Raw genomic sequence first — 122,488 nt, forward strand, 5'->3', positions numbered from 1 at the left:
GCCTGATTCCAACTGATGATCATTCTGACATTAATCAGCACCCCTGTCTCGCTTCCTGCAGTGTGCTGGTTCCTGAAACAGGTGGTTGTCCTGAGCTGGCCAAGCATGCGAGGTAATGTCAGGTAACTGGTAGCATTCAGGTACCGGTACCTCCTTGACCCTATACAATTCTCTGGTGCCTTCCAAGGAGCTCGGAGATCCATTTCTTCTTGCAACGTCCAACACACCTCGAATGGAAGTTTCCCTTAATAAGCTCTGTCAGTGGCCAGACTGGAATGGCCGGCTTCTTTCTTTGGTCTCTCTCTTCCCTCTGCTTACAGAGGTACATTTCCTGCCTCAGGGCTTCTCCTGGGTCTGCATGTACAAACAGTTGCTAAATGGGACAGCTTACAGAGAAAACTACTCAACATCGAACAATCAACAGGTGTCCGCTTGGGGAGGTCAAAGTCATCTTTTCAGCAGGATTGGGCAGTGGGCACGGCCATGGCCTGGGAGACCTAGAGCCTCCAACCCTAGCCCTCCGGCCCTGGCCCATCCCCTCCTTTCTCTAGTCCTTTATTTCTTCATTCATAAAATAAATGAACGGGGTTGGACAAAGAGCCTCTTGGGTCCCCTTATTTAAGACAGTCTTAAATAGCACACATGCCCACAAGATAGCCCCAGATGGAGCTGGAGCCCAACCCCTCCCACAGTCTAGGAGGAATGGCCAAGGCAGGGCGGGAGCAGAGTCCAGAATGAACAGTCACCCCAGAGGAGGTTTAGAAGTGTCCTCACCCACTGAGGCCCTGGACCATGCATGCTCCTCTGCCCCCACCCAGACAAGCCCAGGACACGGTGACTGGCAGAGCTGGAGTGGAGTAAGGTTTCTTTTCTCCACCTGAGCCGGCTCTGCCCTCGCCCTTCCTGCAGTGCCTACGGCTTCTTTTCCATGCCGACCCGTGGCTCCTCTGCTTCCCCAAGCTCTGTCATCCATGTTTTTATTTTTGAGAACTACTTTCTAACTGCCATCAACAAAATGGGGGGTAGATGAGTTATCACCAAAGTGTTTCATCAATGTTGTCGTCAGATGTAGAGTGTGCGCTCTGTGCGGGACCCCCAGGGTCTCCCCGCCCTCCCCCACCGCCCCACCCCACCAGGGAGGGGAAGGGTCTCCCAGCCAGTTAGGGGGGATTAAATAAATGATTCCACAAATAACTGGACAGCACCTCACACTGCAGGGGTACAACAGACAGGACATCTAGTATAACGAAGAAAGGGTGTCCTCAAGGACGGGATGGGCTTGTAGGGGCAGGGCCAGGAAGCCAGCAGCCTCCCCTGAGTCAGGCATCCCGTTGGGACAGGGATATATCTGCCAGGGCCCAGCGCTGAGCTCAAGGTTTTGGGGAAATGGGTTACAGAAAGCACAGGGTGGGGGAGGGGTGAAGGGAATAGGCATGCTGGTGCCTCCGGAGAGGAAGGCTTCGACCGGGCCTAGCTGACAACCTGGCACCCCCCCCAGAACGCACCTACCTGAGGGCAACTGGGAGCAGGAGGCCCTGCCAGGCTTGTCTGTCCCTCCCAGTGGTCGTGACAAGGCTCTCCTGCCCAAGTGCCCAGCCTCACCTCTGACTGAACTGTCTGGCTGTCCTTCCGTGGATTTATCACTTATCTACCCTTTCCTGCACAGGTCTATGTGTCTGCCCTTCTCTGCTCTCTCCGATCTGTATGTCAATCTCTACACATGTCTGTCTGTCCTCACACATCTGGCTGGCTCGCTGGCCTCCTGCATCTCTCAGCCTCCCCGACGCGTCCTGCGCTGTGTGGGTGTCGGGCTGGCTGCACACAGAAGGGCGCAGCTGGGCCCTCCCCCTCCCCCAAGTCCCCCCATCTCGGGAATGACCCGGGCGGCAGCGCAGCGTTGCTGAGGCCCGGAGCCACCGTGCAGCGCTGCTGAGTCCCGGGAGGCGCGCCACCACCTGGGGTGCTGGAGCGAGTGGCAGTGGTGTGGGCGGCTGGGCAGGGCTGCGGCAGGGCAGGGCTGAGCTGGGAAGGAGACGCTGCCTTAACTGGGGATCGCGGGTCCACTTTGTCTGGCCCCGCCTCTCCCGCCCCGCCCCTGCGCGTGCGGAGCTGGCCAAGGCGGAGCAGCGCGCCCCCCGCGACGCCCAAGCCTGAGCCCAAGAGCAGAAGCATCCGAGCGGGAACCGGAGCAGGAGCCCAAGCCGGAGCAGGAACCCGAGCACTGCGGGCGCACGGAGCACAGCGAAGCAGCCAAGCCGAGTAAGGGGCGTGAGACCAGGGGCGGTACTGGGGAGGCATGAGAAGGGGATCCTGGCTCCTACTCCCCGCGCTCTGCCGCGGCCCCAGCTCCCTCACACACCTGGGGGCGCTCAGCGCTGGGAGGGCGGACTCGCAATCCAAAGCGGTGCCGCAGCGCACTCCGAATGCGATCCCCGCGGACCCCGACTCCCAGCCCCCTTGCCCCTAGGCGAGCCACCCAACCTGCGCCAGCCGAGGCTGCCCCCTGAGCACGCCCTCCGGCCGCTGGGAAGGGGAGGTCTCCCTTATCTTGCCTGACTCGAGTCCCAGACAAGATCCATGCCGTCGGTTTTGGGGATCCCGTAACGACCTACCTGCGAAGGGGAAAACTAGGATGCACTTTCGGTGGGGGGAGAAGAGGAGGGCCGGGCTTTGTGGAATTTGAAGCTAGAACCCAACCCCCCACCCTCAATCCAGGAAGTTTGACCCTCCGACGTGCGGGTCACTGGGGCCATACCCCCGTTTTAGTGCCTGCCGCGCTGGTGTATCTCCGTACCAAGGGTGGGAGAGGGGGCGTCTGCGCCGCACCTTTTCCCGCTTTGAGGCAGACTTTCCCTTGCGCGGTAAGAGGGATCCGAGGCTGAGTCGTGGCGGCAGCTCTGGCTGGCTGCGCAGCACCAAACCACGTAGCTGCTTGGCCCCCAGCGCCCTATGGGGCTGGGTAGTGCCCACCACCACCACCCCCCCTCCCCAGGGCTACTGACGCAGCCCTTCCTCTCTCTCCATCGCATTTCTCAGGCTGGAGGCAGGCTTGTGGAGGACCCTGGGCTGCCCTTCTGGTACCCCACAGGTGTCAGAGGGGGTGGCCAGCCCCAGGCTGGGATGGGGAGAGCACAAGTGGCAGGTGTGAGAGGCAGGGGCTCCAGGAGCTTGGTCCTTTGTCTCAATCCACACAGCCCCCATGTTTTGAGGCACCTGTTCTGAGGATGCCCCTCCTGGCTCTCTCCTCAAACACCCTGACTGCTCTCCTGGAACAAGTGGCTTCCTCTCCCTGTGCCTCAATTTCCTTCACTGATGAGTAGGCAGGATGCCGTTGTGAGCAGGTTTAAGGGCTTTGGAACGAGAGGGTGGGCTTCTCTGAGCCTCGGCTTCCGCATCGAATATATGGGGAAGGTGGGTTGGGAAGTGCGTGGCAGAGCCAGTATTCGGTTCAGGTTGGCTACAGGTGTCACTTTATGAACTGTCCAGCACCTGTAGGTGCCGGGGCGGAGTTCTCCTGACGTGGTGAGGACATAACCCTCTTCAAGGAGGCCTTTGGACCCCCCAGGGGCCTTGTGGACATCTAATTGCCACGAAAAGCTTCCTCCTGGGGGCCTGCCCTTTCTCAGCCTTTCCCCCCTCCCCAGCCCTCTGCTGCCCCTCTCTGCCCTGCCTTGTCCATCCAGGTTCGAAAAGACTGTATTTGACTGACCCTTCCTTTTGCCCTTGGCTGATGTCTGTGGCCCTGGTGGAGGGCGCCTCACAGATGGCTCAGTCTGTGAGACAGAATTCGGCACATCCCCCTCCACTCCGAGGTGTGGGGGCGTAGGGGGATTACTTTCCCTGGGAAGCCATTAGGCTGTTGGGTGGATTGGACCTTCCAGAGGTGACAATTCAGACTGGAGAGCAGCAGGGAGGCCAGCCACCAGGCCAAGGAGACAGCAGATCTGAGGGGTCCCAACCCTGAGTCTGTGCTGACCATAGTGTGTCCATGGAGACCACCAAGCCACGAGGCCCCAGAAATGATGAGCCTCGGGGAGGAAATGGAGCCAGTGGCCACGTGAGAGGTTAGAGCAGCAGAGCTGGAAGGTCCCCAGAAAGAGATCTGCCTGGTCTGTGCAGCTGGGGCCTCAGACCCGGAACAGAGCTGGTGAAGCCCTGGGCCTGGGGGGGCGGGGGGGGGAGATGCTGGAATCCTCAGGGTGGCAGGGAGGGTGTAGGTGACCAAGAGCATTGTTGGGAAGAAAACAAAGGTCCAGCTTGTGGACAACCATGTTAGTCCTGGCACCTGTGGCCCAGCTGCCCAGAACAGGGGGACGGGGGAGGGGGGGTCTGTCCACATGGTGCCTGATGGGGACCTCGTTAGAGCAGAAGATTGGACTGCCTCCTCAGGGCTCCTGCTGCACAGAAGCCCCCTCTCTCCTCTTCCTCTGGAGCCTACCCCTGCCCCACCCCCACTCCCCCATTAGCGTGTCATATCCCTGCCTCTTCCATAATCCTCACTCTTCTTCCCAAAGGAGCTAATCAGAAACTAATTAGGAGGGCTGCCTCTCCCCGTTCACACAGTATTTGGAACAAGGCTGTCGGGGAACGCGACGGGGATAGGAGCATTACCTTCAGTCTTTGGGAATAGAACAGTTAGACACACTCAGAGACTTGTTACCTGAAGCCTTTGCCCTGGGCATGCTCTGAGCACAGGGTAAGGGGCAGAAGGTATAAATCTGTGCTTGGCTTCCTCAAGGGAGAACCTGAGGCCAGGAGGGCTTCTCGAACTGGACTACATACACCATGTGGTTCTGGGCAGGAGATACACCTTTCAGAGCCTCAGTTTCCTCTTGAAAATGGGCACAATATCACCACCCCCCCAGTACAATTGTGAGGACTAAGGAAAGAATATACGGGTTTCCCCTGCTAGCGCAGAGCGCCTTCCTGCGAAACCTTTCATAAGCCACAATGGCATCCCGAGAGGAAGCTGTTACCTTAGGACGCGAGTCTTGCCAGCAGATGCACGAGTTAATTGAGATAAAGCACAGATGCTCGCAGACACAGTTCAAAGCTCTGGCAGCTTAATGCTGAGATGCTGAGTGTGGCTCCCGGGGAAGGAATTTGGCAGGGCCGCTCTTGCTGCTTGGGGTGCACGCTGCCTCGGTCACGGCTGCTGCAAACCGAACGCTGAACCCTATTTTCGCTTTTCGTCCTTTGTCGTAAAAGTGATAATCTTCTTCGGATTTCTTGAGGTTGGCAAGAAAACAGGTACGAGCGGAGGTCTTTTCCTCAAAGCAAAGTGGCACAATGCAAACTTTCAAAAAGTGGGAGGCAGGAAACCTGGTCAGGTGGAAGCTCCCGACGGCCTTGCTGGGCCGGCACTGTGAGCCTGTATCCAGCACACGCTGCTTCCCCAGGATGGGCATTGTCTTGGCGACCTCTGCTGACGGCCCTCTGATTTGGGTACTAGAATTGTCCCCACTTTGTAGGCGAGAACACTGAGGCTGAGAAAGGCTGAGGGCTCTCTTTGCTAGGTAGAGAGTACTTAGAACATCACTACGACTCATGATTTTATGAGTTTGTAAAATTGATAATTAGCACATTGTATCTTCAATGACTTGCAGTTGGTTCTAGGAAGGATTCCTCCTTGGAGAGTTTCGATCATTTTATGTCTGTGCGTTCATTGCCCGGCAGCTGCAAAATGTTCGGAGACACCTGCATTGATTTTTTTCTGGTCAATCAGTAACCAAACTGATTTCAAAAAGCAGCCACTCATTTTCCCCTACCCCTCCTCTCTCCATCTTTCCCCACAGCACACACCACCGCCAACATCCACACATCTGAGTCATCTGGTGACTGCCTGCACTCACCAATGTCATGTCAGCTCCCCAAAGACAGGGATTTTTAACTACTTTGCTCACGATGATATCCCCAGAGTCTAGAATAGTACCCAGCAATAGTATGCTTTGCAAATTACAAAGTGTTATTATTGTCTTTGCCAAATATATAGCTTGCCTTAAAATAAAGCATTAAGGTTCATGGCAGAAGCCATTCCCTCAAAAATTTGGCAAATAGGACTTGGTCACGTGCCAGGGAAAACGTGAGGAAGGGTAAGAACAATGGGTATTAGTTTCCTAATGTTTTAATAAAGCTTATCAGTAAGTTCAAAGACAAGTTAATTTTTAAAAAATCTTTGCAGTAACAAATGACACGTTCAAAGGCAATTAGTTTTTAAAACTTTCAATGAATTAACTATCACTGACTTATCCACTGACTTAACTATCACTGAATTACTTTTTATTTTGTTACCACAAAAGGCTCTTCCAAATCTTCATGTAATGATTTTTTTTCAGATTATACAAATAATACATGTTCGCTGTAAGAAATTTGCAAAGTCATAAAAATGTAAAGCACATAAAAATCCTCCTTAATCTCCCCACTACCCAGAAAGCACAGTGACTGGTAATATTTCAGTCTATTTCCTGTCTAATCTTTTTCTGTGTCTGAATATTTTCTCTGGGTTTTTTGTTTGTTTGTTTGTTTGTTTTACAAAATAAGGATCATGTTGTATTTAAAGTTCTATAACCTGATTTTTTAAAAAACCTGGGTTTTTTCCCCCTCTTAACACTATACTGAAAGCCTTTACCTATGGTATTAAAATTTCTTTAAAAACATGGATTCATGGCAATATCATATCCCATTATCAGTGTGTGCCATAATTCACTCTGCTGTCCTCTGTTAATGGCAGTGGGATCGGCTCACATATTTTACTGCCATGAATAATGCTCATCTCTGAGAACTCCTGGGAGTTTTTTGAGTCCTAAATCAGGCTTCTCTCCACACTTGGTCAGGACCTATTTGCCAGTTTGTAGATGCACTGGTTTATGTGGCTGGACAGGTAATCAAGCCTTAGGAATTGGGCCTTGGTGGCAGTAGGGGAGGAGGTGGCAGTTAATCCCACAGAGTGCTACTCCAGGTAAATCAAGGCAACATGGAGACCCGGTAACCTCCAGCACATCCTGGCCAACCGCGTGGGGCACGTGCGTGGCTAGGTGTTGCATGGAGACAAAAGGGTTCCTTGCTGCACAGGCTGCCACACCTGGATCCCTTTTCTAGTATCAGGACCAAGTTACCTGTTTCCAAACCTCAACATCCCCTTCCCACCTCTCTGCCACTGTTACCTCGCTCTTCTTGCCACCCCCCTCCTGTGTCCATTCACTCCTTCATTCAGTCATTCAATCATGTGACAAACATTTAATGACATTTATCCACACTTGCCAAGGAATGTTCCTCTCCATTGGGGAAGTCACCAGCTGGATCCCAGCCTCACATAAAGACCCTCCTGCAAAGGAGAAAGGTTTTCTGCCACCTGGGGACCCCTTCCTGCAACCCCAAGAGTTGGCCCCTGCCTGGTGAGGCAAATGCAGCCCTTTCAAGATGAATGTGTCTGACCGAAGCCCTGGAAACTCTGGCTCTGGGCAGTCACACGGACACCCACAGATTCAGGGAACCCCTGAAAGGTGGCATCATTTATTCACTCGGCCAGGAGTCCCTGAGTATTCACTCTGGTGACCATAGGGAACCAGGGGCTGTCTAGAACTGAAGTCACCACCTTCCCATCTCAGGAAGGGCCCCCATCTCTCCGCCCCCCCCAGCACCCAAGCAAACACAGGGTCGCCTCTCTCTTCCTCACCCTCTACATCTGATCCATCTGGCCTGCTTCTTAAACATCCCCTACTTAGCTCATTCTGTTCCTCAAAACCACTCAGCAAGTCCTGCCCAGAGTCCTTTGTACTCTCTGCTCCCTCCACCAGGGGTCCTCCTCTCCCAGATACCCATCCAGCTAGCTCCCTTCCTCCAGCCTTTGCTTAGGGGCCACGCTCTCACCAAGGCCCTCTGCAGCCTCTGTAGCTCAGTGTTCAATCCTCACCTACGCACTGCCTCCGTACCTTCCCCCACGGTTACCTAATAAGCTCGGCCATTACGTTTGTGTCCCCATCTCCAGCAAGAAAGCTTTGTGAAGACATGAGCTGGCCATGTTTGCTTCACCGCTCTATCCCCAACACTCAGTCTGGCACACAAGGGGATTTTCAGTAAATATGTTTTGCACTCATGGATGCGGCTTCTCACCCTTTTCTCCGGTCACCATTTCCTTCATGTAGACTTATCATCTCCTTTCCTGCTCCCCTGCATCCTGTCTCGCACACCTGGGCCATCCTCCAGCTGACACCAGCGAGACCTTCCTAAAAGGATAAAAGCTGCCCGTGTCACTCCCCTGCTGAACATCCTCCAAACGGCAGTATTGGGGCAGGGAGCTCGCGACCTCGCCCCCCACCCCCCCCCCCATTATTTATGAGCCTCAGTGTTATAAAATGGGGATTTCTGAGATCCAGGGAATGCACGTGACCGCGGTGGAGCCATGCACCATAAACATCAGGACATCACGTGGCATCTTCCACAGGTTCGCCCACTCCTGCCGCTTTGCGCAGTCGGCTGTCCACCGCGGTGACGCCGATTCCTCCCAGGTCGCTGCCGCGCATGCGTCAAGCTGCCCCTTGCGGCGCAGCCCAGCTCTCGCCACCAGGAGCGCGGGGGCTCTGCGTTTACACACACTCATCTATCTGCCCAGGTCTGAGTGTCGCAGCGGGCCCCAGAACAGAGGCATTCTGGGAGTGGGGACGTGGCGCGGCGTGGGAGTGCCGCGGACTTGCCGCATACCATTCAGTCACTTCAGACCCTGAGTGTTGCCGCCGCCGCCGCCCGCCCCCGCCTGCCCGCCCTCCCGTTTTTAGCCAGACAATCGGAGATGAGTCACAGACAGGAACGCGCCTCGCTTGGGACGCTAGGCTGGAGCGAGGCGGGCAGCGGAGACGTGACCTGGGAGACAGCCCTCCTCCCAGCCCCCACACCTCCAGTCCCTGCGTCAGAACTACCCCCCCAGCAAACCAGTCTCAGCTTGTCTGCGCCAAACCTATCCATCCATCCACTGCCCCATCCCTGCATCCTTACCGCAGCCCTAGACACGTGTGGGAGAGGAGGGTGGGCACTTGCTCACACAAACACCGGAGAGCCAGCTTCTTTGTCTTGATGAACCCAACAAAAACCCCCTACCCCGCCCCAAGCAGAGAGTTTGATGCCACCAGTTCCATCTCCGGCATGCAGAGAGGATGTCACTGAAGAGGTTTCTGGAGCTGATGGTGACAGCTTCCTATGTTCGCCAGGTAGAGAGGAAAGGAATGCTGAGCCAGGGAGAGGGAATAGCCTGGAAGTATGAGAGACCCCGTGTGTCCAGGAAGCAGGCCAGCCGGAGCAGCAGGGGTGTCAGATCTCTGCGGGTGTCCCTGGCAGTAACTGAGGGACACTGGAAGGGGTGGTGACAGAGTCCCTTCCTGTGCAGCTTTTCTCTGTGTCCTGGATGGGTTATGTCACTGAGCCTCAGTTTTCTCATCTGCAAAATGGAAATGACATTACCCACCTCAAGGGACCTGTTGCAAGGATGTTGGTGGCATCACCTGGCACATGCAGGTGTTGGGTGAATGTGAGCCACCCCAGAAAGCCCGAGTGCCCAGAAGGCCTCCATATACAGAAATGTCCGCCTGACCCATGGCCAAACCGGCCAACCCCTCATCGGCCTCCTGAGCTATTTGAGAGCTTACACATTGTCCACCAAACACCCACACTGGCCACAAAAATACCATACATGATGCACGAGTTCTTGGTGCCACCTGTCCTGGGAAGCCCATCTCCCACTTTCCCACACCCCACAAAGACTGGGCCTACATCTCAAAATCACGGGACCCTATGGGGAGGAAGAGGAGCTACAGCGGTTCTCCAGGAGAAGCAGGACCTTGAACCTTAGGCGGTGGTCAGCACCTTCCACGGCATCAGGTGCCAGCCACCAGGGCAGCCCTATGGGAAGTATACATGCAGCATGCATTTATTAGCATCTACACTATGCCAGTTACTAGAGAGGTAGGCAGGGCCCTGGGGCGGTGGGGGTAGGGGTAGAAGCTAGGACATTCTAAAGCTACAGAAGAGTTTTCATAAGGGAGTGAGATGATCCATTTCACCTTTAAGTAAGACCACAGCATGGGAAATGCCCTGTCAGCCCACTTACATCACCTTCCAGAGGCACGCACAACCACAGGGCACACCCACACACGTAAACACACATGTATTTTTAGAAAGTGTAGATCCCAGGCCCTGAGAGTCTTAGTGAATTTTCTGGTGTGAAGTCACAGTTCCCCAAACAGCCCGCCACACCCGGGAGGCTTCCCTACCAGGTCCGGGGAGATCATATCCTCCCCTCCTTCCCTCTGCAGGATTCTTGAGTTGGTTTCTGTGGGGCCTGGGGGTGGGCTTCAGGCCAGCCTGGGGTTCAGGCCCGGCAGGCTGAGCTGGAAGGAGCCACCTGGAAAGAGGGATTCCTGGGTCAGCGGCAGTGACGGCCCCTCCCTCTCACTGCCTCCGACAAGACGGCAGTGGGGCCAAGCACTGTGCCAGGGGCTTTCTGTACAAACCTCTCATCCTCAAAGCGGGTGAAGTGTTCTCACCCTGCCTTCCCCTGGGGGCACTGCAGCTCAGAGAGGTGAAGTGCTTTGCCCAAAGTCACATTGCCAGGAAGCAGCAGAGTTGATATCAGCACTCGGCACTGGACTTCTGTGTTCAGGCTCTCCAAAGATAGGTCTTTGATGTGTTTATTAAACAGAAAAGTGTGGTTTGGCCAATGGGCTCTGTGAAAACATGGGACCCATTTAAAGGGAAAAGTATGTGACTGGCCAGCTCTCCCCTGCAAGAGCCCCCTGGGCTCCGCATCCACGGTCCCCACTCAGCAACCCCCAAACGTGCAGTTTGATTTCGGCAAGTCAAGCAACCATACTCCCTAGGAATAAGAACCACATCTCCCTGCTGTTCCACAGCCTCATGTCACACGTGGGGCTCAGGAGAGTCTGAGCCAGACTTTTAGCAGCAAGGAAGGATGAGTTGCGCCATGAAATTGTTCCCTCCATTGCACACGGTGCTCCCTTGCTACCCAGACATCCAGGCTTTACATCGAGTGCACACCAAGCAGGGAGAGCTGGAAAAGAGACAGCTCCCTTCTCTAGGCCTTTATCTCCAAATATTAGGTGCCTTCTAAGGGACTGTGTTGGCTGACCGTGTGGGCTTAGAGTCAGACAGACCTGGGTTCTAGTCCTGCCTATAATTAGGAGCTCTGTGACCTCGGACAAGCTCTACAATCTCTCTGAGCCTCAACTTCCTTATTTATAAAATGAGAATGAAAAGAGCATCCTCCTCTCGGGACAACAGTAACAATAATATGGTTTGAGCGAGCTAGACACCAACAAACGCCCTTCCAAAGCCAGCTGTGGAAGCTGGACTAGCCCCTCATCCTCTGCAGGCCTCCATTTTCCCCTTCTGGAAACTGAGGGCACTGGGCCGATCTTTAAGGGTCCTGCTAATCCCAACAGTTACAAGACGCTCAGGATGCCACGGCTGCAGCATTTGGCTAAGCCAGTGGGACCTCACAGGTTCACGAGACGGGAGAACTCCATGGCACCTCCTATTCCCATCCAAGGGTCCACCCAGGAGAGATATCCCACCCACCACGGCAACCACAGCACAAACTTGCCCTACCCCTGCTCCAGCACACCCATACTCTGTAGCCCAGGGCTTCCCCGGCCCCCACCCAGAGTGGGCTCCTGCTCTCAGAGTCACCATCCTCGCCCCTGAGGTTGACAGCCCAGGGGACCTGAACACCCAGCCTGCAGGGTCAGTGGGTGCCATGTGGGCACCCCCATCATCTGTCTGTTTGTGTCTCTGCAGGTGAGCGGAGGCTCGTGCCCAGCGAGAAGTCGGAGCTGCACTGGTGAGCAGGTTGGCTCTGCCATCCTGCTCCAAGGATCGCATGCCTTTCAAACGCCCCTGCCCCAGTAAGTCTCCTTCTGCATCCTTCTGCGGCGTGGGGCCAGGCGAGGGGTCTGCTCAGGGGTGGGTGTGATATGACAGGCGTGGGGAGGGAAACACATTAAGACCCCTGAGGTCTGCAAGAGACGTCTCAGTTTTGTATGTAAGGTTTGCTCCTGCAGGGCTCTTCAGAGCCTGTGATATGGTGATGTGTGTTGTGAGGCTCCCACGGGAAAGAGAAAGCCCAGTGGTCTTCCCAAATTTAATTGACCGCAAGGAATGTCTCACGGGATTGGGGCCGCACAGAACACACTCCTTGGCATTCTCTGACCTAAGGAAACACTTCCTGGAGCATCCCCTCTGGGAAGCCCCTCATTTCCTAATTCATTTCATCTAATGATGCATTAAATGATTTTGCCCATAACATTCTTCCCACGGCTCCCCGTCCCCCACAAGTTCAAGCAATGGACTCGATCTGGCGTGCCCTGGGCTCAAGTCTGCTGTCCCCTTTACCTTACTCCCTAACCTCCACCAGCCCCGCCTTCACAGACTCAAGTGGCCACCCCACCCCAAGCTCCCCTGCACCTCTCCCCATGGCAGCCACCTGATTTCCCCTATGATGTCCCCTGAGTCCCCCAAACCACCATCCCTTGCTGCAGTTGGGGCACACGTAACCTCCCCATCCCTTCTCCGTGACGAGCTGGGACTGTGAGTCCGTGCAGTCAGGGACCCCACGATGCCCCACTTACCTGCTTGTCATCACCTCTCTCCCATGCTCACCCCACTCACTGCTGTTCAAATCTGTACCATAGTTTCATGTCACGCATCTTGGGGTTGGGGTCTTTCTTCCAACCAGTCAAAACCCTGATTATTAAATCTTGGAACAACCAGGGGCTGCAGCAGCAGTAGGAGAAGCTGGTGCACCCTGTCTGGGTGGGACCATCGCCGGGCATGCCCCAGGGAGTAAGGGGGCAGCGGGGTGCACTGCACACAGAGTGGGAGGTAGGGGGCCCAGCCTGGCCACCGGCCACCATGGGTACACAAGGAGGGTCGGCTCAAGAGCCAACAGGGTCGTGGCTAACAGAGGGTACAAGCTCAGTAAGTTACTGTTACTGTTGTCACTGTGGCTATTATCGTACAGTGACAACAGCCTCAGGGACATGGCAAAGCCCAGGGACACCTGCCCCACAGAGGGCTGGGGTGGTCATGTCCTCGCCCCTATGAGCAGCTGGGAGTGGAGAAGACTGGGGCTGCTGAGTGTGGAACGCTTTCCAGAACCTTCTGGGGTCTAGTCAGGCCCTTCAGCACCCTGCCCATCTGCACAAATAAAGGCCTTCACGGCCCGACAGCCGTCTGTATGTCCTCTTCCTGAAGACTTCGGGGTGTGCTCACGGGTTGCTGGGCTGTTTGGGAGTGGCTCCTGCTCACCTCTGACTTGCCCCCTCCCCTGGCACAGGTGAGCCAGTCCTCATCGAAAACGAAGGGTGGTCTTGAGGCCCATTTGTTCCGGGAGCTCAGGGCTGCTTGGAGGGTGAGGGGAGCCCAGGCAGGCACAGTCCCGGGCTCCCCAACCCGATTGCTTCAGCCAGAGCAGCTCTGCTTCCGCCTGCCTGCAGGCTGAGGTCTGCACAGGGTCCCTTTGCAGAAAGAAGGTCCCAGACAGTGGCGGGCCAGGTGCTGTGGGGCTTTGGGGCCCACCCCTTCTCCCATCATCTCTCTCCGTTTCTGCCCAGTCTTCTCCTATGTTGTCTAGTCCAGCTCCTTCCCTTTTCTCCGAATTTGTCTAAGAAGTGCTCACTGCCCGCCCCCTCTTCAGCTCCCTGGTCTGCCTTCTGAACCCTACCCCAACACGTCATCGACTTTTGTGTCGGAGTTTCCGCTTCTCAGCGACCTCTGACCCTGTCGGTCACTTCAGCTTTCTTGATGACTCCTCTAGCTCCCAACTCTGAGCCTGCAGAGTTCTCCCCTGGCCATCTGGGCTCTGACCACCCATCCATGGTCTCCTGTGACCCGCACCTGCTCCTAGGGCTCCAACCTGGCCCCAGCCTTCTCGTTTAGACCTTCTCATCCTCTGCTCTCGTCTACAGCCTCAAAGCTGGCTGCTTCCACGGCTCTCTCCCACTCCACTTTCTGCCGCAGCTTCCAGTTCCTTCCTCTGCCTTCTGCTGCCTGTCTCCCCTGGGCAGCCCACACCTCGAGTCCAGCCTGTCCCAAACCAAACTCTTCGTCTTCCCCTTCAAACCAGCTTTGCTTGATTTGGCTGTACTGCCTTAGGACACCACCACCAACTCAGTCCCTCAGACCAGAAATCTGGAATTGACCCTCAATTCCCCTCCAACGCACCCATCTCTGCCAGCTGCCCAAGGAAACCCTGGGTTTCTGAATTGGGTCACAGATTGGCATTTTGACTTGGCCCCTATCCAGGCCCCCTCTTCAGACCCAACCTGGAAATTGCTGCCTCAATAAATGTTTATTGAACAACCGGACACGTGAATGAATGGAGGCGAAGCAGATGCCCTCACACAGTTTCTGGAAGGGACGTGGTGGAACACAGGAGTTCCCAACGTCCTGAAAACCCAGGCGCAGGAACACAGGAGAATGCAACGCGGCCCGGGAGCCGCCCTGCCCGGGACTCTTTCACCTTGTCCTTTCCAGGTCTACACCTGCTCTGTGACTCCGGACCCCAAACAGGGAGTCGCTTTAACTTTCTCAGCTCACAGATGGTCTTGCTTGGTACATGTGAATATACCAAGATTTCCCGTTTAAACCTGAAAGACAGGGTAGGAGCCAGAGCTTGTTCCTGTTTGGGTTTGCACAGCCCTACCCCATGCCCATTGAGAAGGGCAAAGGAAAACGTCCCTAGAAGGAAAAGCAAGCCCCAAAGTTTCCCAAGAAAGATTAGAGTAGAGCTCAGGAGTTCAGGGGGGGGTGAATGGGGGAGAGAGGAAGGTCAACCCATGTCAGGGGAGCAGGCACGGGTCTGCCCAGCTTCCACAGCTTTGGACCCTGGGCAAGCAGCACCGTCCAGTGGTCTCTCAAGAGTCTGGCAGGCGTTAATCAGACCAGGCTGAGTGGGTCCCTCCCAGGCATTGCCCCCATCGCAGCATCCTCTACCCCATCTCCTCTTCCAGGCATTTTAGCTCATCTCTATGCCTCACAGAGACAGCCCCGGTGGACCTCATTACCCCTCCCCTCTAACACAGCAAATAAGAAGATGAAGGCACAGAGAGGAGGCATGAAGAGGGAAGGGGAAGGCAGGGAACCCCCAGAGGGCCTTTGGCCACTTAGCTGCTATGAGAGGGAAGCCGGGGCTTCTGGCTGCACATGCCAGGCCTGTGAGCCATTTTCCAGCCTTAAGCACAAATTGAGAAGGAGGAGGACCAGCCTGGCTCTTCAGGAAGGCTGGAGGCGTGGGAGCCTTCTCCATCTGGCCCCAGCTGGGCAGGGTGAGCCAGGATTCCCCCAGGACCTGGGCTCCAAGAACAGATGCTTCACAACCTCTTCTTCACCAACAGCAGATGGCAGCCCCACAGAGCTCCCTGGGAGGTGGGGACAGCCTGCCACCCTCTGGCCTCAGGGGAGAGATCTGGGGGAGGAGGGGCTTTGGGGCACCAGGGAGACCGAGCCTGAAGCAAAGCAGAAAGGAAAGTGGGAGGTACCATCTAAGGGTCCACAGACAAGTCAGGTGGGGCTCATCTCTGCCAAGCTCAAAGGCTGCCAGGCATCGCAGCCTGGCAGAGTGTGGGTGGGCTGGGGTCTGCCTCGGAGTCAGTGTGATGTGGTAGACAGTGCTTGAGTTCAAGCACAACCTGGCACCGACTCCAGCTGTGTAATCTGGAGCAAGCCATTTAACATCTAGAAACCCCAGCTTGCTCGTGTATAAAATGGAAATAGTCATACCAGCCTTTTAGTTCGATGCCCAGGCCTGACATGCCACAAGGAGACTCTAACCTGCTGCCACACACTGAGATGCTCGAGAAGCTTGAAAATCTGGTCCTTTGGACCACCCTCTCCCCACGAAGCTTAGCGCACCCCAGTCTTTAGAGCAGGGAAAATGGAGACAAGTGGAGACTTCGGAGATGAATGTGGGGTTTGGACCACATTCATCTCCAACGAAATACTATCATCATAGCAGTTACCTCTGCAGAGACTTAGCTATCAACAGAAGGAAGGACTCAGGGCAAGGAAGGCAAATGATGGGACACACTCCACTGTTTACCACATCTGTGCCCAGAGCAGACATCACTAATCAACTGCAGCACTGTTTCCTACTGAGCCTGGCAGCAACCTCGGACTCTAAACATATGCAACCACAACCCAGGGAACATTAGCCTGTGGGATGAACCCTTGTCCATTCTTTGCTGAGGTCTGACTTTGAAGTGGGCAAGGAAACAGGAGTGACTTCAGCTAGTCTTTTCTCTCTGAGCCTCGGTTTCCTCACCTGTGAACTGGGAGTTGATAAGAGTATCCAGCTCCAGAGGGTGGCAGTGGGGATCAAATGAGATTTCATGGGTAAAGGGCTTACAAAGCATTATGATGGTTTCTTTACGTGGCCTCCTTGCTTCCTCGAAGCAGCCCTGCAAGGGTGGGGTCAGCATGCCCGTTCCACGCCGGAGGGAAACGAGGCTCAAGGACATGAAGAAACCAGTCTAGGTGACACATCTAGGAAATGGTGGGCCCGGGTCGGTCTTTCCAGCTAAACTTCAGCTGCACTAAAGGCCCGGGGTGGAGGCAAGTGCACCCCTTCAGCCCCACCCCTTGGGTGGAGAGTCTGCGCTGCAGCGGGGGGGGGGGGGGGGGGGGGGGGGGGGGGCGTCATTGTCCCACAGATGTCCTGGCTGCCCCTTCTCTGAGGTCTCTGGTCCAGCACCGCGTCTGGCTGCAATGAGTGCTCCGCATCCGATGGCTATTCTTAATTTTAAACGCACGTCATTTCACATTAGAGTCCCTGGCAGGAGGGCGTCCGCCTCAGTGTGAGCACTGAGTGCAGTAATAATAACAGTAGCAGTACCCCGCCCCCAGCTTTTGCGGAGCGCTCCCAGCTGGCGAAGGTTTCGCCTTTCACTGTCCCCTGGCAGTGAGCTCCCAGGATGAGCTCTTCCAGCCACAGGGCACGAGCAGCATCCACACACTGATGGTCCCCAAACTTCTCCAGCTCCAGACTCTTCTTCCTGAACTCCAGACTCTCGTGTCCAGCTGTCCACCTCATATTGCCACTTGGATGTCTACAGAGTATCTTAGATACAGCACGTCAGAACCGGAAATCTTGACTCAGTCCCCCACCAGACCGGTCCACCATCTTCTAGACCTCAGTAAACAGCAGCTCATTCCTTCCACATACTCAGGCGCCAAACTTTGTCACTTTTCACTGATCTTCTTATCCACCCCAAATCCACTTGATCTGCAAATCCTAACACTTTCACCTTCAACTCTGACTCCGTCTTGCCACCTCCCACCACGAACCCCCTGGACCAACACACCGCAGTCATTGCCGGGACCCCTGTGCAGCCTCTTCTGCCACAACCAGGGTGTGTGGGAAAGGGAAGGATCTAGAACCTGGACCTTGGGTTGGTGGAGGACAAAGTGGTTTCTGTACCTAGAAATCTTGCCAAGGAAAGCATGGCCCCCAGGGTTGTCACCACAGCACCCCAAAGCCAAGTACACAGGGAGGATTTCCCTCCAAAGGAGAATGTGTACGGACATTGCCATTTCTCTGCCAAGAGCTACCCTGGATTTGCTGCCCCGAAACCCAGCTCTGCCTGCACCTGGGACTGTGTCCAGGGTGACTGGGAAAGGCTTACTGTCCCTCGTGATGTCACCACAGAATCATGCAGGGCCTGCATGCCTCCCAGATGGGAGAAAAAGGCCCCAAGAGAGAAGTCCCATGCCTCATGGACCCAGGGACAGCTGTAGGAGGAGACAGGATTCCAAAGCAGGGCGCTGGTCCAAGCCCAGGGCATTGGCCACACTGGCCCCTCCGGGAACTTGGGCACATTTCGCCTCCCAGATTTCCCTTCATTTGCTGCTTTCTGCATTTAAAACACCATGTCCATCATGAGTCCCCAAACTGTCAGCATATAGGGGCTGCTTCCTTCTCCTGCATGACCCCACCTGGACTCCATGTCTATAGGTGACCTCCAGGCCTTGCTCAAGAGAGTCTTTCCAGAACTTTCCTCTGCCCAGACCCCAGTCCCTTCAACCGCTGGATGATACTCATGTCCCCTGGGAGTGGGGGTAAGGGTGGGGATTGGGTGTGGATGTAGCCTAATGCAGTAAAAACGGCAAGAGCTGGAAGACCTGGGTTCAAAAAACACTGGAGTACCTGGATTTAAATCAGCCAGGCCTCCATTCATTCACCTATAAAATGGGATAACGAGACCCAGTTTCCACTGTGAGTTTGGTGAGCACATAAGGTGCTCCATAAGGATTTTTTCTCCTCTTTCTCTTCTGTCTTTAGTCCCACAATGGGACTACTGAACTCGGTCTTCCCTGCAGGGTCCTCCCACGACCGTTCTGAGAATAGATCACCTCTTTCCTCTCCCTCCCCGTCAGCCCCAGATTGGTGCTGAGAGATGGCATTTGTCAGGGTCTCTGCAGGGCCAGCCAGGTGCCAGCCTTGTGCCAGACCTCATCATGGGCATGTGGCGGGACAACTCGAGGAAACAGATTCCCCCCACCTTGTAGGCTGGATGGAAGAGGTCATCTGCTGATCCTCTGGGACTTACCCTGGGACTTCACCCCGACTGCCTCACACCACAGAGCAGAAACTGAGACACAGACTGGGGACTGACAGCATGTCACACAGCATGTCCGTGGCCGAAACTCTTGAGGGTCCCAGCCTCACAGCACATGAAGTGCTCTTTCCACACGGAGCCCACTGCTCTGTCCCCAGGGAAGATGCAGAGCAGCAACAGCCTTCCTTCGAAACTGAAACTGCTACCCCCAGCAGAAAGGTCCCCCTCGGCCTCACCTGGAGGCAGCGGGCAGTCAGACCGGCCCGCCCTTCCCCTCCGGCCTGCTGCAGTCCTCCCCTCTCTGGGTCTCCGGAGACTCTCTGAACAGCTGAAATGAGAGCTGAGGAATTTCTTCCCTGGGGATTCTCCAGAGCTGTCTTTTGTTTGTTTAGTAGAAATACCAGCTCACAAGAGTCCGTTAAATATTCAGGAGTTGCCCGAGCTGTTGTTAAACCGTTGGTAGCCAGCTTGAAATCCACCACGTGGGAGTATTTACACCATCAAAATTGACAAACACCACAAATCAGGGATTTCTTTCTCTTTCTTACTTCCTTCCATCCACCCATCCATCCATCCGCCCATCCATTTTTTCCAAAAGCTGAACGCACCACTGAATATAACACCCGTACGGAAGGTGCCTAAGTCATCAGTGTGCTTCACACACTGAACTCACAGCTTCCTTTGCTCAGCGTGAGAGTATGAGACCCACCCACACTGCTGAACGTAACTGTAGATCACTTATTCTCGCCACTAGGTAGTATTCCATTGTGTGAGGGTACCACAAACAACTTATCTGTTGCACTGTAATGGACATTTGAGCAGTCTTCAGTTTGGGGCTATGAAAGAATAGTGCCTCTGTAAATGTCCGGGTACAGTGCGGCCCAAGAGAACTTGCTATGGCAATGAAAATGCTCTATGTCTTCACCGTCCAACATGAGAGCCACGAGCCACATGGAGCTATCAAGCACTTGAAATGTGACTAGTGTAACTGAAGGACTGAATTTTAAATTTTATTTTAATTAATTTAAGTGGCTACATGTGGCTAGCGGCTACCATATTGGAGTGCGCCGTTCTAGTACATGGCTTTCGGTGAACGTAGAGATGCATTTATATTAGAGAATGCATTCCATCTAGGAGTAGAATTTCTGGCTTATAGGGTATATATATGTGTTTGGTTTTAACAGCTAAACAGTTGGACTAAACAGTTTTCCAGAATGGCTGTACCAATCCATATCTCCGCTAGCCAAGCCTGAGAGCTCTAGTTGCTCTACATCCTGCCAACACTTGGTATTGTCTGGATTTTATCATTATAGCCATTCTGGTACATAGTAAAGATATCGCCTTGTGGCTTTCATTTGAATTTCTCTGGTGATTAAATATAGTTTAGCATCTTGGATATTCTCCCATTTTGTGAAATGATTCTTTGATTCTTTTGTCCATTTTTCTATTAGCTGTTATTGTTATTGATGTGTAGTTCTTTCTATATTCTGAATGCAAGTCCTCTGTTGGATATATTATTGCGACAAATTTCCTCTGTCTTTGTGGACTGTTTTTTCACTGTCGTGATGGTTTCTTAGGAATAACAGATATTCTTAATTTTGATGTATAAAATGTTTATCACTTGTTATGTATAATTATTTACTTTATGCATATTTAACTTTAAAATTTCAGAAAATGGTACGGAAGATAAGATTATGGATTACTCTCTTGGACTTCTTAGGAACGAGGATTTTACTACCGCACGTCAAAGAATAAAATTTTATAACCATGAGAGACAAGGTGGGCACCTTTTACGCTGGATGGCAGTCTTGTTAAAGAGTTTTTGTCTGTTGTGGAAATGTCAGGTTTTAGGTTCAATGAAAGTGAAAGGATTGCTCATAAAACTATCTCATATTTTTTTTCAAGTTAGAAAGTTCCCTCTGACACTTTAAAATATCGACAATGATCTCAACAGTTTGAGGACTGTGATAGCACATGTGGCTACTACACGTACACACTGTGTCGCCAACGCTCTCTGAACAACGAGGCCGGCAGCACTGTGGCGTCACCCCGCGTTGCCCTCGTGAGGGAGAGAATGATCGATCAGTCCTGAGCCATGCCAGCACACTGGCATACCTACCACCACAAAATCCAACCGCTTAGAACAACGTGACTATCGCATTTCCGGGCAACATGCAACTTATAACTGAATTCGTAGATTCAGAAACCTCTGGGGGAGTCTTTGAATACTTTAAAAATATAAATTATATTGAGCATTAAATAAAAACACTGCACTCAATAGCATAACCACAGTAGTGGCCGAACTTCAGTGGTGGGTTTAACAGATGTTTACCTCGTTTTAATATCGGTTTCTGCTCAGTCTTAACACATTCTCCGGCAGCAGGGTATTTTGAGTGCACAAGAATGAAAGGCCCAGCTCTTCACCCCCTTGGCTTCACACAAGAGCCGCGGGGATGGCAAGCTGATGCACTATGCCAGAGGAGAAAGGTGTGCACGGTCATTTTTCTCTTTGTTCAACACTGGCTTTGATTTAGAGTCGAATGCAAAAATATGATAAAAACTGAAGGAGGGTCTGTTTCTAAGTTTGATTCAGTAACCACGAACTATACCTCCACTGCAGAACTCTTGGCAGGATTGGAAGTACTAGAGTTATAGTAACCCCGAAACGCAGGCAGTCGAGGTGCCGAGGTACGAGGCGCTGGTGATGTGAGTCATCGTCACAAGCCAGCCTGGGTGGACATCACACATTTCCTGTCAGCTGCTGCTGGGACGTGCACGTTTTCAAACTAACCAGGAGCCCTGCGGGGCGTTTTACTTATCACTGTTTGAAGAAAGGCTGTTTTAGGTCCACTCGCGGAACATGAGGCCTAGGTTTCGGAATGAGTTTGCCTGTATCATCCCAGGACGTATTACACTCTGTTAATACTGTTTGACATTGAACTGGTATAACTGACGGTGCGACTGCTCCCTTGGGTACCCCACAAAGAACGAGCCTATGAGAGTGAAACAGCTAATCGTGAAAAATAGATGATTCCCTAAAGATGTGAAGAAGGATCCTTTTGTGTCTGGGGATCCATTAGCAGCTTCCTCCATGGTAAGCATTCTCCAACCTGGGGCAGGTTGTAAACGGTGAATATTTCGAAAGCCTTCTTTCAAAACCTTCCACTTGCCCCAGCCATGGCCTTGACCCTGTTTGCATGTCAGTCCCTGTGCAGTTTCCATGGCCACCTTCCCACCTCAAAGCTCGAACTCCCACCAAACATCTTTATGTCTTATATAAGTTAATATTTGCTATGATTTGGCAGTTTTTATGGTTGGTATCTTTGTGTTCTGTTTAAGAAGGCCAAGGTCATGAAGATGTTTTCCAATATTTTTCTCCTGAAGCTTCTGTTCTGCTTTTTACATTTAGATCTATGTAAAAGGGACGCTTTTACAGCCAGCAGGTTTGACTGCTGTCTACTGAGTACCTACTGTGTGCCAGACAGCCTTCTAGGCAGTGTGCTCTGATTCGTTCAGAGCAGAGACTGCTATTCCCATTTTACAGATGAAGCAATAGAGGCTCAGAAGAGTGGATTACTGGGAGGGCGCCACCTGCTAGAGGCAGGGCGAGGATTTGAACCTAGGACTGTCTGTATCTTACTTAGCTAGAGCCTAGGACAAGGTGCAGGTCAGCTCTGTTGGAGGAGCTCTGGTCTTTCCCCAGAAGAAAGGTAGCTGAAGAGCAACCCTCCTCTCCAGAGGACCCCTCGCCTTCTCAGGGCACTGATGGCAGTGAATAAAAGGCCTGGGGCTGGGGTGGGTTTGGGTCCCAAGACAACTCAGGGCTTCAAAGTAATCTTGGGGGTTGGGGAGATAAAGGGCTTGACCCCAGTCACCCCACCATGTTTTTAGGAATCCGGGATCCGTGAGTTACAGGCTGAGAAACTGTTCTAAAGCTCCGTGGCCCAGTGGGATAGTGATAGTCAGTTGAGACCATCAGGATTTACCACGGCCAGGAAATACAGTAGCTCCCCCTTATCTGCAGGAGATACACTCAAAGGACTCCAGTGGATGCCTGAAACCACAGACAGTACCAACCCCTATTTATACTACATTTTTCCTATACATACAAACGTCCTATGGCTTCTCTTTAACGTATTTGAATTGCCAGCATCATCACACTCGTGCTTTGGGGTCATTATTAGGTAAAAGAAGGGAACTTGAACACAATCACCGCCACACTATAGCAGGCGATCTGACAACCAGGGGACTAGCGAGCAGGGAGCACACACAGGGCGGAGATGCTCGACCAGGGGATGACTCGCATCCTGGGCGGAACACAGCAGGGTGGGATCTCACTGTCCAACATGGCACACAGTTTAAAATGTACAGTTGTTTACTTTTGGAGTTTTACATTTAATATTTTGGACTGCTGTTGACTAAACTGCAGAAAAGAAGGGGACTCCTGTATCTGTCTCCGCCTAGTCGACTAGTTGTCTCATCTTGCCTAATAAAGTGACATATTCTATTAATAGCTTTCCTGCTCTTTAAACCATCATTGCATCCCTAGAATGAGCCCTCTCTCCTTATGCTACACTATTTTTAATACACTGCTGCTCTGCTGCTAGTTTCTCATATATGTTTAATAATTCTTGGAGCGGAGGGAACCTCTTTGCAGGGATAGACGAAGCCCATTGCCTTTAACGTGTTCCAGAATCAGAACCCATGAAAGTAAAAGCCAAAGCCAAACTCGAGGCAGGTAGTACTTGGGCAGGGGGCTCCACCACAGTGGCCCAAGAACATAGCTCCAGGCCGGCCCAGCTTGTGATAACTTTCAGCATTCATGAATTTAATATTTCCTTCAATTATTCACGAACAAACTGGAAAGTTCGTGTTGCAAATGCTCATTTTGCTAAGCCATGATTTTGCGTCTCATAATGCAAGCCGAGATGTGGGAGCTTGTTGGGTGGGCAAACCCAGCCACTCAGTGCCTGCTTCTCAACACAACTCCGCTATTTCCTGCTCTTTGAGCACGCACGGTGACTCTGCTGGTGCTATAAAAAATCTGTGTTCTTTGTAGAAAATAGCCTAAAAGCCAACTCTAGGTGGTAATGGAAGAGGAGAGAAAATGAGGAGGTCAGGGTTAGTGATGATTCTAGCAGGAAAATGAGAGTTTGGTGTGGGTTCAAGTGGAGAGTCTAATTCTGCCGTGGCTTGCTTCTCTAGTGTCAGCCGGTTCACCATTTCCTCTGTAGAAATAGGGAAAAGTGGATGGTGACCCTGTTTCAGTGAGTTTTCTAGCTAATAAATAAATTGGCCATCACACCAGAGATAAAAGCTTAGTGAATGATAACAGGGTGAGCATGAAATTTGGATATGCAGAGGTAGGTGTGAGTTAGTTTTGGCGGGTTTATTTAAGTGGCAGAATGTATCTCAGTAGTGGAATAATCACTTTTCATTGTACATTTATAGAATCAGGAAGGGCCTGGGAGTGCTCGCTTACATTTTTCCAGTTGTATTTTAAGGCAGTGGTTGAAGGGCTTCTACTTGGGAGTGAAGCACTGTCCTGTTAACTCTGATATGTAAAACAGAAGAAAGCAGAGCCACTCTCCATGAAGTGAGAGGAGGGAGCTTCATGTTTTATGACGGCTTTCCCTCTCAGTGCTGGGGCACCTGTGTGGAACCTCTTGCCTTCTACAATTTGAGAGGTTCATTTCGGTCTGATTCATAACCAGGTTCCCAGTGTCTAGGCCTATGTGCAGGCATGGAATAACCAGTTAGTATTAGTGAGTGGATGGGTGGATTGTTGAATATGTGCATGGATGGATAGATTAATGGATGGATGATTGGATGGGTGGATGGATGATTGGATGGGTGGATGGATGGATTAATGGATGGATGATTGGATGGGTGGATGGATGATTGGATGGGTGGATGGATAGATTAATGGATGGATGATTGGATGGGTGGATGGATGACTGGATGGGTGGATGGTTAGATTAATGGATGGATAGATTAATGGATGGATGATTGGATGGGTGGATGGATGCAGGCATGCATGGGTGATTGAATATATTGATGGATGGATGCATACATGGATGATTGGATGGGTGGATGATGGGTGGATGGATGACTGGATGAATGATGGATAGATGGGTGGATGGATGAGTTATTAAATGTATGGATGGATGGATGAATGGGAGAGAGGGAGGGAGGAAGGATGAATGATGAGTGGATGCCCAATTGATGCCTCGTTAGATAAATACATGGGAGGGTGGATGATTGGTTAGATGAGTGAATTTATGGAGAATCGATTAACAGGTGGATGACTTCACATTCCAATCATCCTTTCCAGTATAATCTGCCCCACCCACAATGCCACAAATGGCCAAGCAAAAGGTATTAGCCAACCCTGACATGACATTAGCTGACCCCTTGTAGAGATGCATCCTCATTGAAAGAAGAATCCTGAACACCAAGAAGGCTTTTCCTCACTCCCATAACCCCAATGTTCAGCAGCCATCAAAGTAACACCCCACAGCCTCACCCCAGGAGCACCTCCCCCTTTCTCCTGAACTGTGTTGGGAGTTCTTTCTCACCCCTCTGCGCTCCTGCCCATGGAACTTCCTCCTTCCCGTCATCTTGTCCTGCTGATCTGTCCTTCAAGACCCAGCCCCCTCTGGTAGATGTCCCGGCCCCCAACACTCGGATCTCCCTTCATCACAGGCTCCTTGTGGTCAGAGGACAGACATCAGCAGGTGTGCTGAGAGGTCCCCCAAAAGAGCAGGCAAGGAGACTCAAGTGCCCAAGCAAGTGAGCCTGCCCTACCATACCCCCTGCCTCAGCCCCTCTCCACACCCCTCTGGGGGGCGGGGGCCAGCCAACGGTAAGCAGAGAAAGATGGTGCTGACTCTTATTCCCCATATTCCCTCCAGTGACTTCACAGCCACATCCTGGCGGTTTCCATAGTGGAAGAAGAAGCACACTGCTGATGTCAGACTTGCCAGGAGGGCGGCAAATGTCTTCAGAATGTTTTGTGACAGGAGCCACCGGTCAGATCTGAGTCCTCGGCCCCCTCTCTCCCTCTAGCCAGCATCTCATAGGGAGTGGGCAGGAGTGGGGGTCTAAAGAGGTTTCCCTCCCTCCGTCAGTGCTCTCGGGTAGCTGCAGGCTGTGGAGAGCCCTTTCCTCCTACACTGAGTGCAGTGCCTGCATGCTGCCCTCAGCGAGGACTTGGTGATGATGCTCAGTTCCCCTGTCCTGCATGTTCCCCAGGTTTCCTAGACTGAAGGCAGCCCTGACCCCATCCCTCAGCACAGGCCTGGATCTCAGTGCCTCCACTCACACCCACCAGGCCCTCCTGGCTCCCACCCCCTCCCCCCACCCCACTTAAACCTGTTCATCTACCCTGGAGGGAGAATGACTGGAGTGTACGTATCTCTTCAGACAGATAGTGAGCAGTCAGAAAGGGCAGAAGTGGTGCCGAGCTCACTCAGTGAGGGAGTGCTAGAACCAGAACCAGAAACTGGGTCTCCTAGCTCCACCCCCAACCCCATCCTGCTTGGGTTCGAATCCCTGATCTGCTACAAAACTAGGTTGGAGACCCTCGAAAAAGCTTCCTCACTGGTCTGCCTCCACCCTGGCCCTCATTCTGCAGCCAGAGGGCTGTCCTAAAATACTCTGACCACACCCCTCCCTGTCTCCTCTTTGCCCTCGGAATAAGAACAGTCTCTGTCTCTCTTTTAATTTATTGATGAGATAGAGAGAGAGAAATTTGTTGCCCCACCCATCCACGCGTTCACTGGTTGCTTCCTGCATGTGCGCTGACCTGGGATTGAACCCATAACCTTGGCATATCAGGATGATTCTCTAACCAACTGAGCTATCCAGCCAGGGCAAGGAGAGACTCTCCCTTTTTTTTAAATCCTCACCTGAGCATATATTTATTGATGGGAGAGAGAGAGAGAGGGAGAGAGAGAGATGTGAGAGAGAAACATTGACTGCACACAGCACGACTGGGGGGTCGAAACTGCAACCTCTCTGGTGTACGGGACAATGCTCCAACCAGCTGAGCACCCAGCCAAGGCAGCAAGGACAGTCTCTTGATCTGACCTTCTAGACTCCTCATGGTCTGGTGCCTGCCAGCCCCTCGAAACACAGCCCCGGCCAGTCTTCCCTTCAGCCTCCACCTCTCCCCTGAGTCCTCAAAAGCAGAGCCTCCATCAGGAGTCCAAGTTTCTCCTATGGCAGAATTCTCCACACTGACTTGTCATTGATCTGGTGCCCACTCCAGACCTAGACTCCTCAGTTAAGACCTGGTACACTCTCCTGGGTGGAAGCATCTACTCCTTCCCAACAGTCAGCCAGTATTTGTGGTTCCTGTGGCTGGGCTGGGAGGCTGGATGGGAAGTGAGTGACGGATGGAGTGAGAAGGACTGAGAGCTGTTCATTCACTCTCCTGAGGGTGCATTCAGGCGCACGGAGCAGCTGACCCCTGACTTAACTTTGTGCAATTCAAATGGCTCCTGAGCCTCCTTTCTTTGCTGGCCCTGGGGAGACGGGGACACAAGATAGAGAGGACACAGGCCCTGCCCTAACGGGCTCTCAGTCCATATGGAACCACGGGAGTTAAGAGGGCAGGCTCAGGAACTGCTTCCCTGTCTGTAAAATGGGGAAGAGCCAATAACTGCCTCTCAGGTTGCCGTGAGGATTAAACCAGATCAACGTGCAGGTGCAGGGTTCAGAGTCTGGCTGATGTGTGCAGATGTTCGGTCAGTGAGAACTCTGTTATCATCATTCCTCTGGAGAAATCACCGAGGGCCTCTTCCCCACAATCCCAGAATCTCTAGAATGGACACAGCGGGAGAAGACACACAGAACGGGGCCCCGCCCCCTCCCCAGCCCTGGATAGTTAGCGCCTCCTCCCTGTGTACCTGCCCAGGCACACGAACTCCCCTTCCCTGGCATCTTGGTGTCTCATCAGCAATGCACAGCTGTTGATGTACCTTTAGTCCGAGTAAGCTGTAGATCACAGCCAGTTTTGACTACATATAAAGTGGCCTAGAAGAAACAAAGCATCATTTTAGGGATCGGAGGGAGCATTTTACTGTAGCAACATCCAAAAATACACATACTCCCAGCTCACAGTGCCTGGTAGCCACAGAATAGCATCTTGGCTAAAGAGCATGGGGCTTCAACGGCCCATGGACCCGATCCCTTTCTGTGGGCTGTGTGACCTTAAACAAGTTACTCAACCTCTCTGAGGCTCAGTGTCCCCACCTGTTACTTGGGGATTCCAATACAGGCTACCATGAGGATTAAATAAGATAATACAGTGTATGAGAAGTACCAAGCGTGGTACAGGACACGCAGCAGGTGTTCAGAAGCGTTAGCTACTCATGCTGGTGTCTGAGTGGGGGTGGAACCTCAGGGAAGAGCAAGTATTTTGAGGTACAGTTTCCTCTTGATCATGGGCACCTTTGTGGAAGAGGCCTGGGAAGAATGTCCAGAACAAAGGCAAAGCTTGCTTCTTCCTGTTCTTGCTGCAGCTGGTGCAGGGGGACAGGGAGACAGAGGAGTGACACAGGGGCTGTCACCATTTACCTTGTTGATATATGGGCCCTGCATTTGGAAATTGGGAGAGTTTCCCTCATAACTTAAAGCAGCACCTACGTCTGCTGGGTGCGGTGACGAGAAGATTAATTTCCCAACCGGCCATGCAGCGGGACACCTGTGCCCACTGGCTCTACCTGCAGGCACAGGTGATGCTATCTCCACACCTGGCTGATAATGAGCCTAGAAGGCAAGGCGCTGGAGCGCTGCTGAGGCAGATGAAGGGAAAGGCATCTTCGAGATGACCCCAGGGGGCTGGCGCCTTGCAGCAGGTTCTGTGTGCTGAGCGGGGCAGATACGCACACACATCCAACCCTTGATTTTCGTTCTGGGCACCTGCAGCCATGCCAAGGCTGGCTCTCCAGTAGCACTTCCACCTTGGATCACGGGGTGATCAGTGTGTCCCAAGCCATTGCTGGCCCACTACACAGGACAGCCCAGAGCCCCACAGCAGTGCGGACCCCATACACTCCGACCCTCCCCTAGGAGGACTGATGTCCCTGACACTCCCAAGCCCTGCCCTTGACTTCCAGGGTGAGAGGCCACCTGGCAGAGAGGAAGGAGGTGACACGGGTTGGTTAGCCAGCTGGTCTGTGACTTATTGGAAAGAAAACAGTGGCCACTGGCAGAGTAGGCACTGGCTCACGTCTAGTCCAAACCAAAGCCCTGGCCACTGGCTCAGGGGTGGTAGCATGGAGGACTGTGGCCACACTAGACGAGTGGTGGCCCAGAGCTCCAGTTCATGCCCAGTATAGTCCCGCATGGAGTGCTATGTGGAAAAGAATGCTGAGGCTGCCTCCCGGGCCAAACAGGAAAGGGAACCATCATCGGTTCGTAATGCCTGCCGTTGGCTCGGTCTTAGGAAGTGGTGCAGGCATGCAACTCAGTCCCAGCCAAGGACAAGGTATGTTGAGGTCAGACTGGACAATTTAAGCCGATCCCTTGGCCGGGGAGAAAGAGAGGGAGGAGAGCCTCACTTCACCACCTGTCATCTGTGGGTCTTGAAGAAAAATGGAAAACTTTAGCTGACAGCCAAGGAAATAAAAATGAGAAGCTGGCACTTAAAAAGTCAAGCATTTACAACCTGTCAAAAAGCAGAGAAGGAACCAAATTTTGTAACTTATTGAAAATGGGGTAGTAAAGTCTCCAACTATTATTGTTGTATTCTCTATTTCTCTGTTCAGCTTGTCAGCCTGCACTTAATGTATTTTGGGGACTCTGTTATTAGGTGCATGTAAGTTTACAATTGTTACAACTTGCGGACAGATTGACTCTTATTGTTATAAAATATCCCTCTTATCTCTAATGGCATTTTTGTTTTAAGGTCCTTTTTTTCTAATAGTAGTATAGCCATTCCAGCTTTCTTACGGTTGCTATTTGCATAGTGTATCTTTTTCCATCCTTTTATTTTCAACCCGTTTTTGTGTCTTTGGTTCCCAAGTATTAGGTTCCTATAGATAAGATCTTGTTTTTTACCCAGTTTGGCAAACTCTGCCTTTTGAATGGATCAACTTCAATTCATATTTAATGTTATTATTGGATTTACATTTGCCATTTTACGTTTTGTCTTCTGTGAGCCTCTTATCTGTTTTGGTTCCTCCGTTTTTCTGTTTTGCTCTAAGTAAATATTTTCTACTGTAATATTTTAATTCTTTTAATGATTTTTTACTGTATTTATTTCCTTACGTATTGCTCCAGGGCCCAGTGTATGCATATAAATGCATCACAATCTGCTTCATACTTACACTAAGTTAACTCCAGCGAAAAATTAAGTTACTCCAGTTACTCAGCTATAACTCTATTCCCTCTGCCCCCTTTTTGAGCTGTTTCTGTTTTACATTAGAGACCTTCTTTTCCAGCTCCTCGGGATGTAATGGAGAGACCATGGCCCAGAGAGTGCCTGCTTAGCCATGTACTAGCTTGGCATTTAATAGCTTTGAACCTCAGCATGCTCACCTATAAAATGGGGAGAATTGTAGGAACACGGGACTGAAGGATGAAGTAAGCTCTAAGCACAGAGCCTCACGTAGTAGGGGCTCTGAAAACATCGGTCTGTGTTTGGCTCGCAAAGAATCCCAGAAATCCGTGTACCCCAGCATCCTCACAGCAGAGAGTCAGGAAGCATGGATACCCAGCCAAAGCCACGGGGAGCTTCCTCTCTCCAGTGCATGCCCCTGCAGGGTAGCAGCTTACAATGAACTTCAGCACACAAAGGCTAGGACCCCGAGCTAGGAGGACAAATTGGCCCGGACAGCAGGTCCTGCAGGAACCCCTCCTGAGGAAAGTCAGTAGGCTGCAAGAGCCATCTGCATGGGCCAGAACTGCTGGCGGGGTATGCTCACAGCTCAGGGCAAGGCCCCAAGTTCGTGCTTCGTCCACCTGTCCCTGCCATGGTCTGAGTGTCCCTGCCATCCTCTGGAGGAAGTGATAGAAAGGGATGGAAAGGGAGAGGTGTCGGCAGCTGATTGTCTAGCTTCTGATTAGCAGAAGTCCAGGCCCTCTTGGAGGGGGGGGGTTGGGAAGCCCTCCTCTAGCTACCCAGGCAGGTGACTATCCAAATCCTGCTTGATTAGCACCCAAGACAGAGGCCTCATGCCCCTGAGGCAGTGCAGGCCTCCCTGCCATTTCTCCACTTGGACTCAAGTCTGAAGCCACTCACTCAGGAGAGGACTTGGGCACCCTGGGTATGCCTCCGCCAGTGTGGAGTTTGAGGATGCAGAAAGCAATCATACCCAGGCCCTGGAAACCACGTGTAACCACATGCAACAGGGACCTGTACATGGTCTCTCAGAGGACAGACAGGGGGACCCCTTTCAGAACAGGGCCCAGGAGTGCTTGCCCCCCATTCTGTGGCGCACTGAGTGTGTGACGCTGGCTCCCTGCGGCCCGATTGGGCTAGCAGCCACCAGAAGGGCTCATGCCTCGGGCAGTGAGTGAGCACTGGACTCTGAGGCTTGGGCCTGAGTTTTAGCTTGACTCAACCACAGAGTAATGGGGTGACTGGGGGCTGGTCATTCACCAGCAAGCCTCAGTCTACACATCTGTAAAAGGGGAAACCTCACCCCTGCCCAGCTGACCCACAGAGAATTAAGTGGCACTCCAAGGCGCTCACTACCAAGGGGTTGGCCATCCCTGAGCAAGGGAACGAGGGCCCCTGGCTGCCCCTGGCTGACTCTAATCCCCACCCAAGACCCCCTCAGTGCCCTACCAGTTTGTCCTGTGGGATCACAGGAGCTTTCTTCTCCAGGACCCTCAAACACCCAGCTGTTCGTCCTAGAGGAGGATCGTTCATCTCCCCATGTTCCTGCCACCCCACACCCCTTCCTAGAAGGCCCCTCCCACCTCTGTGCCTTTGTCCCCATCTTCCTCTGCCTAGAATGCCTCCCAGCCTCACTTCCTCTGGGAAGCCTTCCCTGATATGATCCAACCCCCCACCACCACATGTCCAGGTCAGCTCATAGCCCATAGTCCATAGTCCATAGTCCAGACCTGCCTGACTTCCCTGGAGTTCCCTGGGTCGGTTTCACACCTGAGGCAAATGGCCATTGTTGGAGTCCAGCAAAGTTGGTCCTCATACTTCATCTTCCTGTGTGTCCCCCACCCCTCCCCAAGACCTTGGTAAAGTCATGCTGACCTTTTAACTTTGTGTCTTGGCGGAGTGGAGTCCTTGTCTAGCACTAAGTCTTGGGTTCTCTTATTTGCTGTGTGACCTTGGGCAAGTCCATTGCCCTCTCTGAGCCAAGGATCAGTTGAGCTCCTGGGCCAGAGGAGAGAAGGAGAGGAGGGGAAGTCAGATCCTGCTACCAAAGGCTCCTTCCAGCAGTGGGGTGAGGTGTTGTGTCCCTCCTCCCTGGCAGGAGCAGCCCCTGGTCCTGGCCTCAGAGTAGGCTCCACTGAGTTAGAGATGAACGACGCATAGGGCAGCAGGGACGGAGGAGGAAGGTGCGCGGCGGGCTCTGCGCCCCAGCTCGGCATGCTCAGTGTCCTCTCTCTTCGTTCTGATAGACCGATACAACCGCACCAGCCACTCCCACCACGCCTCGCTGGAGAGCTCGGACCACAACAACGTGCTCGTGTCTCCGGTGCTGGTGGCGAGCGCGGTCATAGGCATGGTCGTGGCTATCTCCTGCGTCACCATCATCGTGGGCAGCCTCCGCCGGGACAGTCAGGGCGGGGCCCAGCAATCCCGCCGCCGCCGCAGAGAGTTCGAGGATAGCCAAGGTGAGCGGCCGTCCAATTGTGACTGCAACCCTGGAGGCACCGAGGACGTGGCTGCTCTGCCATGGGAGGGGGAGGTGGTTGGGGAAGGCTTCCGCGCAGGCTCAGGTTGGTCCGGAAGAGCTCACAGGTGCCCACCACAATGCACTCGGGGGCAGGAGAAGCCCCATTGTCTGCCAAGGGCGGAGCTGAAGGTCAGAGGGAAGACAGTGGCTACTCCCTAGCCCCGGATGCTGTTGGTCCAGGCTGTGCTGATAGCTCACCCAGACGGTGCCTGGGTGGAGGGATGGGTGGAGAAAGGCGTGGGGGTGGGACGGGGAGATAATTCGGTAGGGGGATGAGGAGACGAATGGGGGGAGAAGGTGGAATGAGTGCGTGGATGGATTAATGGGTGGATGGAGAAAGGGATGAGTGGGTGGGACGAGGGATGCATAAAATGGGCGGATGGAAGGACAGGTGAATGGAGAGGTGGATGGATGGTTGGATGGGGGTAGATGTGCGGGTTGGGGGGGATGTGTAAGAGGATGGATAGATGGGAGGGGTGGTGGGCAGGTGGAAAGATGGATAGGTAGGGAATGGGGGAATGGATAGGTGGGGTGTTGGAGGGGGTAAACGAATAAGTGGATGGAATGAATGAGGGGTGGATGAATCTATCTCCAGAGAGCCTGCAAAGTGCGAGGAGACCGACCTGAGACTTTCCCAGTTACAGGAAGCACCCTTACAACAGAGTTGGTGGCTAACTCTTGGGCCGACCAGTCCCGGAAGTGTCCATCAGCTCAGTATCCCCAACTTTTTACAGAGTGCAGCCGCCTGGCTGGTTCATTCTTGGAAGGGGCCAGTTATGCAAAAGCAGCAGGAAGGAATGCCGTCCTATTAAATGCTCAGACAGAGAAGAGCCTGCCCTGAGGCCTGAGGGGCTTCTGCCTGAGACAGGGAAAAGAAAAGCAGGTCTATGGAGTCTTCTAACCCCAGGGGGTGCCATTCACACCGCAGATTAAGTGCTTTGGAGGCTCCAGAGCCCTGGCAGGGCCCCAGGGTCTTCCCCCTGCAAGACAGAAAGAGCGCCTCCTTCATGCCCCTTCCCACCTGTGCACCTTTGCAAATGCCCTTCCCTATGCCTAAGATGCCATTCCCCAAGCTTCCCCAACCGACAAAAGCCCACTTGTTCTTCCAGGCCCAGCTCAAGTGCCTTCTCCTTTTGGAATCTTCTCTCAAACCCTCCCAGGTTGGGCGGACTCCCCTCTCCCTGTCCTGTCCTGGCATCACACCTCCACCTCCCCAACGCCCCTGGCATGGGCTGGCTGCACTGCGCAGCGCCCGCCAGGGCCTCACAGAGCTCTCCAGCAGGGCGCAGCCCAGAGAGGGCGCTCTGTGGGCAAGGAAAGGAACCACCTTGTTCCATCCTCACAGCAAGAACTCTGCCAGCCCGTTTTAAAGGTGGGAAAACTGAAGCAACACGATGAACAGCCTGGAAGTCCCCAGGCCTGAGCCTGGTACTGAGTATGGGCGAGGGGTCTGCAGCAGTTCCCAGCCGAAGTCTGAGAGGTCAACATTGGCCTTGGGGAGAGAGATGGACCTGGGGGCAGGCCAGTCCCTCCTGAGTCCATGGCGGGGCCCAGGGCCATTGCCTCATGAGCAAGGCCCTCGCCCCTGACCTCCAGAACAGATAGAGGGGCAGGAGGTCACAGCCAGGCCAAGGCTGGGGTCAGACCTTTTCTACTCCATGCTCTTAGCAGCCCCGCATCCCTGTTGCCACAGGGACCCCTCTGAGGGGTTCCCACCTTCCTAGCCACATCTGTTCTCAGCTCAACTTTGGCACCTCCCTGGGGCCACCGTGGGGAGCCTGGGGGTGCTGATGCCCCTCACACCTTCCTCCAGTCTTCTGGGGGCGCAGGGAGTGGGGCTGCCGGGAACCTGACGAAGATGCCAGGGAAGAAAGGAAACACACACTGTGCACGGCTGTGGGGAGAGCACCGCAGTGGCAGCGCACCAACAAGCATTGACCTGTGGCACTGGGGACCCTTGTGTCCTCAAACACACCCTTCCCCTGCCTCCAGGGACGGGCTCTCCCGGTCTCTCTCCTACCGCTCTGACTTTTTGGTGGACCTCTGTTGTCTGAGGAGAAGAGAATCCAGGTCCCTCAGAGCCAGACCCAGGGCCCAACTCCAGTCCGTGCACCCAACTGTCCCCAAGATAGCTTCCCCCGAGGTCCTAAAGCCACCCTACACTCACAGTGTCCAAAAGGGACTTCATCTTCCATGCTGACTGGGAAGTCGCTTACCCTCTGTGCACCTAAAGTGAGTCCTCTATAAAATGTGAACACAGGACCCACCCCCAGAAGTTACTGTAAGGACTAAATTAGACAGTACCTGGCAAACGATTAAGTACTCAATAAATGTTAACTATTTTCGTTATCTTTCTCCCGAGAAAACCCGCTCCCAGGCCACCTGACTAATGTGGCGCCCCCACCTGCCAGCCGCCAGCCAGGTACCTCCAAGGTATTCCCTACACGCAACCAAAGTGACGGAGCTGAGGCCACCTCCATCCTCTGCTCAACCCCGTCCGTGGCGCCCACGCCCTCAGTACAAAGTGGGCCCTCCCTGCTTGCCCACAGGGCCCCTCTGCAGTCTGGCCAGCACAGGGAGCGAGGCCGATAAATGTTTGAGTGTGAATGAATGAACGAACGAAGGAGCGAAAGAAATAATGTTTCCGTAAGATGGAAAGAACTTGAGCTTCAGAAGGCAGGTCTGGCGGCTGAGCCTGTCTCCTCTCACTCGCTGGGGGTTTAGAACAAGTGACTTCCCTGTCCTCTTCCTCCTCTGAAAGAAGGGGGCAGTCACAGTGCCTCTCTCACAAGATCCCAAGGCCTGAGCCCAGGAAGTGCTCACGGAAGCAAAGTCCTCCTCCCCGTCTCCTGGGCCTGTCAAGGGATGTTAACCTTGGATTTGGGCTATGAACTGAGGGATTCCTTAATATTGGTAGCAGAGGGGTTGGGGAGAGTTCACCTTCCATGAGGTGGACAGAGAACTTCCAAGGGCCTGGACCATTTGGGTTTGTGCTGACACGGAAGTCAGGGAAGGAGAGGGGATAAAAAAAACAATTTGGGGAGATGAAGTAGGAAAGGGGGGGTGGGAGGTTCCTTTCCAGCTGGTCCTCAGGAGCTCTGCCTGGTTGGATGCTTGGGACTGAGTTAGGTCATCTCAGGATTGGGGTCTGAGCCAAGTGAGCCCCTCAGAGCAGCCTCAGTTTCCCTGAGGTGCCCAGCCTCTGGGAGAGCCAAGAAAAGCAGTCCAAGGAGAGAGGTGCACAGCAGTGTGGGTGAGGTTTGGCCAGCAGGGGGGATCCTCCCCTGGCAGCACAGCAGGGACTGGACCCCTGCACCAGAGCCTAGTGGCCCTGGTTGCCCTCATCCCTATTGTCTCCTGCTTACCTCTTCCCCTAGCTAATTCCTAGACAAGACTCAGCTCCGGGAGCTCCTCCTCCAGGAAGCCCTCCCTGATCTCCCACTGCCCAGTACTATGTCTATCAAAGCTCATGACACACTTCTCAGTGCTGGGCTGTCCCTGGGGTAGACTGCCCACCACCCTGGGAGCTTTACCAGGGCAGGGCCAGCTCTGCTCCCTCTCTGGGGCCCCATGCCCAGCTTAGTGCTGGTGTTTGCACTCTGGGGCTGCCACTGAGGGGAATCTGTGCTTGGTGAGGAGCAGGGTGGTGAGTTGGAGAGAACAGAGTCTCTGGGGCCTCAGGTGACCACATGAGGACTCTTCCCAGTCCCAGCCTGAGGTCCAGGCCAAATGTCTGTTCCCTGCAGAGTCAGAGGAGTCCTCGTACTGGAGCCGCGGGGTGCGCTACGCCTGCAGCCTTGTCGGGGACTGGCCCCCTCCCGCGGACCTGAGCCCTGGCGAGGAGGCGAACGCCATGGTGCTCCAGGAGCTGTACACTGATTCTCCACCAGGGTAAGAGGCCTCGTGGGGGAGCGGGGTGTGAGAGGGTGGGCCCGAGGCACAAATGCCCCCCATGGGAAATGGCAACACCTTTCCGAAAGGTGTAAGTGCAGAAAACATCTGCTAGGGGGTGTGACCACCCCCCGAACTGACGAAGAGGAGCCCAGTGCGGCAGGGTGTGACTCAGCGGATGTCCCACAGGACGCTCAGAAAAGAAAGAAAAGAGCTCAGTTCCTTCAGGCTGGGGTGAAGGGGTGGGGTGGAGGGTCCAGGCCCCAGCTCCTTCGTATGTGCCCCCAAAGCCCAATTTGGGCACAGGGTCACTGTGTCCAAATTGCACTCAGGGCCATCAGGTGGCCGTGTCCCATTGGAGGGTTCTTCTCTGGAGGGCCCTTGGGTCCTCTCTGGCCAGCCACCCTCAGGCAGACCGCCCACCAGTCAGGACTCGGAGAGAGAAGACGGGCCAGGGCCCCACCACTTTCCTACCAGGAGACCCTCAGGCCCAGCAACCGCACAGGTCCTCCCCATCAGCTGGGTGCCCTTTTCCCTCTGCCCCCAGAGGTACTGGGAGGGGCGGCGCAGTTGCCCTCCCCCAGGCCACAGGATGCTCTTTAGCCCTGCACCTGTGGGTTCAGAGGGGCCCCAGGGACTCCCTCGTACACCTGGAAAGGCCACTTTGGAGCGACTTGAGACCAGGGGGTGCCTGGCAGCCTGAGGTTGCTCCCACCAGCACTACCCACCCTCTGCCCAGCCTGGGAGGTGCTCCGTCCACAGCAGCTACCACCGTTCTGAGCTATCTGAGACCCAGCGTTCGGCAGCTCAACTTCACACAGAACATTGCGGCTGAGTCAGGACCCGAATCTAGGCCTCAGTGGTCCCTGGGGAGTAGGGGGTTTCGCTGGGGCTGTCGTGACAGACGCCTGGCCGGTCCATTGCCAGGGCAGCTTGTCACTGCGGACAGGCTCTCAGCTCCTGGAGAAAGGCCCCACACTGCCCCCAAGGCCAGGTTCCACAGGCCTGAGGGAGCCCCTTCTCTTGTAGTTACGAAGAGTGTATGGGGCCAGGAGCTACTCAGCTGTACCTCCCCACGGACGCGCCTCCACCCTACTCGCTGACCGACGCCAGCCCCGGTGGCTACCCGCGGGCGCAGAGTGGCCTCCGCACCATCTCTGTGGATGCCTTGCCCACTTACGAGGCTGTGTGTGAGGTCTACCCTCCATCGAGCCTGCTGCCACTGCCAGGCCCAGAGCCAGGGCCAAGGAGCCTCCCGGGCTCCCCCGAGAGGGCTGTGTGAACGCCAGCAGGCCAGTCCTGCCAGTCCCTGAGGGCTGAGCAAGACCTTTCAGGCACACAGGGGAGCACGTGCACGCACACACACACACACATGTGCACACACTCATGCACTCTCATGCACACACGGCACTCCCACAGGCACACAAGTTGCACACACAGACATAGCAGCCGACATGCCCATGTGTACATACACATCCAAACATGCCCCAGGTGTGCAGACAAGTGCGCACACAGACCCCCCCACGCACACATCTATACAAATCCATCTGTGAAGGTTTCATTAAAAATGAAGCTCTGCCTACCTCCCGCCTCCTCCCCAGGCCGTGGGCTACGACTCCGTAGACAGCGCTGGGAGAAGAGGTGGAGAAGGGATTCAGGCTTGCTCCCCCTCTCCCCAGGCCTGTTTGCTCCTGCTCTCATCTGGCAGGCTGTGCTCAGACTCTGATTCTGTCTCGAGAAATAGCTCGACCACCCCGGTCAGCTGCCTGCCCCCGACTTCCCAAGAGCAACGTGTTTCCACCCCCCACCCCGGTCGGTGGGATAGGCCTCAGAGAGGCTCAGCGGCGTGCTGGACCTCTCTGTCAAGTACAGGACAGGAGAAACACATCACCACCCTGCCACTTACAGGGTGAGGGACACGGGCCTGGGGGGCTCAGGCACAACCTGGAAGCCCTCACAGCCCACCCTGCCCATGGCCTAATACAGTGCCCTCAGTCTGGTGGTGCTAGCAGAGTTCTCTCCGGAGCCCCCGCCCTACGCCACAGGCGATGAGCGGGGCTCCTGGCGGGTGTGCAGTGGCAGGGGTGGGCTACGGCTGTCCCCATGGCAGCCCAGCCACCACCCAGGACTGGGGGTCTTCAAAGAAAATAAGGGCTCTGAGACCAAGAAAATAAGGGCTCTGAGGCAGAGGAGTGGCCCCCCACTATGTACTTGCCATGATGGCCTGAGCTTGAATGGGCTGCAGCCAGGCCCCAGAAGCTGGTACTGTCCTCTTGGGTGGTGGCTCATAGCCGGACATGGAGCTGACACGCTTTGGCCTCACCCTCGGGTGTGTGCAGAGACAAAGCCAAGGCCACCGCAAGAGGACCAGTGGCTGCACCTGGGCCCTGAGCCAGGGCACCACGGAAGATGTGCGGGGTTACGTAGTTGTAGGGAGGCTCCAAGCTTGGCCCATGTAGCCTGGTGGTTCCCATCAGGGGCCATGCAGGTAACTTGCGGGGGGGTCGCTGACAGTGCCTGAGGAGTGGCCCTGCCAGCATCACCAGCGGCAGCGGGCAGAGTCCTCAACTCTACTCTGCTTCCCTCCCCCATCCTTAAACAACCCCCCACCCATCCTCTCCCCCACCCTTTAATTCCTCCAACGAAGGGCTAAAACAATTCATTAATCCCTTTCTTAAGAAGGGGGGGTGGCAAGAATGGGAATTGTGAATTTTATTTTGTGTAGAAATAGTAATTTTTTTCCGGGGCAGAACTGAAAGGAATCCGTCAAAGGTTCGGTAGCACCTGGGGCCTCCGGCTCCACTTGGGTAGGGACCTTGTTTACAAGCAGTTCTGTCACCTGTGTGGTGTACTGTTTTCTAGCAAAAAATATCTGTCTGTTGTACTGTACAGCTTTTGAAATGCACTCCAAGGATGAAACGCATCCTGCTTCTGCAACCCTCAGAGTGCTGGGGGGAAACAATCCCTATGTACTCATCAGTGTTTGAGTGAACAGCTTTTCTTGTTCTTGGATCAAGCGCTAAACAAGCAACAGTGTATCTTTTCTTGTGTTCAGAGTAAATATATCATATCAATAAAAAATGTTGCAAGTAGTATTATTATTAAAGGGGGAGGGGCTCGTGCCGTCTGAAACTTCTAAGGAAAGGAAACAGAAAACAGCAGCAAGCTCAAACTACGTTACTTCTCTCAAAATTAGCAGCCGCTGAAGCCCGGTCATTTTCCTGTTGACACAAATGTCTGAGTAGTCAGTGACTTAGTCCTGCGACCATCCGCCCGCTCTGAGCCCACACTGCCACCTGCTGGCCTCCTGCTGCCACTGTTCACAGCAAATGAGCCTGCACCTGAACACGGAGCAAATACCTTTCTCCTACATTGCATCCCAACTACCCACGGTCACTCATAGTTGTGGACGAAACTTGTCTTCCACCCTTGGGATGTTCCACGAGGTTTAACCCATTCAAGAGTCCCATTTTCAGGAACAGCCTCTGTGCCCCAGTATCTCTCTCTGGGCACAGCCTGATACCTACGGTAAGTGCCCTCTCTGTATGCAGCATAACCGCTCCTCCGTCCTTCTAAACACCAGTGTGTGTGGCTCTGGGGCCCCTCCTTCTGGGAACAAACATCGCAGCCTTCACGCTGACAGCCTCCAGCCCCGTGCCGGCCCCACACTGACACCCCATTCCAACAGCAAACACTCAGGGGACTCCTGGGCTCAGCTTTTCCTGTCTCCTCTACCCACGACATGCCATGTCCACAGATGGCACCACACTCGGGTCCTTCCGTACACAGGACCAACCTCTCTGCCAGGCGCCGGAGGAGAGGGGGCTGAGGAGGAACACGTGTGCAGGCCGCGTGGGCTCCCCTGGCCCGAGTCTTCAGACAGGGGAGTTGTGTTGTGATGGCATATGAGCTGTCACATGGTCTGCCACCGGGCCAGCACGTGTGGACATGGCATGTTCCAAGGTCCTTGGACAGGGCACCAAAAGCATCTGCCACACATGAGCCGCATACATCACCCAAGAGGAGGAGGAAGGAGGGTTCATACAAAGTGTGACCACCCACAGCTCGCTCTGGCCAAGCCCCCTGCACGTCCACACACAGGATCTCTCACCTGTGCTTAGAGACACCCTGGTACCTACCCTCAGGTAGCATCGCTCAGCCCACGTCACCTGTGGTTTTGTGTGCATCCGCTTAGACAGCTTTCGTGCACACACCTTAGCACCCCTTCCACGCTCAAAGGTCCCACATACACACTCCAAGGCCACCTACCCTCATACTCAGGTGTCACCACCAGTGACTGACCTGGTGACGGACAAAGTTCTGGATGTGAGCAGTGGGAGGACCGGCAGCTTCAGCGTGGGAGAGGGTGAACCTTCCTTCCTCCGCTCTGCTTTGCTCTGCTTGCCCTCACAGTGCACCGCCCCAGGCCCACGTGAACTCTGTCAATCAGGACCAGCCACCTGGGTCGGGCCCAGTATTTCCAGGCAAGGGGGCTGGGCCTGCCTTTGCCCCCAGGGTTACAGCCTAGCTGTGCCTGCTCAGCCTCTCTCCAAGCAGTCCCAGGTGTGCAGGCCCTCAGGCCTGTAGTCACAGCCGCAGGCTCACCACGGCCACCCGCCCTCACCAGCCTGCCTCCCGGGGTCCTGGGGCTGCCCTTCCTTCTGCCCTGCAGCTGGCGGCTGCCTGGTCCACGACCTGCCACACAGCTGGCACTACCTGAACTACAGGGTGGAAGGGGTGGGCCACTCAGGAGAGGGGAGCCCTCCACCCCCTGACAGGCTCTGAGCCTTACCCCATTGTTCAGTTTCAAGAGGCAGGAACCCAACTTATGCAAGAAAGGCTATTTATGGGAAAGCGAACTGATGTAACCAGTTCACTTGGCTCACAGACCTAAGTTGTCCAAGTGACCCCTCCAACTGTGGGCACCGCCGCTGGAGCCTCGGAGGCTAAGAAGATGGGCAGGTGTGTCGTCTCTTTCGGCTCCGCTGCCTGTGCATTGCCTTCACTCGCCCACAGGGGCGATGGCTGTGGGCACCTCCAGTACACTGGCTCACCCAACATGAAGAGAGACGCTCTCCCAGAGAGGAAAAATCAAATCTCAGAGAAAACAGATTGGCTTGGGCACACACTCGTGCTGATCGACCCTCTGTGAACAGCCGCGGCTGGGGAGTAGTCTCTCTCATTGGCTGGGCCTGGGCCAGGAGCCCACTCCCACCTGGGAGGCGGAGCCAGAATTTCCTGGAATGCGTTTTCCAAAGCCAAGAGGGCAGAGGGTAGGAAGTACTGCGCACATCCAGAGCGGGGGGACTCTGCCCTGTCCCCCGACACATCGCAGCCCCAGGCGCCAGCTCTCAGTGTGAATGATGACACCATGCCAGGGGGCGACCAACTACAGGGTGAGCTAGCGCAGGGGCCGCAGGGGCCAGGGCAGGGAAGGCAGGAGAGGGCTGACCAGGGCCCAAGGAAGAAGACGGAGGCGTCCAATCCAGCCTATAGCAGCGCCTAAGAACACCGGACTCCCGGAAACACCAGCTTGAACCTGTCCTGGCTCTTTCCCAGGGTGGCCCGGCGGGGTGGGGCCTCTGGCCAGCTGCGGGGAGTTGGCGGAACTGTACCCCAAGGGCACTCTGTGACTCAGGACCATGAGACTCTCCCGAGGAATACACCGCCCCCCAACCGTTTATTACGCAGTGTCGTTCCTGAAAAGGAAGGTACATCTGAGCAAAAGGCCAGGCACGGGCCCGTGAAGTCAGGCCTGGCGTTCAAGGCCAGGCATTGACTCCCCAAGGGTTGTTTGCTGCTGGGCTCCTTCGTCTCCTGCTCCCCCCAGCCCTGCCCTCCCTGGACTGGCCCTGTGTGCCTCAGCCACCCCTGCCAGACGGGCGCCCAGGGTCAGGTCCAAGCCGGGTCCTCACTGTGTGGTGGGCCCATGGAGTCGAGGAGGGGGCAACCGGCAAGAACATTCAGGTCACCACAGCTTTGAAGACAGTAAGTGCTGAGTTCCAGAACTGGAAGCCCCCAGGCAGCACCCCAGGGTCCTGTGAGCGCCCGGGCTCTGCAGGGAGCATGGGAGGCCCTGGGCAGCAGGGACGCAGGCCTGGCCGTCCCTGCTTCTGTCATCAGTTTGCCGTGTGCCCTCACTGTTTTTCCTTGTCTGGGTCTCAGGACCCCCACCCACAGAAGCCCTCGCAGATCTCCAGTGCCCCCTCCCCTCTGCCTGCCTCCTGCGTTGTCCCCCATCGCCCTCACAGGCAGAAAAAGCAGGTTCTCTCTAAACTAGCCATTCCGCAAAGGGCCCAGAAAGTGTGAACTAGCACCAAATCGACAGTTCCAGGCGGCTGCAGAGGCCCTCGGGAAGGAAGGAAGCCGGCACTGGCGGCACTGGCGGGGCAGGGAAGACTTAAGCATGTGAGCGCAGAGAGAGGTGGCTCCAGGCCACCCCGGAGAGACAGGTGGATGAGGCAGCTCACCGGGTTCCCGAAAGATGTCCAGAGTGAACTGGCTACATCAGCAAGTACCCAAAACGTGGAGGGTACTCACAGAAGAATCACAGAGAAGGGTGCCAGTTAAACTCCGGGTGCCAGTTTAGCAAACTCGGGTTATTAACAGGGAAAAAGATAAAGGCCACTGCAACCCTCTCCTCAGGGAGCGAATCTGCCACCGGCCGAAGAGAGACAGACAGACAGAATTAAGACCCTTTTGTGCTCTGACCGGTGTGGCTCAGCAGGTTGGGCGTCATCCCACAGGGCGAAAGGCTGCTGGTTCTATTCCCAGTCGGGGCACATGCCCGGGCTGTGGGCCAGGTCCCCGGTTGGGGCACGTGTGGTGGATGTTTCTCTCCCTCTCTTTCTCCTTCCCTTTCCCTCTCTCTAAAAATAAATAAATAAAATCTTGTTTTTAAAAAAAAAACACCCATTTGTCATAGATGCCTCCCCCTTCCTTGGCCTGTGACCTCCCCTGCAAGACAACTCACTGACCCGGAAGGGGCCCTGTATGTCCCCTCCCCCCAAGTCTGTCACTCTCATTTGGTATCCTCACAACTCTTTGATGTCACGGGAAAATCGTGGCCGTGGGTGTCAGAGAGACTGATGTGGCGGGCTGAATAGCGGCCCCCTAAAGATGTCCGGGTCCTACTCCCCAGAACCTGGGAGCATGAGCCCTCCGCAGCAATGGGACTCTGCAGGTGTGATTCGGTTAAGGCCCGGGCCATGAGGCAATTCTCCTGAGTCCTCCAGGGGCCCGAAGTGGCCACAGGGATCTGTACGAGAGGGAGGCCACGGGGTCAAAGTCAAGGGAGGTGTGACAGACTAAAGTAGGACGAAGAGAGAAGTGAGAGGTTTACAGAGGTTGTACTGCCAGCTTTCAAGAGGGAGGAAGGGGTCCCAAGCCAAGAAATGCAGGTGGATTCTAGAAGGTGATTAAAACACACACACACACACACAAATTAGAGTCTCCCCAAGGACTTTCAAAAGGAACCAGTGCATAGAGACTGAGTTTGGAGTTCTGGTAACTAGAATTATAAAATAATAAATTTGTGGTTGTTACAGGATAGGAAGAAACTAATATACTTGGGTTCCAATTCCAGCTCTTGCACTCACTGCCTCAGTCTCCTTATTCGTAAAATGGGAGGAAGGGGTACTCGGCCTAGTAATGGACAGGGCCCCTCACTGGCCCCAGGCTATGACGATGCCAAATGGCTACCAGCACTGGCCTCGCCCAGGCCTGACCTCCATGTGTCTCCCACCCAGAAGAAGGCAGAGGGGGAGACCAAGGGGTGGCCACATGTGACCCTGGGCTAGTTACCTAATCTTCTAAGGTCCAGGATCAGATGAGCTCAAGTGTGTGAAAGAGTAGCACCCCCAATAACAGGGTAGCACCCCCAATATTGGACCTAAAAGGACTGATCCAGAATGACCTATGGAAAGAGAACTGGAACTTACCAGGGAATCCGTTTTCAAGGAGCACTCCAACTGGGCGGTCACCTCCCAGCCAGAGGCGCAGGAACCACTCTGACAATCGAGCTCAGAGAAGGTTGCGGGGCCAGGGGAATGGGGGGCAGGTCCACGGCCAACTGCCAGGCAGATGCCCTTCCTGGCGACTCAACAGGCAGGCCAGCAGAGTCTCATAGAAAGCAAATGGTGGTCAAGAACCAGGTCTTCCTGGGCTACTACAACAAGGTCAGGGCCACTCCTGCACCCCTCGGCTGGGCTCCCCAGGGCTGAGCTACCTGAGGTCAGGGGCCTTATCTCATTTGCCTAGGAAGCCTCCAGGCTGGCTTGGAGGGGCCCAGGCGGGCTGCTCGAGGACATCAGTTCCCCAAACACCAGAGGAAGGGACCCTGAAGTCCTACAGCCAAAATGCCGAGGCACGTTACTTAACCCGGTGGTTCCCACATTTATGTGGCCTCATGAAATTTCTACTCATGGAAGACTAATTAAAAACCCACAACAAATGCTCCTGGGGGAGCACGCTTTGAGAAATGCGGACCCTTGTAAAGGAGTGAGTCACTGAATGAGTGAATCATCACTTTATTAAGTACCGGGTGAATGGAAGGGAGGGAGCGGAGGAGGAAGGTGGCAAGTGGAAGAGGGGAAGGGTAGATGGGAGAGTGCATGAAGCATTGTTTCCATCTCTGTCCCCCCATAAGCTGTACCCGACAGGAGGATCTGGGTATAAATAGTTCTCTTGGGAGGTGATCCCAGGAGCCCAGTGATGAAGTCTGGTGTTAGGACGAAGGCGGGAGAAGAGCCAATAAAGGGTACATCCACGAACAGGTTATTTCCATGGACACCTGGGGGATCCCACTGGGGACCCTCAAAAGACAGCCCAGAACACACCTGAGAACTGCTGGCAGGAGGCTGGGGTTTCTATGCCCCGCCCTTCCTGGGCTGGTTGAGGGTTGCCCACGAGTGTTAACTCCCTGGCCCGTGCAGCCCGCCCAGCACAGCTGCAGCCAGAGAACACTCTCTCAAGCAGGAGGTGTAAGGAGCGTTAGAGGGTGACATCTGGAATGGTCTGAAGGTTATGGGGGGCACTGCAGCAGCGGCTGAAGAGAAGGTGTGGAAAGAGGCAGGTGTCGATGTGCTTAGCTTCCCCAATTGTTTGGGGGTCAAGGTGAGGATGGGCTTGACCGTTGCTCTGTCCCACTGGGAAGAGATGGAGCTGGGGGCTGAGCATGGCCCCAGCCGCCCTCAGATCTCAGCCCTCCAGAGTGACAAGCAGTGGCAGGGTCGTGCTATGCCCAGCTTTCTCTTTTGCTATCCTAACTTCCTCCTTGGCTTCCTGACTAAGTGTTGGGGCGGGACAGAGGCTGGCCAGCCTGGGCCTGGCCTGGGGAGGCCTACAGGGCTCTCCTCCACATCCAGCCTCTTGGGGCTACCACGAGTGGGGCCTACCAGACCCAGCTAAGACCCTCCTGGATGACCACATCAGCTCCTACCCGGACAGGGCAGGGCAGGGTCTGCAGGCCGGCAGCAGCCCTTACCCACAGGGCCCCGCAGCTCTTAGACACAGGGGACCCTCCTCAGCTCTATTTGCTTAAGGATGTGGGCCCCAATCTAAGGGCCACTCACTTCTGGGGGGTGTCCAGCCCTGCCCAACTTGTCTGCCATGAACTGGTGTGAGCGCCAGAGTTCCTGGAGCTAATCTCTGTCAACCTACTTCTGTTTCCCCGGAGGAAGGAAATCAGGACCCTGAAGGTAGGCACTGCCATGCCCCTGAGCAAGGGGGCCTCGGGTAAGGGCTAGGTAAGGCCTCTGCTTCTGGGGGGGACAATATGTCCATCATGCCATCTGACTTTGGTCCCATTTTACAGTTGGAGAAACTGAAGGTTAGAGAGACTGATGCAACTCATCTATGGTCGCCAGCTAAGAAGCAGTGCAGACAGGACTCACGCTCAGGCAGTGCAGCTCCTAACCACTAGGGAATACTGCCTCTCTAAAGAGAAAGAACCACGGAGCTCGCTCGAAATAAACAAGGGAAGGAGCTGGGCTGTGGAATGCGGAAAGGTTTAATCTCCCCTGGCTCTAGGCCAGGACTGCTGAGTGGGGAGCCAGGAGACCAGGGCCTCACCCCACTCAGTCATTCTCTTGCTGTGTGACTCGAGCCACAAATCCTGCCTCTGGGCCTCAGTGTGCCCTTCTGCAAAATGGGACGGGGTAACATGATCGTGGGCCAGGGTTCCATTTGGCCAAATACCTTAGCCCACCTGCTTCTCAGGAACCCCTGGTGCCCCTAGGCATCAGCCCGTGGTCCTGCCTGGCCTCTGTCGTCCACTCTGCTGAGACGTGTCCCATCTCCAACACCCGTTTGTTCCAGCCATACACTGGGAACTTTGCCTACTGTGTGCAGCCCATTCTTTCTGAACACACGTTTCAGACCGTTCTGGGCAGGCTGAGCTACCCAGCCAACTCCAAGTCTGAGTTTTCGCTGGTCCAGGGCATCAACGAGAAGGACACCAAGCAGATGGTGTTTGAGATCTTCCTGGTGAGAGTCGAGTTGGAAGCCGTCCTCGAACCTCAGACAGGCAGGTGCTCAGGCCAGGCAGAGTGAAACTGGCCAGCCCCCGCTGCAGGCACAGCCCAGAGAGAGGGCTAGGGAAGACCCACAACTCCCTCCAGGAGGCCCAGCCAGGCCCAGGCCCCTCAGGAGGGGTGGGGTCTGAGAGGTCCCTGGCCCTGGGCCCTGACCATCAGAGCTCTCTGCCTGCGGCCCCGAGGCTGTCTGAGGGGTCAACAAGCCCCCACGGTCCCCTCCCTGGCCCCGTGGGGCCCTCGGATCCGCAGCGGCACACCGGCACATGCTCGGCGAGGGGGAGTGCCTGACCCGCTGCAGCAACCTTGTCCTGCACCAGACACCGTTTCCCAAGGAGCTCCCCCTGAGCAGCCTACTGGGGGAACAGCTCCGGGGCCCAGCCCTGACCCTCAGCCCACTTTCAGGGGAGGTGGCTGCCCCCTCGGGTAGCAGTGGTGAGCAGCCCCAGGTCCCTGGTGCAGCTCCTGAGAACAGAAGGGTCACCGCTCCCAGACAGCTCTGCCTACCACCAGGTCCCCAGTTGTCAGGGGAGTCCTTGGGCCCCAAGACAGAAGCACAGCCACAGCTGGCCTCCCCGGCACAGACGCCGCTCCTCCGAGCATCTCCTCGGTGACAGACGAGCTCTGTGAACTCCTCTCCCATGTCCTCAGATCCCCCACTCCAGCAGGCCACACCAGGGGCTTCCCAGGCCTTGTGATTGAGGAGAACGGACACTCAGAGCCACTTACGGGGCCAGAGACAGCCCAGGACGGCAGTCCAGACACATAGGGGCTCTGGAGGTCTGCCCAGGCCCCCTCTCCTGCATGAGGGTCCCCAGCACTCACTACATCCCCCCGGGGGAGCGCTGGAGGTGCAAGTTTCCACCCAAGGACACCACCCAGGTCACAGCTGAGAATGTCTGTCACCCCTGATTGGTACAGAGGCAGACACCTGACTAAGCAGATCGCTCTTCTGCCAGGAAAGAGACCACCTGGAGAGCTGGCCGATCTGGGCTCACAACGTGGGGAACAGCAGCTTGTCACACACAGGGACAAAGCTGCTCACCCCAGCTGGTCTCAAGTCCCAGCCCTGCCACCTACTGCCTGTGTGACTTTGAGCCACTCACTCCACCTCTCTCTAAGCCTCCTTTCCTCTGTAAAGTGAGTGTGGTCAGACCTACCTCACAGGAGGCTGGGAAGAGTTAGTGAGGTGAGGTATGCATAGCGCCCCTCAGTGCAGGCCTGGGGGGGCAGGGTTCCTGTCCCCTTCATACCCCAGCTCAGTGTGTGACCCTGGCCAAGTCATCCTGGATCTCCGAGTGGCATTTTCCCTCCGCCTCCTTTAAGGCGCCTGTCACGTGGCAGGTTAAAAGATGTGTAGATGTGTCATATGCCCATTATCTGTTTAGGGTCCACTGTCAGCCTCCCTCTCTCTCAGCTGACTTCCAGTTGACAGAGAACCCATACTTGGGAGCTCAGGGCCAGCTTGCATGCCAGCCCTGTATCCAGGGGTGAGGCCTCACTACCTGGGCTGCAGGTGCCAAGACTGGGCCCGGAGTGGAGGCCCTCCCCCCACGAGCCGTCTCCGGCCCTTACCTGTGCACATATGCACACGAACACAAGTGGGTGCCTCCAGGCACCGCACACATGCACACGTACGTATTCCTCATTGAAGCCCCAACAGAAAGAGCATCCTCCTCCTCCAGCCAAGCCCCTCTCTATGGGACGGCAGGTGAGCCTTGCCCAAAGCCAGACCCTCAGCTACCCATCGGAGAAATAGGGAGGACAAGGGCAGCAGCGAGCAGTCAAGGTTATGCGGGTAAAGGCCCCCTCCGAGCATACAACAATGCTTAGTAAATATAGGTGCCTGTCTTGCTCTCCCCAGAGCTGAGCACACGACTCCTTTCAGTTCCTAAGATCAAGGGGATCACGGGGGGAAGGACTTCCGGAGCACTGGCCCTGCCTCTCTCCCAGTCAGACAGCTATCCACTGAGCCAGCCCCCACCCAGGCTCCTGGAGACAAACCAGGAAGCAGTCTGCACTGGGGTGAGAGAGGCACTCGGGTCAGTCATGCTTATGTCCATCTGTCCATCCATCTATCCATCTACTCATCCACCCTCCCATCCATCCCAATCATTCCGCACAGCACCCATCAGTCATCACACAGGCTGACGAGCTGTCTGGCTGGGGTCCTGGAGGCACAGGTGGGTCAGGAACCTCAGGGGAATGGAAGTGGCAGGAGGGGGGACTGGCCTTGGAACCATGGCAACCGGGCTTACCCTCCACAGCACTTAGTCCTTGGTCTGACCTGCGGCAGAGGAGCCAGGATTCCAGAGGTAGAAAGGCAAGCTAATTATTTTTCACCATTTAACCTTTATTCATTCTTTTCTGAGTATTAACATAATAAGCATGCTCATCCCAAGCCCAAACAAAAGTTTTGCTCTCCCCCGAAAGCCTGCTTCCCCAGTGTTCCCAGCCAGGTAAGACTCCACCATCCTCTCGAAAGCGGAGGGCTACTGTAGAAAACATCCTTCATTTCTCTCTCACACACCCCTTACCCAACCCATCACTCTGTCACAACAGAGCCCTGACCACGTCCCTCCTTCCAGTGGCCTGAGTCATGTGTCTGAGCTACCAGGGCCTCTCACTCAGATCCCTGCAGGAGGCCAGCCCCTCCCCAGTCCCCCAGCTGCAGCCCTCACGCCCCCTGCAGTCAGCCTAACCCAGCTGCCTGTTCAAACCCACGATTCCTCACGACGCTCGCATTTCGTTCCTTCGAGGGGCCCCCAAGCTCAGCCCCTGCCTATCCTTCTGACTTCGTCCATGCCCCCTTCCCCCGAGCCCACTGAAGCCAAGCCCCACTGGCTTCTTCCAGGTTCTTAAACAAGCCCAGCCCACCCCCACCCCACAGCCTCTGCAGAAAGTTCCCCCTGCCCGCTCCACACTCCATACCCCAGATTCTCTTTCTTGTCCCTCACATCTCATCTTAAATGTCACCTTCTTGGAGGAACCTTCCCTGACAACCAATCTCTCCACCACATCAGCTTTGTTTAATTTTCTGCACAAAATTATTTTACATGTACTTATTCATTTTCCATTTCCCCCGCCAAAATACAAGCTCCAGGAGATAACTTGTCCCGTTCACCACTGTTTCCAAGGATCCACCAAGTACAAGCATCCAATGAAGAGAAAACTTAGAAAATGCAGATGAATATGACAACAAAAGCAAAAATTACCACAAATTCCACCATTTGGAGATGGCCAATGTTCGGCCTTTTTTCCTCCACGTACATGTATTAAAAATTTGGGGTTGTAATATTCACAGTGTTGTGTTCTGCTTTTTTTCTCGTGGTGTTATTTTAACTAATTTTAGACTTAGAGAAAAATTGCAAAATAGCAGGAAGAATTCCTTTTTATTCCTTATCCTGCTTCCCCTGCAACTAACATCTTAGGTAACCACAGTGTTACTTTCTTTCTCGCCCAGTGTTGCTGCTAGTCACTTCCGGTACTGTTAGTTCAGCTTAAAGTGTCTGTAGTCCACTTTCTGTTCCTCCTACATCCTAGTGATCTTAACTGTTTATTTAGGGGGGAGGAGGGACGCGAAACTGTTACTATGGTTCTAAGAGTAGGCGTCATACAGATGTATTCACTCAAGTGCCCTTCTCTTCTCAGCCCTGCAACCCACCCCCTGCCTTCTTCCCAGCCTTTCCCCACCATCCTCTTCAGGTTCTGAGTGATCCTTCCAGCACTTCCTCTGCATCTGGGTATGTTCTTATGCCTCTGCCTTCTTATACAAAGGGAAGCACGCTAGAGATGCTCCTTTGGGCATTGCTGTTTTTCACTTCATAGTGTGTCCTGGAAATCAGCAGTTCAGAGAGACCGCCCTCATTCTTTTCGCAGCGGCACACTCCATCGGGTGCATGTACCGTAGTTCGTTTAACTACTCCCACGTATGGGACTTTTGGTTGTTGCCAATGTTTTGCATTTATAAACGAAGCTGCAACAGATACCCTTGTGCATACATATTCTCATATGGTAGAAAGCACATATACAGCAGATCCCAGCAGTGGGACTGCTGGATCGTACAGCCATTGTTACCAAATTTCTCTCCAGAAGGGTTGTGCCAGTTTGCAAACCCCACCCCCCAAGCAACTTACGAGAGTGCTTGTTTCCCCACAGCCTTGCCAACAGAATGTAGTTATTTTGGTCACCAGGTTTTTTGGAGGGGATTTGGTGGTGTTTTTACCAGGCTGGTAGGTGAGAAATGGTGTCTCGGTTTTAATTTGCTGTCTTTCGTCTGTCCAGGCCGCTATAACAAAACACCACACACTGGGTAGCTTATAAACAACAGAACTTTATTTCTCACAGCTCTAGAAGCTCCAAGTCCAAGACCATGGTGCCAGCACCGCCGGGATCTGGTGAGGTCCCCCTTCCAGGTTGCAGGCTGCCGACTTCTCGCTGTGTCCTCGCGGTGGAAAAGGCTCTGGGGGGTCTCTTTTAAAAGAGCACTAATCCCATTCATAAGGGCTCCCCCTCACGACTTAAACACCTCCCAAAGGCCCACCTCCCAGTAGCATCGCGGTGCGCATTACGTCTCCACCATGTGAATTTGCGGGAGGGGGGGACACATGCTCAGACCACAGTATTTGCATTTCTCAAATTAAGTAAATGCGTCCTTCCCATATGTTTAAGGGTCATTTTAGTAACTTTTTCTGGAAATCGTTCATGACTTTTTCTCATTTTTCTATTAGAGTTTTGATCCTCTGTCCTTTGTTTTTTAAATGATCTTCACGGATATTTAGGGATATTAGCTCTTTGTGATATACGCTGTGATTATTCTTCAAGTTCGCCAATTGCCTTTGTTTATGGTGTTTTGGTCATACAAGTTTTAGAATTTTTATTTAGTCAAATTCATTCATTTTTAGTGCCCCTGGATTTTGAGTCACAGGTAGAAAGCTTTCTCTACATCAAAGTTAAAAAAAAAAACAAAACAAAACTCATCCATGTTTCCTTCTAGTACTTGGATGGTTTCAATTTCTACACTTCGATCCCTAACCAGGGATCCTTAGGTATGAGATACGGATCTACCTTTTTTATCTTTTCCCAAATGGTTACCAGCCATCTCAGTGCTGTTTATTAAAGAGCCCACCTTCAACCTAACGATCTGAGATGACACCTTCGTCAGATACTGTTTCCGCACGTACGCACTTCCACACGTCTAGCCCGGGCCTGCTATCCCTTCCCACCGCTCTGTCTGCCTCTTCGTGCACCAGGACCACACTGCGTTAATCACAGAGGTGTCACAGTATGTTTTAGTATCCGTAAGCCTAGTCCTCCATCATTGTTTTTCTCTCAGTGGTTTCCTGATTACTTCTGCAGGGTTTGGTTTTTTTTTTTTTCTTTTCCCTACATGAACTTTGGTCAAATGGGACTAACTCAAGAAAATAGACTGTGAGATTTCTATTGGGATTGCACTGAATTTGTAAATTAACATAGGGAAACTGACATCTTTATAATGCTGGGTCCTCCTATCCAAGAATGGAATATTCAAGTCTTACATAGCGTCTTTAACTTTTTCTTGTACAGTTTTACACATTTCCTCCTAAATTCACTCGTCTTTGTTAACATTGTACATGGGATTTTCGCTGCCATTATAACCTCTGCTGACTGTCCGTACGTGTTAATTCTGTGTCCTGCCACTTCCCGGAAACCTTGCGGTTTATCATGGATCCTTTGGAGTATATTATCGTATTGGAGTGAGGCTGCTGGTGCGCGGCTGGCTCATGTGGGTTTTCCTGAGGACGTCTCAGGGTGGAAGCAGCTAGAATGAGCTATTGTTTCAGGAGTGGACGGTCCGTGTCTGTCCTGTCCACCAGTGGGCCCGGCACCTGGCACACAGCCTGGCACGGGGTTGAGGCATAGGAAGGGCTGTCGGAAGGCAGGGAGAGAATAGAGGCCTGCTTACAAATGGTCCGGGGCTCCTGGATGAGCGAATAGCTGGTGAGGATGCTGAGATACTATTTCCCCCATAGCCCTGAAGGAGAAGCTGCTTTAAAAACAAAAACGCAGGATCTCCACTGCCCTGGCTTGGGGCAGCCTACCAACAGCTTCCCCCTCCAGGAACTCTGCCAGTGACAGTACGAGGAAGTCTGCTTGCCTCTCCAGCCAAGCACAGAGAGGTGGAAGGGTTTCGAAGGAGAAGGAAGTAGCCAGGCACTGCTCTAGACCCACCATCTTAGTCTGTGCAGCCCCTCCCTGTGAGAGGAAAAGCAGAACCCCACTGTCCAGGAGAGGAAGAAACAGGACCACTGAAGTGAGGTGACCCACCCAAGGTCTTGCAGCCAAAACTAGGGAAACTGGGATCACAGCCCACATTCTGAACCCAAACCCCAAGCCCCACCCACAAAGCTAAGTGGATCCCCAAAAGTTAATATTCACTTCAAACTTAGCAATTGGTCACTGCTCACTTCTCTGGGCATTTCCGAAGGTGAGTCTGGACTTGCCAAGACCTATCTATCCCTGGCTACAGGTAAGTCTGGGCTGTGCACTAGGGAACAGGGGGGTGAGAGGTCACCTGGGCCCATGGAGAAGGTCTGCCAAGAAACGAGACAACAGACTAGAAAACCATCAGCCTAGTGTGTAAGAGACTCCAGGGCTTTGCTGGTGCAAGAAGAGGTGTCAGCTCCCACAGCCCGAGAGGCAGCTGCATCTCCCAGCCCTCCCTCTCGTGCCACAGAATGGCAGGTGCAGATCCAGAGTCCCATGAGAAAAAGAGACATTTAAAAAAAAAAGAAAAGAAAAAAGCCAACCGCTTGTCCCATGCTCTGTTGTTCTAGAGTGACCATGAGGCACTTGGCAGAGGTACAGTCCCGAGGGCTGGCCTCCGCCAGGCCTGTGACCTGGCCCTACTAAACAGATCAGTCACAACGGTGCCCCGATTAACTGGTGTGAGCGAGCATCCACGCCGCTCTGATGGGAAGTGCTGGTTGCCACGGTTACGGCTATTACCGAGCCACTAACTGCACTGCGGCCCAGTTTTCCCAGGCGCGCCAGCTGAACCAGCACTTGCTGCAGAGCTGGCCACACGCCAGGTCAGTTACCCTCCCGCCCTGGGGAGTGGGCAGCGCGCCCACTGGACAGACGAGCTAACCATCGCTCACAAGAGGTTCAGCAACATGATGAGGTTTCTTTGAACTCCTGGGTGTGCAAGTCTACAAAACGTAAATCCAGACAGGTGGTTCTCGAAGGGCGGTCCCTACACCAGCAGCCTCATCACCACCCGGGAAGTTGGCAGAAAACAAATTCTCGGGCCCAGCCCCAACCCGCGGGATTGGAAACGCTGGGGGTAGGCCCAGCCATCTGCATTCTCACACGCCCTCTGTGGGGCTCAGAGGCTCTGAGGTTGCTGGACCACGAGCTAGAGAATCCCCAAGGCACGAACACTGGGAAGCACCTGAACACGGGGTTTCCCAATGTCTTCCAAAGAGCACGGCCGTCTAGAGGTTGTTCGGGGATATTCCTCAAATGAGGAGTTCTGTTGTCGGATGAGTCTGAGAGTCCCTGGCTTAAACAGAGTTTCAAAGGTGTATTTGTCACAGGACACCTCGTGTTAACGAGCCAGGTATCCTGTACATCTCCGAGGGAGTTCCCAGTGGTGTTTCCTAAATGTCCTGAATCCCGAAACCCTCTTCTCTCAGAACACCTATTAGCATGTCCCAGGACACCTGTGTTCCACGGACCCTGGTCTTGAAGGCGGAAAAGCCAAGAAATACAATGCAAGAAGGCAGCAGTAAATGCCGACACCCATTCTGGATTCCACAAGACTGGCGTTCTCGTAGCGCCTGTTTAATGGCAGCTTTTGTCAAGTTCACCATCTGACGGAAACCAGAGGAACACAGAGTTCGCTTGAGCGTCAGGGGAGCTGGGGGTGGGGGGAAGGATTGTTAGGGAAAGACAGCCACATGCAGGGGACCCTGGGGCCTCCGGAGTGCAATCCACGGCGCCAGGAGGGGTTACTTGACCCTCAGCAATGGAGGGCTGACATTTTCAACAGCTCGTCAGTTATTTTAATAACTAGAGCTCTTTTGGGTGGCCAAGGCCAAGGGGGATGAGCTTCCTCATTCCTCAGATGGATGAGCATTTGAAATGAGGTCCTGCCTCGGGCCCCAGGGCTCCAGGAGAAAGAGGTACAGATTCAACAGCATCCAGTAGACCGGTCTCAGAAACACCTGCTACCTGCTCCCAGAGTTGTAAGTACTTCCGTCCTTCCCCAGATCTGAAGGTGAGAGTCTGCGGGAGTCCCAGGAAGGGTCTCTGATTGACTGTTCTCGGCTAGGTGAGGGCTCAGGTGGAAATGAAAAGGGGCAAGAAGAGAAACTGAAAGGGGAAAAAGCAGCTGGGTGACATCATTTACCAGGGTCCACATCTAGTGAGGGTCCCCCAAGAGCCAAGCTGTGGGGACGCGTCGGACTGACGGTCTCTGCCCTCACGGGAGGTGTGCTGGGCTGAGGACATGGCAGGACTGGGCGGGCAGGCGGTGAGGGTGATAGGGAGTGGGGACAGAGGGAGGTGGGGCCTGGGACACTGCAGTGCAGAAGCCAGACCTGGTGATCCAGCCTGTGGGTGGCAACGCCCTTCTTGCCTTTCTCCCACCTCCAAGGAATCCAGCACAGGCATCAGAGCCACCTACACCCGCCCTGGACCACCCACCCACACACCTCCTTTTATGAGAAAGAAAAATACACTTCTAATTTTTTTAATCACCTGGTACGTGAAATATTTCTAAATGGTTCTAATCAGGTATTTTACATGTAAAATACAAAAGCGTAAATGTACATTGAAACTATTTCACTAAAGATGTTGATGAAAAGAAAATGTATATGCTTTTCAAGACATTCTTTAAATTGGTGAGAGTCAACGCAGCTGAGGCAGCTCCGGGGCGTACTGACTTTGTGCTCCACAGAACCCCGCCTCAGAATCCAGCAATGCCAACAGATCTGGACTGTTGCCGGCCTGGCTCGTCCTGTCCAGCGATTCAGGGATGCCGGCCCCTGCCGTGCTCCTCATGGCCATTCCCTCCAGTCTCTGGGGAGTGCCTCCCTCTGCTCCAAGAACTAGGCCCCGTGTCTGCTTTCTTCCTGCCCTGGCTCACAGCGGTGTTAATAACCGCTCTGTGGTCCTTGCTAAAACCATGAGAAAATGATGACATTTGCTCCATGAACTGCTGGCTCTCTGCACGCAGATGTGAGGGTCTCCAGCTGGGGGAGACGGGGCTTCCAGAAGGAAGGGGCATGAGAACATTTTTGGAATTACTTAAAGTCTGGATGATGCCAATTTCCTGGCTGTGTGACCTCAGGGAGTCCCTTAGCCTCTCTGAGCTTCAGCTCGCAACCCTGGGATATAAGACCACTACTTCGCCCTCCTGTGTGGTCTGAAGGGTGAGAGACCATGAGCCCAGCATGATGTCCGCTGGCCCTGCCTAAGGGCATAGTTAGAGGGACCCAGCAATAGGCAACCACCACGAGAGGTGCCAGGGGGCATGCAAGGCTGCAAACACTAAAGGGCATGACAAACCATTGGTCCCACTTGTCCTTTACCCTCTAGGGCCAGAAACCCAGGATACAAACACCGGCAAAGAGAAAAGACCATTAGGAAAACAACTCTGGCCAGACACAGCCCTCCCAAGAGAAGACTCTCCTCGTGGCTCCCAAGAGCGAACTTGGCAGCAGCAGGCTTTTTTCTGGCACGATCTTTCCCATCCTATGGACCGTATTTCCAATTCCCTGGAGTTAATATTCGGTCCCGGTTTCGTTCAAAGAGTTCTAACATTTTCTGCATGTTGTGGTCAGCCTCAATCACCTGGAAATTAAACACATGGTCACCGGGCTGCACTTGACTTCAGCATCATCTTCCCTTCCGAGGTGAGGAGACAGCTGGAGGCAGGCAGGAGGAGGCAGGGAGGGGAAGGTTAAAGCCAAACAGTGCCCAGTTCTAGGTCAATCTGCTTCTCAGCTACATTTTCACTCAAGACTCCACTATAATTGTCCCTGCAGCAAGCTCATGAGTGATTTCTTCTCATCATTTTATACCATCTAATTTCCTATAACAAGGGGGAAAATAGACTGTCCTTCTTTAAAAACCCACAATACTAACATCTCACTTTCTAGCAACCGCACTGCCCGGAAGAGCCATGAGGAAGTGTGAGCACAGCCCACAAAGAGGTGGTCCCCAAGTCCGCACACACGGCCCGCCCTCCGACCCCACGCTGCACACATTCCTAACAGTCTGAGGTAGCCACCCATCTGCCTGCCTGAAAGGATGCAGCAGCGGCAAATTCAAGCCCACGGGGACGGAGAAGCAAGGAGTCACGGATGGGGCAGACACAGCATTAGACAGCAATGGTGAATGTCGGCGGAGAAAGAAGGGTTACCACTAAAAGCAAAAACAGGGACTCAGAGACATCAGCAGTCTGGGGCAAACAGCCCCCACACCTCAGCACCTACTAAAGGTAGCACTGTGTGACAGCCCAGAACGGCGAATGATGTTCCTTCGGATGCCCTGAGCCACCCAGAAAAGGCGCGGTCAGGCTCTGGGCCTGCCATCCACTGTAGAAGGGACTGTCACGTTGGGAAGACCACCATCCCAAATGACTGAAACCAAAACCTAGGTCTAGAGGCTTCGCCCATCTAGAACATGTCTTCATTGATGATGCTGGATAAGTGGGATGCTACTGTGGTCACTGGTGTAACGACACCAAGGCAAATCACCTTCTCTCAGGTCTGTCCCAGGCACCCTGAGACTTAGACCAGAGTGGGAATTGTGAGAAAGAAAGAGACCCTTCCACCCTTCCTGCTTCCTTTTTCCACATCCTCGAGCTCTGAAGGATGCGGCCGTTCCCCAGACTGCAGAGTGGCCGACATTCCCCAGGTTACGCCTCCTTCTAGAAAAGTCTCCCACCTTGTCAGAAGGACTTACCAGAATAGGGGCCGCTACAGGGAAAGGGCTCCCTTTGATGAGCCACTCCTCATAGAGGTGGTGAATCGCATCCAGGTATTCCTGCCGGGAAACACAGAAACACGGGCTGGGGGAACGCGGAGGGCAGCAAGCGCGCCTCTCCCGCTCAGGATCTCAGGCAGGTGGGGTGAATGTCGATGACCGTGCATGGGGCAGTGGCTTGGACAAAGCAGCCCACAACAGCCCACCTGCCTCAGGTGGACTGTGATAAATGCAGCTGCTCACTCCAACAGCAGCCCCCGCCCCATCCCATCCCCCAGTGCATTCTGTTCCCACGCCCCCTCTCGTCTGGCTTCTCACATTTAACGCCACTTTTCTAGCAGCGGGACGCCAGTTCCTTTTGGGGAGGGTACTCCTGGCCACACCATGGCCAGGCATCCCAGCCCTGGGCAGCTGAACCTTTCCCTCCCACCAAGAAGAATGAGACCCTCCCTGGCCTAGGAGCCCCACTCCAACTGCTTCTACCCCACCAGACAACTTGTAACCTATGGGTCCTCTAGACCATAAAGACCACCTTTAGAAAGCCCAACAGGGTGGAACCCACCCGTGAAGAGGCCCAGACACACCCCTAAGCCACCGGTGCCTCCGCCCCAGGAAGGACTGGGAGGCGCACACTCTTCCACATGCAGGCCACGGTTCTCCTGGCCGCTTACCAATACCTCCTCCTCAAGCAGGATTTTCCTCCCAGCCCAGAAGCTCTCAGAGAACCCCACTGCCACTATTTCATCCACCACTGGGTTCTCTCTCAGCAGCAAGACAGGTTTGGCCTACAGGCCTTGTCAAAACTGCTAAGATAAGGCTTGGGGTGAACTCCAGACTTGGCGCTTCTTCAGAACATCCGGGCCACCTCACAGAGCAGCCTGCCCCATCACTGCCCGCACGGCCCGTCCCTGCTCCACTGCGCCCTTTCTCTGACCACGCCTGTCTCTGGATTTCAGAGGAGCTCAGAGCGAGGCCCGGGCCTTCTCACCTAGAGTCTACCTTGCTGAGGCCCAGGTAAACAAGGCTGGGCAGGTCTTGGGAGCTGGACAGGCCTCAGAGCCCCCAGTCCAGCCCATCCTGATCTCAGAGCCCCATGATATCCCAGTAGACACTTGCCCGGCCTCTGTACGCATCAGCGGTAGCTTCTCACATGGCGCATTCAGTTCAATATTAACTGAGAATCTCGTAGGTGCCAGGCCCTGGGACATATGCTGGGGATCAGAGGGAATGAGATCTAACCATAAAATGCACACAGTTTCCTGAGGGAGGGGGAACATGTAAATATGCTGGTCCAAAGGGCTGTGATCAGAGTAAGCCCAGGGGCTAGAGGAGCACGATGGAGGGAAGATCAGGGAAGGCTTCCTGGAGGTGACATCTGAGCTGAACTTGAAAGGCTTTTTAATCCACTATGCAAAAGCATATTTGACAGATGGCCAATAGGCATATGAAAAGATGCTCAACATCACTAATCATAAGAGAAATGCAAATAAAAACCACGATGAGATACCATCTCACATCAGTCAGAATGGCCATCATCAATAAATCAACAAACAACAAGTGCTGGCTAGCATGTGAAGAAAGGGGAACCCTTTTGCACTGTTGGTGTGGATGCAGACTGGTGCAGCCACTGTGGAAAGCAGTATGGAGATACCTCAAAAAATTAAAAATGGATCTGCCTTTTGACCCAGCTGTCCCACTTCTGGGAATATATCCAAAGGAACCCAAAACACTAACTCGAAAGAACATAAGCACCCCTATGTGCATTGCAACATTAGTTACAATCGCCGAGATATGGAGGCAGCCCAAGTGTCCATCAGTAGATGAGTGGATAAAACAATTATAGGGCATTTGCACAATGGAATTCTTCTCAGTCGTAAAAAAGAAGAGAATTTTACCCTTTGCGACAGTATGGGTGGACCTGAAGAGCATTATGCTACGTGAAATAAGCCAGTCAGAGAGAGAAAAACACCATTTGATTTCGCTCATATGTGGAATCTAACGAACAAACTGAACTAACAAGGAAAACAGAGACAGACTCTTAGATGGAGAGCAGGCTGACAGCTGTGGGGGAGGAGGTTAGCGGGCGGAAGGGTCGAGCAAAAAAGGACTCGAGGACCTGGACAACAACAGGGTGGTGACTGTGGGGGGAGGCAGGTGTAAGGGGACTCAATGGTAGTGGAAAAATATAAAGTAAAGATTATATATTTAAAAAATAAATTTTTTTTAAAGACATATTTGTGTAGCTCCACGGTGAGTGAGCGTGTGTGGGGTGAATGTGCAGAGCCACCACTAGCTCTTTATGGCCGCGGTGTAAAAGGCAGAGGGTGGGGGGAGATGCAGCCGTCATGCAGGACCTCGTTTGGCACGCTACCGAATGAAGACTTCACCCTGGACCAGGATGAGGCGCAGAAGGGCTTGGGGCTGGGCAACTGCGTGAGTGGTGCTCTGGGAACATCCCCCAAGCGGCCGTGTGGAGGCAGGTTTCGGAGGCAGGTGTGGGAGTGAGGGACCAGGGCAAGGAGAGCAGCCCAAGCTCGTTCTAGAGCCAACGTGGCCTTGAGCCAGACCCAGAAGGGGGAAGCAGTGACCAAACACCAGCAAGTGTCACTTCCGAGTCAGGCACTGCGCTGCAACTCTGGGGACGCGGCAGCGAGCAAGAGGACGCGTTCTGGAATGGATCCAGAGGGCACGAGGCAAGCTATCTTCAGGAGGTGGACCAGACAAGCCTGGTGAGGCCTGGGAAGGGACAGGGGATGGGTGCCAATGGCTGAGTCTGGGACAGAGGAGGTGAAGCAGATCTGGACACAATGGGACAAGGGGTCTCCAGCCACCGGGGAAGTCAGAGTTCACCCTCTGGCACGCTCAGTTCCTGCTTCTCTGTGACAACAGCATGATGATCTCACAGAGGGTGGAGCCAGGCTGGGAGGATGGCAGCTTCCAGTTCCTCTCTAATCAGGTTAAAGGGGGCTCTTACCAATGGAATGACCTTCTCCTCTTCCCTGCATCTCATCTTCAGCCTCTGATAACAGGTCTCAGGAGTGGTCCGGAGATAAACTGAGATTAAAAAAAAAAAAGTAGCTCTAATGATTTTTTTAAAAAGTGGCTCTAATGACTGTTCACGGCTTGGAAGTGAAAGGCAAGGAGAGAAGGAAGGCATGTGGGTGAGGCATGGCGAGAAACACCTGCCAGCATCCCTGAGCAGGACAGGCGCACCAGGGTCAGCCCACCACTCAGCCACCGACCAAGCCGCGTGACCTGACTGGCACCATGGCCCACATCCTGACTTTCGTGTCCTTCCCACGTCACGAGCCTCACGGGGTCACTAGGAGGCTGGATGAGGCTCCATAGGTAGACAGAGCCCAGCACAGGGCCCGGCACCCAGTGGGTCTTGGTTACTGTCCAGGTTTTATCACCTCCTCCCTCCGTACACACTAGACAACCCACCAAATCACGATGAGCTCAGGGGGACAGCATGAGGAACAAAGGCCAGGGTACTTCTCCAGGAGGGACCAGGAGCCCCCAAATTCAGTCTGCCCTTGGGGAAAGGGCTGAATTGATGTGGGGAAAGAACCACCAAGGGTAAGGGCCCGACCAGCCGCCCCTGCTGGTTGGTTACCCGCGCCAGCTCCTCCTCACTGGGCCCAGGGGAGGGAGGCCCGGGGGGAGGTAGGAGGGGCATCTCACCTATCAAATCCACAGACACGTTGATGTTCCTCACGATCCAGTCAAACCATTCCGACAGAACCACGTAGTCCACTTCGGGCATCTTCCCACTGCAGCAACAGGGGCAAGGGGTCCATTTACCCACAAGGAAGTTTCTGGGATACGCCACTCCCCGAAGGCCACTGGGGGAGGCTTTTGCTGAAAGGGCATTGCCAAGGGCACCAGGGTGTGATCCATAAACACCTCCGACTCCCCGCTGCCTGGGTTAGGGTGTGATGCGGCCAGTGTTACGGCACTGCCCGACGGGGCTCGAACTCCAAGGAGAGACCGGGGCTCCGAAGCCTGCCCCCTGAGAACAGGGACAGCGCTCAGGCTGGGGGCAGTGCGGCACGCCAATTTCACCTCTAGAAACGTATTCTGTGGAAATAATCATGAATACCTATGTAGCACTGTTTAAAATAAAGAAAAACTAAACATTGGTACGTGGATATAGCAAAAAAGCGTGCAGCTACTGGAAGATGATGCTGTGCAATCCTAACTGATGACACGGAAATGCCTGTGACCAAACGCTCACGGTTCAGGGAAACAGCAGGACACACAACTGTGCGTATAGTATGTATAGCATGACCAAATTTTCAAGAATATTCATCCACACATTTTGAAAAAAGACTGCAAAGAAAAACACCAAAATGTTAACAGTGCTTTTCTCTGACCTGTAGGACTATGGGAGACTTTCATTTGTATTTTCCAAAATTTAACAACATACTAGTTCTCAAATCCAGAGTGTGGGCAGGAGACTGCTACGTATTTAAAGGGTCAGCAGAAAGGAGAAACCTGGTGTCTCCTGGCTCCTGCGGGTCTCCTCTGCCTGAGAGGAGACAAACATACAGGTGAGAGAAGGAACGGCAGCAGCGGGGAGAAGCAAACCCCTCAACAGCTGGGTGACCCGCCAAGGCCCAGGAGAGGAATTCCCCCTTTAACACCTCCACCCATCCTGGATCCACTCAGAACTGGGTTTGGTGAGAGCAACTGCAAGGAGAGTGGAGGTACCCAAGCTGCTTTCAGCAGTGGGCACCCAGGCTGAGCTGAGTAAGGAAACGGAAGCCTGGTTTCCGTGATTCTGAGGGATGTCCAGCAGCGGGTGCTGTTTGATCCATTTTTGTGGTTTTTCCTCCTGGGAATTCCGCCCGGCTCCTTCTCTGTCTGCCCCCAGAATGACATCCCCAGCACCCCCACAAGCCACTGCTTTTCTCCCCACAGAACGCAGAGGACAGCGTGCTTCTCCACAGAAGACACAAAGGCCCAGCTCACCGACGGTGAGCTGAGAGGGGGTCACGGAGCCTTCCCTGATGGCTGTGTGGCAAACTCGAGGTCTCGGGTCCATGTAAGTCCTGTGACTGTTTGGCACAGTTTGCTGCCACCTGTGCCCTGAGGCCCAGAGAGCCCCCAGTTCCCACAGCACAAGTTGGAGCAGAAACCTCACACTCGAATGCCAGTTACTTTGCGTACATTGTTTTCTCTTGTTTTCATAAGACCTGGTGACGGAAAACTGAGGCCCAGAAGCCCAAGTCTGGCTGAGCAGGGATTCAAGCCCAGAGCTCCTGGGTCCCCAAACCTACAGCTTCTTCACTGCATCTCTTGTCCTCCCTGGTCTGTCCACGGAGGGGCTGCTCTGGACCACGTCCAGTGTCTCACAGCCTAAGCTCGGGAAACGCCACCGCTTTCAGACTCATACCCAGGCCGCAAGTCCCCCACCTGGACTAGAGAGGGGGAGTCCAAGGCCCAGGGCCAGTCACGGAGGTAGGAGGACCTGCTTGTGTTCCAAACTCAGGGTCTTAAAATAGTGTCCCTGACCACCAGCCCGGGTGAGTCAGCAGGTCACTCTCTCAGCTGGGCCCCCTCAGTTCCCTTACTTCTGCTCTCAGAGCACGCCAACCAGGCAATCGTGCAAAACCTTAGTGTTCAATCATTCAGCCCACGGGGCTGGGGCCATACATTCGCCTCTGTGGCCTCTTTTTAGCTGTGCGCCTTTCTCGCCACCTCCAGTCTTTCATTTTGGCACGGTTCCCACCTTTAGGGAGACAGCATAACCAAAATCTTCCTCTTCAGGGAGTCACATAACCCTCGCAGACCCCGGGTGGCCTAACTGCTCTTAGATTCTGCCCACCCCAAACTGGCAGAGAAGGGGCAGGGGGCTGGAAGAGGCAGCCTCTCTCAAGGAGAAGTGCTCACTTGTTCGAGGCTCAAAAGGCAAGACGACCCTCCAAGAAATTCTGCTTCGGGGGAGGCACAATTCCAGTATGTGGGCTATGCTGGGCCCCTGAACCCACAGCTGCAGACAGCAAGGCCAGGCCTGCCTTCCTCCCTCTGTCCAGCCCCCCAACCCCCGGATTCCAAAACAGGCAAGAGCTTTGAGAAAGAGAAGGCTCAACCCCAATGTCAAAGGGGCAGCAGCCACCCCCTCCTGCCTTGTGAAAAAGCTGTCCCCACACAAGCTCCCACGTGGGAGCTGACGCCCCACACACGCCATCTATGGTTCTAGGACGAGTCAAACTCCCCACAGGCAGGAACCAAAACAGTCACTTCTAGGCACAGGCCAAGGATCCAGCCAAACCCAGGTGGAAGCTACGTTTGGATTAGGCTCACAATGATGGTGATCTGTGTGGGGGGGGAGCAGAATGGTCTCAGAACATCTCCTTTCCCAACAGAGCTTCTCTGGGCGTGGCCCGCTGCCCGGAGGCAAGCCAGAGCTGGAAGGAGGGCGACCAGGAGGAACGCCCACAGCCCAGTCTTCCTTCTACTTGCCACTTCCTTTGAAGGTTAAAAACACCTTTTATTTTGCCTCCAGAAAGAAAACCTTTGGCCTATGGTTGCCCCAATCCTGACCGAGGAATAAGCCCAGAGACCCCGAAACAAAGTAACTCAACAAAACCCCCCACAACCAAAACCTGAGCCAACACACGTGAAATGAAGAAAGAGCAAGCACTGAGGAAACCGAGGAAATCCGGCACCGTGAAGCACTCTCACCGCCTGGCCCCGAAGACCACCTGCAGGGCGGGGATCTGGCTTTCAGGACCCCAGAGGCCCAGGGGACGCCCCAAGGAAGCCACAGAGACACAACTCCAGAGGGAAAGGGCTGGACACTGAAACATGGGCTCCTTGAAGGCCACCTGGCTGCTGGCTTCTTCTGAGGCCATGCCCCTGCAAGTATGACACCACCCAGCAGGATGGTGGCCTCCCCAGGTTAGAAATGCAGGCTCTTGGGCCCCACCCCCCGCTCAGCGAAGCAGCATCTGCACTTTAACCTGATGCACAGGAATCTGTGGGAGATGCTGCCTGTAAGGAGGCAGAGGCCTGACTCCCCTGACCCAGCACTTTGGGGGTCCAATGGGCCTGATGCCTCTGGTCTTAGCAATGGGAGAAACTTGAATGTCTCTCCTCAGTCACTGCCACACAGCAGGTGCAGGACAGCTCCCCCAGCCAGCTTCCTGCCCAGTCAGGAAGCAGCACTGGCTTCCCCATCCCATCTCAGTTCCTGATCTGCCAACCAGGGTCAACAGCACCTGCTGAGGGCTGTGTGGAAGGCTCAAAGGGGGAGGAACAGAAACAAAGAAACAGACGACAATGTAGCTCCTACCCACAGGCCCACTGCTCCGCTCCCAAGCACTTGAGAAAATGCCCCAATTTCAGGGAACACAGATAAACTGGCCCAGAGCACAGGCAAATCACCTCCCCTAGGAAGGCGCTTCTCAGCGCCCCTCCCCTAGGTTCTCTGCTCCCAAACTTGGGGACTCAAGTATATGGCTAAAGCAGGGGGTACTCGAAGCCACATGCTAAGCATGATGTTTGTTACAGATACAAACTGAAGGAAGAGCACATGACGGACCAGAATGCAAAATTCAGTGACCTTCTAACATAAAAGAGGAGACTTCAAAGACATCTCCAGTTTGTTAGCGGCCCATTCGGGGCCGCAGGGGCCGGAGGACAAGTGGGGAGTTGGCCACCTGTGTGGTATTTTCTCTGCCCTCGGAGGGCTGGCAGTGAAAGGGTTTGAGGAGTACAGCCTTCTCCCGCCTCCCTAAAACCAAAGGGGGGTATGGCCTGGCTCCCCCCGGTGCCTGGTGCTCCCAGGAGCCTCTGGGGCACCTGAGCCACACGCCAACCAACAGCCTCTGACTTCATCAAGTGGCACCAGAGCTGGGTCTTGAGGCTCCAACACGGTATTTAGGGGGATCCATATCCTCCGGGGCTGTATGAACTTAAAAGCAGTAGAGCCCAAGAACAGAAACAAGGACACTACATTTCTCCACAGTTCTTTGTCCCACGGAAACCCTAACCACCGATGCCAGACTTTCGGTGGGGGGGCCAGGGAGGAATAGATACGCATGAATTACCAGGACAGTGAAACAGATCGAAAGGACTGAAAGCTGCAGTCTTTCCCCACAGAACAGCCCAGGGCAAGGCCCGTGTGCTATGGGCCAGCAGCCTGGACCACAGCCGCCTAGACCAGGAAATGCAGAACCACCATCAGAAGTACATCATAATGAAGGACTATCAGTGCGAGTAACCAAAGCCCACGGACATCACCTAAAACTGACCCGCGACAAACACAGATAAGGGGCTCCTGGGGAAATTCATCAGGCACTGGGCAACCTATGGGGTGGCGGGCTTAACTGGCAAACTTCACGAAGACCAAGGACCTGCATAAGGTCACAGGACCTAAACCAGGCAACTGTTCCAAAGGCTCTCCTCCAGACGCGGACGACAGGAAGTAGAGACAACAGGGGCTCTGTGTGAGATTTGGTCATGCTCACAAAGGGCAAGCCCCAGAGCCGGGATGAAACCCAGGTCCCCCCATCTCCTAGTCCCTGACCCCAGAACATGGCTCTAATGCTCAGACTGGGTGGGGACAGAGCCTTTTGTCCTAGGGCCACACAGGCTGAAGCTTATGCTCCATGGAAGCTCACAGCCCATGGGAGAAGCCTTTCTGTGGCCCCGTGAAGGAAAGGGTGTGAAAGAGGCTGGAGACCAAAGAACAGCCACAGGTCTCATCACTCAACAAGACAGCGGTTGACAAGTATCGAGCAGGTGCCAGCTCTATGCTGGGTCCCAGCTAGGCAAGAAAAGCGGATGTGGTCCCTGGCCTCAAGGGGCTTATGCAACAGTGGGGTGGGGGACACGCAACAGACAATCAAACAAATAGACACATACTAAGTGAATCCACATGAACCTGCCACTTTTGCAGGTCAGGTATTAAGAATTTCATATGGTTCAATCAACAGACAGTAGTGATTAAGAATAACAAGGGGCTTGCGCTACCTACTATCTGGACGGGGTGGGTGGGGAGGGCCAGGAGAGGGGACATTTAGGAGACAGCTGCAAACGCGAAGGAATGGGGATCCAGCACGTACACGGTGGAAGGCAGGTATCGACCAGCTCTGCAAGGGAGCGACAGCAGCATCCCAAAGCTGAAAGCAGGAAAAAGCAGTAATGTGGGGGCGGGCAAGGAGAAGGGGACCAGCCACACAGCTGACAAGAAGGGAAGAAGCTGACGCTTCAGGCCCCAGCCTGCAGCCCGTTTCCCCAAGACCCTAAAAATATGCAGCCACGTGAGCACAGAACGGAGGGCCCCACGCCTTTCAGGCCTCAGCACTGTGGGCCACCAGAAGTCCCCTCCAACTATGTCAACGTGACAGCATCTGCGCCCACGAGGGCAAAAGACGGTTTTGAGTGAAAACCACAGCAAATATCACGCACACTGCGCTACACTGATTGGTCTCGTGGCGCCAAATCTTCACCTCCCGACGCCCTCCTACTTTGGCGTGGAACCCACGAGAGCACCGCCCCCCCCTCAGACTGGGTCAGCTTTGGCCAATGGGATGCTAGCAAATGTGAAGCTGAGGGCCCTGAAAAAGCAACCGTGTGTTTCTGCTGGAGCCGCTGCCTTCCACCATCACCATGAGAAGCGAGTGCCCGGGTCAGCTGGCAGGTCCCAGAAGGAGGATGAGAGGCAAGAGAAAGAGAAGTGAGCCACCTTGTCACCCCTGTCAGGGCCACCCCAGACCAGCCGACCCCAGACATATCATGGAGCCCGACCAAGGTCGGCAGAGCCGCCTGGCCCACCCTCCGACGTGACTGAGGAGTCAGTGCAGAAAGCTATCTGCCACTGAGGTTTCGTGGCGGTTACACAGCACTCCTGTGGCAACAGAGAAGTGACGCAGCACAGCAGGCACCCAGTGCCTGTCATCTGGATAAACAAGTCCCCGTTTCCTTTTGAAGAATTTAGTAAAATATCAACTGTGCAAGCTACCGTACCTTCTGTACAGGTTTTCTACAAAAACGTATCTTGCGCTGTGAATCGACCGCTCCATCAACCGTACAGCTGATGTCTAAAAGAAAACAAAAAGTGACTCACTAACGCAGGAAAAGAGGAGGCGGCCACCCGTGCTCCCCCTGGCGGTGGTCTGTGCTGACTACAAGCCTCTAACTCGAGACTCACCAGCCCGGACCCTCCCCACACCCTGAGGCTCGGGGGCCAGCGCAGTGATGCTGGTAAGCCTCACCTGGATTGTGCGTCTGGGGAAGTGCTAGAAAAACTTGCTAGTAATGCTATCCAGCAAAGCAGTGTCAAGTGCAAAGTATGGTGATTACTACAGACCTCAAATGAGCGACTGTGCTAAGCAAAGCGATCTGAGTGCCTAAGGTAGAGCCCAGAGAGGACTGGGGCTCATGTGGCGTTACGGGAACTATGCCACCAGTGCCTGGGGGTCTGGTTTTCGGGAGCCCCACAGGGATGCTTTCTCACAGGGCTGGGTGGGGATCACTGCAGCCGTGGGAAACTGGGGAGGACTGTGCCCGGGAAGGAGGACGGCGCTGAAATCAGCCCTCTGTGGCAGGGTGCTCACGCCCCCCACAGATGACCGTTCCCTCTGTCCACAGTGTCCCACTGGGAAGCAGGGGGGCCCTGACCCTCGATGCCACATGGGCAATCACTGCTCTCACTCAGCATGGCACCCATGCACCCACAGCACCCGTGGGGCCTGCACCAGCAAATCAGGGGCAGGTTCAAAAGCATAACCCAGGAATCTCCTGACTCTCTCTCCCCCCGGGTGTCTATCTGTCCATCCATCTTCCCTTCTGCTTTTCCATCCTCTCGTTACTTATCACTCCCCACTGCCCATCTTTATCTAGCTCCCCATCCATCCATTTCTCTCTCTGCTCATCCTTCCAAGTCTGTCCATCTCTCTTTCTCTGTCTGCTTCCTTCATGGTAGGTGCAATTATATTCAGACATAATAGATAGATTTCAGGTTTGCGAGTGACTGCCCACTCAGGAAAAGTAGGGTGCTCACCAGTAGGAAAAGGGGAAACATGCCAACCTCACAACCTCTAAACTGAATCATTTTGACTGACATTTGGGGAGACAGAAATTCATATGGTTCTGCTCCTATCTTTCCATTTTTTAAGACACATATTTGTAGAAGAATGATAGCTATAGTTGTAAATGCTCAACCCTTGATCAAACCACCCAGCCACGTGGCTGTGTCAACATCACTGGCTGTACAGATCTCCTTGGAGAGCCTCCAAAGCTGGTTTCCTAGGTTGCACTTGTGACTTTGAACCACAGTTGCCCATCAGGATCTCCTCAGCCAGCCTTTCTTCTGAGAGACTCTGCCTCTACTCCCATCCCCACTGACGGAAGGGGCATAGGCAGCCTGTTTGTGCTCCATGATCTTCCCAACACCTGAGTGGCCCAGGGCTAGACACCTGACCCAAGCTGAGCCAATCGGGTTCTTTCTGTCAAGAATTTGAATCAAGAGCCAGCCCTTGGGACGGTTAGAGAGTGACACCCAGACATGGAACGGACAAAGCAGGCATTAAAACCGCCGGCAGAGCCTGACAAAACACAGACTGCTGGGCCTCATCACCAGCATTTCTGAGTCAGCAGGTCCGGGGTGGGGCCAGAAAATGTGCCTTTCTGACAAGTTCCCAGGTGCCGCTGCCGCTCCTGGTCCAGGGACCGCAGTTTGAGGAGAACTGAGTTAAATGGTGTTGAGCCTGGTCACGGTTGGGTCACGAAGACTCGGGCTCACAGTGGTTATCACAGCAAGTCCGTGACCAGCTGAGGCTGGTGGGTGGGGGTCCTCAGAGAGCTGCAGGAACGGAGACATTGGCCCAAGACAGAGAAGGCTACGCAGCGCTGAAGGCCCAGCGACGCCTCCTTGTGAGGGTTCCCCAAACTGGCAATCACATACCCCTCATTCAAGGAAAATGTTAAGAAGGCTAAAACCAAGCATCGGAAAGGTACCTGAGGACAGGTGTGCTGTTCCAGCATGGTGAGCTGAACGTACGTCTGCAGCGTGAGGCCCCATCGGCGGGCATCATGGTACATCAGACCCTGCGGAAGGGAAACGCAGCGCCTTCGCTCAAAGAGCTCTACTACAGAACCCTGGGCACGCGGGTCAGACAGCCATCTGACAAAACCTGTGCGGGGCTGAACTGGGGCCAGGCATAAACCAGCGTGGTCACGGGGCTCTGAGGATGGAGCAGAGACAGACACTGGAGCACTTACGGCACAGCCTAGTAACAGCTGTAATGGGCGCCAGTGTAAAGTCCCCAGGGAACATTCATTCAGACACTCAGTAAATGTTCCTTGAGCCCCTGGAGTCTGTTCTCCACCCAGCAGCCAAAGTAAGCCCCTTCAACCTCAATCAGTTCTTGTCACGCCCCTGCTCATGACCTTCCGGTGACTTCCCACTGCACCCAGGATGAAATCCACAGCCCTTACCAAGGCCCACAGCGCACTAGACAATCTCCTCCATCTTCCGTCGTCCCCTACCATTCTTCCGCTAGCTCAGTGAACTTCCACTACACAAGCCTCCTTAGTGCCCCCCAACACCCGAGCACAACCCCGCCTCAGGGCCTTTGCATGTGCTGTGTCCTCTGTCTGAATGCTCTTCCTCCAGATGTGTGCACTGCTCACTCCTGCACGATGTTCAGGTCTCTGCTCAAATGTCACCTAATTAGAGACACCTTCCCCAGCTTTCCTGTCTCAACTAGAAGCCCCACCCACCACACTCTACTGCCTGGAGATACAAAACACGTGCCGCTCCAGACTCCACTTGCTAATAGCCTTACTCTGCTCTCTTCCTCATTTTTTATTTTTTATTTCTTTCTTGGTGCTAACCAATGAAACTCCATCTCTGCATTGAAAACTGCAGGCTCCTAACTGAGGGTAAAAGAAAAATCTCAGAAAGGTTAGGAGACGCACCCCCTCTTGTCTGATGGCTACAGAGACAAACATCCTTCTGCATCAGAAAGCCAATTCAGACAGAGCCAGTTCAGAATTGAGACTTTTCACAAAACTACCATTCGTAATCTTCCGTCCAGAGTGGAAACTTGTGTAAAAATATCTGATTCTATTATACTTTGTATTATGAAACTGTCACTGGAAACGCTCTTTGTACGAAGGATCCCCAGACTTCTGAGACTGGGACTGTGTCCTGTGAAATGTCACGGCCCCAGTTGTCCTGCTCAGTAATCCAGCCCCAGCCGCTCCCTGTCTCCTAGAGAAGGAGAATGTTTCTGAGGCACTTCTGTTTTGCCCAAAGAGGAGGACTGGCTTTCCATCTTCTCTCTCATGCACAGGGGTGAACACTCTTTCATGTCTCTGGGATTCTTTACTCAAAGACTCTGAGAGTTTCTTCCTTATTAAAATAATATCTTTGTTTACTTGCTTTAGATTTCTTCATAGCTCCAATCACTACCCGCCGTATCACACATGTAATCATCTTCTGTCTTCCCACACTGGAGTATTAGGGCCAGGAGAGCGGGAGTGGGCAACGATCACTGGCTGAATGACGGAACGAGGGCCTACTAAATGCTGGGCAGTGTGCTAGGTCCTAGCAAACAACAGTGAGCCAAATTAGATGTAAGATCACTGACGGGAGGTCCTCCTCCAACCCAGCTAAGAGCGAGGAGATGCCTGGGCAGGGGGCAGGCTCAGGCACAGGCACCGCCATTCCCAGGCACTTAAGAGGAAGCTGGTGGTTCACGCAGGAGACAGCACACTCACCAGAGGATTATGGCCACGGACACTTCTCCACTTGGACACGGGCTCCGGGCACACCTGCAAGGCAAGACAACATCAAAGGGCTGCTGTCCCTCAGCTCTGAGCTCTACGAAAGCATCTGCATGTCGTGGGGGGCTGGGGGAGGGAGAGTCAAAATCCAAGCACTCAGGATGAGCCAGAATAGCTGAGCAGCCCTCCACATGGGGCCACAGCTCCACCTACACACGGCTTCTTCTTGTGACATCCAGAAACGGCACAAGAACAACTCTACCCATCCCTATAGGCTAGTGCAAGCAAAGGCCACCTCCCTGGCTGCCGTGGGAGCTCCCCGAGGGACAAGCAGGTTCTCTCAATCCCTCCTGTGTGGGCTCCAGCCCAGCCCTTACTGCCATCATGTCCAGCTGGGCAGGGGTTGAGGAAAGCCAAGAGAAAAGCTAACTGGGGCACTTCGGGTTGTGACTTGAAGCCCAGCTCCTCTGCCTGGGACTCTCCCATGACCTTGGCAGCCTGTTCTGCCTCCATCCTCTCTCTGATCGCTGCACTGGGCACAGTGACACCTAAGGGTCCTGTTTCTTTAGTACACTCCCTAGACAGCTAGGCAGGTGTGTACTGGAATGGATTTGAGTGGTGTTCTTGAGGCCAAGATTTTAAGAGTACCCTAATCCATCTGGAGACCTTCAGGTGCATGTGAGCAGCCACCAGAGGTCATAAGAGACCAAAGGAAAGCAATGAACAAGACTGATGAAGAGTAACCTCCCCCAACTCTTTACACTTCTGTGCCTTCGCTCATGTTATTCCTTCTGCCCAGTATGCCTATCCCAACACATTTCACATCAACTTCCATTCCATGGAAAACTCCTACACATCCTTCAAAATCCAGTTCAAATATCCCTTCCTCTGTGAACCATTCACTGCCCCTCCCAACCCTCCTCTCCTTCTTCTGGGTCTTCAGCACTCCATTCCTGTCCCCTGAGTGGCACTTGCTGCACCACTCAGACCAGGCCTTGGCCCTCCCTCTGTGGCACTGTGCCTCGACACGCATTTGCCGAGTGCCCACGATGCCAGGTGCCATGGTAGGTGCCAAGGAGAGCAAGCGCAAAACCACCCAGGCCTGCCTTCATGGAACTTTAAACTGACTGGAGGAAGCAGATAATCACAGAGATCCACATACATTTTCAAGCCTGAGAAGAAATATAAAACAGGGACAGAGGGGACAGAAGAACCTACACCAGGGAGGATAACCTAGTTGGGGAGGTCAGAGAGCATTGAGCTGAGATCGGAAGGCTGAGTGGTTTTCCTCCAACAAAGGTCTTCATACCTTAGAAGAACCAGACAAGAACGGGGCCCCTGGAGCCAGACAGCTGGCTCCACCACTAGCCATGTGAGCCCGGCCAAGCAATTTAACCTCACTGAGCCTCCATTCCCTGCTCTGCAGCGGAGGTAATAATGGTACCTATCTTACGGGGACTACTTCCTAGAGATGGAATCAGTTAGGTAATAGAACGGAGCCTCCACACAGATCCTGGCACGTGGCCGCATCCACGTTAGATGTTAACTGTGACTGCTGTTACTATCGTGGGTGGTCATTGGCGCCAAGGTCTCCAGGGAGAATACAGGTACAGTCGGCCTTTGAACAACATGGGTTTGGACTGCGTGGGTCCGCTGGTACACAGATTTTTTTTCAATAAATACCTACAGTGTTTTCAATCTGTGGTTGGAAGTCTACAGATATGGAGGGTTGAGCTGTGCCATTTTATACAGGGGAACTGAGCACCTTGCAGCTTTGGTATCCATGGGTGGGGGTCCTGGAACCAATTCCCCACAGATACCAAGGTAGTTACGTTTTGGGGCTGTCAAACGTTACACAGAATTTTGGACTGCACAGGGTCAGCACCCCAACCCCCGTGTTGTTCAAGGGACAACTACACTTCTAAATCACCAACAGGAGTCACGTCGCTCAGACAGGTGCATCAGGAGTGCCCAAGACGCCCACTTCCCTAGGTCTGGCGATTCACCGGGAGGCCGAACGGGACACAGTGTATAATCGCATTCAGAGCTAAGGTTTATTATAGGATGACGATACAAAGCAAAATCAGCAAAGGGGAAAAGGGGATGGAGCGAAGTGCGGAGAAAAAACCAGGCACGCACTTCCAAGGGGCCTTTCCCAAGGTCATCACACAGGACACACTCGACCCCCCAGCAGCGAACTGTGACAACATGTGCGAAATGCTGTCTGCCAGGGAAGCGGGCTGAGCCTGAGAGGCCAGGGCTTTTATCGGGGCTCGCTCACGTAGACGGCCTCTGTCTGCCACACGGAGGAAAATTCCGGACTCCTTGGAATAAATCAGGTGTCCAGCAGAAACCATACTGTGCGCCCAGTTCAAACACAGGGAGCCATACCTGTCAGCTAGGAAGTGGGGGGAACTCCCCCAAAGTCCAAGTTCCCACACGCCAACCTAGGGCTGACCTTGAAACTAGCCTCTCGAAGGACAGCAGTCTCGGGCCTGTATGTTAACTCCTTTCTGCACAGCAGGACGTGAACACAAGCAAGACAGGGGCTAAATAACGTTTGCCATTTTTATCAAATCATATATATGTCTGATGGAAGTAAAAACAGGAAAGGAGGAAAGCAAATGACTCTGAAGGCATGGAAATTGTAGCATATGCAATAACAAAAAAAGCCATAAACAGAAAATATTACACCAGTGAAATCTACCAAGCCAAAGGGTCCGGGGAGGGTCTTGGTGTGGAGGTTATTCTTAAACAAGTGTGAGCTTATTTTTAGTGACTGGGCTGTAGATAAACCAGAAATTATGTTAACTGACTATGGACAGCGACAGTCCCTGACACCTCAGATGCACCACTGTGCCATTCCAGCCATTCTAAATAGTCTGATTTCCTTCACGTGTAAACTCCCCCTGACCAGACGGGGCGGGAGGGGGGAGCTCTGCACCTGCACTGCCCGGCACCCACGCGCAGCTATCACAAAGCCGAAACAGAACTAGTCCAAGCTGAGCTATGCTGTGAATATAAAACACAGTCCCGACTTCAAAGACTTAATATGAAAATCAGAATGGAGAATACCTCACTGACGATTTTTATATTGATCACCTGTTGACATGATACCATCTGGAGTATATTATGTCAAATAAAAGGCTCTTTTGGGGGTTTTTAGCAAGGCTATTAGAAATTTTACATTCCGTGGGTGGCTCACATTTATGGCTCGCATTCCATTTCTACTGGACAGGGCTGACCCACACCCCCGTGAATTACTCTGTCAAGCTTACAGGTTCCTTCAAACCTGCTGTGCGGGCCGTACCTCGATGTCTGTTGTGTTGGAGAAGAACTCCAGGCAGGTCGTCTTCCCGCTGGCAATATTGCCCTCGATACAGATCTAACAAAAGACAGATGCATGTTAGAGCCAGAAATCAAGCATCTGCGGGAGTAACAGGGAAGGATTTCTAGAGAGGGGCTCAGGGAAGGAGCACAACTGGTTCAGTCCAAGACTTCAATGTGGACACAAAAAATCCCTCCACAGGCAAGGTCCCACCATTACTAACAAACACCCTGCCCTCCCCTCCACTGGCAGGCTCCTGGCCCTCCCTGGTGGCCACCAGACCGCTGCCCTCCAGGACAGGCCGCCCTTATGTCAACCCCTGGACCACAGGGGTTGTCCTCAGCTACCCTAGCTCTGCCCTTCCCCAGCTCACCCCATCACACTGTTAGATTTCAGGCCTACATGTCCTGCTTTCTTAACTTCTAATGGCTTTGAGATTAGAAAGCATGTACACGTTCTCTAGAACCTAACTCACAACGCGACGCTTCGTGCAGAAAAGTGTGCTCAGTCCTGGACGGGAAGGTACTGGCACAGGAGAGAAGGGCTTGGTTGAGTACATCGTTGCAAGCCAGGCCCTAAGAGGGGTAACATACACCATCACCACACCTGACCTCACCAGAACCTGCGAAGTGGTCCTAACATTTTCACAGAGAGAAAATTGAGGCTTGAAGAAGGGAGTGAAGCAGGGAGGACGGCCTGAACCTACACACTGCTCACACTAACTGCCCTGGGGCAGAGAAGTGTCACAGCACTAAAGGGAAGGGCCACAGAGAGCCATCTGGGGTTCATCTATACCCACGACCAAGGACACTCCTACAAGTACCTTATTGTGGAAGAAAGCATTCAAGGCAATAGTTTTCAGTCTTGAATATATGCTAGGATCCCCTGGGAGCTTTTAAAAATCTATACAAGGAAGCCACAACCCACTGATCACAGCACAATCTCTCAGGTGGGACTCAGGCCCAAAGTTTTCCAGGGAATTTCAATGTGCAGAAAGGCCGAGCATCACTGGTCCATAGATGCCCTGCTTCAGAAGCACCAGAGGAATACCCAGACCCTCTGAATCAGACTCTGGGGTGGGACCCTCATACCTGCTGCCCAGCAATTCTGACAAGGCTCTGCTCCGCCTGGCATCACCAGTGACTTTGGTTCCAGCAGATCACAAGAGCAAATGGGCAGTTCCGCATAAGACAAACTGGCCCTTGAGAACACCTCTGAGATGTCCCTGGGGCACAGAGAGTCAGAGGATGACCCATTCTGCGGCACAGTGACCTCAACGCTCAGGCTGGAGGCTCCCAGAGAAATGTGGGCCGTTTAGGTGACTTGCCCAAGATACCAGGCCTAGCAGGAGAAAGCGCTGGAACTCATACCCAGGCAGGGCAGACGCCTCCTCATGACCCCAGTGGAGCCTCAGTCACACCCGACATAAAATGTGAGGTCACGAGTTGCCCCACCTCCCATAAACTCTGTCCGTGGGCTGTGAAGGTTTCCCCCGGCCTCGGCCCTGACAGGTATCCAGGAGAGCTGGACAGTCATACTTCCAACAGCTGCCACGCCACCCTCCAATCCCAGCTCCCTGCCAGCTCACTCCTTTGGAACGCAAAACCATCACATGAACCCAAGGGAGTGCACAACGGGGAGAATCCCATTAGGGCACTAGCAGACTTGACTTTTCATTGTTGTTCCTTAAAGGAAACAACTCCTCTTCCTAAATATTTAAAAAGAGCTCGACCAAGCGTCATTCTGCACAGACTTTGTTTCTTTCCCATTCACTATGAGGAACATGCTTCTCAGACGAGAACTGCTTTGAGAAATACTTGTTTCAATTCCCACCATGAAATCCTAAAAGCTGGTAAACCTAAGGCCTTCGATTAATAACTGGTTTTCCCGGTAGAACAGGCAAAGCATGAAGAATCTCACAAAATTCCCCCGTCAGAGAGGGGAAAAAAGAGGAGCCAAGCAAAGGAGGTCTTTAATTTTTCTTAAAAGTAGTATCTAAATCTGTTATAAGAGGGCCTGCCCATTGAAGAAAACAGAAAAAATTCATGAAGTGGAGAATACCACCTACATGCCACTACTCAGAGAGAAACATCTTTGCATTTCAGCACGTTTCAGGCAAGCGCTATTTCTATACACCTTTCTCATCTTTGATAGACTTCCGACTGCCCATCGGAGGCCTATTGGGTGCCAACCCCTGTCCTGACACCCACGAAAAACGCTCAAGCGTGAGGATGGGAGGAACGTAACAGGAGATGACGGGAAAGGGTGTTCACCACACCATGGGAGCACGTGGCCGGCCTGGCCCACCTCTCTGCTGTGCCCGAGTGCACCTCCACGTTCCTCGTCCATTACACCTTGATTCCAGCTTCCTGGCGGTTATAATGAAAACTGCAATGCACCACCTGGGCTTATTTTTAAGTAACAATATGGAACCTTTCCTGAAAATAAAAGTTAAGCGTTCTCACAGTAGGAAATATTGCAAACAAAAAGAAAAAAATAAAAAGCACTCATAATTCCAGAGATAACCGCCACGCAGATGTTCAGTCAGAACCAAGCTCTCAGGAGGCAAACAGGCTCCGGGTTCCAAAGCTCCGCGAGAACCAAAATATACGGGGTCCGGCACAAATGACTCCCCTTTTGTTATTACAGAACCTTTTATCACAAAATCATAAGCATGCAATTCTATAACATAACAATATTACACTCAAGCACACCATATTGTTTTAGGTGAAATGTTCAAATTAAAACTATAAATTATTACAACCATATTATTACCCTACCAGCCACACTGGAGCAGGCCTTACTTCCGCAGGACCCTGTACATGTACTGTCCAATTAAAGACCCTGAGAAACAGTCAGTGAAAAGGAAGCTTGCCCAACAGTCCAACAACTGGTAAACAGACAGTGGGGTGCATCCACACAATGGAATACTATGTGGCAATAAAAAGGAGTGAAGTATTAACATATGCTACAAGGTGGGTGCATCTCACAAACATGCTAAGCGAAAGAAGCTAGACCCAAAAGACCAAATGCTATATGATTCCATTTTACAGGAAATACTCAGAAAAAGCAAATCCAAGGACAGGAAGTAGATTAGCAGTTGCCAGAGGCTGAGGGAGTGACTGCAAATGGACGGGAGGTTTCTCTTCCTAGTGATAGAAATGTTCCAAAATTAGACTGTAGTGATGTTGCACAACTCTGTAAATTTACCAAAATTCACTCAATTGTACACTTAAAATGAATGAATTTGAGGGTATCTAAATTAAGTTCAATAAAGCTGTTTAAAAAAAAAAAGTTTGATTTAACATGCAAAGAACTAAGGGAAGACTCCTCACCCCCCAAATACTCTCTCCCTCTCATTCAAATCCACTGTTAATACTCCCCAATTTTCCCTTAATTGGACTGACAATTTCTGCAACAACTTGTAGTATTTCTTTCCTGCTTTTTTCCTATGGAAAGTTTACATACATATTATTTCATTTGAATCATACTTCATATGTTTTTCTCCTTTTTTAAAATCCCTTATGTAATGAGTATCTTTCCAGGTCACTAAACATTTTTCAAAAACATGATTCTGAATGGGTGAATAATAGTCCATCATAAAAGATATCCCGCGGCCTCCGGGGAGGGAAGCTGAGGCCCAGGAATAGACAAACGTCCCTGTCCCTGGAGATCCTCTGGTATTTCTGCTTTTTTTACTGTGTGAATATTCCTTCACTCTCCTCCTCAAAAAGAAACTTCTCTATGGAAAGTGCACATAAAAGAGGGACTTACCACTGACTTTTTCTCTTTCTCATTTTCTTTATCCTTATCTACAGAAGAAAGCAAATCAATGTTTAAACTCAGTTTTAAGTGAATCACTTTTCTGTCTCCTGATTTGCTAACCCACCACAAAAACAGTAATTTTTATGCCTGCTCCTTGACCTAAAAATGTTTCCCATGGACCCGTGGGACCTTCCATGGGTGGACAGAGGCAGACCCACTACAGCCGTCGGTCTGCCTCTGTGAGACGCTGCGCAACTGCTGCCCGGGTCCTGTTGGCACGACCCGGCCCCAGCTGTGCGCAGCTTTTTTCACTTAGGATATTACACTTTCCATCTGCCACACGTTTTACATCTGTGATCCAGCAAGTGGAAAACGCAGAGTGGCCTCCACCCACAGTGCATCTGTAAGAGTTGGCGGTGGTCTTGGGTTTCGGCCCAGGGCTCAGGTTTCTCCTCTAGACCCAAGGCTGATAGCAAGTCCCACCCACCTCACAGGTGGCTCTAGGGTGCTACCCAACAGCCCAAGGCCAAAGAAGCTGGCTGTAGCAGTGGTTCCCGTCTGCGAAGGGGAGGGCCTCCACCAGCTGTGGGAGAGGGCACCCAGCCTAAACCCCCCACCACTCGTTGGGGGGCTGTTTATCTGCAGCTCCCAGCCTCCATCTCCCCTTAGGCCAAAAGAATCAGACCAGGAGATGGACGGGGGCAGGAGTAGCCCCCACCCACGGGGAGTGGGGTTCTTTCTGCTCTTTAGAGGGCTCCCTAACTCTGAACAAGAGACGGGCCCGGAGCCCCAAAGCCTCACCGGCTCGCTGCGGGCTTGTATCTGGCGCCCGCGGCAGCAGCCGTCCCCGCCCCTTCCCGTCGCCACCAGGAGTAATTCCCCCACACTTCCGAGGAGGCGCTTAGGGGTCTGGCGGGTCCCAGGAGCTCTGGGAGGGGAGTGGGGCAGAGGCAGCTGAACGCTAAGGCATAAGCCGCATCGGTTGCCAGCAAGGTGGTACCCAGAGACGTTACCTTGAGGCCAGGCCCGGCGCTGCACCCCTCGCAGCCCGCGACCCCAGGCGGGGCTCCCGGGGCCCTCCCCGAGCAGTGTCCGGGCCGCCCAGCACCGCAGCGGCCGCAAAAGCATGGCCCGGCGGACGGATCCGGCTGGTCCACGCTTCCTTCCGGTGCGAGTTAGCGCGACTCCGCGGGATCAGCCGCTGGGCTGGCCAGATTCTATGCGCCGCCTCCATTCTCGCGTGGGCCTCGGAAGGGCGCCTGCTGGGGCTGGGCTCTTAAAGAGACCCGGTAGCATTTCACCTCATCTCAGACTGGGAAAATAATTCAAGGTGAGGGCCTCGCTAATTTTAGCCAGGAAGTCTTCCCACTAACGGGATCCTGGCAGAATTAACCCATGACTTGGCAAGACTGGAGGATGGATGGCCAATAATAACAGCACTGGTCAATAATTATTGAAGATTACTTAATTGAGCACCTGTTCTAGCTAGGCACACACTCACCGTGTAATTTATTCTTCCCAAGAACCCTGCAAGTGGATATTGTCACTCCCATTTTCCGAGCTGGGCTGACCATCAGAAACTCAGACAACTTGTTTAATTTATCAGAAGCGTTCATTATGTACTGGAGGTGGAATTCAAGCCCATCTATCCTGCTTCACAGCCTGTACGCTCTCCTCTGAACTTGGACGTATACAGATTCTGGACTGTAAATGCACTAGATCCCTCAGGAAGGTGTTTAAAAAAAAAATCCACAAGACAACAACAAAGAATCCTAAAATCTGAATAGCGCCCCGATTTCAAACTATACTACAAAGCTACACTAATTCAAACAGTATGGTACTGGCATGAAAACAGACCCATACATAAATCAATGGAGTAGAATAGAGGGTCCAACATGAACTATAGGGGGGGAATGTGGGAGGGGGGGTAGGCAGGATGGAGTTGAGTGAAGGGGCGGAAATGGGACAGCTGTAATAGCATTATATATATATATATATATATATATATATATATATATATATATAAGAATAGAGGGCCCAGAAATAACCAGTGCGTAAATGGTCAATTACTGAATGACAAAGGAGGCAAGAATGTAAAATTGGGAGAAAACAGTCTTTTCAATAAACAGTGTTGGGAAAATTGAACATTTACATGCAAAAGAATGCCACCATCTTCCACCATATACAAAAACAAATTCAAAATAGATTAAAGACTTGAATGTAAGACCTGAAATCATAAAATGCCTAGAAGAAACTATAAGCAGTAAACTCTTTGACATCTGTCTTGGAAATATTTTCTTAAACCAGTCTCCTCAGGCAAGGGCAACAAAAGTAAAAATAAACTAATGGAATCACATCAAACTTAAATGATTTTGCACAGTGAAGGAAACCATCAACAAAGCAAAAGGTGGCCTGTGGTAGGGGAGAAGATATTTGCAAATTATGCATACAATAATGGGTTAGTGTCCAAAAAATATAAAGAACTTCTACAACTTACTATCAAAAAAGAAACCCAATTAAAAAATGGGCAGAGGACTTGAATAGAAATTTTTCCAAAGAAAAGGTACAGATGGCCAATGGGCACATGAAAAGAAGCTCAACATCACTGATAATCAAGGAAATGTCCATCAAAACCACACAGGGCTATCATCTCACGCCTGTCAGAATGGCCTATTATCAACAACACAATAAATAGCAAGTGTTGGTGAGGGCGTGGAGGAAGGGAAACCCTTATACATTGCTGGTGGGAATGTAAAATGATGTAGCCACTATGGAAAACCACAAAAAATTAATTTTAGAACTTCCTCAAAAGTTCTAAAGTTCTAAAATTTGGAATTTCCTCAAAAATTAAAAATAGAACTAAAATATGATGCAGTGATCCACTTCTGGATATTTATATGAAGAAAACAAAAATGCTAATTTGAAAAGATGCATGGACCCCTGTGTTCATTGGGGCTTTATTTACAATAGCCAAGATATGGAAGCAACCTAAGTGTCCATCAATAAACGGATGGATAAAGAAGATATTACACACACACACAATGAAATATTACTCAACTATAAAAAAGAATGAAATCTTGCCATTTGTGAGAGCGTGGATGGACCTAGAGGATATCACACTAAGTGAAGTAAGTTGAATACAGAAAGACAAATGAAATATGATTTCACTTACAGGTGGAATATAAAATAAATGAACTAATAAAACAGACTCACAGATATAAGAAACAAAAACAAAAACTAAGCAAACAACTAGAACAGATATAGAATCACAGAAATGGAGATCACACGGAGGCTTATCAATGGGGGAGTAGAGGCGGGGAGAGAGGAGGAAAAGGTACAGGGAATAAGTAGCATAAATGGTAGGTAGAAAATAGACAGGGGAGGGTAAGAATAGTACAGGAAATGTAGAAGCCAAGGAACTTACATGTATGATCCATGGACGTGAACTAAAGTGGGGGAATGTGGGGGGGAGCAGATGTGCAGGGTGGAGGGGAATAAAGGAGGGGAAATGGGGCAACTGCAATAGCATAATCAATAAAATGTATTAAAAACAATAACCAGCCAGCTTTTTTGCCTGATATAACTTCCTTGTTTCTGCTTCCTTCCACCTATAAAAATCTTCCATTTTGTACAGATCCAAGGAGCTCCTATCTGCTAGACTAGATGCTGCCCAGTTCAAATAGATTTTTGCTCAAATAAACTTTTTTTTAAAGATCTTGTTTATTATTTATTTTTAGAGAATGGAATGGAGAGAAACATCAATGTGTGAGAAAAACATATTGATTGGTTGCCTCTCGCTCGCACCCCAAATGGGGACAGCCTGCATTCCAGGCCTGTGCCACAACTAGGAATGGAACTGGCGGCCCTTCGCTCTGTAGGAAGGCAAAGCTGAAGACGCACTGGTCAAGGCTCAAATGAACTCTTAAACTTTTTAATATTGGACAGACATGTAGGAGGTGGGGAGGAAGCCTGTAAAATCCATCCATAGCCAGGTAGCAAAAAATTAGCCCAGGTGTGAGGTAGAAGAAGCCCAGGCCCCGCACCCTAAGCTCCTGCGGTAAGGGGCAGTGACTGTGTATGGGCACTCACCCCATTGCTTGGGTGGAGGGGTTTCCCAGCTCTCCCAAGGAGGGCAACATGCTAGAAGTCACCTGGTGGGCAGAGGAAAGGAAGTCATTTGAGAGAGGGTTCGCTCAGCCTCTGTATCTGTCACCGGAAACCCTCAGCCTGCCTTGTGCTTCCTGTAATATCTGCCACAGGCCTACCTCATGGCAAGTCTGTGCCTTCCATGAACAAACTTAAGAATAAAGTTCACAGATTTCTGCAAGTGACTTGAGATGAGGCTGTCGGAGGTCCCTGCTGATTGGATTTGACAGGATGACTGAGATGGGCAGGGTCCAAGAGGTCTGCATGGCGGGGTGGGTGTGATGGCCGAATTATCCAAGGCAGAATTTAGATCACATCAGTGTAGCCACACGCCCTGGCCAGTGCGGCTCAGTTGGTTGGAGCGCAGTCGTCCGTAGCCCAAGGGTCGTGGGTTCAATTTCCCATCAGGGCACCTAGGATCCCCATCTGGGTGCGTATGGGAGGCAACCAATTGATGCTTATCTCTCTCCCTTCCTCTCTCTCTAAAAGCAATTTTAAAATGTCCTCGGGTGAGGATAAAAATAAAATACAATGAGTAAAAAAATAAAAGAAGCCACACATACTTCATATCCCTAAAAAGAAAGGGTCCAAGAGGGCGGCTAGGCTTCACAGGAGCCCTAGTGAAACAGAGGAATTGTGCTGAGTGTCTGCGGGGCCACAGGCTGTTCTACGGAAGAACAAGCACCAGTGAGTGGGAGGCCACAACTCAAATGCAGGGAATGAACAGGCTCCCAAACCCAGACCGTGATCCCCTGGGGGCAGGGACGGGGTATGAGGCCTAGGCCATTAGTTCAGACTACGGCATATTCTGTGTCTACCCTGTGCCAGGCCCTGGGGACCCTGCAGGGAGAGAAGCACACGGGCGGGTCCCTGCTTTCGTGCAATTTATATTCTTAAGGTATGTACATACCAGCTAGTGGTAAATGCTAGGAGGGGAGAGTAACGGTGGCTACTCCAGACAGAGTAACCGAGGAGGCAGCATTTGAGATGTCCAGAGTCTGGAGTGGCAGGATGGCCATTCCTGGAGCGCTTTCTGCCAGGAAAGTTACAGTGGAGAGCTGGACAGTGGTGGTCTTCGGTGCTTGGAGGGGAGGGGCGGGGCGGGGCGGGGCGGGGCGGGGCAGACACCCAGCCGCTGGCCTACTAATTCCAGCCGCCCGCTGACGGAGACCAGCCCCAGCGCGTGCGGGCAGGGGGTTGAGGGGGCGGAGGACATGCGCGTGATGGCGGGAAGGGGAAGCCTAGCCGAAAGGGAGGGGTGGGGGTGCGAGGCAGCTGCAGCCGTTGCAGCAGCCGCCGCGGGAGCCCAGGTGGAGCCGTGTGCTTGGGAGGGAAGCTGAGGGGCCAGTGCAGCTACTGACTCTGCGGGCGCGATGCAGACCCAGAAGCCGGAGCATCGCCCTTTCTGCTTTAGCGTGAAAGGCCATGTGAAGATGCTGCGGCTGGTGAGGGCCAGCTGCGTGGTGGGGGCAGTGTGCAAGCGCGCTGACCGGCAGTGAGAGGGCTACAAAGTAGGAAGTAGAATGCCCAGTCCTCTCTTCCAACCTTGTTTGTATCAAGGCCGCCCCAGAGGCAAAGCATTTCGCTCTGAACCCAGAGGGAAGGAGAGAAATAAGGCGCTGTCCTCACCTTTGGGGACTTCACACAATCATAAAACAAAATCAGCATATTTACCTGAATGGCCTACAGTTGGACCCAAAACCAGGTACCCAGGTGAGGCGGCTGCAGTTGTACCAGTTGGCAGCTGCAGAAGCCAACAAGACAAGAAGACTCAGGTGGATGCTGTGTTTACTTACTATAAGTCAGAAGGGACCCGGCTCCAGGCTGATACAGCTCAGAGCCAAGACTATATGCCATTGCCCATTCCTGGAGCCTCCTACCTACCAGGAGCATGGCAGTCAGTTCTGAACAGGCGTTTGGGGAGAATGAACCGTCATTTGGAGAACACTGACCTGCCTAGTTAGAGAAGTGGCAACTACCACAGGAGACTACGTGGAAGGAATTCAAGAGAAAGAGGGAAGGAAAAAATAATTTTTAAATTTTAAAGAGGTGACACGTGGGAAAGGGAGTGGAAATAGTTCAAAGTTACAGGGAAACAGTTCTGGTTAATCTGAGGAAGAATTTTATATTGCGAGAGTTCCCAAAATTAAATGGCCCAATGGGAAGGCAGTACATTTCCGGAAAGCAAAAGTAACAGGCACAGACTAGCACTCAGGGAGGATGCTAAATAGGTAAACAGCTTCTGTCATACACACACACCTATACATTTTAGTCATGCCTCTTTTAGTTGTACGTGGCAGAAACTCGTTTATTGAGCTATCTTTGAAATGATCATTTTTACAGCTTAAACTTGGATTCAATCATCATTGATCAATCATGTGTCTTCCCTTACAGGCCCTCACCGTTACATCTCTGACCTTTTTTATCATCTCACAAGCACCGGAACCATACATCGTTGTCGCTGGATTTGAAGTCACTGTGATTTTCTTTTTCATAATTTTATATATACTCAGACTTGATCGATTAATAGACTGTATATTTTGGCCTTTGCTTGTAAGTGTTCAGTTTCATCGTTAAAATTAACTACTTTTTCCTGCCATAGTGAGACATTTTAATAAGCTCTATTCTTTAGTTGCCTTACGCCAGTAAGGAATCTCTGATAGGTGTAGGAAGAAGGAACTCAACCCACTGCTCATGTGCTCTGTATAGTGCCCGGGAGAGATTCTCAGGGAACCAGGGCAGCCACGGAGCAGAAATTCTCCCTTGAGCTCCATCTACAAGCTGATGTGGCTGACCCTTCTGTTAGAAGAATTCACCTGAGTGTGGATCTTCTAGGGAACCTTAAAGTGAAGATCATGATTAATTGCAGAATGTTGTTAACCTTTACCTCCCTGTCAAATGCATGTAGATATGGTCTCAAAATTGGAGGGTCGAGATAGAGGCAGATGCACAGTATCCGTATCTTGCACATCCCCGATCACTAAATGGAAAATGGAAATAATTTGGGAGGCTCAATAATGCACAGACTTGCCTTAATTACAAATGTCTGCAATCATTAATGCCAAGCCATTTTTGACTCATCTTGTAGAGCCTCATTTGATAGCATGTGGAGTTCATCTGCCGTATTCACAGCGTTAGGAATAACTGCCCAGTGGGGTGCCCAGATGGCTCTGTAAACTCCCAAAATAGGCAAGTCGAAGATATGAAGGTACATCCAGTCCTTCAGCCTGGAGAGTTCACTAGGAAGGAGTGACTTCGACGGTCTCTCCTCTTCCAAGTCTTATCCTCAGCATCCTGTCTCCATAGATCTCCCTCCAAGACCCTCTGCTGCACCTGTGTCACCCTCTCAAAGGGCTGGTATCCAAGCTGATAACCCCTATTAAAGAAAGAGAACGTTAGAGCTATTCTGTAACCATAAGCATGCCTTAGAGTGGTACCTTCTGGAACCACCTTTGAAGGCCAAAGATGAGCATTTCAAGCTAATTACAAGCTGAGAAATCCCAAAAGGGTAAAGCTTAGAATTAGATAGGATCTTCACAGCACCTCTCCGAACTCCTATTTGATCTTTAGACCTGGACCTGGGCGGAGGGAAGTCTAGGAGAACAGATAACAAAGCCTTTGTCCATCGGCCCCCAGAGTATATACCATCATTTAGTGGCAGAAAGGCCTAAGCTAAATCATTCCAAGGATTTCTCCAAGGAGATGATGGACATCGTCGGAAATAATACCATAATTGGCCACGCATTGCATGTAGATGTGTGGGAGTTTCTTCCTGAAAATTACCACTTTCTCCTAAGTTTTTACTGCTCTTAGTTTTAGTCATTGCATTTTAGTGACATTGCCAGCTTGTCTGATTTACAGTGCAGACTACTTTACGCTTCCTGTTCTATCACTACAGTTGAGCGTCCTGCCTTCCCAGTGTCCCCACGGTTGTACCTTAAACCTTCCCCAGATTGCATCGGCCACTCCTAACCAGATGAGCTCTCCCTCCAACCCCATGTAAGGGGAAAAACATAAGCCTGTTAAGCAGTTAAATAATTGGTGCATTATAGGTTAAGAGGACTGCTAGGCGTCCTTGTAGAGCAAACACAATACAGGTATTACTCTACTGTGGCAGTTTGGTTTCCTAAAACATGCACAATAAATCTGTGTAATAAAATTGAACTCTTACAGTCTTTAGGGGGCCCTTTTTTGTATAATCTTCCTGTAAAGCCGACCCTGCTATTATGTGTTTCCAGGATATCATCAATTCCCTGGTGACGGCAGTGTTCATGATGATCGTATCGGTGTTGGCACTGTTACCAGAGACCACAACATTTACACTCCTCGGAGGGGTAAGCGGCGGCCCTCCTGGCTTCTTCCTTTAGGGCTGACCGGAATTCAGATTTATCTGGACAACAGAGACAGGAACAGAAAACTATACTGTATTCATCCTTGGGTCTCCTAGGCCAGGATACAGCACCCAGTGGCTTAATACTTTTTTGTATGAATACCTGCCCTGGTTAACTTGAAGGAATATGAGTTCACACTACAACTGACGTTAGCTGAATAAAGAGGCTCCTACGAATTTCTCATAGGTACACAGGGCTAGACTGGACTGCGAAAACACAGAATGAGAAAGGCTTCCGAAATCAGTTACAGTCCTTAGCTCTGAGAAACTCAATGTGCAGCAACACCAACACGAATGAGTTGCATAGCTCTCCCTTAAAAGCAAACAAACAACATACCACTCGTTAAGGTGAGACAGACCATTCTGAGCCCAGGTATCTCTGGTCCAGATCCTTTTTCAGAGGGAATATAATGTCTCATGATAAGGGAATGGTGGCGGGAAGCCTCGTGCCTAAAGGATTATGTTGATCACTGCTTGCTGAGGCAAAAATCAGTTTCATCAGACTTTATCCTGGAAAGCAAGCCTAAGTAAAAAGTGTCAAGTAATGTGGTTGAAAGAGTCCCATCTGATATTCTTCTGAGATTTCTTATAGGAAGTCCAAAATCATTTGGCTTTTCTAGGTTCTGATCTGGAGAAGTGAATTAGAATGTTCTTAAATAAATCTCTCTCCTGCTTCCTCATCTTTTCATAGCATGGGCCACTTAGAACTGACCACTCTCAGATAGCCATGCATGTCAGAATCCATGGCTTTTCATCTCCCCTATTGGGCCCTAAGCAACTTCATGAGGGATGGGAATTCTTCTGGAAATGAGAAAGTACTGTAAGAGCAATTTCCCCCAGTTGTCTTTAAAGATAAGTTTAACCTCCACGATGGAGAAAGCGGGACCAGGCACGGGATTTACTCCCATTCACTCATTCAGGCACGCATGCATTCATTCACTTGTTAGGTGCACTTTAGTAGGTGCTGACAAAGAAGAGAGCGCTGCTGTCCCGTGTGGTAGCCACTGGTTGCACGTGGCTGCTGAGTCCTGGAAATGTGTGTGACTAATCCGTATTGAAACGAGCTGTACCTGTAAAACACACACTGGATTTCAAAGACTTACTACCCAAAAAAGAGGAGGTATAATGTTTCATTAATAACTTTATTATACTGATAACATGTTAAAATAATATTTTAGACATATAGGGCTAAATAAAATATACAATACATTATTAAAATTAAATTCACTAATTTTTCTTTACTTTTTTAGTTCAGCTATTAGAAAATTTTAAATTAATTACGTGGCTTACTCACACTGCCGACCCCCATTGTATTGCTTTTGGACGGCACTGGCCGGGAGTGTGAGCCCTGTCCTCGAGTTGCGTAGAGCCTAATGCAGGAAAGAGAAGTGCAAACAGCTGTTTGAGAGCTGATGACAGAGGACTGGGCGCAGAAAAGAGGGAGCAACTACTCTCTGGCAGTGGAATCAAAGTTCTCCAGGAACAGAGGGAATAGGGGGCATGGTTCCAGGTGGAGGAACCAGCAACATGCAGGGTACCAGAGCCAGGAAAGCATAAGTAGGAGGTACTTAGTGTGGTCAGAACCTAGGAAGCCACACTTGAGATTCAGGGTGGAAAAGAGGCCGTGTCTGGAGCCAGAAAGCCAGTCTTCCAGGCCTTTAGATGGAGCTGAACAAAGAGTATGCAGGGAAGGACATCCCCCTTCTCCAGCCCAGGCACCAGCTCTCAAGGAGCCATCAGGCTCCCTAAAAACCGTGTTCTAGTTTATTCCCTTGAGGTTGATTTTATTTAGAGTCCCATCCCCTTATGTTGAAGGTACCCCAGCCTTTGAGAGTTCACTTTGAATTATTTTATCGCTCCCGTTCTCCAAAGTTTTCATCACAGCTACTATCGCCCTGGTTGAATCTTGAGCTGGCGTTCACTTGGACCCTTTCTCCAGCAGAGTTTGCAACAGGGAAGTAAACGGTGGGACACTGGAGAGACAAACGTAGACTGATCTTCGTAAATACCATCAGTAGGCCTTTGAATAATACTTTCCAGGGGCAAGTCGAGAGATCCAGACGAGTATTAATTTCAGAGTCTACACCAATCTGATATTATTCCCGCTCACTAAGTTATGTTTTCCCTTTCTCTAGGCGGGTAATGGGAAAACTTGCGAGGGAGAATAAAATGATCTCTGAGATCTCTTCCCATTTTCAGTACAAGGCGGCTCAGTAGGGAGCAATCCCAGAACCCCGGCAACAGGAAAGTAAGTGGGCAGAGGAAACCAGTGGGCAGACCACTTTAAACACACACACACACACACACAAACCCTGTGTGAGAGACGGAAGTCCAGATGACGGCCACAACAGTGACCCTGTGTCTTTGTTTCCAGGTGTTTGGACTCCTGACAGTGGCGAGCAGCATTGCCGACGGGGTTCTCATTTACAGGAAGCTCCTATTTAATCCAAGTGGTCCCTACCAGAAAAAAGCTGTTCATGAAAAAATATAAGTTTTGTAATTTTATATTTCTTTTTAGTATTAAACCTATCTCTTTATTCGCCCACATGACTTCCGCGGTTGTTCTCATTTTAATCTCTATACGGGGGCTGGAGGAAGAGACTCAGGAATTCTGAGCCCAGGGCTCCCCCGTACTGTGACTTCCACGGAAGCGCCACGAGTGCCAGACGGGATCAGTGCGGTTTTCCGCCGCCCGGCCTGGGCGGCGGGGGCGGCGCTGGGACTACACTAAATGGTCTTCCGAGCCCCCTTCCTGGCTGGTGGGCCGCACTGGCGTGGGGGGAGGGGGGAGGATAGACACTGAGTTCTCAGGCTAGGCTACTGCTCACCTCGGTGGCGAGGAAGGTGGCTGAAGAGCATGGTTTGTCCTCGGGCAAGGAGAGCTGGGAGCGCGCGAGGGATGGGCAGCCGGCAGCCGTTGGGGCGCCACGCTGGTGACCAGGGGAGAGCCTGCTGCCACAGTGCAGGGTCAGAGGCGCAGGGTTAGCCTGACATAGCCAGGCCTGGATCCACCATGCATTCCAAAGACGCTAAGGAACCTTCAGAGGACTTGCCGTCTCATGGACAACCCCGGACGCGTCCAGGACCCGGGGGGCATTCCGCCCCCAGGCATCCTGGGCGCAGCACACACTCAGCGCAGCAGTCCAAACCTTCAGTGCAGCCCACAGGCTCTGGGCATCCGGACCCCGGCGTGCAAGCCGCACCCTCAAAGCAGCCCACAGGTCCCCTACACCCGAAGCCCCCTGGACCAGGGTCCCTGAGTCAATCAGAGAAGGCGACTATCCAAAATCGTGCGATGGGCCGGACCAGAGTCCCGTCCAAATTCAGGGACAGCTGCAAGCGCTTTTTCTTCTCGCCCACGGGAACGCTGAAGGTCCTGAGGCTGGTGAGCACACAGAACTGGTGACTTGGCTGGGCAGGTGCTGGGCGAGAGCAGGGCGGTTGTGGGCCTCAGCCGCGGGCAGCTCCCCTACTCCCCTTTGCCAGCCCCCCTTGATTTGCCTCATCTTTTCCCCACCTCTCCCACATAGTGGAAAATAAAAACCACTAAAATAACTGGAAAGACATGCTTTATTCTTGAATAGTAAGACCAAATGTTGAAATTTCCAGATTATAAATTAAATGAAATCCCAATTAAAATGCCAAAAGTCTTAGTTTGGAGAACTTGACCAAAACAAGCATGTACGGCATAAACAATCTGAGAATGAGTATGGAAAGGGAATCCAGGTCAGATTATATGATATAAAACAAATTTCTTGTAATTTCAAAATACCAGAGAAGAAATCATCTTATCAATGGGAGCGAACAGTCTCAAAAAAGACACAAATCCACCTGAGAACTTAGTATATAAAAAAGATTGGGTATTAGATCAGTGGGGAAAATACTGGTGTTTCCCAATAAATGATGTTGGGATCGTCAGCAGCTATTTGGAAAGAAAAAAAGCTGGCTCTCTCCCTCACTCTATCAAAATCGATACATACTTCCTCTATTTGTGTATGCATACTTCTTCCTGGTATAAACCATATACTGTCAACAGCGGCTACTTTCAAGCAGACTAGGGTTGGGTTAAGAGAGGAGAAAGAAATTGATGTGATGTTTTATCCTTCTAAACTGTGTGCATTTTCATTATTTGCATGCATTATTTCATCTCTTTAAAATACTTTAAAAATTAACAGTGAAATGTATGTGCAAAACAACACAGTTTCAATACAATCGTATTGGCATTCTGACCATTCATGTTCTTTTTTAATAGCGCACGTGCATTAAAATGAAATCTTTTTTTTTTTAACTGCAGGGTCTGCTCATAGGATCGGCAGCTTGTTTCATCACCGCAGAAGCCCATGAGTCATACATAGTAATCACAGTTCTGGAAGCCTGCATTGTTCTTTTTTTTATTCTCATATATATGCTAACCCTTCACCGCTTGATGACTTACATACATTGGCCCTTACTTGTAAGTGTTCGTTTTCATAATTCAAATATAAGCTTTGCCCTCAGCCCCAGAGGAGAGGCTGTCTGTCCGTCAGCGAAAACACCCAGAGCTGTCTCTCTGGACAAGGGCATGACTGAGATGTGACAGCTGGGGTGTTCTCTGTCCCCGGGGGAGAAACTAGCCTTGGACCCCGCTGTCTGCAAGGCAACCAGCACACACACCTGCTTGCATCTCATTAGGGCCCTGGACACCTGGGGCTTTTCATCTTGTCCTAGAGAAAATTTTAATTCATATATTCGGAGGTACCCATTTCTTACTATTGCTCGTAAAGCAGCACACGCTTCCACTTTGCAAACAAAGCAAGAGTGGACGTGGCGGAGCTGTGGAGAGACTGAAGGAGTCGACCTTCCCGTGTGTGTTAGGGGTCCATGCTCCCAGAGGGGTGCCGGGTAGTAGAGGGGACATCACACGGCCTTCTTCCGCAGCTGTGTCAGAATCCCACATTCTTTCACAGCTGAAAGATTCCCGAAGCTGATCCCTCAGGTCTCAGAGAAATGCTGCTTCATGCGGAGCCTGAGGCTCGGCCCCCCCCCAGACTAGACAAGGACTACAGTTTTGTCCAGGTCCCGACACGGCCCCGCCCCTGCCCTGCACCTTCCTAGCTGTGTGAGCTTTAACCTCAGTTTCCCCACCTAGGACCTTCAGGGAAGGGAAGGTGGGGCAATAACTGCCTCGTAGCATGCCTGCGACAGCGCGATGCTCGGCGCAAAGCAGACACTCATGGTGAAGTGTCTGGCAGACTCCATAAGGTGGCTGGGCGGCTTTTACCATTTTAGTTCGCACTGTGAACAGTCCTAACTCTGGGCTCCGGCCTCTTCCACGCCCCACGTCCTCATAGTGCCTTTTTCTATCGTGAAGGTAAAATTGGTTGCTATTGAGCTACATACAACTCAAAATATTTTCTCCAAGTGTCTGAGAGATTTTCTGAAAAGGCTTGCTGAGCTTTCTCTGCCCCACAGAGTGCTGAGCAACAGGAAGCAGACAAGGCCACGCCTGAGCAGCCTTAGTTGGACATATGGAAGACCCTCTTAGTTATGGAGGGCTATAGCCATGCAGAGGTTTCAGAGGGGACACTAACATTTCTGTCCATGGAAGTTTCCAGAAGGGAAGGTAACGTAACTGTTCTTGAGCACATACCATGCGCCAGATACTTTTTTCATACGTCTTACCTTATTTAATCCTCACAACAACCCGCCGAGGTTGTAGTCACGGCCCCCTGCATTTGACAGGTGAGGACATTGGGCATGTGTTGGCATGGTAACTGAGATTTGGACCCAGGTGTGTCTGACTCTGAAGCCCAGATTCTTTCCTGGCTGTATGTACGCCCTATTGCTTTGTGATGGTTTCTCTATCTCCACGCTCCCTCCATCTTTATTTTCCCCAGATTCTCTGAATTTTATGTTCTCCGTATCTTGTCCTGTTTCCTCGTGGTGTCCTTCAAATTTGGAGCCAAGTATGAACTGATTGTCCTGGGGGAGGGGAAAACAGGTCTTTGGGGTGGGTGATGGAAGGCTCCACAGTACGAGGGTCAGCAGCTGTGGGCAGGAGGACCAGAGCCCTCAGAGAAAAGGTCCGCGGCCATAAAGCAGGAGAGAGGTGCAAGGCACTCTGCTTTGTAAGGCCCAGGCCGGTGTCCAGGAAGTGTCTCAGGCAGAGGCAAGAGGTGGGTGTCCTAAGCATGAACCAGGAAGGTCCTGGGAGAAGAGCTATTCTCACAGCAGTCACAGGCAGCTCAGGCCAGCTCCGGCAGAGTTGCAGGCCTTTGGTGAACTCTGACAAAGCCAGGCCTCCTTCTGCTACCTCTGTCCTTGGGTGAGAGCATTCTCTTTTCTTTGGATGGCTGTGGGAGCCCAGAGCGTGATTCAGAGTCCCTGCTTTTTCCCTGCTTCCGTCCTCCAGGGCCTGGACCAGCGCATGGATATGCCTGGTGAACCCCCAGGAGCTTCGTAGGTGGGGAGCTTTGTCTTACCACAAAGGTTGCCCAGTTTTTCTGATGCTCAACTAACTAGCAGTCCACATACAAGCAACCACACACTAACCAGCATAGGTGGGCAAGTGGTGAGTGAACCAATTGACTTGGAAGTTTTGTTAAAACACTACTGAAACAAGATCCAAAGCTGTATTCTCTTCTATCCAGTCCCTCCCTTTCCAATCTGCCCTTTCAGGTCCTGTAAGACAAAGGATGTGTACATATTGCTCAGAGGGGTAAATAGCAACTGCTGGGTGGTACTAGGGAGGCCTTGGCACGGTGACAACTGTGCTGGCTTAGTGACAATGGATGCCCAGGAGGTGACTAACTGAAACCTCAGAAGGTGGGTGGACTTGGAGATGCACCAGAGTCTCTTGGGACCTTGCCAGAAGGTCAGTGCAGCGGGCCAGAGATCACATGACCTGCTTGATACTGCCACTGTTCCAGGTCTCGGCACAGGCCCGAAGCCCTGCCCACACACAGGTGCCACTTTCTTTCCACTCTTCTCTCCAGGCAAGATGGTTTGGTGCCCAGGAGGCAAAGGATTAGGGTAAGAAGTACTGATTTTAAGTGGCGATTTCCTTAAAGGCTCACAAAGATGAAGTTCCCGATCCCCCTATTGTCATTCTTCTCCGGTAAAGGGACAGCAGGGAGATAGAAGGTCTGATGAACCAGGGTTTTAGACCCTCAGCAAGGTGGCACCAAGAAGTACTGGCCTCGTATAAGATGACCGACTGAGGTCTGTGGATTCTGGGACCGTATTTTGGCAGGAGATATGTTGGAGCCTGAGCTTGGGGACCCACCCCCCAGTCTCAATTGCAGCTTCTCGCTTCTGTGACGGTTGCGCCAACGACCCTCACACCCATGGGGAGGGCGCAGACCCAACCCCCAGTCAGCCCCTGGCTTGTCAGCACAGCTCTGCACTAGAGCTGGTTAGGACACAGCGTTCCTCACGTCACCATGGCGGGGTCACCCTCCTCATTGTCAGACTTCATTACCACCCTAGTCTAGTGTCAGTGCACCCACGAAGAATATACACTTACTGTCTTCTGAATAGCCCATGTTTCCAACACTTCTACACTGTAAAAAAATATTATCCAGGCTGGTCAGAGAAACTCAGTCCTGGTCAAGCAGATGTTTTTGCCAATAGAAAGCAATTTTTTAAAGAGAACATAATAAACATGGTTTCAAATAAAACTCTGTAGAAGTGATGATTCAAAAACTACCAGCAATGTCTTTCCATTTATAAATAAGGAGTTGCAGCTTCAGAGTATCCCCTTCAGATAAGATGAATGAAAACAGCAGTTCTGGAGACTTCTGATCAGACGCTGCCAGGTGATTGGAGCACTCCTGGCACTAATGTCTATGGTGTATACATTCTTGTTACGAATACCACATTTTGCAAAACAAATTTAAATGTTTAACTTCTTTCTAATAGTGATATTTAAAAATAAACATTCAACATTAGCATCTTTTTCTTTCCCAGTTATAATTCTGTATCATTTTATTTATCCCACAGAACAGTTTGAGAGTTCTAAGGGAAAATAACCATCAAGTAACAAACCCATCTCTCATTTTGGTCAGGAGGAGGTTCCTTGAGTTTATAGGGTATTTAGTCAAGGTGGGGGAGCGGGGACAGATGCTGAATAAGGACGGCATTTATGGAGAAACCAGAAGCCCTGTGCACGTGGCAAGGCTCAGCTGCAGTTTTACCTGACCAAGGAGGATACCTCTGTCAAAGATGAGGTTAATAAGAGGGTCTCTGTGTCTAAGGCAAAAGGGGGAGGGGTGAGTCAGGAGAAGGCCCTTGGACACTCAAGTCAGACTGCTGAGGGTCATGGCCACTTCCTGGCTGGACAGCCCCTGGTAAGTTGCTTCCCCATCTGTAAACTGGAGATCATGAGACTTTGTTGTGAGAATCAAATGAGATCACGTATTAACACCTTGGCACAGAATGTGACACATAGTAAGTGCTCAAGAAACGTGAGCTACAGTAGAAATGTCAGGTACAAGACAAACACTCCGAGGGACAGTTCAGGAGAGCACTTCCTTTCGAGTAAGGGTCAGAGTAAACTGTAACACCCAGTAGTCCAACAAGGAGATGGATTCAGGACAGAGAGTCAGCGACTGGCTAGGTAGGCCTAGTCTGCATTTGGTCTGTTATTATTATCATTATTAGTGTGTTTTCATCCAAACTCTCAATGGTCTATGACCACAGCTAGTTAATTTTTATTTTAAAAAGTCTATACTCTGCTTTTTACTTATAATAGTCCTTGTTCACATCTTTGATCATCTTCGTTGCACAGACCTCAGGTACTAAGTTCCCTGCAGAGCTGCAAACCACAGCACCTGTCCCACAGTTGCCAGACCTGTCACTCAGCCTACAGAACCCAGCTGGAACTTCCTTCCAACCCTCACCAGCCCTGCTCCATGTACGCCTTCTAGTGTCACCCAGCAGGTGCCCAAAGAGACATCAGTACCTTCCCAAGAAGCAAGTTCACCCTCCACAAAAGGGTTCCTTGCTTGCCAGTCTCAATAGGAAAAGCATCCGGCGTTTGCCAAGTTTACTATCTGTGCACATTTTGAGGACAGACATCACAAATCTACATTTTGATGCCCTCCCACTACCCACAAATGCCAGGCACCTTACCTGATGCTTTCGGATTCCTTATGCCATATAGTCCTCAGATCAACCCAGTGAATCCCAGTGATTATCTTCATGTTAAAAACTAGCGTGTGGGCACAGAGGAGATAAAACGTGCCCCAGGTCACACATCTAGGAACTGCCAGGCCAAAAATGAGTTCACCATGTGACATCAACAAAAGGCACTGTCACCTCTTCTGTCCTATACCACGCTGACCCTCCACAACCCATTCCACAGAAAATGTCAAAGGCAGATGCTTCGCTTCCAACCTAGGGGGATAGTTCATTTCCTCCTTATTTGGGTGTCTCTCCTTGGCAGCTATTCAATCTCAGGCAATTTAATAAGCCTCTCTAAGCTTGTTACATCTTCTCTAACGGAGAGCATGAGAATACCAACTTTGCAGGGTGCTTATGAGGGTTCAATGAGGTAATGACTGGGAAAGGCTTGGCCCACTGAAGAGCTCCATAGGAGCCACGGGGACGCCATCCCCTGGATGGTGGGGCCCGTTGCTGTGTTTGGGGAAGTACGCCAGGCCAGCTGACACGGCCAAGCCAGGCCACTTTAAAACTAAAAATGTTCAAATTAGACATCTGAGCCATATCATCATTGTGTCACCCTGGGCTTTTGCCCGTCTCTTCCATTGTTGTTCCATTACCAAAGCCCAGCCTCTCTTGTACTCAGGAATGCACCCCAACCCACTCATCTTCAGCCTTTATTTAGAAGTTAAAGAACCCAGTACTGAAATGCAGAAGGAAGGACACACTAGCCTATAGATGTCAGGGCAGACTCAATTCTGGCCCTGTCTTAGGAAGCAGCACACGGCAATAGCACAGGCATTTACTCCGGAAGACCAGGCCCGCTCCTCAGATGGGTTCCCAACTTCTTCAGATGTGTGAACCTACAGAATAAATATCACCCGACTTCCAAAGGCTCGGTTCCACCTGCAGATTTGGGAGTGGAATTAAATTGGCAAAGTCCTAGTCTAAAATTTTATTTTTATATTAAAACAAAGGTATTGGGGAATAGAATACAGAAGTACATTAATTTAAAAAATAAGTCTTCAAAAATCATATTTATGGAAAATCAATATGGGGTAGGCTCCCTGATCTCTAGGGTTTTTTTAAAAGTTTTATTTATTTATTTTAAGACAGAGGGGAAGGGAGGGAAAGAGAGGGACAGAAACATCAGTGTGTGGTTGCCTGTTTCATGCTCTCTACTGGGGACCTGGTCTGCAACTCAGGCATGTGCCCTGACTGGGAATCAAACCAGTGACCTTTTGATTCACAGGCTGGCACTCAGTCCACCGAGCCACACCGGCCAGGGCTCTACATTTTTTTGTGCTCACTTTTCTATGGCCTTTAAGAAAAATCTGATGGAAAAGTTGTCAGCTTTTTTTTTTAATGGTGTTCTTTGAGGAAATTAAACCCATTTCCATTGACAAAGTCTTATCCAGGACCTTAAAGTCACATGAACTCATGTCTCTGGAAGATATAAGAACTATGCTGCTGGAGTTTCCTCTTAATCAAAGGGAAAGTTTTCACAAGGCATCTATCCTTAGCTGGGTAATTGACCAACTTAAATATTTTGTGAAATTACACTTTCATGTAGAGTTGACAATTCTTAATTCTGTATTACAGGATCTTATCAACAGTTTCATTACAACTGTGTTCCTTTTAATAGTTGCTGTCTTGGCAATGCAAGAAAAGGAAAGAAGGCATTTATTCTATGTTGGAGGGGTAAGTAGAGGTCTCTGTGACTCCATTTTAGATGAGTATTTCAAGACTCTTTGAAAAGGGAAGCTGGCAGACCTTCATTATTTCACTTCCAGAACAATATCCTCACCACCACCTCTTCTCTTTCTTTCCCCAACAACTTCAGAAGGTGTGAAGTTACACAAACACTAAGCTCAAGGAAATCTTCCTTCTACTACTCATTCTCCAAGCAGGGACAAAAAAGAGTCTGTGGAGCCCCCTTTTGAGAATTGTATACACCATTTTTTGAACCCTTGCAACAAGTCTATAAATAGGACTTTGCCTTCGCTGGATTAGAGAGTATTTTAAAAGCAATGAAAAGAATGATTGGAGTGGGGAGTGGATTGCCAAAAGTGAGCCCCAGCCTGTGCAGGAAGGAAGAAAGGAACTTCCCAGCATGTGCCCCACACAAGGCAAGGCACGTTCTGACTTCCTCCTTGCAACTCCCATTTTACAGACATGGTGTTAGATACCTTGCCCCGGGTCGCAAGGCTGGGATGGACTGGGACTCAAACCTCATATGAAGAGCACAAAATATGGCAGCTTACACACTTGGAAGATGTGGGGTGGGGAGTGGGGAGGTGAGACTTTGATTCAAGGAGTTAAGCAATGATAACAAATTAATCCAAAAAAAAAAAGTTTAAGTTCTTTGAATTCATTCCATAATCAGTAAATATTTGCCAATCCCATTGGATTGTGCCAGGCTTTAATGGCAAGGTGAGAATCCTTGCCCCCTGGGGGAGCTCACAGATTAGATAGGGTAGCACCTACCTAGGAGAACTTCATTGAAGCAGCCAGGGGATTCAGTTGAAATGACCAGAAAGAGAAACATCCAAGGCAGGCAGGAACTGGTCCCCATCTGCTAACTCAGCCACCAAGTCTTCTCCTACCTGCCAGGGGCTCCCACCCCCTAGTTTCCATCAGTTCTTACCTGGATGGCAGGAGCCCCACCACCGTCCACTGGTCCCCCTGCCACCAGCCTGGTTCACTCTCCATCACCTCCGCATTCAGCAAACGGGCTTTATGTGTCTGCCAGCTGACCTCTCCTCTTGATAAAGTCCCAGATCCTGCATTTCCCCTGCCTCAACTCTGCCCCCTCCCTCAACAGCTCCAGAGGTCTCAGCCACCTCAGACTCCTGGGAGACCTCAGTCCAGCACCTGGAGTCCTCCTCCCAGCTGGTTCCCTTGGGAACTCTTCCCACCCTTTCAAACTTAGCCCAAGAGTTCTGCCCTCCAAGCGCGGTCTCTGGACCCCAACCCCACCTGGAGCCCCCTGAGGCCAGTGCCTTCTCTGGTCCTTTCCTGTGCCTCAGGAATCGGGTGAGGCCATGACTGGCAGCAACACCCACCATTTCCAAAAGTCCTTTTCCTGGGAGCAGCAAAAAGGGTCACAGCAGGTGTTGGAGGGTCAGAGAGGGACAAGAGGCAACCCGCTTCCCGGGATGGGGATAAGGAAGATGGGTTGCTCCTGAGCTGCAAAATAACCCCGCCTTTCCTTCCCGCACATGGTCCCGTGTCTGACAGTCCCTGTGTCTCGGTGCGATAATCGTGTGTCTCATCGACGCGACTGTGGTCACCAAGAAGATGAGGACTCTCATGAAAAAAGCGCTGAGATTCGGAGGCGAAACCAGTTCCTCCCCAGGCCCGGCAGAACCCGTCCCAGAATCCAGGGAGGCGCTCATCCCCCCATCCTCTGCAGCACCCGCTGCAGCACCCTCGCGAGCACCTTCGCGGGCACTTTCGCGGGCACCTTCGCGGGCACCAGCGGCTGCGCCTTCCCTCCACTCCCCCCACCACTGAGCTCACATGCTGTCACCCATTTCGGCCCACATGTGATCATAAAATCAGGGCTGCTAAGTCGGGAACTCTTCTGCTTCCACGTGTTGCCTTGTGTAAGAGTTGAGTTACATTTTCCTGCACTGGCCAGTGCGCCCATGGGGCACTGGGCACCGCTGGCCCGGGAGGCCACGGCGAGGCCTTTGACCCCACCCCGGGGCCACCTTGCGAGGCCGCGCTGGACCGTGAGTGCAGCTCCAGGCGGAGGTGGGCCCCCGGTGGTGGGCCCGGAGGTGGGGCGGGGGCTCCCGCGAGGGGGGTGGGCCGCGCGGCCAGGCGGGCGAGCCCTGCGCAGTGACAAGGGGCGCGCTCGCGCGGAAAGGGCCCAAGCGTTAGCCTAGCCGGTCTTGGCCGTTGGCTGAGGGTGGCCCCTGAGGAAGCTAGTGGGCACCAGGCTGGCTCAAAGGCCAGGCCTGTCCAGGGACAGCAGTGAAGTTGGGCAGGCCGTGAGAAGCTGAGGAGTCCCACGCAAATATGGCAGACAAAGGCAAAAAGGGCAAAGCGGGAGCGGCTCCCGCACCCGCCCCAGCGCCCCCACCCACGGCCGCCAAACCCGATGATAAGAAAGACGTTGCGAAAGCGGAAGAGATACAGCCAAAGGTAAAATCGGTACAGCCCAAGGATCAAGTGGGCACCAGGAAGGGATGTCGCCGCTACAAGTGGGAATTCAAGGACAGCAACAGAGAGTTCTGGGTTATGGGGCACGCGGAGGTCAAGATCCTGAGCTTGGTAAGTGGGCCTGGCACCCCCGGGCGGGGGGGCGGGGGGGGGAGGCAAAGACAGAGAGAGGGAGGGGCGGGTTCCAGAGGGCTCTGGAGGGGCTCGGGAGTAGGTGAGAACCCTTTGCGGAGGCTCAGGCTTATGTCTCCCGGCAGGGCTGCCTAATAGCTGCACTGATCATGTTCACCGGGACCCCCGTGCACCCCCTCCTGACACTCGTCATCACCATGGAAGTGTCCATCTTCTGCTTTTTCATCATCATCAACACCTTCGCCATCCAGAGATACATGCACTTTATCCTGTGGCCCATTACTGTAAGTGAGGGGCAGTGGGGAGTGCGGAGGCCGGAGAGCCTTCACAAGAGTTGACAGAGATGAGCCTCCCACGTTACTGCCCAGGCATGGGCTCAGCACCTTCGGGTGGGGCTGGGGCAGAAAAGGCTCCAGAAAAGCCCAGCTTGGGGCAGGAGCCTATTACCTACCTCATGGTGAAACCACAAGGTCTTCACTTCTCTAAGGATTTGCTCTACTTGGGCGGAGGCTGTGTAGCAACTACCTTTTTCCTCCCGACCCCTGTGCCAGCTCACATCTGACTGGGGAGACCACCCAAAAGGCACCCCATCTCAGAATGCAAAGAAAAAAACAATCTTCCTATAACTCAGTAAAATAAAATGAGAATTGTTTTTTAATCACTTCTAAAGCAGCCTTAGATCTCCAGTGACTATGCCTGTAAAGGGTGTTCGGTCCAAAGCAGTCCTCTGCTGGAATGAACAGGACGGGGCAAGTCACCCGCCCACTCCTAGCTGCTGTGTCCTCCAGTGGGCGAGGAGGACAGTAATACTCACGATGGTGATGGTTCCTGAGGAGTAAATGTAAGGTGCTCGAGGAGGAGCCCGAGGACTCAAAGGCCTGCCCGTTACCTATGTAATCACAGAGTACACCTACACCTGACTCCCACCTTACCCAAGGCCCCCTTATTCACTGCACATTCACAGCATGCCTCCAGAGTCCTGTGCTCAGTGGTTCACTCACTTACACATGAAATGTGCTCAGAAGGGCCAGGTAACTTGCCCCAGGTAGCTCAGCCAGGAAGTGGCAGAAAAAAGATCTAAACCCAGCTTTGTCAGTAGAATCTGAGTCTTTCACTACACTCTGTCCTGCCAATTGTTAAAAATTATTAGGGTCCAGCATTGGCCAGGTGATTCAGTTGGTTGGAGAGTTGGAGTCTTGTACATCAAAAGGCTGCAGGTTCGATTCCTGGTCAGGGCACATACCTAGGTTACAGGTTCGATTCCCACTCAGGGTGCATACCTAGGTTCCAAGTTTGATTCCCGGTCAGGGCATGTATGGGAGGCAACCGATGGATATTTCTCTCTCACATCTCTCTTTCTCTCTCTCTCTCCACCCGCCCCACCTCCACCTCCCTCCCTCTCTCGCTCCTCCTTCTCTCTCCCCCTCTCCCATTCCTTTCTCTAAAATCAATAAAAAACATATCTTTGAGTGAGGATGAAGAAAAGGTCATTAGGGTCCAGGGGTCCACAAGTCTCAGTGAAGTATGTGAGGACCCCCAGTATAGCAAGAGAGGAGAAGAGGGCCGAATACGACTCTTAGGAAACGGATAAGCAGAGGACAAAACAAAGGGACAAGCAGAGAACAAGTTCCCCGCCCAGGAGTTTGAGAGGAGACACTTTTGGTTCCAGCAAGATGAAAAATCAATGAACCCTGAAAATTCTCCTGCCGCGCTTACCTAAACTTCAGTAGTTACCTAAACTGCTAGGGGGGGTGTAACTAGTACTGCTTTAACTGAATGGCTGAGCTGGCAAGAAACAAAGGGAAAACCCACAGGGGTCGGAATGGAGAACAGGAACGGTGGTGGAATAAGCCACTGAAGTGTGGGCGGGAGAGCTCGAGCAGTGCTATCGCAGAAACCCGGAGTACGGATTTCCTTCCACTCTCGTGCCAGGAATGAGGCCTTGGCCCCAAGCACAGTGGGGACTTAGAACTCAGAGCCCGACGTAAAGCCAGACGCCTGCAAGACTACACCCTTAGGGAAAAGACAGAGAAGACACCTTTCCCCCACACAGAGGAACGTGAAAGCAAGACAATGGAGCAAGAAACATTCATCTCTGCCTGAGCTTTGAGTGAAAAAACAAACAAACAAAAAGACCACCTTGAGAAACAGAAATCTTGAGCCTGGACTTCATACATTTTTGGTTTGAAATTTTTACTACTTTCAGCTTAGAAATCTTGCGCAGCTTAGAAAACATAGTGCCTGAGAATTTGCATAAAAATTGACCCCAATTTGATGATATTTTGATGATATCCATGGGACTCTTGACGGAAACAAATACAAAAGCACAATCAAATCCTAAAGAGAGCGTTAGGCTCCCAACACTCACAGGATGGGTGTTGGGAGTGGGGGGGCGGGGTGCCTTCTCCAAAATGAACTCACAGTTCAAAACTACAAAACGTGTTTTTTTTAAATCCCCATGACTAAGAATCAAGAATCAGCAAACATGACAAATGGGAGGATTAGAACACTGAAAATGTAAGATAATTGAAAACCTGTCGGAAAATAGGAAATATATTTAAAAGCATTAAAGACATAAATAAGAGCCCTAAGAAAAGAATAAGACATTACGAGGACAGAGTAGACAGATGGATTTTATAATGGTAATTTTTTTATTGATTTGGGAGAGAGAGAGAGGAGAAGGGTGGAGGGAAAGAGAAACTTTATGACTTGTTGTTCCCCTTATTTATGCCTTCACTGGTTGCCTCTTGTATGTTTCCTGACTGGGGATCAAGCCTGCAACCCTGGCACGTTGGGACGATGCTCCAACCAACTGAGCTACCTGGTCAGGGCCAGACAGGTCTTTTGTAAAGTACAAAATATAATGTCTAGAATTAAACATACAAGGTGAGGCAAAAGTAGGTTTACAGTTGTTCATATGGAAACCAATACAATAATTCATAAGTAACAAAACAAGAATAAACTCTGTGTTTTGCATACTCACAACTGTAAACCTACTTTTGTCCCACCTTGTATAGTTATTGAAATAAAAATGTCAATAGGTGGGTTTAAAACCCATATCAGACCAAGCTGGAGAGTCAGTGAACTAAAAGATGTAGAGAAATTACCCAGAACACAGCACTGAGAGATAAAGAGAGAAAATACAAAAGAGGTTGAGATGGCGGATATGTGATGGAAAAGTCCATCATAAGCCTAATAGGAGTTCCAGAAGGAGAGACAGGAGAATGTAGGAGAGGAAGCGCCCAAAATGATAAGAACTAAGAACCCTCAAGATTTCCTGAGCGACATGACTAGAAATGGCAGAGTAAGGAACTCTGAAAGTCTACTCCTCGTCCATCAAAGCAATGACTAGGTTGTCAACACGGTCAGCATCAACTTTTTCAGAGCTCTGGAATCTAATTTTTTAAACATGTATAGTAGCCAGGGGCATGCTGAGTGAAGAAATCAGCTGTTGAATTTTGGTAAGAGAGCATTATGACATTTTAACTTTGGCGCCTGCCATCGCTTGCTCTCCAGCTTCCCAGTCGTGGTGAAGATGACAGCCCACATTCCGGGCCACATTCCTTGTTGGTGACAGAGGGAACAACAAAGACCTTGTTCTCAGAGAATGATGACGTGTGTCTTGGCCTGTCTGGTGGCTCCCCGAGGGGCTGGCCCAGAGAAGGGCCTTTGTTTCACCTGCCTCGGAGCTCCCTCAGGGCCAAAGCAGCCTCCTAGGGAGAATCTGTCCAATTCTATGTTGGCCAATACACCAACCAGCCATAACCACCTGGACGAGGGAAAACACACGAGGCAAGCGGCAGACAGACCAGAAGTGTGTGAAGGAAGACGGTGGGGAAGGAGGCACAGGGAGGAATCAGAGCTATGCAAAGCTTCTCCATACACCAGGGGATTTAGAAGGCCATGCACACGCCCAGGCCTGAATGCATTCTCGGAAAAGACTCTAAGCTTTCAACTCCGGCTGACCTTTCCGCTCTGCGCAAGCAGCGAGTGAAAACTGAGAGCTGCGAACAGCCTCGACAAGTGCTGAAGCGGTGCCCCGCACAAGCCAATCTGCAAAGACCGGGAGAGAATTTCTGTTTGCTTGTTTCCAGGTATTTAAGAAATGTCTGTCAAATCACCACCTGACTTTTAAGTTAATGAAACAGAGACTTCAATGGCCACACAAGAGTAAATAATACAGTTTTTCAAAAAATAGTTTAGAAAAAGTCACTAAACGTACAAATGACTGCAACTCACAACGAGCAGCAACGACTAACCTGGGGAGAAGGGAGAAGAAGGTTTTCAGAGTAATGACATTATCACATTCAAAATTCTCAGCTTTTGAAGAATTGCATGGCATGCAAAACAAAGAAAAAAGGTTAGGCCCACTCACAGAAAACAAGTTAATAGAAACCATTCCTGAAAGTGGCCAGATATTAGACTTAATAGACAAAGACTTTAAATCACCTGGCTTGAAAACGCTCGAAGAACTAAAGGAAACCAGGAGAACAATCCATGAACAATTTACCTTGAAAAATACACACTCAAACTATTAGGCAAACTGTATATCTTTCAACAACAATGACAGTGGCCAGAAAATAATGGAATAATTTCTTTGAAGGGCTGAGGTAGAAAAAGTAAAATAAAGACACTTGCAGACAAAGAATAAAAACATTTATATTCGCTGACCCTCACTGAAAGAACTACTTAGAGCGTCCTTCAGGAAGAAATAAACCCCCCAAGAAATGTTTGCAATGTCAAAAAAGAACCCATAAGCCAAAAACCTGGTAAGCTTATAGGCTGACTTCAATACACATTAAGACAGAGGGATTTTAAAAATATGTAGTAAAAGCTTATTTGGGGGAGAGAACACTAAAACATGTGGAATGAAAGCAATAGCAACATAATAACACGTAAGACCACAGTGGTTGTGTATGATAAGAACTAAAAGTTCTTGATTGGGGGGCTGGTATTCAGTAATATAGACATAACAATAATATAACATTAACATATTAAAACATTCTACTATATTCTTTTTAAGAATATAATTCTGGGATATATAACATCAAACCTGTTGAGGGGAGAAAGGTGAAATGAAAGGCAAAAATAAAAAGGAACATGTGTGGTGTATGTTAATTAGAAAAAACGAAATGCTACACATATATCCAAATATATCAGAAATGATGACAAATATAAATGGACTATATTCTTCACTTAAAAGACAGAGGACTCTAAGAACAAAATTTTTTTTAATCCAGTGATATACTAAATTACAAGGCATGTGGAGAAAGGTTATAAGACATGGGGGAGGTTAGGGGTTGGAGGGGTGGAGGAAAAAGGAGAAAGGATTCCTGGACATGGATAGCAGGCAGGTGATTTGGGGGGGAGGGGGAGAAAAGCAAGGCTAAATGGTCATGGAAAAAATACAATAAAAAATTAAAAAACAAGAATGGGAAAAAATAATAAGAGGAAAATACTAACTAAAAGAGAGATGGCATAACTTTAATACCAGATTACACCAATTTTATGTTTTTCAAGATATATAAAGAAGACCATCACCTATAGCAATTCTGAACTTGTATGCACCTAACAATATAGCCCCCAAATATAAAAAAAAGACAAAAATAGATTTAATTGTAAGAAAGAATTGGCAAATAGCAACCGTAATGGGAGACTTTAACATGACCGCCTAAGTAATTGATAGCGTGACCCACTGGCGTGTAGAACGCATGAAGCCCACACCAAACAGTAATAGGCCATACATTCCTTTCAAACACACCTGGAACAGTCACTAAAATTACATCCTTAGTAAGACCACAAAGCAAATGTGAACCAGTAGCAAGGAACTGATACCATACAGACCACGTTCTCTAATTTCATTGCAATATAATTAGGAATCAGTACAATTTAACTAAATCCCCACGTGTTTGGGGGTAGGGAACTTAGTGTTTTCCCTAGACATATGGGGATTTAGTTATATTTAGTATTTGCAAACACTGCCTGTAAGATGCAGCTAAGTAATTTGAATTCAAATCTATGCAATCAGAAAAGAACACTGAAAATTAACAGTTCAAGTGTCTATCTCAAGAAGGTACCAAAACAAAACAATGGAATGGAGAAGGCAATGCCAAAGATAAGAGCTAAAAATAATGACGTAGAAAAATAAAAACCATAGCAGTGACTAATAAAGCCAAATATCTAGTTCTTTGAAACGACTAATAAAGTAGATAGATCTCAAATTTTTCTCAAGGTCTTTTTTTTTTAAAGAAAGAAACAAAGAAAATGTTAGTATAAAGATCAAGAGCTTTTAAAGATCACAGGGAAAATATAAACTTTTATATGAATAAAGTAGAAAGTTTACTTAATTTCCTAGAAAAAATATAACTTCCAAAAGTTAACACACACAGAAATAGAAAAACAGGTTTTAAAATAATTCATCCATGTTTTCATCTGGCACTGGTGTAATGTCTTACATTCAAATCTTTTGATTCCCCTGGAGTTATTCTGGTCTGTGGTGTGAACCATAACACCAGCTTTAAATCCTGACGGCTATCCAGCTGTCTCACTCCGCCCCTAGATCTACTAATGTATTGAACGGTACCTGTTTTCCTCACTGGTTTGAAATGCCATTTTTGTTATATGCTAACTCCCACATGCAGGGTTCATTTCTGGATTTTATATTCAGTTCCATTGATCTGTCCCTTTTCTCTCTCTCTCTTTTTCTAAGGGCTTTATAATATGTTGTACTATCTGCTGGAGCTTTGATCTTAAAACCAGACATTATAATAAAAGTAAACTATAGGCCTATCTTACTTGAATGGAGCCATAACGTCCTCAATAAAATAGCCAACTGAACCCAGCAATATATAAGCAAGCAATATATCATGATCAAGCAAGGTTTGCACCAGGGATGTAAAGATGGTTTAAGTTTTCAAGATTCTATTAATATAATTCACCATCCTTCATTTAGAGGAGAAAACCATTTCATCATCTCAAAAGCTGCTGAAAACTATTTAGTGATATTCAACACTTATTTTTAGAAAACTAGGAAAAAAGGGAACTTCCTTTTTTTAATAATAGGTGTCGACCCAAACCTAAAATAAACATTTCATTTCATGGTAGAACTTTCAAAGCATTTCCTTGAAGATGACTACTATCCCCATTTCTATTCAGCATTCTGCAGAGATCTGAGTCAGTCCAATATGACAAGAAAAACAAAAGATATATGGATTGGGAAGGGAGAAAAATCTAGCATTACTCACACATCATATGATTCTCTACACAGAAAATCCAAGAGAATCTACAGTCTACTAGAATTGATCTGGGCTCCACAAGATTACCAAAGGCAAAAACAATAGTGTTCCTGAATATGAGCAACAAACAATGAGAAAATGTGGCTTTTCAAAAACAGACATTTAACGCAACAGACTACCAGGTGTTTGAGAATAAACCTGCTCAAAGGTGTGTATGCCTTCCTATAGAGATTATAACATTTTATTAATGGACGCAAAAGAAAACCCTAAAAATATGGAAAAATATACCATTCACAGATGTGAAAAGCTACTATCATAAAGACAGCAATTAATTCCAAAGTAACCTATAAATTAAATGAGATTTCATCCTAACAGGTTCTTCATGGAACTTTACAAGGCGATTCTAAAATTCTTATGGAAGAGGTGACTTCCAGCCAAGATGGAGGTATAGGTAGACACACTGTGCCTCCTCACACAACCAAAAGAAGGACAACAACAATTTAAAAACAAAAACAACCAGAACTGTCAGAAAATCGAACTGCACAGAAACAAGGAGACAACCAAGGAGATAAAGAAGAAACATTCATCCAGACCGGTAGGAGGGGCGGAGACGGGCAGCCAACTGGAGAGGACTCGCAGCAAGGTGGCAGCTGGCGGGCCCAATGGTACCACATTCGCATGAGGATAAACCAGAAAGAACAACTGGGGATTGAGACAGACCACGAAACCCAGGGCTGCAGCAGTGAAACAAAGCCTCAAACCTTTGATTGAAAACACCCATGGGGGTTGAGGTGGCAGCAGGATAAACTCCCAGTCTCATAGGAGAGTTCGTTGGAGAGACCCACAGGGGCCTAGAACATACACACACCCACCCACCCGGGAATCAGCACCAGAAGGGCCCAATTTGATTATGGGTAGCAGGGGATGTGACTGAAAACTGGCAGAGTGGAGCAAGAGGCATTGTTCCCTCTCGGACCCCTCCCCCACATACAGCAACCCAGCGCAGTGACATGGGTTGCCCCACCCTGGGGAACACCTAAGGCTCCGCTCCTTACTATGCGTAACAGGCGCGCGGAGACGGAAAAAATGACCAAATGAAAGAACAGATCAAAGGTCCAAAAATAGAACTAAACACTGAAGAGAGAGCCAACCTATCAGATGCTGAGTTCAAAACACTGGTAATCAGGATGCTCACAGAAATGGTTGAGTATGGGTGCAAAATAGAGGAAAAACTGAAGGCTATGCTAAGTGAAATAAAGGAAAATGTACAAGGAACCAACAGTGACAGGAAGGAAACCAGGACTCAAATCAACAGTGTGGACCAGAAAGAAGAAAGAAACATCCAACCAGAAAAGAATGAAGAAACAAGAATGCAAAAAAATGAGGAGAGGCTTAGGAACCTCCAGGGCAACTTTAAACGTTCCAACATCTGAATCATAGGGGTACCAGAAGGAGAAGAGGAAGAGCAAGAAATTGAAAACTTAGTTGAAAAAATAGTGAAGGAGAACTTCCCTAATCTGGCAAAGGAAACACACTTCCAGGAAGTCCAGGAAGCTCAGAGCATCCCAAAGAAGTTGGATGCAAGAAAGCACCCACCAAGGCACATCATAATTACATTACCAAAGATTAAAGATAAGGAGAGAATTTTTTTTTCTTAAGATTTTATTTATTTTATTTTTAGACAAACAGGAACAGAGGAAGAGAAGGAGAGAAACATCAATGTGTGATTGTCTCTAGTGCAACCCCTGCTGGGCTCCTGGCCCACAACCCAGGCATGTGCCCTGACTGGGAATTGAACCAGTGACCCTTTGATTCAAGTCTGGCACTCAATCCACTGAGCCACACCAGCCAAGGCAAAAGAGAATTTTAAAAGCAGCAAAAGAAAAGGAGACAGTTACCTATAAAGGAGTTCCCATAAGATGATCAGCTGATTTTTCAAAAGAAATCTTGCAGGCAATAAGGGGCTGGCAAGAAGTATTCCAAGTCATGAAAGGCAAGGACCTACATCCAAGATTACTCTATCTAGCAAAGCTATCATTTAGAATGGAAGGGAAGATAAAGTGCTTCCCAGTTAAGGTAAAGTTAAAGAAGTTCATCATCACTTATATGAAATGTTAAAGGGACTTATCTAAGAAAAAGATGATCAAAAATACGAACATTAAAATGACAACAAACACAACTATCAATGACTGAACCTTAAAAAAAAAACCCAAAACTAATTAAGCAAACAACTAGAACAGGAATAGAATCACAGAAATGGAGACCACATTCACATGGAGGGTTATCAGCAGGGAGGGGGATGGGAGAGAATGGGGGAAAAGGAACAGGGAATAAGAAGCATAAGTGGTAGGTACAAAATAGACAGGGGGAGGTTAAGAACAGTATAGGAAATGGAGAAGCCAAAGAACTTATACTTACGACCCATGGACAGGAACTAAGGGGGAGGGATGCTGGAGAGAGGGATGGTGCAGAGCAGAGGGGGATAAAAGGGAGGAAATAAACGGGACAACTGTAATGGCATAAGCAATAAAATATATTTTTTAAAAAAATTCTTATAGAAGAATAAAAAGAATTACAAGGACAGGCTCACCACACACACAATATTTGAATTACCATAAAGCACAAGGTGGCAAACACGAACCCAGCCCTCATTTTACCTGGCCTGGCACCTGGTTTCTACCCGGTGGCAGTGCCGAGCTCTCAGTTAAGTGTTAAGGAGTAGTTACATTTATACAGTCCTAAAATTACATTCGGCCCTTTGAAGGCCACGAGGCTGATGTGGCCCCCGATGAAAATGACTTTGACACCCCTATTGTACAGCTTTGGTACTAGCTCAGGACTGACAAAAAGACTAATGGGATTATTATGGAGTGAATGTTTGTGTACCCCCAAACTTCAGATGCTGAAATCCTAGCCCCTGTGTGGCTGTAATTGCGGATGGGGTCTATAGAATAGTGATTACGATTAAATGAGGTCCTAAGGGTGGGGCCCCAATCCAATTGGGTTAGTGTTCCTCTAAAAAAAGACAAAGCTCTCGTTCCTTCTTTCTCTCCCCACCCCCTCCTGGCACACCATTGAAAGGTCATGTGAGGACAGAGAGAGAAGGCAACCATCTGCAAACGAGGAAAAGAGCCCTCACCAGAAATTAAATTTCCTGGCACCTTGATCGTGAACTTCTAGCCTCCAGAACTATGAGAAAATAAGTGTCTATTGTTTAAACCACCCAGTCTGTGGTATTTTGTTACGGCAGCCTGAGCAAACTTAAGACTGGGATAGAGGCCTAGCTGGTGTAGCTCAGTAGATTGAGCGCAGGCTTGTGAACCAAACAGTCGCTGGTTCGATTCCCAGTTGAGGGCACATGCCTGGGTTGCAGGCCGGGTCCCCAGTGGGGGACTCACAGGAGGCAACCACACTTTGATGTTTCTTGCTCTCCTTCTCTTTCTCCCAGCCTTCCCCTCTCTCTAAAAATAACTAAATAAAATCTTTAAAAAAAAAAAAAAAAAGACTGGGATAGAAAAAAGAACTCAGAAACAGGCCTAATACATATGGCAACTTGGTATATAACAGAGGTGGTATTATAAAACAGATGAATGGAATATTTACTAAATGTTCTTGGGGGGGCTATATATCCCATTATAATTTAAAATGTACGACAGAAGACATTATAAACAAAAACTTTTACACAAGCCAACAGAAACATGGAACAAGGGATATGAAAAGGCAGCAAACCCAAATACCTAAAACATGTTTTTAAAAATGCTTCCTTAGTCCCCAATGCCCCGAGAATTTACAACAACAATGAGGTAGCATTTTGACTCTTCGAATTGGCAAAAATAAATAAGCCTGGTAATCCTGGGCGGTGGCAAGGACGTGGAAAATGGAAGCCCCGGCACGCTGTTGGAATGAGTGGAGACGGGCACCAGCACTTTAGAGAGAACCGTGGCAATACCTAGCCGAGGAGAGGAAGTGCATGGGAGGCGCAGACAAGAGTACTCACTGTAGCAGAGTTGGAATAATTTTCTAGGAGGCAGAAGCAAAGCCTGGCCGGGTGGCTCGGCTGGTTAGAGTGTCATCCCTGTACACCAAGGTTGTGGGTTCGATCCCCGTCAACACATTGGCATTTCTCTCTCATTCTCTCAAGTCAAACAATAAATTTTAAAAAATAATAATAAAAGTAGAAAAAACTCAATGTCTCTAGTTTGGTTTATTCGTATAGTAGGATACATCCATTAGAATCAATGAATTCAATCTGCATTTCTCAAAATGGGTAAATCTCAAAAATTTTTAGTTTAAAAAGCAAGTGCTAGAAGATAATATCTTTCATTTAAATTAAAACATTTGAAACACGCAAAATAGTACATATTGTTTATGAGTATAGCACGTTAAGGGAAATACCAATCCACACTTGGAAAATTTACCCATCAGCTTCTAGTAACATGGTTGCCTCAGGCACAGGGGCAGAAAAAGAGCTGGAACAGTGAGCCTGTAGCTTACTTCACCGAGGTTCACTTCTGTTTTGTGTGCTGGTTGGTTTGTTTGATTGATTGCTTTTAAAGAGACCTGGAGCAAATACGGCAAGACATTAACATCTATTTAATGTCAGGGGCTCATGGCTGGTGGAAGCGGGAGTAGGGGCGGGATGTTTTATTATTTTGTTTGTTTGAAATGTGCAAAAGTTCAAAACATTGAAAGGGAAAGAAAAGGCCTAAGACAAAGTGATCAGAGAAGGACAATCTGCAGAAAACGGCAGCCTAGAAACCAGAGGGAAGCGTGGGCACCAACCGTTCATCGCTGCAGGGCTGGCAACAGCCCCCTGGATGAGGGGCACACAGCTCTGTGCTAGCGTCACCCCAGGAGCGATGGGGGGGAGCAGCTGGCTGTGGCTGTGGTTGGGCCGACTCCGACAAGTTTGGCTGTGCCAGGGAGCAACGGTGCATCATGGTGCCTGAGGGAGGCCAACATGGAAGGCAGCCCTTTTGCCCACCCTGGGAACATCGGGACCTTGTCAGGAGGGTAAAGGGAAACAAGTATGGGACAAGGGCAAGACTGAGGCCACAGGGGATGGGAAAGAGGTTTGATTATAGAGGAGGTGGTACAGCCTTGCAAAGAGGTGTGCCTCCAGGAAGTAAGATGGGGGTTGGGGGTGGGGCCAAGGGGTGAAAAGGCAGCTGCCAATCTCCCAGCGAGAGCGCCAGAGTCCAACAGAGCCTCCCACCAGCAATACAGCCTGCCCAGCTCCAGAGTGGGAAGCTGGTCCTGAGAGCAGAGAGATGATCGGGATGGTGCTCAAGAGGGACATCATTATGTTAAATAGTTTTGCATTTATTTAAATGAGTACTGGCAGGGCAGGGGGGGACCAACATAACCAGCCATTAAATGTATGCTTTCACAGATGAGATGGTAGCAGAGGGAGCCAGAAAAAGCCATTAAACATCCTGGGCTTTAGGTCTCGACTCAAAGGGCCCATCTGAGGGGCCACAGGTATGTCCACCTAGCCAGATTGGAGACATATGGAGATAATTATAGCTATAGATGATACAGGTGATAGAGGCACAGACATAGATATAATGTGTCCAGAAGGTATCCAGCCATGTAATATGAAAAACAGATATTTATTGAAGAAGATACAAGAAACACTGTACATAGGACAATGATGCCTCAGTCCCCCTCAAAGTAGGCACCTTGGGACCTCACACAGTTCCCCAGTTGCCATCGCTGCCCCAGTATAGCTTCCTGAATCTCACTGATGGTCTGAAATTCTGAAATCTCTTCCCTTCCAAAGGTGATTTTGGTTTGGGGAAAAGCCAGAAGTCACAAGGCGCCAAAGCTGGGCTGTAGGGGGGTTCAGTCACCTGGGTGACTTGATGTTTCGTCAAAAAACTCTGCACAAGACATGATGCATGAGTGGGCGCGTTGCAGTGATGAAGCTGCCCATCAACAGTTGCCCATAGCAGCGGCCATTTTGGTCATATTGCATCGCTCAACTGACGAAGAACATTGAGGGAGTACTTCTTATTAATTGCTTGGCCTGGAGGGGCGTACTTGTGATGGACAACACCTTTCCAATCAATAAACACAGTAACACGGTCTTGATCTTGCTGCGACTTTGCCCCACCTTCTTCAGGCGTGGAGAACCCGGCAACTTGCATTGGGACGACTGGGCCATCCTTTCTGAATCACGGCCACAGACCCAGGATTCACCGCCGGTTGTGACCTTCCTGAGGAAGTGTGGCTCGTTGGTAGCCGTTTGAATCAAGTCATTAGCAACTGCAGCACGATGTTCCTTCTTCTCTAGTAGCAGAAGCCGCAGAACGAATTTTGCCAAACGTTTCATGCCAGGATCCTGCCTCAAAATCTCGGACGCAGTAGGTTTTGGAATCCCCAGCTCAGCTTCTGGTCCTCGCACTGTCAGTCGCTGACCTTTGCTGACTGCAGCCCGGACATGTCAACATTCTCAGCTGTTCCACTTGTTGCGGGCCTTCCAGACGCGGATCCCTGTCAACAGATTCTCGACCATCTTTGAAGCGTTTGTGCCACTTTTATTTGTGCTGCACTCATTGCGTCGTCCCCAAAAGCCTTCTGAATGATCCAAATAGTTTCCACGGAGGAATGTTCAGGCTTAACGCAAAATTTGATGCAGATCCATTGCTCTACTCGCTCAGTCATTTTGAATGTGATGGCCACACGGTACACGTGCTCACTCACCAGAGTCTGCTGCCCCCACTGACTCGTACAGTGAAGTGGTCACTGTTCACATGCCCATTCCAGTCCACTCGCCCTGGCTGCCAGGCTACATGGATGTCAGGAAACTGTTCTCGTTGTATTAACAATGGCTGGACTTTTTCCATACAGGCTATTTTACACACACACATATGTATATATATTTAAAATTAGGCAGAAGTTTGAAAATCGTTCTCTTTGGAGGAAGCCATGTGCTCTGCCGGGTCAGGTGTCAGAGGGGCCTTGGCTCTGTTTCGGGCTGACGCTCACCTCTCCCACGGTTTCAGGACATTCTCAACGACCTGTTCGCCACCATTTTCCTGGTGGGAGCTGCGGCGTTCGCTGTGCGAACTCGACAAACCATGCCAGTGAACTACGTCATTGCTGTGGTGAGTCATTCTCGTTGGGCTGTTTGTTTGCTCAGAAATCACCTCTTCGGGAGAATGGGTGTTTTCCCTATTTGAAGAACAGGGCTTCTTTCCTTTTCACAGAAATCATGAGACCCAAGCAAAGTTCGAAAGTAAAGCTGATAAATTTTTCCAGTTGAGAAGCCATATAAATAAAGTTGAAGTCCAGGGAGCCAGCCACGCTAATAGCTTCCTCCTCGTAGCTGCCGACCCAGAGGCAAACGGCCCACCCTGGCCAGGTTTCACGAGAGAAAGAAGCGGCGGAATAACAGAGGGAGGGGACGGGAACTAAATCTCTGGGGTCTGGTGGTTTGAGGTGGACAAGGGGTGTTTAACAGCACGTACTTACAAATTAGAAACCAGGAAGGAAATATGACAGCTGTGGAATGAAAAGCAAAAATAACAAGGCTCCTTTTGTTTTCCAGGTCCTTATTGGTGTGGCTGCATTTTTTCCTTTAATTGATATATGTCTTCAAAGAAAACACTTCAGAGGCAAGAAGCTCCAAAGGAATGTGCTGGTTCCTCCTGAAAAAAAGGAGAAAGGAATGCCAGAGCAACCTGCAAAGGGAAAGGAAGCGGAAAAAGCACCGGAAGAAGGAAAGCCCAAGGATAAGGGGGATAAGGGAGATAAGGGGGAGAAGGGGAAGAAAGGCAAGAAATGATGTGTAGGAGACGCCTGTTGTCAGAAATGGTGGCGTATTTTACGACAAAGCATAGTTCCACTGTCTTCCTTGTCTTCTTAATGATCCTTCCCACTTAAATAACCACCTCTGCTTGGAAAAGAAATTCTCTTGAAATGGATTTTTTGTTCATTCAACGAAAGTTCCCGAAACTTTTGGTGCAGAGAATGAGGCCAGAGCCAGGCCTCTCCAGGCACTCGCAGGTGGCAGGGCACAGAGGGTTTGGGGGACCAGAAGTCTGGGTGACACCAGCTGTCAGCACTGACCAGCCAAAGGGGCCAGAGGAAAAGGACACCTAAAACCAACAGGATGCACTTTGATCGTGTTAACTTTTATTTTATGTATGTTCTTAAAGCATCCAGGTACTGGCTATGAGAGAAATGACGTTGCTGGAGTGCCTGACTCTTACTCTGCAGTTCAGTATTGGTCCTCACTGAAGCGGCCCCAGGCCTGCAGCATCGCTATCCAGAGAAGCCCTGAGCATAAGCCCTAAACTAGTCCCAGCTGCGCCCCAGAGCCACGGTTCCCACACACAGGCCTGGGTCAGGGCCCCGCTCTCATGGGACAGTCCAGCCACCCTGGCAGGACAAGAGTCATCCGCATGAGAGGAAAGTGAGGACCCAAACTGATGCATGAGGAGCTAGGGGGAGGTCTGTGTGTGCGCGCGTGTGTGCGTGCGTGTGCGTGTGTGGGGGTCTGGGAGGTGAGCCCAGCTGGGGATGCCGCGAGAGACGGGTGAGGAGGGTTGGCTGGGCCTTGGCTGCCAGGGTGAAGACTTGGGCCTCTGATGGGGATCCCCGAAGACAAGAAAGTGGCAGGGTCTGCTTCCACTGGGAGGAGATGACACTTGGCCGCCGCTGAGAAAGAGGCAGCTACCTGTCATTGGGGTGGGGAAGATGGGCGCTGGAGCAGGTCCCTGGTAAAGCGGGAACCTGCCGCTGGCCCCACCCAGGGTGCCTCTACTATTCAAGTCCATCCCTGTAGCCCCCACACCACCCCCTGCTGGCCATGCTGGGTGAGGCAACCCTACTAAAAGGGAACACTCACAGGGATTCACATTCTAGAAAAAAAAACTTTAAAAAATGTATACTATCCTGCCATAGGACCCAGAACTCCCCTCCTAGATATTTAGCCAAGAGGGATGATGTACTAGAATGTTCATAACAGCCAAAAAAGCCCCAAAGACCAAATGTTTAAAAGGAGGCACACTGTGCTACATTCACACAATAGAATGCCACTCGGCAATAAAAAATAAGCCACTGATACACGACGGTGGATGGTGATAAAAGGTTCATAACGATGAATCTCACAGAGTGCTGAGTGACAGAAACCAGACCCGAGGGGGGACATACCATGTGATCCCGTTACTGGAAGTTCAAGCACAGGGGGAAACGTAGTGAAAGAAGTTAAAACAGCGGCCACATGCGGAGGCAGGGGGTGGGGGTTGATTACAAAGGAGCATGAGGGGACTTTGGGGGGCACGGGAATGTTTTATATCTTCACTGGGGGCTGGGTACACAGGTGTACACATCTGTCAAACATAACTGTGTGCTTCAGATCTGAGCATTTCATCGTATGCAAATTTTACCTAAAAATGTAAATGAGACTGCACTCAGAATCCACTGGAAGAGGGTGGACCTTGCTGAACCCTTTGTGTGGCCACTCCCGCCACCGCTGGGGGCGGCCATCTGAAGCGGGCAGCTTCTCCACAGCCCGGCAGAGCAGGCATGAAGCGGGGCTGGGTTAGAGCGGAGCAAGACTTGAGGCAGCCACCTGTCATGCTGAGAAGGGGACTGAGACAGGGACATGGTCGCCACAGACTACAGGCAGATGCCCGTTCAGAGCAAAACTACGTCAGGTGAGTATCCGCCAGGCGCAGGGAGGGAATGGCCCTGGGGAGGGGTGTTATTACCTACAAATCTGGCCGAAATGCAGGTTCTAAAAAACCCTACCTAGAACATTCAGAACAAAGACGGATACTGTGTCTTTAAAACCAAAGAGACTGTAAAAATGGACAATAAGCTAACAACAGTTTTGGGGGGACGGGGGGGGCTATGACAAAGATTTTTAAATTTAACAGAAAAGTTGAATAATAGAATGGACAATTAGTGACATTGGAAAATCAAGTCCAGGAAGTCCAAAAGATAAGAAGACATTTTTAGAAGAAATTAAGAGAAACAGGAGTGTAGACCCAAGAGGTACACAAACCATCCTCTGAATCATAACACAAACCTCAATAAATCTAAAAGAATGTAAATCATACAAAGCATGTTCTCTGACCATAATGGAATTAAACTGAAAATTCCTAACAGAGAAATAATTTTAAAATCTCCAAACGCCTAGAAATTAAACATCACTCTGCCAACTCGTCTGTGGGTCAGAGGTAAAGTCTCAAAAGAAATCAGAAAATATTTTGAAAAATGAAAACATATCAAATTTGTGAAACTAACGTTGTACTTGGATAATATTTACAGCATTAAATGCTTATACGAGAAACGGGTCAGCAAGATACGCCAGATTAATGCTAACAGATAGAAAGTAGGGGTGGGGAAATGAACATTACACAGAACTCAAAGGTAGGAAAAGATGTTCTATTAAGTTAATAAAAACCTCCTCTGTGCCAGGCATTGTCCTAAGATACGTACGTATTAGCTCATTTCCCCCTCCCAATAACCATGACTTAGGCAGTAAGGTCGTACCCTCATCTTGTGGATGGAGAAAGCTGAACACAAGCAGTGAAAACAGCAGAACCAGCATTTAAACCCAGAGCTCGTGCCCTTAATCGCTCTGCTCTACCGAACAAAATATATGCTAACTTTTGTTCACCTAACAGCAGAGCTTCCAAAAAAAACACAAAAACTATGAGAAATGCAAGGACAGAGTAATAAACCTAAAACCTTAGTGAGTAGCTTTAATACGCGGCGGGGAGAAAGCAGGTTTCTAGTTGTTCTTATGGCAAATAATACAATAACAAAAAATAACACAAGCGTAAATTCTGTGTTTCACATACAACTGTAAAGCTCTTTTTGCCTCGCCCTGTATACCTGTTTTCGTAAGTCAAGACATCAAGGAAAAAAAGCGTAAGTATGCGGAGGGTGAAAGTCACATAATTAATGACACATATGACACATGGATAAATACCAACTATTAGGACACAAAGAAAAGCTCAAAAATTCCAAAAAGCAGGACATATAGAACTATTCTCTGAACAAAATAAATAATAAAATTAGAAGTTTTGTGTGCCTTTCTTGGTTTTTGTGATTAGAAATTTGTGGTTAGAAACAATAAAAATTAGAAATTTTATCATTTCTAACCACAAAAGTAGAGGCAAAAAAATTGTCTAATTAAACATTTACATGCCCTTTTAAATTATTCATGAATTAAAGAGGAAATTAAAACTGAAACTACAAACTAATTAGAAATGAATAAAAACTAGAGCAGTATTTTTGGGATGCGTCCAAAGTGGTCCTCAGAGAAAAATTTACAGCTTTCAGTGCCTTCATTAGGAAACAAGAAAGACTTAAAGACTTAAGAGACTTAAGTAGTAAAATTATTTTTTATTTTTTTAAATAGCTCCTCCTAATGAAGAGCCCTTTAAAGATTTGATTTAATTATTTTTACAGAGAGGGGAAGGGAGGGAGAAAAAGAGGGAGAGAAACATCAGTGCATGGTTGCCTCTCTCGCACGCCCCCTACTGGGGACCTGGCTCACAACCCAGGCACATGCCCTGACTGGGAATCAAACCTGTGACTGGGAATCAAACCTGTTCGAAGACCAGCACTCAATCCACTGAGCCACACCAGGTGGGGCTAAATAGTAAAATTAAAAACTGCAAGCCCATTCTATTTGTGAAACAGGAAAAATCCCAAATAAAATACCATCAAAATAAATCCAGAGGTTTAGCAAAAGAGCAGCCACCCTGAGCAAGAAAGGCACATCCCACAAATGCGAGGATGGTGAGCATCCGGGAAACCACTACTGCCACTCACGACACTTATAGATTGAAGGCGGAAAACAGCACGTTCTAAAAGAAAAAACCCGTATGGTAAAGACACAAAGTGAAAGACAAATGACACATCAGGAAAACATATAACAGTTCAGAAAGAGGACTCATTTCCTATATATGTGTTGCTATGCATCAACTTTTAAAAGACCAAAAATTAATAGGAAAAAATAAAGGATGTGAAAAGCCCGTTCTCAGAAAAGCAAATGCAAATGTCTCTCACATACATTTTTTTAAGTGGTTGTGCCACTCATAACTAGAAAAATGCCAATTAAAAGTGCCGAGAGAGATTTTGGATTCTAAATACCAGTCGCCAATAAAAAGCACCAGAGTGTCTTGGAGAATTGGACAATTCTAGGGCTGAAATGAGGAGAATACAAAATGAACTTGAAGCACAGGGTCAGGAAATAAGGAAATGGGGGGGAAAAGGGCCTGGGTTGGGGGGGGGCGGAGGCACGTTAGCTACACAGGAGCCCACCTAGTGGCCAAAGGTGGAACAACAACCGATAAAATGAAGCCCAATAGGAGTTCGTTAGAACCCAAAGAATAAAATACGCCTTACACAAGGACGGCAAAAAGGAATGGAGCCACACTCCTCTGTTCCTGGTGCCATCCTGAGTGACAGACAGGTGCTGGGCTGGGGCTGGTCCCCAGGGAGCCCACTTTTTGGTAAGATTTCTGTGAATTGAGGTACAAATTACGTGAGATCAAATGCAGCCATGTACAGTTTGAAGTGTTTTGACGAATATGTCCCCGTGGAACCACAGCTCCAGTCAAAATAAAGAACATTCCCAGTACCCCAAAAAATTTCCTCCTGCCTCGCCCCGGGTAACCACCGCTCTGATTTCCGACACCATAGCTTAATTTCACCTATTCTAGCAGTTCGTGAAAATGGACATCCCATCGACAAAACGCATGCGTGTTGTTGCCTTTATCAGTGATTTGTTCCTTCTTGTTGCTGAGAAGCTTCCCCTTGCATGGATGTCCCACAGCGAGCTCCCCCCTTCCCCTGTTGAACTGGCGGTGGTTTCCGCATGAAGCTATTAAAAATAGAGCTGTGCACACTCGCATACAAGCCTTGCATAGACATGAGCTTTCATTTCTCTTCGGTGAGTACCTACAAGTAAAACGACGGGGTCGTATGGCAGGCCTCTGTTTAACTTTTTTAAAAGTGGCTAAACTGTTTCCCCAAGTGGCTGTGACAGTCTCCACCCCCCCCCCCCCAGCTGTGGGTGAGGGCTCCATCTGCTCTGCGTCCTCATGGCACTTAAACAGTAGCGACCCTTTTTATTAGGCCACTTTAATCGGCGCAGAGTAGTATTTCATTGTGCCCTTAATTTGCATTTCTAGCTGTCATGATGTTGAGCATCTTTTCGTGTGCTTATTGGGTGTTCATACATATACATCGTGGTTGAATTCTCCGTTCAAATATTTGGCCCCTTTTTAAAATTGGGTGGTTTTCTTATTTGAGTTGCAGTTTTGAGCCACATTTTAATTAACACAGATTAGAATGAGGTGGTGCGTTCCAACCCCCATCTGGCCTCCTCCCAAGGAATTTGGGGTAAATCCCTAACACCAGGGCCTGGGCCTCCACAATCTGCCTCCTCCCGCTGGCCCCTAGCTCAGTCCTCTCTGCCACACGGGCTGCCTGGCAGCCCTCTGAACCTGCCAGACATCTATTACCATCAATCAACTTATTCAGGACTCTCTGGACACATTTAGTGTTCACCCAAACCCCCAAAATAAGCTGGGGAGTCCCTGCATCTTGGGCTTCTAGCCCTGCTGTTGAATGAATGAAGGAATGAATAAGTGAGTAAATGAATGCCTCTTACCTAGCTGGAGAGGTCGGCGAGGTCTTCCCTGAGGAGGTGATGCTGCATTATGAGCACAGAAGACTAAAGAGGAACTGATCAGATAACAAGGAGGAGAAAGCTCCACTCCAGAGGGGCCAGACAGCACGTGCAAAGGCCCCACTGCAGAAGGGAGCCTGGTTTAAGAAACTGTGAGAAGGCGGATGGCTGGGAGAGACAGAGGAGAGGGCAGCGAGGGAGTTATGTTTTGTCCTAAACCAGGACCCTGACCAAGGTGGGAAACTCCCAAAGCTTTTGGGGTGAGGGGTGGAGGTGACCGAAACTGAGGATTTAAGTGTCCCTTCGGATGCCAAGAGAGGAAGTGGAGCGGAGTTCTGCTTCCTCGGAACAGTGCAGGGAGGAGGTAGGAGTGGCCTGGGATCTAGTGGACGCCTCGGTGGTGATGAGAAGTGGGCGGAGATGAAAGTCTAACAGACGAAGACGGGCGGCTCTCGTGGTGAGGATGTGGAGAAAAAGGACAACCCCCAGGGCTCTGGCCCTTGGGGTGGAAGGATGGACGTCAGTGCCCCTCCCGGGGGCGTGAGAATGTCACGGGCTGGTCTTGGACACACTGAACTGACGCCCTGCAGACGTGCGTACGCGCGGGCGTGGTAGTGCTGTGCTGTGTTGTGTTTAGGCTATGAGGTGTGTGTCTGGGCACCCTCCCGGAACAAATGGGGGCGAGGGGAGGCGGAATGGCCAAGGCAGAAAAAGAGCGGGAGCGGGGTGGGGAGCTGCCAGCGCGGTCAAAGCCGCAGGAGGACTAGGGCGAATCTCGCAGTTTGGGCGCCCAGGGTCCGGGGCTCCAGCCCTGTGCCTGGGCACGAAGCTCGACGGGAGACAGCGAGTGTAAACAATCCTTCCGGACAAGGAGGGATGGGTGGCAG

General features: G+C 51.0%; 5 protein-coding genes across 7 annotated transcripts; 4 read left to right on the forward strand and 1 right to left on the reverse strand.

The window, feature by feature from the left end:
• The first annotated feature begins 29,087 nt into the window (after positions 1-29,087).
• Positions 29,088-37,667, forward strand: BEAN1 (brain expressed associated with NEDD4 1). Its single transcript, XM_053914856.1, has 4 exons — positions 29,088-29,115; positions 32,217-32,432; positions 36,241-36,385; positions 37,415-37,667. The coding sequence occupies exons 1-4, from the start codon at positions 29,088-29,090 to the stop codon at positions 37,665-37,667; spliced, it is 642 nt and encodes a 213-aa protein (XP_053770831.1).
• Positions 37,668-55,635: 17,968 nt separating this feature from the next.
• TK2 (thymidine kinase 2) lies at positions 55,636-79,897 on the reverse strand. 3 transcript variants are annotated; one of them, XM_045191982.3, is made up of 10 exons: positions 79,741-79,897; positions 78,737-78,774; positions 74,945-75,019; positions 71,629-71,682; positions 69,862-69,951; positions 67,870-67,943; positions 61,576-61,664; positions 60,866-60,945; positions 57,871-57,951; positions 55,636-56,754 (listed from the first exon to the last, which is right to left on the reverse strand). In XM_045191982.3, the coding sequence occupies exons 1-10, from the start codon at positions 79,853-79,855 to the stop codon at positions 56,656-56,658; spliced, it is 795 nt and encodes a 264-aa protein (XP_045047917.2). In that variant the 5' UTR covers positions 79,856-79,897; the 3' UTR covers positions 55,636-56,655. The 3 variants fall into 3 exon arrangements, with proteins under 3 accessions (XP_045047917.2, XP_045047918.1, XP_053772221.1); XM_045191983.2 differs by lacking the exon at positions 78,737-78,774 and having other exon boundaries at positions 79,741-79,894; XM_053916246.2 differs by lacking the exons at positions 74,945-75,019; positions 78,737-78,774 and having other exon boundaries at positions 79,741-79,818.
• A 4,349-nt stretch (positions 79,898-84,246) lies between these two features.
• Positions 84,247-89,754, forward strand: CKLF (chemokine like factor). Its single transcript, XM_045191981.3, has 4 exons — positions 84,247-84,318; positions 85,268-85,426; positions 87,112-87,207; positions 89,638-89,754. Exons 1-4 carry the CDS (start codon positions 84,247-84,249, stop codon positions 89,752-89,754), a joined length of 444 nt encoding a protein of 147 aa, XP_045047916.3.
• A 553-nt stretch (positions 89,755-90,307) lies between these two features.
• CMTM1 (CKLF like MARVEL transmembrane domain containing 1) lies at positions 90,308-99,920 on the forward strand. The gene is made up of 4 exons (XM_024555893.3): positions 90,308-90,648; positions 91,558-91,716; positions 98,007-98,105; positions 99,645-99,920. The coding sequence occupies exons 1-4, from the start codon at positions 90,559-90,561 to the stop codon at positions 99,918-99,920; spliced, it is 624 nt and encodes a 207-aa protein (XP_024411661.1). The 5' UTR covers positions 90,308-90,558.
• Positions 99,921-100,239: 319 nt separating this feature from the next.
• CMTM2 (CKLF like MARVEL transmembrane domain containing 2) lies at positions 100,240-115,830 on the forward strand. The gene is made up of 4 exons (XM_053916247.1): positions 100,240-100,685; positions 100,832-100,990; positions 114,949-115,050; positions 115,494-115,830. Exons 1-4 carry the CDS (start codon positions 100,431-100,433, stop codon positions 115,728-115,730), a joined length of 753 nt encoding a protein of 250 aa, XP_053772222.1. The 5' UTR covers positions 100,240-100,430; the 3' UTR covers positions 115,731-115,830.
• Positions 115,831-122,488: the final 6,658 nt, after the last annotated feature.

This window comes from Desmodus rotundus, chromosome 12 (genome assembly GCF_022682495.2).
Source record: "Desmodus rotundus isolate HL8 chromosome 12, HLdesRot8A.1, whole genome shotgun sequence".
Taxonomy (NCBI): domain Eukaryota; kingdom Metazoa; phylum Chordata; class Mammalia; order Chiroptera; family Phyllostomidae; genus Desmodus; species Desmodus rotundus.

Excerpts from the sequence above, each read along its gene's own strand:
- CMTM2 (XM_053916247.1), top strand. The coding sequence starts at position 100,431 with ATGGCAGACAAAGGCAAAAAGGGCAAAGCGGGAGCGGCTCCCGCACCC. Across the intron at positions 100,686-100,831 it reads AGGTCAAGATCCTGAGCTTG|GGCTGCCTAATAGCTGCACT; the intron begins GTAAGTGGGCCT and ends GTCTCCCGGCAG. Across the intron at positions 115,051-115,493 it reads TGAACTACGTCATTGCTGTG|GTCCTTATTGGTGTGGCTGC; the intron begins GTGAGTCATTCT and ends TTTGTTTTCCAG.
- CKLF (XM_045191981.3), top strand. The coding sequence starts at position 84,247 with ATGCAGACCCAGAAGCCGGAGCATCGCCCTTTCTGCTTTAGCGTGAAA. Across the intron at positions 85,427-87,111 it reads GTATATTTTGGCCTTTGCTT|GATATCATCAATTCCCTGGT; the intron begins GTAAGTGTTCAG and ends ATGTGTTTCCAG. Across the intron at positions 87,208-89,637 it reads CATTTACACTCCTCGGAGGG|GTGTTTGGACTCCTGACAGT; the intron begins GTAAGCGGCGGC and ends CTTTGTTTCCAG.
- TK2 (XM_045191982.3), bottom strand. The coding sequence starts at position 79,855 with ATGCTTTTGCGGCCGCTGCGGTGCTGGGCGGCCCGGACACTGCTCGGG. Across the intron at positions 71,683-74,944 it reads CCAACACAACAGACATCGAG|GTGTGCCCGGAGCCCGTGTC; the intron begins GTACGGCCCGCA and ends CTTGCCTTGCAG. Across the intron at positions 69,952-71,628 it reads TCCGTGGCCATAATCCTCTG|GGTCTGATGTACCATGATGC; the intron begins GTGAGTGTGCTG and ends TCCCTTCCGCAG.
- BEAN1 (XM_053914856.1), top strand. The coding sequence starts at position 29,088 with ATGCAACTCAGTCCCAGCCAAGGACAAG. Across the intron at positions 29,116-32,216 it reads CAGTCCCAGCCAAGGACAAG|ACCGATACAACCGCACCAGC; the intron begins GTATGTTGAGGT and ends TCGTTCTGATAG. Across the intron at positions 32,433-36,240 it reads AGAGTTCGAGGATAGCCAAG|AGTCAGAGGAGTCCTCGTAC; the intron begins GTGAGCGGCCGT and ends TGTTCCCTGCAG.
- CMTM1 (XM_024555893.3), top strand. The coding sequence starts at position 90,559 with ATGGGCCGGACCAGAGTCCCGTCCAAATTCAGGGACAGCTGCAAGCGC. Across the intron at positions 91,717-98,006 it reads ACATACATTGGCCCTTACTT|GATCTTATCAACAGTTTCAT; the intron begins GTAAGTGTTCGT and ends TCTGTATTACAG. Across the intron at positions 98,106-99,644 it reads ATTTATTCTATGTTGGAGGG|TCCCTGTGTCTCGGTGCGAT; the intron begins GTAAGTAGAGGT and ends CGTGTCTGACAG.